Below are 144179 nucleotides of genomic sequence, written 5' to 3' on the forward strand. Positions count from 1 at the left end.
GTTTATGGCTGTCACCTCTATGAAACAAACGAAACCTCAAACTGAACCTACTCTGGTTATGTTTAGAGAATAAGTTGCTATGGCTACTTAAAAAGCCTAAAAATTGCATTGGTTTTTGGAACCGAAAGCAGAGGATATCCGCTTATTTACCCTTAAACAGCCAAAAGGCTAACAGGACTCAGGTGGAAACATTAGAAACTAATTAGGGCTACAGAATCAAAATGGCGACATCTGGTGGGGGAAAAAACGGGAAACAAGAAAAAGAAAAACCTAAAGGCTAAAAACATACCGAAGCACCCCAGAACCTGACTCCTCTATATGCTAAAGTATTTTAGCATCAAATGTGAGGTTATCTCTGTGACAGCTAAAGCTTGGCTTAAATTGAGTCATGCAACAGTACAATGATCCAAAGCACACCAGCAAAGCTAAAACAGAATGGATGAAGAAGGGAAAAATCAAAGTGTTGCAATGGCCCAGTTAAAGCCCAGACCTCAGAGCTGGGAATTAACAAATGCCCACAAACCTCAAGAAACTAAAAGAGTAAAGTAGAGTGAAAAAATTCATTTAGAGCTATGTGAGAGAGTGATAAAGTCATACAGTGCATTATTACTTCATGTTATTGCTGCTAAAGGTGGTTCTACAAGCTATAGAATCATAAGGTGTATTTCATAAACAATGACGATGCTGTTCCCTGTATTTATTATTAACAATATTGCATTGCACTAGTCCTTGTTTAGTAAAGGACTTTAATCAATCTAAGTAAGGTTTCAGGTCCAAGGTCTTTCCTGTACTATGGTCTTCCTGTGATCTTGATTGCCTTTAGCAGTTATGATAGAAAGATGGATAGCTTCCAGAAGGCATCCTTTATTTCAAAGTTCTGAGGAAAATGAAAGCGAGAGAGAGAGAGAGAGAGAGAGAGAGAGAGAGAGAGAGAGAGAGAGAGAGAGCGAGAGCGAGATAGAGCGAGAGAGAGAATGAAGATGTCTGAAATGTGAGTGAAAACAGGATTGTATCACTACCTAGTGGATAACCGTATATTAAAATGCATTCACCTGCTCAAAATGCCCTTCTGCAATCAATACTAACAACAACAAAAAACAAGCAGGAAGTTTTAGTCTGAAATGCTTCTATTTCAAGTTTAAATCTGTTATGCATAGCATTAGCTTCAATATTTGATCTATTTCTAATTATTATTTCTATGTACTGCTTCTATGAATACCAGTTCCATGTATTGTATGTACAGTATAATTTAATTCTGTTTCATGAATTCTGTTTCATGAATTGCTGAATTCTGGATTCTGATTGGCCAGAAATGTATTATCCCTAATAACAGATTAGCTACAAGTAACAGGGTAATATGAAATACAGAAAATACTTATATAGGGATTTGTATTGGAGATGAAAACTAAAGTCTAACAAACAAAATGTAACAATAACGTGTAAATGGTAATATAGCGATTTTTGTGCTTTCTTTACAACAGGTCGATATGTTTAACTTTGACAAAAAAGAGAGGCTAATAAGGAAATATTTTCAAACCACCTAGTATTTTTCTTAGTCAATTTTTATTTATATACTGTGTATATATAATCTACACTCATTTCCCCATAATGACAAAGTGAAAACAGAATTCTAGAAATGTCTGTTCATTTTTTTAAGATGTTTCTACACCTTGACTGGAGTCCACCTGTGGAAATGTTTATTGATTGGACATAATTTAAAAAGGCACACACATTTCTATAAAAGGCCTCACAACTGACAATGCATATCAGAGCAAAAAACAAGCCATGAGGTCAAAGGAACTGGCTGCTTAGCTCAAAAACAGGCTTGTGGCAAGATCACAGTGGCCTCCATAATTTTCAAATGGAAAAAGTGCAACAAGAGTTGGTGGCCTGGCCAAACTGAGCAATTAAAGAGTAAGAGAAGTGACTAAGAACCTGATGGTCACTCTGACTGACTGAGCTGACTGAGGAGATCCTGTGTGGAGATAGGACAAAGTTCCAGAAGGACAACAATCACAGCAAACCTCCAGCAATCTGAGATCTGACGCAAGCCTCTCCGCTGTGCAAAACCTTTGGAAGCTTGCTTGGAGTAAACTTCCAAGTGAGCTTCCATGGGTTTTGCAAATAAATAATTAAATAGTGTGCCTCACTACTTTACTAATAAAAATGCATGTTCTACAGATACCATATGAAATACAGGTATGACATCATATGACATCACATTTTAAATGCACATCGTTATGAGTCAAAATTACTCAACATTTAAAATGCAGATTATAGCAATTTAGATTCCATGTAGCTTATGACTAGTCAGTAAGTATTTGCCATATTCTAATGCATTGGTTTCAAATTATGACTCGATCATAACTAATTTTTTAGATTTGAGAAAAGCCTCAGTTGAAATGTTGCTAAAACTGTGGCTCTGTGTTGCACATACATAAAAAAGAAAAAAAAAAGAAAGGTCAGTTTGTGCTTGCTTGAGTAAACATGAGGTCACCTTGTGTTTTCCCAAACATGTCTTGGCTGTGTACAACCAACAGTTATTTTATGTGGTCTTTTCTAAATCTCTTAACTGCATAAAAGTTAACTGCTAAGCTGGTTATGTTCAAGTATGTCTAATTATAAAGCACAGCATAAAAAAGCTTTTGGATTTAAATTATATATAGCTGTTGCCTATTACATTATGATTTCTGTCCATTTGAAATTCAGATTAACTCTCACCCCGTGGATATGACATATTGAGGTCTGTGCCAATTCTATCAAAATTCAAAGATTATTAAACAAGATTGTCAGTAAATCAGTTTGCATCAGTATACCTGTATGCTGTAGAATAAGCTTTCAGCCTGTAATTTTCATCATTCTAAGTAGTGATTTTGAAAAATCCTAAATCCTATGATTAAAGACGGTGCGTCAGATCATAATAGTTGCTAAGTTCTTGTAGATACATTGGGCCAAGGCTGTGTAGAGCTAGACATATTTTGCTCTTGCGATAAAAACTTTATTTATTTTTGTGCATTTGGCTTTGTTACAATAACTATATGTTTGCTGTTGCTCCTTCAAGCATTCATTCAAAGTTGAGAAAAAAAGGTGTTAACAGTGTGTGACATTTTTTATCATTATTTGTGGTGTTTTTATAATGTGTATAAGTGCTGTTATTGATAATAAATAATAAGGTCTAATTATAAGGGCTATAATTTTTTTCTTTACAGATTAATCTTTACAGACATCTTCAACATCTCCCTGAGCAGCAACATTGTTCCTACGTGCCTCAAGACAACGACAATCGGTCCCGTGCTGAAGAAGTCTACTGTTTCCTGCCTCAATGACTATCAACCCGTCGCGCTCACACCTATCGCGATGAATTGCTTCAAGAGGCTCGTCATGAGGCACAATAAGACCCAGCTTCCACCCTCCCTGGACCCCATGCACTTTGCGTATTCTCCAAACCGCTCCACGGACCATGCCATCTCCACAACCCTCCTTCAGCTCAGCATTCAACACAATCATCCCACCTGATTGAGAAGTTGAGCCTACTGGGCCTGAACACCTCCCTCTGCAACTGGATCCTAGACTTCTTAAATGAAAGACCTTAGTCAGTCTGGATTGGGAACAGCATCTTCAGCACCACCACACTGACCACTGGGGCCCCTCAGGGCTGTGTGCTCAGCCCACTGCTGTTCACTCTGCTGACTTACGACTCTGTAGCAATGCACAGCTCGAACCACATCGTCAAGTTTGCCAATTACACGACCGTGGTGGGTCTCATCAGTAAGAACGACAAGTCAGCTTACAGAGAGGAGGTGCACCATTTAACAGCCTGGTGTGGAGCCAACAACCTGTCTCTGAACATTGACAAAACCAAAGAGATGGTTGTGGACTTCAGGAGAGCACAGAGCGGCCATCATCGATGGATCCTCAGTGGAGATCATCAAGAGCACCAAATTCCTTGGTGCTTATCTGGCAGATAACCTCACCTGGTCACTCAACACCAGCTCCATCACCAAGAAAGCCCAGCAGCATTTTTACTTCCTGAGAAGCTGAGGAAAGCCCATCTTCCTCCCCCCATCCGTTCTACAGAGGGACCATTGAGAGCATCCTGAGCAGCTGTATCACTGCCTGGTTTGGGAACTGCAACGTTACGAATCGCAAGACTCTACGGAGGATAGCTGAGAAGATTACCAGAGTCTCTCTCCCCTCTATTGAGGACATTTACACCACACGCTGCATCCGCAAAGCCAATAGCATTGTTGTAGACCACACACCCGTCACACACACTCTTAACCCTCCTGCCATCAGAAAAACGGTTCTGAAGCATTCGGGCCGCCACAGCTTTTTCACGCATCATCTCCTCAATACAGAGAACTAAACTGGAGCTCACACACACACACACACACACACACACACACACACACACACACACACACACACACACTCACTCACTCACTCACTCACTCACTCACTCAAATGTGTGTTACCAAACTGTACAACCTGAATTTAACACACACTCTTTACTCATCTCAATCCATTCCACCATCATTTATTTTTTATTATTTATATTTGACCGTATTACACTGTTTACATGCTGTTTTTTGCACCTCTCGAATGCTGCTACTGTTGTTTTTTGCACTGCATTGTGTTTGTTTATATATACTCTCAGTTATAGTTTTTCATAGTTCTCTTTGCACAGTACTGTATATTCAGAGTATACAGTAGGTTTTCTTGCGCTGTCTTGGGTCATGTGTATTGTCTATGTTGTTTAGTGTAGCACCAGTGTTCTGGAGGAACGTTGTCTCGTTTTTACTGTGTACCACTTGTGTATAATAAAAATGACAATAAAAGCATCTTGACTTGACAAGATCGTTAAAATAAAAAAGGACACATATTAGGAAGGATGTCAACAGAATTACAGCAGCATTAGTAGGTCTGGTCACTCGCTGCATGTAACAACCATTCATTATATTCCTCATTTATTTGAATCATGTGGTAGAGTGAAACCCCTTTCTTACAAAAAACTGTTTTAGCCTGCTTGTGAAAAACATGACAAAATGTGTTATGGTCTAATGAGACCAATATAGAATGTGTTGGGCATAACCGAAGCATGGTACATGTATGGTGCATAAAAAAAAAACTATCAACCTTCTCACCCATAGAACCCCCTGCCTTTTAATGCCTCTCCAGAGCTCCACTTCCCTCCCATTAGCCAAGCATTGAATCCTTTATCATGGCTTTTAGTCTCTATGTAGCTGCTATTTGCAAGCAGAGCAGGAGTGCAGAGTTATCACACACAGATCAGTCTGGCTATAAAAATCATGGTCCTTGTTCAAGTTTACAAATGAGTGGGATCATGATGCTCTAGGAGCATGTTCAAAATCCATGTACAGAAAACTACAACAGTGGCAACAACAAACTCACTTACAAATAAATGCACTTCTGTGCTTCTGTTGTCTTATAATTATTTAGGGATTCTTTGACATTCATTCAACATAGACGAACTTGTTAAGTCATTTAAAAAGCCACTCAATATCGCAATACACCTCTCGCAATACACCTGATCCCGAGAATAAATTATTAATAACTGAAGTCCATTGATGTGTAGAGTTTTTATAATCCACTGACACTGCACAGCAAGCCAATGTTGTTTCCATTCTTAAGAAATGGTGATCAATATTTAAAAAGTATACAGACTGTGAAGTTGTGAGTGATCTATAGCTGTCAATCAATAATAGACTAGGAGTTAAGTCTCACTCTGAGATATCGAGGACAGTGTAGCAGTTTCTGTCGCAGTTCACAGACTGATAAACAGGATTCTTGGCTTTATATCAAATACATTTTAAAGGAGATAAAAAAAATACTTCCCTGCACTGAATGGCAAATTGCCTGTAAGGCCCAGAGAGAGTGGCTGTATAAGTGACACTCAGAAATGGATATATATTTAGCTGTGACACTGTACACTTTATTATTATTATTATTATTATTATTATTATTATTATTATTATTAGCAGCAGCAGCAGCAGCAGCAGTAGTAGTATTTAGGCCATGGCTTAAAAAATATTATAAAAAAAGATTTCTATACCTACAGTATCTGACTTTTAGTTGGGTATATTAGACTAAAAGATCTTTGTATAGAAGTTAAGAAGGCATTAAAAAAAACAAGGTATTTACCACCAAATTAATATTTCTCTTTTTAACCATATCTAAAAGGATCTTTTTGCTCCATTTAAATTGATTTTATACAAAGAATGAAACAAGTACATAGATTTAATAGAATATGTAAAATTCCACTCCTAAGAATTATTATTAATGTACAAAATGGTTTATTTGAGACCCCTCTGCCAAATCAGATAAAGTTTAATGGATAGAAATGTTCATGTCATTTTACTTAAGCTGGGTTTTAACTTGGGCATTCAATAAAACAAAATTTAATATTTCAAACCATTATTTTGTCACTTTTGTTCTGTACTTGAAAGTAACAGAGGTGTACCCTGTTTAACCTATTTAACAGTGACATCATGCTGCATAGTGGGGCTGATACGCTTTGCTGTCCAATCGAGATATCTGTTTATATGCAGTGTTTACTAACCATATAATGTGAACAGTGTACTTTGGTTTTATTGTGCCAGAAAACAATGCACAATGTGTTAAAGGAGAGCATGAAAGAGTGTACTGTATTGTCATGTTGTTTATAATTTCTTAAAACTCTGTTTCAACGTCCTAATGGAAGTTAAATGAATTTTGGTGGGCCCTGATCCTCATTGAAAAACAAAAATCCAAGCAGAAACCTAAAACCTGTTCCCAAACCAGTGGTGGTTCAAAAGACCTATTGGGAATCCAGTATTTATGATGGTAATCCAAAAGCCTGAATAGATGATCCCCAAACCAGGATCCATAAAATTCCCAAAAGCAATTCCCAAGGCCCATATTGGAGACCCAATACCTGAAGCCCTGTTGCCAGATCCTTTTCTTCAAAATATATTGGACTAACCAGATCCATTTCCAGATCCAGGTCCATTTCCCAAGTGCTTTGTGAACTGGTTTTGGGTTGGGAACGGGTTTAATGCTCAAATGCAGAGCATTGAGCCTGTTCCCAACACAAAACCAGTTCCAATGCAGTGTACTCACTGTTTTGTAAATGAAAGAATGCATACTGTAGATGTAGTCCTATCAATCCATAAATAATTTCTGTACATGCCTTCAAAAGTAATTACATTCAAAATGTATAAATAGCTGCAAGAACACCAGTGTAAACAAAGTCAGTCTTTAGGAAATAGCACCAGCAGTCTTAACTACACTTTTTGCAATTTAATGAGAACCTTAGCTTTTAATTTCTAGAAGCATTTTGGGAAAAAATCTTGAGTGGTCCTACATAAAATCGTGTCTTCTTTACTTTACACATTCTTTTTTTATTATTACTATATTACTATAATTAATATTATATCATTATTAATAATAATAATAACTATTATGATGATGGTGTTGGCGATGATGATGAGGATGGTGATATTGGTGACAATGACTATTATTATTAATAATATTATTGTGGTTCTTTTTGTTGTAGTTGTTACTACTGTTGCTTTTACTGTTGTTGTTGCTTGGGAATTTATGGAATGTATTGTCTTTTGACTGCCTTTTTCCAACAGTAAAGGATAATAATAATAATAATAATAATAATAATAATAATAATAATAATAATAATAATAATAAATACAAATATATTAATAAAAAAAAACTTAATGGGACTGCTACAGCATAATAATAATAATAATAATAATAATAATAATAATAATAATAATAATAATAATAGTATAACAAAAAAAATTGTCACTATAATAAAAAGAAAGTGATTGCTATTGTTCTTCTTCTGTCACGCTCAGATCAAATGTAGGAAACCAGAATAAAGTCAATCAGCTTAAAGTCCAGGAATGATCTCTAATGCAAACTGTAGCTCGAACGGTGAGCGAGTGGGAAAGGGGGCCTTATAAAGGGGAGTGTAGTTTGGAGACAGGTGTAGGTGATTAGTAGGAAGGCGAGTAGCTCGGACGGTGAGCGAGTGGGAAAGGGGGCCTTATAAAGGGACAGAGGCTGGTGGTTCCCTGCGATCTTCTTGCTGTTGTTTTTGTTAATGATGATGATGATGTCCATGTTTCTTTCTAACAAATTCTCATTATCATTGTGCTATCCATAAAGCACAGGCAGGGGTCCATGTTTTTTTATACAGGTAGAAATACCTCTTATCAAACTTATTAGATATTAGATTTCTAGGTTTCTACTTTAGGTTTTAAAGTATTTGACTGGTTACACAAACCTGAAAAAACTTTCACTTGTAACTAGTGTCAGTTTGGGCACAAATGTTTGCATTGTCCAGGTGAAACGTTCAATAAAGAACCAACACATTAGCTAAATATTTAACTTGTGAATTTGTGAAATAGAAAAATATGTACAGGGAACAGGGATTGTGTCATTTATTTTACAATCATTTATTTTACATGGGGCTACAGAAATGAGGAGAAGCTTCCTTGCACCCTGTAATTAGTGTGGAAGGACACTTGCACTCTGTTCGCATATCCACCTTGCGGCGCACTTCGCGCGCGCGCGCGCGCGCACACACACACACACACACACACACACACACGCGCGCGCACAGAAAGCTTTCATTTTAGCGCAGAACATTCATTGGGATCCTACACCACAGCATTGTCCACACCAACTGTCCTACCTGTTGTGAGGGCCACCCAATGCGCATGCGCAGTTCGCGGTTGCCTGTAAATTCCTGCTTCTTTATATAAACATATATTTTAATGGTGGAGGCATGTTAGATCCTGCTAAAATATGCAGCCTGGGATGTTATGGAGCGGGTTTATGATAAGCCCACAGTAATAATTCAGACACAACAACACGACATATTTGCATATATAAGTGTAGAAATGGATTATACGATGTTTGAAACTCTAAAAGCACGTGCAAGAGACAATAAATATAAAACTGAAACAAAATAATAATTTAACTTGCAAAGTCTTAGAAGTAATGCAGGTTTTTATAAGTAAGACAAAAAAATAGATATATTTATATAATAAATTAATTGTTTTCAGATAAATTAAGATAATATAGACTCGAAGTGACCGGAATTTTGATCTGTAAATAAAATATTAAGGCGTGTTATATTTTTAGATCATTATTACAGACTGGAAACGCGCGCGCGCGCGCGAGCGAGAGGGAGAGGGAGGCCGCGAGCTTGTGACGTAAAAGGTCGAATCCCAAACGCTCCCACGAGCGCCCTGGGTGCAGAAGGAATGATTTCGTGCACTACATAGAGCACTCTTAAATGGAACAAATAGTCATTTTGGGACGTGACCGCTTTCCCTGCGCAAGGGGGAAACAATGAGAGGCGGCCGTGCTCCGATTCCGGCCATTTGAATGGGCTGAGCTGTAGGTCAGGATTCGCGGCGTGACTTCATATTTTGATAACAATTATCATTCTAATTATCATCATCATTAAGCTAATAACAATACATTGCAGAATGAGTAGAGCAGGCAGTGCCATGTGAAGCTCTGTGTCTTACCGGGGGTGTGTTTGCAACAAATCCGTCCAACTTTTGCAAAGCGGGTGAGTGTCCGGAATCTGGATCCAACACAGTACACGCTGTAAATCTGATCATTGATGCACACCTTCATGTAACATCCTATTCACCGGGAACTTTTCTGAACAAGTAGCTCCATGAAACCCGATGTTTTTGCCGTACTTGCTGTTTATTGGGGTCATTTGGCACATAGTGTTCGCCTTGTTCAGGAGCGCTCGTGCTGAAAACACTCTTGTTTGCTTTGCTTATCTTCAGGCTAAGCGTGGAAACTCTCTAACTGTTGCAATAGTAACACCAACGTTCTCTGTGTTAATGTACCTGCTTCTCTTTGAACTTTTTTTCATGCACTCATTGTTTTTTATGTCTGATTTTTTTTGTGTGTGTTCACTTTGTGTTAATGGCATGCTCAGATTCTAGACGGCCAACTTTTTTTTTTTCAACAAAAGTCGCTCGTGCATGCCCAAAAAGTCACTAGAAGTTACCAGGTGACGTCAAGTGCGTGGTTGGAAGGTGTGCCATGAATGAGAGATTTCCTGATGGCACATAGGATAGGGTTATCATCATGATCGCTTTTTTTTTTACCTTACTTCTTCTAGAGAGATTTCATGTTTGGTCACAGCAGTGTAGATTTTTTTACACATCCCACACTTTACAGAATGGAGACCGAGGTAGTTTGAGGAATGATGGAATGAAAGGATTGTATTGAATTTGTTGAGACCAACAGTGATCCGGCAATGGATGCTGCAGGGGTGGCAAATGTACACATCCTTCACTCAAGTAGAAGTATAGACACTCATGTTTTAAAAGTCTCTGGTAAAATTGTAAGTTCTGATTACACTTTTTCCAAGTTAAGGTAAAGAAGTTTGGGCTCTTAGATGTACTTAAGTAAAAAGTAGCCATTACTACTACCTTTAGTGTCACACTGGTAACTTGACCTCGCATCATATTAATATATAAATATTAAAGAATTCCACATTTTGTTGTCTAATGAATGTATTCAGGCTCAACATCCACCATATAAACCACAAGCAGAGCAACGATGATGATGATGATCAGGTGATCAGGAATGTCTCTGTTCTCAGTCATGTTTACATCGTGGACTCCCTCTGTCTCATCCACGTTAGCCTCAGAATTTTTGTTGCCTACTGCCTTGCTTGTGTGTTGATTTGTAGGCTAGCCTACAGCTGTTGTGTGTTAGAGCCAGGAAATAATACACCAGTGGTAGGATGAAAAAGCTATGCAATGACAAGAAAGAGGTTGATGGGCTGAAAACAGTGCTCAATGTAAAGAATTCTTTATTTATAATGTCACCAAACAGATTAAAACTAAAGTAACGAGCCTGGTTTGAAAATGTAAGAAGAAGAAAGGCAGATATTTGTGTAAAAAAATGTTGAAAGTAGAAAGCTGTCCAAAAAATAAATAGTGAAGTAAAATACTGGTACCAGAAAAATCTACTTGGTACAGAAACGAAGTATTGTACGTCATTACTTTCCATCTCTGGGATTCCGCAAGCAAAGGAGATCAGTAATTAGTTATTGAGACCAGTGGTGATCAGTGATTGGTCCTTAGCAAACAAAAGTGAGCAGGGATTGGTAGTTGGGATAAATTTTGATCACTTCTTGGTTGTATGAACACTTGTGACCATTGTTTGTTAGGACCAGATGTGACTGGTCATTGGTTATTGGTTATCTGATTTGATCACTGATTGGATGTTCAAACAATGATCTTTTTTTTTCAATTCAATTGTATTTCTGTTGCATTTTTAACAAATTTAACATCGTCTAAAAGCAGTTTTAAGGAATGTAAGAATTGTAGAACAAATTTCACAATAGGGACCATTCATTGTTTCGTGGGACCAAATCTGACCAAAAATTGGTCATTGTTAATCAAAGGTGATCACTGATTGGTTGTTTAAACATTAGTGGTCATTGATTGTTAGGACCAAAGATGACTGGTAATTGGTCATTGTTAATCAAAAGTCATCACTAATTGGTGGTTTGGACAATGGTTACCAATGATTATTTTTTTTGGGACCAAAGGTTACCAGTCATTGGTCATTGTTAATCAAATGTGATCACTGATTGGTTGTTTAATCAGTGATGACCATTGATTGTTTGGGAAAAGGTGACCAATTTTTGGTCTTTCTTTATCACAGGTGATCACTGATTAGTTGTTAGAAAAATGATAACATTGATTGTTGGGAACAAATGTGACCAATCATTGGTCATTATTAATCAAAAGTGATCACTGATTGGATGTTTGAACAATGTTGACAATCGATTGTTTCGTTGGGACCAAAAGTGACCAGTGTTTAGTCTTTCTTAATCAAATGTGTTAACTGGATGGTTTTTGGGAATGGTGGTGGTCAGTGTTTGTTAAGAATGGCTAATAAAGTGCAGCCTAGTCAGGCATGACAAACTACTTTCAAATTTTATAGCCAGCAACTATGAATTGAGCAACAGTGCCATATCATGGGCAGCACAGTTGCTAATATTTGCTAGAAAATTCACAATAGAATAGGCTAAAATATATCTGAATTGTTCCCTCGTTCCAAATGATCCATGACAGCTGCTTTATAAGAGGATACTGTACATTTGAGAACAATAATGACATTTTTACAGTTGTTCTTGCATGAACTGCATAAAAGAAATAAACTTTGGGGGGGTTGAGATGAGAGTGGGATGATGACACTCAGAGCTATTCTCATAATCACATCCTTCCATCATTTTGAAACTAAAACAGAAGAGAAAGTTTACTTTATGCTGTAGAAAAACATAAACAAACCATGCTAATGGACAGAATAATTATCCTAATTTCCTCCAGCCCACTTTGAAGAATGTTTATTTTAGCCCATTGTTTGTATTACAAATTTAGAAATCTTGATTGATGGCATTTATCTAAGCAGTGTGAGTATATGAATAGTTTCATTACACCTAATTATGTTAAGGCTTACTATAATCCTGTTTATTTATATGCAAATTGGCTTTATATTCAGTTAATTGCAAAATACATTACCAATTAGACTGTAATTAATTGAATAAACATACCATCATGTGAAAAAAACATACAGATCATTAAGCCCAAGGGCACCAGTAAGAATTTTTCCGTCTCTAGAGTCCCCATAACCTCCTTGTTTAGTCAGGGCTCTTAGAGACATAACGCTTGTTTACATTTGAGCATGAAATCTTTAATAAGAATCATCATAAAATGTCAAAATTCATGATTTATAAATTATTTTTATTAACACACACACACACACACACACACACACACACACACACACACACACACACACACACACACACACACACACACACACACACACACACACAGAGTCCTGTTAAAATGAAAGTACACCATTTTTTAATTCTAAGGTTTAACATATCGTGACAATAAAAATCATTTGGTCCTAATCAGGTCTTAGAATCAGGTAAATACAGCCTCAGATGAACAACACCACATGAAATATTACACAGTGTCATTATTATTATTATTTTTTGTACAAATATCAAGCCGAAATGGAAAAGCCATGTGTGGAAAAACCAATGTAATCATATCTCTGTGACTTTATCAGTCTCTCACATCATTGCAGAGGAATTTTGGCTTACTGTCCTTTACAGTGTTGCTTCATTTCATTGAGGTTTGTGGGCATTTGCTTATATACAGCTCTCTTAAGGTTCTGCCAAAGCATTTCAGTCAGGATGAGGTCTTTGACTGGGCCACAGCAACACAGTGAATGTTTTTTTTCCCAGCCTTTCGGTTATGGATTTGCTTTTGGTGTGCATGATCTGTTGCATGGCTCAATTTCGGCCAAACTTTTAGACAGATGGCCTCACATTTGACTTAAGAATACTTCTGCAGCCCAGGTCTCATGTCTGCAAAACAAGCCCAATTTGTGCTTAACAATTGATATGAGCTGTTTGTGCTTATATACCATGTTTAGGATCCGTCTATCCTCTGCGGGTGGCAGATCCCTTTCTGTCATTGCTCCAATACTATGGAACTCCTTAACCATTGCACTCAGAACCATTACCACTTTGACTGAATTTAAATCAAGGCTTAAGACCCACCTTTTCAACCTCCACTATCAGTCAATGCATATGTGTTAGGAGTCCTTCATTTTTCTGAAATGTGGTCTATGTTTCATGTACTATGTAGTGTTCTATCTCTTGTCCTGTATGTTTTTATGTCTATGTTGTCTCTGCTATTAACTCATGCAGCTGCATGTGAGCCTTTGTCCTGGGCAAATGTCCAACGAATATGTTTATGTTTATGTATGTTCATTATATTTCGTCTGTCTTGATATACTGAAATATTGTACCTTGTAAAGCGTCCTTGAGCTTGGGAAAGGCGCTATATAAATTAAACTTATTATTATTATTATTATTTAGTTTTGCCAAAGGTGCCAATTTGCATTATGACTAAACCTTTCCTCTTTGGTCTCATCTGTCTAAAGGACATTGATCAAGAAGTGTTTGGGTTTGTTTGGATGCAACTTTGCAAATTTCTAACATGTTCTTTAATTCTGTCATTACCATTCACATTCACGTGCTAAATGAGAATACTCTAGATTATTTAATGCATAATATTAATTATTACTATTGTTAATATGTACAATATTTATTGTATTGTATATAATGAATAAGCTACACCGAATGCTAATTTCTGTTGCAGTACTTGATTGTTAAATGCCTGAATGCCAATAAACAATCCTGGTGTTTATTTTTCAGCTCTGTCTGGACTTGTGAGAATCTGCATGGACTAACATGAAAAGCCTAAAAGCAAAGTTCAGGAAGACTGATGTAAGTATAGTGTGTGTGTGCGTGTGTGTGTGTGTGTGCGCACATGTGTGTGTGTGTCAGTCATACTTAGCAGGGAGTCAGAAACCCAGTGAAATTCTGATGACTTTGCAGAGTCTCTGGGTATCTCAAAATCTGCTGGACTTCTGAGTGTGTAATTAGGTGGAATTTTTGTTTTTGCTGGTTTTGACAGGGCAAAAAACAAACACTCCCTTTACACTCCTGTTATAAATGTTTTTTGGATAAAGGGTTTAAGAGTTTTTGAATGGGGATGCGCACTTAACATCAATAATGTTGAAAATTATGCTTGATACAACAGCAAAACAGAGTTCTTATTGATTAAAAAACATGTACTTGTAAGGTGTAAGGTTCTACATTGAATCTTGAAGGTTTGGGTGAAAAAGTTCAAAATCTATATATTACAACTCGTTATTTAAAATTAATCTCATAAAAACACAATTTGTGAGCTCCTTTGTTTGGGAAAACCCAAAGAGTTTTGACACTAAAGTCTCAAAATGGGAAGAGGTAGCTCAGTAAACGATGTTGAAGGGTCACAGGAGTGGAAAGTTGGTGTGGCTGGGTTTTGAACTCTTGACCTTCAGATCCAAAGTCCAATGCTTTAACCGCTAAGCTACCACCTCTTCCTAATCATTCTATGTATTTATTTATTTATTTATTTATTTATTTATTTATGATCACAGTATAAACTGTGAGGCTTTCTTTTGGGTGCAGTCTGTTCAAATATTTACATTCTGCTCTGTTGTTGAATGAAACGTTGATTTTAAAATGCTGGACTGGAGCTTTACTTGGACTTGAATCTTTTTGAAATACCATATGTTTATTAATAGAATTAAGAAATAATTATTCTGATATGCAAATTTCAGCACAAGCCCAAATAGATAAATATGACTCAATGTGAATCTGACACTTGTTTATCATGATTAAGAAAAGCTTCTGTGGTGCACTTTTATAACAAAAAAATGCAAATAATACTAGCTTCCTGTTACTTAAACAGCTCAAGACCGTGTGTGTTGTTACATTGGGATAATTTTTTTTTGCCTTTCAAAAAAAGTAAAAAAAAAGAATCTAAAAGGAAGTGACTTGTTTCCAGGACGGGTGATTCAGCCTTTATTCCAATGACCGTAATAACGCGTCATCACACACCACAGTGACTTTAGGGAAAAATGCTGGGCCCAAAATGAAACGTGTAATAATGTTGATTTTGGCCTGCCAGGCTGTCGCCATTCAGACCTGGTCACAGTGTAAGGATCGTAGCGGCACCCTGGATGTGATTATCAAACCAACAACATTCAATAAAAAGCGAAGCCTGGAACAGAAACAGCCTCTGGCCTTATCAGTGTGGCTCAGACATGCAACTAAAGAAAAATGTACTCGCTCACTTTCAGTATCCTTTTCATCCTGGTCTTGGATGTGGTGCTTATCTGGGGAACACTGAGTGTGAGAAGGGAAGTGCACCCTAGACGGAACGCCAGACCATTGAAGGGCACTATGCACACACTCTTCCACATCTCTGTCCACTTACTTGTATGTTTCTGGAAAGAAACTGAAGAAGAACCCCTGCTGATACCAAATCTGAGCTCAGGATTGAATCAGGAAGCTTAGAGCTGTGAGACAGGGCATAGTATAGATTCTCATTCATACCGATTCTTCTAATATATAATCATTTCAAATAATAATTTATTCCCAAATAATTTAAACGTAATTTTAAGCAGATTTCATCATCATCATGTGGATATACTTTAATTATAGTTTCATTATCAAACATCTTATAACACTGAATGTGACTATAAAAGGATAAAAGTGTAATTTTTCTTAATAGATAATGATAACTTTGAAAAGACAACACTGCTTATTTAAAACATTTATGTGCAACATCATAAAATGTAGATATGGATTCGACCGTTTTTCTATTTAATATGCTTATTAATTACGTACCGTATTAGATTTCTGTTTGTTTTGGATTCTAAAAGGCCAGAACATTTGTTGGTATTTAATTCCTTGTCAGTTCTTCCAAAAGAAATGATGGCGTATTCATGTAAAGCTGTGTTTTGCAGCTGCACAACTGTCAGACCTTCTCTTAACAGCATCTGACCAATCAAAAGCTTCCGACCAAATTTTTGCCATAGTGTCATTTAATTATTTATATCAGACGTATTAGTTGAAAGTAAATAGTGCTGATTGAGCGATAGAAAAAATGTATGATTACATTTCAGAGGTTAAATCAAAGAATTTCAGTCTAATGATTATATAAACCATATGTTTTCATTATTTCTCAGTAATTCTTTCCCTTTAAAGAGCTCAGGTTATATCCCGTGAGTATTAGTATTTCATTTATTTGCTCCGAACAGGCTCGGTTTAACAGAGCAGCAGCTGGAGTTAATATGGAAGCGTAACATGGTAAACCCTCCATGAATACACTGAACGAATTTATTCGAGTTCAAGCGGTTAAAGGAAGATGAGATTCTGAGACACACAGAAAGATAAACGTCCATCTTTGATTTCTTTGTGTGTGTGTGTTGCCAGTTTAAAAGCTTCGTTCCTGCAGCGTGCGGCCCAGGGCACGATTTTGGAGAAAAAAAAAGGAGCGCGATGAGGCAGCGAAAGAAAATATCCTGTGGGTTCTATTCAGGGAGGGTTTGTGTAAGCTCAAAATTGTTGTGGAATTTCTTTTCGGGGCCAAACATTCGTTCTTTGGGCAAAACAGGAGATCCGTGAGGCCAGTACAAATAATGAGAAGAGCCAGATGCCAAGTCGATCCTGTAATGCTGTTTTTTTTATTTTTATTATTTTTTTTTATCTTAGATGCAGGCTATAGAATGTCTGTATTCTTATTGTTCTTACTACGGCTTAAAGATCGCTTTCATCACTTCTCTTGGCTCTGGTTCCGATCGAACCTCTTTCCAGCTTTTTGTCCTCTGATTATTCAAGGATTTAAATAAAAGCACTTTAAAAAGGTGTGGTGCAAAATGAAAGGATAAAGGTGGGGGAAAATGAAAGGAAAAATGCATTGTGAAATACGAACATGCCTGTAATTCCTGATTCTCAGGCTACATTCACCAAAATCCAAATAAATTTGAAGCTGTATGTTGTTGTCTAGCTTTTGGCTTTCTGTCCACACTGAGACGATATTTTGTCCACTTGAGAAAGCTCGTTTTTAGTGGACAAAATATTGTAATAAAATATCCTTTTCGCTTTGTAGTGTGAAATTAGAGAATGGAGACAACAATGACACATTGCTAGTCACGTGATGCAGTTTTGAGTTACACGTGGCTGCAAATGCTGTCTCTTTGTCTGTCCATTAAAAAAACCTCTTGACATCGCTGCATCAATTCAAAGAGACTGAAAGTCTGGCAGTCCGACTGAAACTGTGTAGTTCAAAGTTTTTTACATTTGCAGAGAATAGGGATGTCAGCATTTTAAGATGTTTTGGTGTAGTTAAGCAATTTTTCGAATTTGTTTGAAAACACCAGGTGTAGATCTTATTTTAAAATGAAATTGCGGTATTTCAGATCTCTCTGGATTTAATGTGGACGGACTTTTAAGGTGTGTATCCTGTTTTTATAACAGCAGTTACTTTTACACTTTGACAGACTTACTGCCAGAATAAGTGTTGATCGCTGACAAGGAAACACACGTGCTTATCAAAGTGGTGGTGTTCTGTCAGAAGATTTATTATGTCCTTATAAAGTAAAAGTACAACGCAAACGATTCATTACAGCACCAATAAGACAGATAGGATAAATAAATCACCATGACTTTTATAAAGGCGTTCACATCTTTAGAATTAAAAATCCCCCCTTTCGTTGTTCCATTCATGCTTGATGTAAAGTTTCAGTGAAGTCGCCAGTTACGTCAACAGGATTAAACATGTGTCCGGTGAATTCTTCATAAACGACAAAACAACTGTTTGGTTTTGGTTAATTTATACTGACAAAGTGAATAAACCTGGGCTCCAGATGTGCACCAAATAAGGCTGTATTGTGGTGTGTAATAGCAGTGTATGAAACATTTGGTTTTTATCGACGTAAAGCTAGAGCGAAAGGATTTTTGTTTAGAATTAGAAAATTTTTTGTTTTTGATTTAAAAAAGAAGTCTAATTTAACCTGATTAATTGCCGGTACAGTCTCTTAAAAATAAAAGGAAATTTACACACAACGGCAACGGCGGTGCATCAAATAGCATTAGATTGTATTTAGGAAGATACGATACTTTCTTATAAGAGGGAAATAGAATATGGCATGAGAGTTTTAAGAGTTTTTTTCTGTAATTTAGCTTTAAGCCTCATGAACTCTAGGATAATCAGTAGCGATTTATCAATGCCATAGACTAAGTATGACTAGGATTTTTTTGGGTCCTGCCTGTCTTCATTCCATCATCAGTCTCATCTATTTATGAGCTACTGGCAAAAGAAATAGCATCAGTACTTTAATTTAAATCTTTTTTGGTAGATTAAAGTGAGTAACTGTATTATTTATTAAATGTTCAATAATTCATTGTGTAATCTTACTTTGAGCACTACTCCAGCAGCCTCATTTCTGCCAAGTTTTTTGCAGATCTGTCATATAGAGGATGGTAAAGACAATAGACCCAAAAGAGTTTGTTGTGTAGGGATCTGCCGGACTTAGAATTATAAAACGGCAAACATGTGACGGTACATGGAACGGTGCATAACCTTTGGTCGGTGTATATACATGTTTAGTTTATTTCCTCATTTTGGTTTAGAATGAGAATTGTAGCATACATACACTTTACTGTGCAGTACAGGTCACAAAATCATTCGTATTTTGAATAAAGTTTATAGTATAGAAAAGTGTTTTGCGGTAATAAAAAAAAAAAAAAAATGGTTTTCATTAATCAGGGCATCAGTAAACATTTTATTTAGCACTGTTTTTTTATTAAATGGAGCCCATAAGGTTTAGTTTGTTTAGTTTAGTTTATTTCTATAGCATTTTTCACAACAGTCTCAAAGCAGCTTTACAGAAATCAACAGTCAAGGTGAATGGTGTGCATTTATCCCTGATGAGCAGCAATGGCGACTGTGGCAAGTAAAAACTCCCTTAAATGTTATGAGGAACAAACCTTGAGAGGAACCAGACTCAAAAGGGAAACCCATCCTCATTTGGGTGACCTCAAGATTGTGATCTTAAATCTTTAAGAAATACAGAAGTGTGCCCATGAAGTACATGGGGTAGCTATGCAGTAGAGAAAAGGGTTTGTTTCACTTTAAAATCGTGTCTCTATACAGCTGTGAATAAAAGAAAGTTTCGTTTTCATTCTGCTGGAATTCATTTTCATTCCTTGTTGTCAGGAACTGTGACTTTGTTTTCCAGGACCACCATGTTGGGTACGAACAGTTATTTTTACTCAACTAGTCTGTAAGCTAGTTTTCTTACTTAGCTAGTGCTTGTTCCTAGTACTGAACTACTTGTCCCGAGGTTTGTTTGTTTTCTGAGGCAACTTGATTTGTAGGAAGATGCTGTAGTTCCTCTTCTGTAGCTTCTGTTCTCGAGTACAGTTTGCAGTCTGCTTTGCTTGGATCATTATTTGTAAAACACATCTAGCTCATTTGTCAGTAGTCTGTTTATCGCCTTGATATCGCATGCAAGCCTTACAGGTTATTATATCGTTTGTGTTTAATGTTATCAGGCATCTTTAATAGCAGTGGTATTAGTCAGACAGTTAACTCCTGCTAATGAATGTGTATCAGTAACTACTAATTTAGTTTTGCTCTTTCGCTCGTGTCTAACTGGATATATTGAGTACTGTTTATTTTCCTAAAAGCAATCAATACTTGTGTTTATTCCTGGTGTGTGAAATTTGTACCCATATTTGTCTGTTAAAAAAAAATTATTTTTTATCTAACATAAGCCTTGACTGTGTGTCAAATCAAATGTTTTTCATTTAAAATACATCCAGTACTGTACATAGAGAAATGAAATTCTCCAGGATCATTAGGTTCATGTCTGCAAACAACATTTGGAGCAAAAAGTGAGACACTAGCATTGTGACAATGCAGCACTGACCAGTAGACGTGTGATAGTTCAAATTGTCTATACTATAGAAAATACTGTGCATTTGTGATTACATTATGCATTTGGTAAATAAGCAGCAGCTATAACTGTAAGAAAAGTTTTTAGTCCAGGCTCTTTGTACTGAAGAGGCTAGTGGGTAGATTAATGGGTATGTTAGTGGGTCTTTTTCTGTATTTAAAACACTTGAATTTCAAATACTCTGCTCCTTTTTTAATCAGTGATGGACAAACAACACAATTTCTGCACTTTCTCTACTTCAATCTTACTGCATTTAAAGTAAAACTTCTCCTTTACCATTTCTGTTTGGGTAAAAGTACAAAGGTTCTTGCTTATAGATGTACTTGAAAATCATGAGACTTTTCTTTCTCCATTAAAACTCACTTGAGAACCATAGGGTTACTTAATTGGCAAGATATAAATTCTCTTCTGCAAAGAATGGCATGTCGTTCTGAAATGTAGTGATGTAAAAAGTAGGATATTAAACAATAACATGCAGTGAAGTAAAGGTTTTCCAATATTCTCTGATAAAGCACATAGGTGAACTTAATGTACAAATGTATGTAAGAGCAGTCATAATGGAAAAAAAAAATACCCCCTTACTACTGTTCTTCTTTCGGCTGCTCTCATTAGGGGTCGCCACAGCGGATCATCCGTCCTCCAACTATCTGCATGTCTTCCTTCACCACATCCATAAACCTCCTCCTTGGTTTTCCGCTTTTCCTCCTCTGCACATGTTCAAACCATTTTAATCGCGCCTCTCTCACTTTGTCTCCAAAACGTCCTACATGTGCTGTCCCTCTAATAAACTTGTTTCAAATCCTGGCCATCCTCGTCACTCCCAACAAAAACCTCAACATCTTCAACTCTGCTACCTCCAGCTCCACCTCCTGTCTTTTACTCAATGCCACTGTCTCTAAACACAAATCATTTCTGCTATTACTCCTTCTTCCTTCTTCACTTCTTCACCCACTCCACCCTGCCTGAATTTTTTTTTTTTTTTTTTTTTCACTTCTCTAACATACTCTTCATTACTTTGCACTGTTGACCCTAGGTACTTGAACTCCTCCACCTTCTCCACCTCTTCTTCCTGCAACTGCACCACTCCACTGCCCTCCCTCTCATTCACACACATGCACTCTGTCTTACCCGTACTGACATTCATACCCCTTCTCTCCAGCACATACCTCCACCTCTGCAGGCTCTTCTCCTATTTCCTACTCTCACCACAAATCCCATCATCATCCGTAAACCACCGTCAAAACCATCACCACCGCAAACAGGAAAGGGCTCAGGGCCGATCCTTGATGCAGTCCCACCTCCACCTTGAACCAGTCTGCCGTTACTTACTGTTAAATAGTGCTTTTAAGGACACTGCCATGGCTTTACATACCTTGACTTGTTACATTAGATAGCTACTTTTTATATATTTACTTTTCTGTGTATACTGTACACAAAAGCCACTGAAAACGATTATATAACTAACAAAATAACACAGCTCAATTACTGGACTATTTACTAGGGCTCTTTTACTGGTCACGTGGGAGACAAGCTTGGGACAGCTTAAACAGGGCCCTTTATTTTCTTTTACTATGTTCTTTGTTTTTCAGTTGTTTTTTTCACTTGCATGCACACACACACACACACACACACACACACACACACACACACACACACACACACACACACACACACACACACACGGCTCTGTGCTACTCTGCTCATCTTCCCTTTTTCTCCTTGTTTCTGCTTATTTAAAAAAAGATCCTGCACATATGTACGGTAGGTCCCTACCACTCACTTTTCTCTAGCCCTGCCCTTCATTCACAAACTAGCACTTGACCATGCCCCTATCTAAATATCTTACCTTTTGTCATTACAAATAAAATATTAATTGTTATTCATAGGGGTGTAACGATCCAAGAAACGTGGAACATAGTTAAAATCTGAGTTCCCTCACAAACATAAGTGGTGGACTGCAAGTTTGTTTAGTCTTACATTTTTCCATTTATTTAGTTTTATTTAATCAATTTATTTTGTGACTTAATTTGTAATTTAATTAATTACTTAATTTAAACAATATAATAGTGTATTGCATTAACATGATTTATTCTATTTAATTTTGATATTTATTTTTTGTTATAAAATATTATTTTATATTATTTTTTATTATATATTATAAGCAGGCGTTTTATTAAATTTTTATTAATTTTTAAAAATGTAAATTGTTTACATTTATTAATAATAAACTGCGTTAAAAAAAATTAAAAGCAGTTTTTGTTCTGTATTTCTTTCCCCAAATGTCCCAAAATAAACAAAAAAACGAGCGGTGACTTAAAAACTAAGGGACACACTGAAATGTGAATTTTGATTACCATACAGCCCTAGTTATAAATTCTTTGTGCATAAGATGAGTTAAAATTATTGGAACATTTATTTGATAGTAGGGCTGCAACTAATGATTATTTTGATAATTGATTAATTGGGCAATTCTTTTTCAGATTAATCTGATAAAAAAAAATAAAGAAAATAAGAAATTTAATGTCTTGCTTATTATAACTATATAAAAACCTTAATTTATTTATGTATAAAAGTGTACTTAAAAAAAAAAATTGCAAAAGCCACATATTGAGTTTAACTATCTCTAATCTTGACAGTTTTTGGAAAAGCTGAAATTCTCTCCAAACTAAATCAGTGTTTTTATCGGCAGCTTAAAAAAAAACGTGCTCCACTACCTGCTCTAGAGGGCCGCTGCCCAGGGACATTTTGAACGCACTGTATATAAATGCAAATATAAAAATCAATTTCAAATTACTTTAAAAACGGTAACCGCACTGTACAGTGTTTTTCTTTATGGTTTAGTTTGAAATGATCCCAAACTTTGAAAACGCTTTGTATTGTCCTTCGACCTGAATCATTTCCTAGACCCTCACAGTTTTCTCACCGTTCCTTAATTTTTCCATTCTGCAGCATCTTCTGTGTTACCTGTCCAGTGCGGTCCAGAGTTTAGCGGGTGGTGCGACAGTAATAATGGTCTGTGGGAAATAGTGTTTCGTTAAGTGGACTAAACGAAGAAATTTATTTGACTAAGTATTTTTGTAATTTTTGTTTGTTTATACAAATTTTTTATATTCCCTTGACAATGTAAACACTTGAAAAAAAGTATTTCGAAACACCGCATACTAACGGGCTTGATTAAAAAAAAAAAAAAAGGACAAAATATGCATTGGCGTACAAATGCATAAGTGTTCACTAAAAACCACAACAGTGAGTAAAAATGTAAATGTTTACTTCTGCTGTTATTTGCTGCTTTTAAATTTAGTCAGGACCGGAATCAAGAGGGGCATCAAGAGGGGCCGTGCTCCCCAAAAAGGTTGTTGTGCCCCCTAAATAGTTAATAATTCATTTAATATATATCAAGAATAATTTTATTTATTTATTTATTTTTGGTTGTTTAGGTCCACCCCTGGTGGTCTAGTGGTTCTAGCGCTCTCACCGCTGCGGCCCGGGTTCGGTCAGGGAACCAACCCCAGCCACTCTTAGTGCCGGTCCCAAGCCCGGATAAATGGGGAGGGTTGTGTTAGGAAGAGCATCCAGCGTAAAAACATGTGCCAAATCAAACATGCGGATGATCCGCTGTGGTGACCCCTAATGGGAGAAGCCGAAAGAAAGTATATTTATTTTTGGTTGTTTGTTTGTTTTTCGGCTTGTTGTATTGTACACAATAGACCGTGTTTGTCCTCAAATAAAAGTGATTATTAATATCGTTATTATAGATGTGTATGCCGACAAAAGCCTTGATGCTACCGTGTTTCACAGCATTTTATGAACGTGTGAAAATGCTGGTTGGTTCTGATTATTATTAGCAAGTTATTGTTGGTGATTAGTTTAATTGAATCCATCACTATGTTGCGAACGAGTGAATTGTGCAACTTGATGCTCGCGAGTCACGCCAGAACAAGTCTAGTATGACTGTCACGAAGTTAGCAAACAGTTTACACAATAGCACTTCATTAAACTGTAACAGTTTTACATGATAAGGATTATACAGTTTTTGCTGAACGTGCTGATGTCCTGTAATCGCAACATAACAATATGTTGTCTCAATTTAATGTCAAGTCATCTTAAAAATTTATCTACATTATATAGACATAAGTTTATGGAAACCTGACAATATGACTTGTATGTGCTTCTTGAAAATGCCATTCCAGATTTAGTCCCTATTTACTGTTATAATAAACTCCACTCTTCTGTGAGGATGTTCCACTACGTTTTGGAGTGTAGTTGTGGAGATAAGTGATCATTCAGCCACAAGGGTGTTAGTAAAGTCAGGTACTGATGTGAGAAAGAACTCCTTGGGTGCAGTCAGTGTTCCAATTTGTTCAGTAGGATTCAGTGGGGGCAGAGCTTTATAGCAGGGCACTCAAGATCTCATACTGCAACGCATGTAAGCCATATCTTCATGGAGCCCACTTTATGCAGAGAAACAGATTTGGGTCTCCTAGTTCAAATAAAGAGAAAATGTAATGCCACTGCATCCAAAGACGCATGCAATTTTGTGCCTCTGTAAAAAGGACATTGCTCATAATCACATACTCTGGTGCTCATGATATTTTTCACTCTTCGGTGTTTGTGAGGTTTTAGAGATTTATAATCACACTCTTTGTGTCAAGCAAATGAGGAAGGGTTCCCTGTTCAGTCTGGTTCTTCTTGGGATTTCTTAGATGGTATGGTAAGAAATCCCAAGAAGAACCAGACTCAACAGGGAACCCTTCCTCATTTGCTTGACACAATGTCATGTTTTGCTTTGGGACAATGACCTTTGTTAGAAGTATGTGGGAGATCGAACGGTTCAGGGTAAGAAAGAACAGTGGAGCGGCAACCAGTTTAAATGGAATCAGGTTCCTTAATTAGATTGTTGCCACTTTCATTCGCGTGTGCCAAAGCCAAAAAACAAACTAACCAACCTCTCCAAGTCTCTCCATGTCTCTTTCTCTAGCGTCCTTCTTTCACTCTTACCGCTTGTCTCACCAGGCTTTGCCCTCCATTCACTAACCGGCACTTGGCCATGCCCACGCTGCTACAGAGTAACATTTAATTGAATTAAATTAAATTCAACGTTGTAGTAAGGAAAATGCAGGTGGCTTAATACTTTTTTTTTTTTTTTTTATATATATTTTTTAAAATGTCTTCCTAAAATTATTTATGAGGCTCCACTGATTGATTCGTTTGTGTATTACTACAAAGTTGCCAACAACTGTAGATATTGTTTTTTTTTTTTACTTTTCAATGAGAAACAAATTGATCAGAAATCCAGATTCCAAAATGTGCAGAACTTTCTCCCCCTCTGATTTCATGTCCATGTGAAATGTAGCATCCTGAGGGTATGTTTGGTTTGTTATATGAGCCATGTTGATTTTGCTGTGCATGACCTGTTTGGGGTGTGTGGATGAGTAGTGTTGACATCTCTGGGAGAGCGCCTGAGAACCTCAGGGTCCGACACGGGACTTTTTTACATGCAGCTGACACACCAAAGATAATCATGTAATCTGGAATTAAGTATTGAACATTATAGCATTTGAATGGTTAACTTAATACAGCACTTAATGTTTAAATAAAGAAACAGGACAGGACAAATTATCTTTATTATAAATAAACTTTATACCATGCAAGATTACTTCAGAAGGCACGCTGTGAATATAACAATTAGATATGCTGTCACATGCATGTGTTAAAATATACATTTTTATTTCATGTAGGGGTTTAACGATACACGTATTTGAAATGAAAATTTTTAGTACAGGGCTTTCGGTTTGGTACATGTGTTCCGAATGCAATCCTTTTTACATGCTGAACACAAACCTCCTAAGGGGTTAAGTATTAAGTAGGGGATCGCAAGTTTATTTAGTCTTCGTCTCAAACCTTTATCATTTCTTTTACAATTATTTTTAAACTTACACAAACATACACAACAGCGCCAGGGGTATATTAAATAAACTAGGGTTAGCGCAGTGTCACTGGGGCTACTTGCTCTGTACCGGAAATAAAATTTGTTTTACACATGCATGAAAACATTTAAGAATCAATAGCGTTAGCCGCTAACCAGGAAGTGGCTAGCGGCTAATGCTAGCGCTGTGGATTCAAGATTTAAGATTATTTATTTACAAACATTGTTATATTCAGGATACAACTTGCAGTGAAATTAAAAGTTTAAAAAATGAAACATTTTGAATTCAGAGTGCTAGCGTTCACCGCTAGCCACTTCCTGGTTAGCGGCAAACATTAGCACTATTGATTCTTTAGTGTTTTATGTCCAGCTTAAAAATGTTTCACTTATAATGAGAAAATCCTGACAAATTCCACATATCAAGGGGTAAATAAATGAAGGATTGAAGACATTTGTTAAATGGCATTTTATTTAAAATTGTTTTTAAAAATGTAAACTGTTCAAATGTCGATGATCACAAATGTTAATAACAATAATAAATTGTGTAAATAAAACATTAAGTAATTTTTATGTTTTGCATTTCTTCTGTGATTTAAAAAACCGAGGTACAAACTGAACCATGAGTTTTGTGTACCGTTACACCTCTAGTTTCATATAATTATTAGTATAATTTATAATATTTCAAGTTGTGTTGATGAAAACAGAATGCTGCGACACTATCGTAATCAGCTTTTTTTTTTATCTTGTATTTCTAAAAGAGGTGATGCCGCAATGTGACAATCGTCCGTGGGTCACACCTTTTCACATGATACAAATTCGTATACAACCAAACTTTGGAACGCAGCAAATGTAAAGCTTTGTTGCATTAGGCTCCTATCTTCGGTCCAAAGCATTTGCAGGCATATGAATCCAGTGCAAATTTTAAAGTGTTCTGTTATTTTAGATTGTCCTAATGGATGTGGCCTAATATTATAATGAGCATTTTTGACTGACTTATCGCAAGAAAAATTGCCAGTGATGCCAGAGCAACTATATACACAGGACAGAATCGGTATTTAGTCTCCATGTAGCAGTAATGCACAAATATACAGTTATACAGCTCCTGTCCCTCATAGGAAAGGTTTAGCTTTATAGGTTAGGTTTTGCTCTCTAGGTTAGCTTTCACTTTGTAGGTTAGTTTATTTTTCTATACTAGGTCAACTTTGGTTTGCCATGTTGTCTTTTGCTTGCTAAGTCATATTTCACTTGGTTAGTTTTTGTTCACTCGGTCAGTTTTTGTTGGATTTGCTTTTGGTATTTATAATGGTATTTTTTTGTAAATGACCAATGAGACAAAACATATCAGTCATATGATTGGTGAGAGAAGAGATTTACCCAACCTCAGGCCCACCCATTTTTCATCACAGGGGGGAAAAATGGTGATGTTCATGTAGAAATCGTAGAATATATTAATAGGAAATTGTCCCTGAGACTGATCTTAATCTGTTGTTGCAAACATATTGCAGTTATATTTTTGTTCTTTAAAAACTATTAATTCTTTTTCCATTAGTATTTTTCTGTGTGAACATTGCATGAAGGATTTGCCAGGAATGTCACCGATGCTGCTTGAACTTTTTAACTGCGTCTCTTTAGCCTGGCACTTGATGGACAGCTGAATATAACCTCGGGTCATTAAACCCCACCACATTAATTAGGATGTTTTCCCCTTCCTGAACCTTCTGGCCTGTGCCCTGGGAAAGTCAGATCATTTTCAGCCTCCCATCTATCTAAATGCATGTCTCTTCTCATTTAGAATGAAATCAAGCCAAAAGCAATTAATTCGTATCCATGCCAGTAAGGCATGTGAGACATTTGTAGTACCTCTGGGGTGGTAATGCCATAGATCTTGGAATTCTGTATGACTCCTAAATTAATTCTGTAATGGATTTCTATAGCTTTGTTGAAATATGGTGGAGCTCCTGTATACATTTTGACAATCCAAGCAACATGCTACAACATGCATAACCTGACACAGTCTTTTTATTCATTATCCAACTGTGGCAAGAAAAAACTCAATTGGAAATCTAGAGAGGAACCAGGCTCAAAAGGGGAACCCATTTTCATTCTGGTGAAATGGAGTGTGGTCATAAATTAATGAAACATTACAAACAACGGAGAGTTAAAGGGTGTGATTTGTGACAGTCTTGTACAGTCAGTTGGAGTTGTGGATCCAGGTGCTCCAGAGCAACTCATAAGTTAGCTGAACATCTGAGATTTATATAGATTCAACACCTCCATTGCAGAGATTTTAAATGTTTAATAATGGAGAAACAGCATATGTAGAATGTATTTTTGAGTGTTGATTAAGACGTTGTTTATCCTCAAAGTCCAATGTTCAGCATAGCAATAGCCTCTATATTGGAATAAATACACAAGAATTGGAAAGTAAATGACTGGGGAAAGGTCCTGTGTACAGATGACCCCACATTTGACATTTGGCTCAACAGAAGAACTTCTATGAGAGAGAACATTAGAGATGATGTTACCTGACTTTCTTACTCCCACAGTCGAACATAGAGGAAGATCTTAATGGTTTGTGGTTGTTTTAGAGCAGGGAGGGTTGGAAACTTAAAATGGGCAGAAGGAATACAGAACCAACATGGCTACCATTACATATTTCAGTTCCATGCAATTTCGTCTGGCTGTGGTTAAATAGAACCAAATTCACAATAAAAGACAATGACCCGAAGCATACATCCAAGCTATGTAAGCATTATTTAAACATTTGGTCTGGGTGTTATTTATCATCAAACCCAAATGCTATTTAACTGCTCTGGGCTAAACTGGATCAGAAAGACTTATCCAACTAGCAAAGACCACCTTTGGTAAGTTTTATAAAAGGCATGGCAAAGTATTTTAGCTGAATGTGTGGAAGAACTAACTGCCAAGAGTGTGTAAAAGCTTTTTGTCATGCTAAGGGGGGTTTCACTGAAAATAAAGTTTGACATCTGTACATTTATATATTTGTTAGGTTACGGTAATTTGTAATACCATTAAAATACCTAGTTTTTTTTGTGCATAAAAATAAAAGAAACATTTGTGTCTTTAAAGAAAACAGTAAAGACAAGATGTTGACAGGGACTGTAGTTAAATTTTATAGTGCGGAAGGTCCATGAAACAAGTTCCTGGTATTACTTAGGCAGATATAAACAGTTGCTCTCATCAGCCTCTCTTTTTTTAATTGAAGTTGTTATAAAAAAAAAAAAAAAGAAAAGAGCACTTGTAACTTCACCTTGTCAATTTTCTTTTGTCAGAAATCATGCTAAGTGCAGAATTAATGAAATTAAATGAAAATAAAATTTGATTTGAGGTTCACTTCTGACAAAGTGCTGACACTGGAGACTTAAATGAAGGTCCCCTTACAGAAAGAGAAATATAAACCTGTAATTTGCAGTCACACTTTTTCAAAGCTGCTGTTAAAGAAGATTAATTAGCGTCTTAAGCAAAATTCAGAAGTGCTGTAGTATAAGAAGGCCATAAGACGCAAAATCACCTCTCCTCTCACACTCTGTGCTCAGCAGTCCAATGTGGCGCTAATCCTCTTTATCCTTTGTCCTGAATTGACACCTTTCACTGTGCTGACCTTAAAGGGGCAAAGCTTTGCCTGCACTCATATTCTGGTGATGTGGCCATCATAAATAGCAACTTTCTTATTGACAGGACCAGGTGGGAATATATTTGTATAAAGACCTGACAGCTTGAAAATATATTCCTTTAAATAGTTCAGCAGTTACATTTCATGAATAGTTGGTGCTGAGGCTTTTCTTTTTTTTTATTTCCATTAATTATCTTACATTTTTTGTTGTTGTTGCATTAGCATGTTTTTGTCAAATGTTTGTTTAACCAATCAGACAAAAATATTCAAACTGATTGAGCATGATTTCATGTGCATCATGCTAAATGGTGGCTAACAGCTTCGGTTATCAACCACATATCACGTTTGGTTTAGACATTCTTTTGAAACATTATTATTGTTGTTATTTATTTGAAGAAGTATTTTGAGTGACTTTTATACATAACGTTTGTCGTTCAGCAATGCTAATATTGCTATATAAAGGAAGCTGCTGTCAACTAGCTTCTAATTGACATTGTTATTTAAACCTTTTAGACAATGGTTCCTAAAAGGTCAATGACAAATGCTACAGCTAATAACAATGAGCCAAAGTCATTAGCTGTAAGTAGCTCAATACACATGCTAATCAGTGCTTTTTTTTGCAGTAATTGTTAACCACATTGCTTTAAACATTCATTTGGTAAATTAAATAATTTATTTAAAAAAAGGTTTTATATTGTGAATACATTTTCAGACTTCTCAGGCTTGCTTCAAAATGAAGGGAAAATTAGCAAACCAAGCTGAACTCATACAAGTTTTAGCGGTGCTCGTTAGAATGTACCGTCTGGTGGATCCCCTGTGCGGAGGGTCCCACATAGGGGCCAATCAGGCATACACAGCTGGACAAGCCTCACTGATTAATCCTATAACCTAGAGCCAAAGCCTCAGGCAACCAATCAGAATTAGAACAGTGTTTAAAGAAGAGAAGTTTGGTTCTAATCCTGCAATCAAGGCAAGGTTTCAACTCCCAATTCTTCACCTACAACCAAAAAAAAAAAGTAAATATGTTCACTCACCCATGACTTTCAACTTGAAATTAAATTAGCATGGTTGCATGTGCTGTGTAATGTTCCCCTGCAATATACATACACTATGCGTGGTTAAATCTATAACATTGATCACACTAATCATTTTTATTCATAATTTTAGGTAATAATCACCATTAGTCATCACACATGTTTGCTGGCTAGTTTGTTTCTAACGCTTTCCTGCATTGTTTGCTGTTGTTCCTGTACTGCAATTTCAGTCCAGAATGTTGCATGATGTTATAGCTGCTCAGGCCTGTAACTGTTAAAACACAAATAAAGTAGCTTTTCCTGAGCTTTCCTTGTTCTGACTGAGCAAACAGAAGACATGCTTTCATGGAGGCTTGCATGTTTTTTCCACTTCGCATGTCGAATGTTCCAAGGTTGAACATGATGTTTTTTACGACTTAAACGACAACAACATGCCGCTGAATAGTGAGTCTAAGCACATTCACAGAAACGTTTGAACCCAGAACCCTAGACATGGATGTACATATGCTTATTCAAAACTGATTGTAAAATGTTTATACGCAAAAAAAACACCCTTCCTAACGAGTTTAGAGTGTATGATATGCCACATGATGAGTTGAGTTTGCTAAACAGTGCACATGTTTAAGAATCTCCAATCACTGTGTCATACTTGAATGAGCACAAAGACTCATGCTACACTTCAAGAGTGCTTTAGTTTTCCCTCTGGTGAAGCTTTAACAGGTTCGCTGTGGAAGCCTACAACAGAACTTTCGGAAAACGTGGACCACTTTTTAAGTGAAACACAGAAACCAAAGTCAATGAATGAAAAGAGTGGAACTATTTAATGTAAGACTACATATATGACTATAAATGAAGTACACTTTTGTAAATTGGGAAACCTTTGGAATCTAACAACCTTTAAATAAATCCTCCAACATGGGGCTTGTTTTTCAGAGAGCTCTTAACTACCAAAAAGGACCTATATGCAAATATGTATTTTATAATTTTTTTTTTTATAATTTAATAATTTTTTTTTTTTTATAAAGACTGTAGTATAAGTGTTGTAAGAGCCTACTTGAGTACCACAATAAATATAGAGCGTAGAATCTTCATAAAATTACTGAAGAACCACTCAAGTTTTCCCCTTACGTACAAAAAAGAAGCATTACAAAAGTCCATGAAGTACCTTTTCTGTTCTCCAACTAATCCCAGAAATATCCAGTTAATATACAGTATGCACATTAGGATCAAGCGTTCTTTAATGGTTCATTGTGCAATTGAGGAATATAGAGCTCTTTACTTTGTATGATTTTATTGTGAAAATCCTTATTTTTGGCTTGCAAAATTCTATTCATTTATCAATGTATTGCCTACTTTATTAATTTTTTTCCTATTATGATCATGTGATGCTTTAAAACATGTTAGACATATAAAGAATGTTAAAGAAACCAACCGAATCACAAGTTCTCAGATTCCTCCATGACTCACACACCCTCCCGAGCTCTGCTTTTTATGCTGCTGCATGAATCACCGTCTCCCAAACTCCTCTGCAGGGTTTTGTGGGACGTTTCAGCATGTTAAAAGGTTTCGCCCGAACCTCCTCAATGACGCATCACAGATTCGGGCGCCAATTTAGGTAATCCGTTCGAGGGCTCATACAGTACATGAGGTCATACTCTGTCACATTCTGGATCTCCTAAATATCAAAATTACAACATTCAAGGCTTGCTTTCCCTGCCAGTTCCAAAAATAACATTGTTGTACAACATTTTTTTATTTATTAAGGACTGTCATGCACTTTTTATCCAATTACATTTTATGGAATGTCTGCGAGTCATACGTGTGTGCATAGATTCGCAAGGAACATGACATGCCTTTCCAAGAAGAGATTCTGAGGTCATGTGTAAAGTCTTGGCTGTTGTCATGTACAAGGGGCATGACTAAGGTCAGGTAATTTCTTGTGAACTGTAAGTCAGACCAGGCTGAATTTCTATGTACTATTTTTAATTTATTTTTTTATTTTTTTAAATAGATGACCTAATTCATTCAAAATAATGGGCATTATATAAACAAGAAATTTTAGCAGCTGCTTGAGTAGCTTAAGATTTAGTGATCATGATCTAACGTGAATGGTATATTCAAGTACTGATCTATTATTAATTGTTGGAAAGGCACTCAATTTGGCAAAAAATATATCTGGATATCTTAGTTAGTTAGTTACTTACTTTATTTTTTCTTCAGTCATTTAACAACATACACAAACAGAATTTTCATAGAACAGAAATGACTGAAGGGGTTTAGGCTGAAGTGAAACACATTGTTTTCTGGAAAAATATGATATAAAAGAGAAATTGCTTCTTTCTGCTTTATTCTTTTTTAGAACCTATAGAATTTATTCATTCTCGAAGGCGGACTTTTATCTATCTCTATCTTATCTTATCACTGAGGAGAGCCTTCTTTCTTGTTTACTCTGCCATAAAACCCAGATACTTTAATCTCCACGATCTCTGGAGTTTAAACATAGTGACAACATGGTGACCAAAAGCCCATTAATCGGAACCCCTGGTCCACTAATTGTAAACCAAGTGTAAACCAAGTTTAACTAGGCGGCTTGCTCTATACATAGTTCTGTTTTTTCCCCCCAAACATCTTTTGTGTTCGATTTATGGGGCCACTGTGAACTTGGGAACTGTCAGTGCTGCAGAATTGTTTTGTAGCTTTCCCAACGATCCTGGGGACCTCAACACAATCATTCTCAGAACCCTGCTTGCAGTTCCTTCCAGTGAGGTGTCATGGCATGGTTCTTGCTCTGATTTGCATTTTTCAGTCATTACACAACATAGCGCTACATAACAGAACACAGCGCTAAGGACTATAGTAAGTTGTTCTTGCTGCATGAAGTGAAAACAGACAACACAAGACAGTGTGGGACAGATACACAAAACACAAAATACTGCCACCCATAAATCCACTGTATAATGTGTTGATAAAAATAACTGTATACAAGCGTTTACTTATAAATTAATACAAAATGTAAACAGAAAAGGTTGTGTAAAACAGTGACTCTACAATTTTCATAGTCATGAAAATAAAGAAAACTCTTTAAATGAGAAGGTGTGTCCAAACTTTTGGTCTGTACTGTATATATATATATATATATATATATATATATATATATATATATATATATATATATATAGTTATAATAAAATAATATAAAATAAATAAAATGGTGTTGAAGACATGGATCTGTGCGAATCGAAATGAGTGTGTTTGAGGTGTGCTTCATTCCAAAACTTGTCCAATCGAATTACCACAGATGGACTCCAACCAGTGTAGAAAGATCTCAAAGAGATGATCAAGAGAAATGAAATTGGCCTAAGTTAAGTGTCATAGAAAGGGAAAAACTTGTCATTGTTGGATTCCATTTTTTTTCTTTTTAATAAAGTTTCAAAGACTGAAGTGGGAAACCAATTAAAGCATGAACTTAAAGCTACAATATAACCAAATGCCAAAAAAGTGAAACGGTTTGAATACTTTGTGAATGCACTGGGTTTACCTCCCACTGAAGCTTTTAGTTGCTCAGCAGGCTAGCTATTGAATATATGATTTTTTTTTCTTCATCGCTGTGGGTCTGCAATTAAGCATTGAACCAAAGTGTCACTGTATCTGTCACAGTTCTGGAACAAGCTGTATAGCTCTCATTCACAAGCATATTGTTGTGCATGTCCTCGATGTCTTCTATATCATGTCTTACCAACCAATGTCAATTGGTTATTTGTTGCCACACTGCCAGTCATTGTGCATTTAGACACACCTAATTCTGATATACTTAATTCTAAGTGTAAATAGTGTTTATATACAGTGCATATTATATAAGAATGCTTATTAAAAGTATGTGGACACCTGTCCATAACCCCCTTATATTTACACATCTTCCTAAATGTCTTTTTATGCTTTTAAAAATGAGATTTTCCTTCAAAGTAACTATGAAGCCTATGACTGACTGTAAATGTGCCTCTGCACAAAGTGAAGACAAGGATTTATCTAGGTCAATGTGGAGCAAATTGAGTGACCTGCACAGAGCCCTGTCCTCAACCTCACTGAACATCTTTTGGATGAATTGGAACAAAGATTTCGAGCCGGACCATCTCACATGGCAATTGGCCAAAATTGCATGCTCTGAATTGCTACAAATCCCCACTGTGCATCAACTAAATGGAGGCTCTTATATTATTAAGCAGAGAACAGCTCTAAAACAGTGCCCATGGTATTGCAATGGTTGTTCAATACTCAAGTATTTACATATGTTCAGCCATATAGTGTGTATATTTCTTAAATCTTTGCTCAGCTAATGCATTTAACACCACATTGGCAGCCTAACTGTGTTTAAAGAAGCGAAATAAAAAATGGGCTATTTTGGAATTTTAAGATGACTCAAACTCCTTCAAATTCTTTTCTAGTCTATTAATAGAACAAAGAAGGCTATTTTGTGAGGTCTTTGGCGCAGTTCAGGTCTCCAGAAGAATGTGAGACACGGTTCAGTGAATGCCACAGGGGAAAAAAAAAACATCTATTTTTAGCACTTCATTCTTTTGCCTTTACAGGCATAAGCTTGTGTTTTGCTCGATTGTGACCCTTTCGCTTTCTGTAGCTGTTCCACATCTCCTGTAAACTTATCCTCATCAATCTTCTGCACGGAGCTGTGGAACATCTCCCAGGAGTCCTCCTGCTTAGACAGAGCGTCTGTGTAGGCTGCTAGGGGACGTCGACTTGGTGGAGAACAGAGACAGATGAAGCACAACATGTTTTTGGGTTGTGTTTAAAAGGGTCAATATGCTGGGAAACGATGATGAAGGTTTAATGCTGGATAAAGTTGTCCAGTGTGGAAAATCCATCTTTTATCACATGCATGTGGTTTCCTGGATCATTAAAATTAGTTATTTAGTCATTATGCATGATAATGCTAATAGCTGGCTCCAGATTGCTTGTTATTCTCTAAAAATGTGAATTGTTCTTAGACTTTATCTGTATGGACTTTATTTATAACAAGCTATTAAAAAAAAAAAGGTTTCTGGGAATATTTGTCAAATGTATTTTGTTGGCGTTGTGTTTCTACCTAATAAGAGTTAGTGTTAGTGTTTTCAAAGATTTCAAAGATTTCGCACTGGCACAGTATAACAGTCTTAGCACTTGAATATGTGCAACTGGTTGTAAGGTCGGTAGTTAAACAGGGACTAGCATATTGTTTTGGTTTATTGTGTTTTGTTGCAAGAATATAACTATTCCAAACAGATTTGAATTGAATTTCTAAGGCCCTTTACATTCATTATTTAAGCACTTAATTTACTGGGGTGATGTTAAACCGGGGTGATTACTGAATAGCTACTAAACTTAAACATAAATCGTGCTTACAAAGAACGTGTAAATCATGAAAATTCAGTTAGTTTAGAAAAGTGTTTATTTAAAAATTTACATCTGATAAGGATGCTCAGTTATGTGAGCATTAGATTAAAAGAAAGCAACCCAAATGAAACCCATTAATGAAGACAAAGAAGACTAAAAAAAGGACGAGTTAGTGTGTGCCTATTGTGGTCCTTGTGCTGCAATGGCCGAGCTGCATTATTGGAAGACTTGGTGCAAATCATGCTTAGGAGGTGATATTTCACCATTAATTCAATACAGCAGTTGATAAATAAGTCCAAGTGTTCATATGGACAAAATGCAGTCAGTCAACTAAGTCCTGTTTTGTTGCTGCTGGTCAGAGCATGAGGTTAATGTAGCTAAGAAGTAATGGAAGCTTTCAGTATGGCAGTGTGCCTGAAACATTACATATTCTGTTTAAAATATGTCTAGTTGCATACTTCAGGAAGTAAAGAGCACTCATTTCTTTCTCCAGTTGTGTGCATGTTTGTTACATGATGAATGTTCTCTGTCTGAGTTTGAGTCTGGTATGTCTTAGCATTGCAGTTTTATCCTGCTTTTTTTTTGGTGAGGGGGTGCTCACATGGCTTCTCCATGACTGCTTTTGCAGTTAAATTCATGACAAACAGCTAAGACTTTTTGGTAATCTGGAGTGAATTTAACAGCTGTTGTTTATCTGGACTGAGACTTTCTCCAGGCCTCCCCTGCAGTTCTGCATGGTTCTTTTCTATATGGTTCTCAAGAGACGGGTCTCATCCAGAGAGTAAAGATAATGTAGAAAGCTTGGCTTCAGCCTCTACATGCATTTTATTTATTTTTCCCACCAGTGTGCCACATGCCTGTAGCGATTTTAACAAGATTTAATGGATATTTAATACACTTTCACCCCAAGGAAATACAGAAAGTTGGGAACATGACAACATGTTTTGCAATAATGAATTATTCAATGCTCAAAAGTCATACTGTTATTCTGACTTGAGAACTAGCTGATCATTTTTTTGTATATTTTTGTCTCTTCTCCTGGCATTTCTTGCTAACAATGCAGTCAGAGACACTGACAAATGTTGCTCTTTTGCTAACTTGATTAGCATATAATGTTATGCTCGTGTTTCTTTGGCAGGTTTCATTATCAGATCAATTTGCTGAAGATTTGCTTGTTAAGGATTTCATTTCACAGGTGCAGTTTTTTTTTTATTTTTTTTTTAATTTTTATTGTGGTTCTTTTGAATCCATTATTAATCAATCATTCTCAGTCATTGGTCAGTGACACAAGATTTGGGATGATACACAAAGCTTTCTTTAGCTTTGAAAAACGTGAAGTAATACGAAATTTCTCCTGCAAGACTTTACGCAAAATACTTTATTTGTTCACAATGATCTAAATAGCTTTTTAATCTTTAAATAAAGCTTGTTCTTTTTTTCACATGCTCATAGGCAGGCTTTTCTTTTTTTTATCTCAATTTACAATAGCAAAACAGCAATTTTCCACTCAGCTAAAATTAGCACCCGCTTCCAGAGAGCACCAGTTTAAAACCAGACAATGCCACAGTTACCAATGGGAGTTCAAGAATTCAAAATGGGGCCATTCGGGAGAGATGACTTTCTCTCACCTACCAGCCTATCATAATCATCAATGAGCTCATGTATGTGAAAGAAAGAAGATAGCTTTTTAATCATAATGAGCTTACCACATGCATGGCATTTTGAATGTAGTTTGCTTGTTTGACATCTCTTGGATGGGATAGTTTCACTACTGGGTATTTAAAGGCTGTGATATGGCAGGGAAGAGCTGGCCTGAGAGTCAGAATTACTCAAGATAAAATTAAGGAACACTTCGGGGGGGGGCAGCTAATTGACAACTGTAAGCAATTGCAAGTCAGCTCAAGCATACTGATGAGCACTAGGATTTGCTTATGATATTCATGAGTAGTGAGAGTGGCTCACTGAAAGATGTAAAGTGGTAGCATGGTTTTCATCATTAAAGCATGTTTGTTGTATAAGCCACTTGTGTGTAGTGTATAGTTTAATTATTTTATTCTTTTTCATGCTTTTTTTTTTTTTTTCCCCTCCTACAGTCTTACCACCATATCAGAAATTTTGACTTGCAAACGAGTGAATGCGAACATGAAACAGACTTATTCGGGTCAAAGACAGGTCTTTCTCAATCTGGACTGCCTCAGCCTGGAAACGTGAGAAGCTGCTTGTCTGAAAGCTGAACAGCCCCCCGACCGGTTCACACGCCGTATCGTTGCTTCGTGAGCACTTGATCCACTTGGCTTTCATTTAGGTGCAGAAACTTGAGCTTCCAGCACAAGTGCTGTTTTTGTTAAAGGAATCGTTTCCTTCTTTGGCATTTAAATACAGGCGATCACCAGAGACATGTCCGGTGTCTGAATTTTGACACTTTAGATTTCTGCTGCAGCTACAGGGCTATGCTGTAGTTGTAAAGCTACAAATGTAATTAAAGCAAATAGCTGCCACAGTAGCATGCTGTGTGTGTGTGTGTGTGTGTGTGTGTGTGTGTGTGTGTGTGTGTGTGTGTGTGTGTGTGTGTGTGTGTGTGTGTGTGTGTGTGTGTGTGTGTGTGTGTGAGAATTCTTCCTTAGTGGCATCACCTCATTCTTCTCCATGTAGTTGTTCAGATTCACTTACTGACCTAACTCTGTTTTTGAGTAGTGATTGAGGCAAATATGACACTATTAAACACTAAATAAACACTATTTAAGGGTAGCAGTTCTGAAAAGGCATGTCCGAAAGAACTGGACGCTCAGGTGAAATCTCACTTTGAAGTGGCAGTTGCTGTTGGTTTGATTGTACCTTAGCTAAGTAGAATTGGATGGTTGCAAGCCATTGCTTCAAAAACAATTTTGCACAGCACTGTTTTGTTTAGCTTTAAGGGACAACAAATCTTAAAAATTGCAGTAGGAATTCTTTAGGAGCAGGTGGGAATTTTTCTCTTCACTTTGACAAAGTTGTAGCAAAAGAAAAACCTTCAGAGATGTTTCCCAGCATGGTCTTGTGAACTTGACTTTACAGTTGACTTCATCTATACCGGAATATGTTTGGCTATCACACGTATATGTGCTTGCTGGACATCCCATTCAAAAACCATGAACATTGATATATAGATCAGCACTCAGAAGCCCCACTCAAGATATTTGGTCAAAGACATTTCAATTTCACAGTAATAGCATTTAGATTTGATTGCAGCAAATCGGTCAGGGCCCAAATTCCACATTATGTGACCTTGCCACTTATAACATGACTGAGCGCTTCATGCTCCTGCCAATTTGTGTTTTTGCAGAGCATGTATATATGCTTGATTGTATGCAGTGATTATTAATGAGTTGCTAAAAACATCTGTTATACGATTGATAGTAGGGGTGTCCGCATACTTTTGACCATAAAGAATATAGATGGGTAGTTCTAATTAAAGCCATTATATTTATTTAATTAGATCAAACTTTGACATTTTGCAAGGTACATGTACAAAGCCAATAAAAAGCAGTTATCATCTAACCAGAAGTGCATAAGTGGCCTATTTACAATAAATAGCAGTGTGATAAGTCTATGGGGTCCATATGTACAGGGGTAAGAGTGAAAAATGTACAGAAGGTGCAGGTAATAGTATATGTATATATAGTAATATACAATATAGCGTGCAAAGATTGTGCATAGATGTTGGGAGAACATGCTTAAATGACATGATAGTTATGTACAAGTATGAATGTTGTATGATATATTATATACAATATAAATATGGGTGAAATATACAGTAGTGAAGTTATGAATGGTGCGAAAGTATATAGTAGAAAAGCACTGCAATTATTATAATAGGGGAGAATTTTTATTTACTAAACTTTATTAACTAGCTAAATACAAATGCTCAGGTATATTAATGTATTAAAAGTAAGATGCTCTTGATAAGGGCATCTGCCAAAAGCTGTAAATATCATAAATGGTACAAAGTTGTAAAGTCATAAGTGATACCCAGGTGACATATTCAGGTAGGGGGTGTTGTTTGAAACCGGAGATGTTCTAATGTTTGCCTTTAATGAAAAAGTAATGGTTTAGTTTGCTAAATTGTAGCTATACATGTATTTTCCTAGCTACAGTAATGTTTTAGAAAGTGGTACAATGAATGGAATGTTCTTGAGTAAGTGCAAATCCCATATTGCAATATTACTTTAGAAAAGTTACTCCTTTTACATCTTTTTGAGCTAAAGTGCAAAACTTCTTGGTGTGGAATCTATTCAAGGACTAAATGTAAAAGTGCATCATTATACCATTTTAAGAAAAGAGCTTTCTATTGTTACAGACACACAGGAAGAATACCTTTGCTCCAAGTGAGAACCTTCAACGCGATTAATGTATTCACTTTAGCGTAGCTGGAACAGCATGTTTCTCTGAAATGTAGTGAGTAAGTAAAACTGAGGCGGTACATACTAAAATGTGAAATGTAAATGTAAAAATTTTTCAACATTAAATTTAACCAATAAAATACTATAAAAGTGATTTAAATGCAGTAACAAAGTAAAAATTATTTCTTACTGTTTAGCACTTGTAACTGCAGTGTTGGAGTTTTCTTTTCAATGTTTATTAATGTTTGTTTAATTACTTTGGATTTGAAACTATTTAAAATACACTATATGGACAAAAGTATTGGGAGACCTGACTTTTCCAGCCATATGCGGTTCTTTCCCGAGCTGTTACTACAATGTCAAAGGCACACAATTGTAAAGGATGTTCTCGGATGCCGTTGCATTGAATTTTCCCTTCACTTTAGGACACTCAAACATGTTTCAGCATTATTGTTCACTAAGTGAGGTTTATAATGAAGATTGGGTTTGCATGGGTTGGAGTGTAAAATCTTGTGGAATAGAAAATAATTGTGTGTGTGGTTGTTTTTGTGAAAGGTGTAATTTTTTAAAGGACGTCATTGTGGAAACATTGTTGAAAAGTGTGTATGTTGGAGGACGGCATTTTGGGGTTTATAAAGACAATCCTCTTGGTTTATTCTTGGCTTAAAAATCACAGTGTTGAGGAAGAATTCAATCAGATAGCAGTTAAAGGTTTACATGAAGCGGTGGGTGGAGGCAGTTTGTTCTTCCCTGATGGTATTTCTAGTCTTTCTGTAGTTTTCCCGATGAGGTTTAAGTGCAAATGGATTTACAGTGCTTTTAACATAAATGCACCAGGGTCCCAAAACTTCAAGTGTTTACTTCAGTACTGTTAGTTTTTAGCTTAGATCTGACCAGAAATGGGGCATTTAGAGATAAGCATAAAGATTAAATATTTAGATTAGAAGTGGGATTGAGGAATGGATATCGTTTCCTGTATGGAGCACTAACATTACTCAGGGTGGGACTTACACACAGGGTTACACACTGATTCAGTCAAGGTTGTTTATAAAGTGTTGAGTTGCATATCTTCCTTTTTCCTGAGCTACATCACAGGCTGCATAGTACACCAAATGCATGTTTATTTTTGCCCAATCTGTATGGTCATGTTTTTTCAATCATCAGATGGAGAATTATTTTACCTTTTTTCCGATTCAATTCATTTTTATTTGTATAGCGCTTTTAACAATGAACATTGTCTCAACGCCGCTTTACACAGATAATGTGGTGATAAAAAATTAATATGATGTTCTTTATAAGGGTAAGTTTGTACCTGATGAGTGAGTTGGTGGTCACAGTCAGCTGATGACTGTGACAAGAAAAAACTCCCAAAGATGGAGGAATAAGGAAGAAACCTTAAGAGGAACCAGACTCAAGAGGGAACCCATCCTCATTAGGTTGCACCGAATGTCTATTTATAGCAGATAAACAATGTTGAGGTGTGCAATGATGGTGTAGTCTTGAGTCAGTGTAGAATACTGTTGACATGCACTACAGTCCAAATCCCATCCCATTTTCTTTTTTTTTATTTATTATTGATTGTATAGATTAGCAGCTGTCTAACATTGTCTAAAACTAGATTATGATGTGTTACAGGCTAAGGTAAGGCACAACTAAGATATACACTATAAAGAAAGAAGTTTGGGGATACCTGCCTTTTTCAGCTATATGTGGTTCATCCAGGCATACAGTTGTATAGGATGTCTAAATATTCTCTATACTTAAATCAGAAGGCCAAAACCTGTTCAACCATGACAGTGCCCAAAGTGAAAATGCACAAGGTGAGCTCCATTAAGATATGGTGTACATGGGTTGGATTGGAAGATCTTGAGTGGCTGTTGAGGTCTGGCCTCAACCCAATTGAACACCTTTGGGATAAACTGGAACGCTGACTATACCCCAGACCTCCTCACCTCACCACCTTCAGTACCTGACTTTACTAAAGCCCTTGTGGCTGAGTGAGTACAAATCTCCACAAGCACACTTCAAAATCCAGCGGAACATCTTCACAGAAGAGAGAAGGTTATCAAAACAGCAAATAGGCACTAAATGTAAAATAGGATGCTAACAAAGCACATATGAATCTAATAGTCAGGTGTCCACAAACCTTACATTATATTGTATTCATGAATGTGTTTAGCTGCTATATAAAGCACACTAGTTTTTCTTATGTACAGTTTATGTTCATGTAACAGAGAACTAAAAATCTGCATGTACAGAATCTATTTTCCCCTTACACTGACTGTGAGTTCACATGTGACAGAATTTGAGACATGTCAGCTAATAAGATGCATGTATTCTCTTTTTTCCTTTTTGTAGACCTGATAAGACCCGATTGGTCTTGCCCTTATTCACAGCTCCAAGTGCTCGGCTAGGTTATCCCCTGCTAGCTAAATCCTTGGAACACCTATATGAATGGCAATTACTAAAAATGATTATTTGCTGTTATTTATTTCTTTCCCTCCACACCTGGTTGAGCAATAGACCACTCAAAAATAGGCCTATGATTAAAAAGGTTCCCCAACCAGCAAAGTGCATTCTGGGTTGAGCAAGAGGAGCTGAGCAGTCTGAGCAAGTGGAGTAGAATCTTAAGAAAGGCAGTCTCTGCTCTGATGGAATTATAAGCACACCAGTCGGCTCTCATGCTCAGATTTGGAATGAGCGACGGTTCAGATAGGAAGCTTTAAGTGCAGATAAGAGCATTTATACTCTCCAACCATATGTTGTCGGCCTATTGCACAAACCGTGCAACAATAATGGAAAAGACGAAAAACGTGCAAGCTCTGAGCCAAAAACAAATCCTTCGAAAAATCCTTGTGGACATTTGCATCAACAATCACAAATCATGTCTTTTTTTTTTTTTTTTTTTCTTTCTTTCACGAAAAGCATTTCGGTGTAGCTTTGTGTTCCGTCTTTAATGACAGGAAGAATGAAGCATAAAGCACAGCATGCAGTGAAGGATTAAATTAACCTACAGCTGGTGCTAAGCCTCACACTTCATATTTGCGCATGCCTTAATATAGTTTTCAGTAAATAAATCTGTTAACATCAACATCCTCATGGTGTGGGTGTGAGGTAAACATGAAATACAGGAGGTGAGGGAGGAAATCCTGATTGAGCCTAAAGGCAATGCTGCAGAAATACCATATCTGGGGAAAAAAAGCTAAATATGAGTCACAGACTGTTTTAAACAAGTTATTCACAAGGGCCAAACTGTGACGGCTAGACGACTGGGTCAGAGCGTCTCTAAAACTGCAGCTCTTGTGGGGTTTCCCAGTCTGCAGTGGTCAACACTGAGATTTTTGATAAAGTTGTTAAAACTGGTTTGAATTTAATGTATTTATTTTATTGTTGTTTGTTGTTATTATTTTGCACTTTGTTAGATTGTGATTGAATTTGATTATTAGACTTTAATGGCTTAATGACAGTGCAGCTGCTGAATCTCAAAGGACTACAGGGCTTATTTGGCAGTCAGGGGATGCTCTGGATTACTTAAGTGCAGTTAGCCGTCTTTTCCCCATTTGCAGATCAGATGTAAGGTGAAGGAGGGCACCGAAAGGTCATAATTGCAGGCTAGGTTACATTACACCTATTCCACACATGCCGGGATGTAGCAGAGCAGAAAAGCTGAGTGATGTGAGGAAATATAAATAGATAACTGAAATTTCCATTGCGCTATAAACACTGTGGCCTTCAGTAACTTTAGATTTCTCACTCTGTTACTATTACAGCCCTGTGCCCTGATATTGATCGAGTGATAATTAAATGTATATGGTGGTGGAAAAGTTCGTTAGATTTTTTTAATTTTTATTAAGAATAATAACTATGAATAACTATGTATATTTCCACCAGCTTTTTATCAATATCACTTAATTACTTAGCATTAATTTGAACATTAAATTCATTCTGCATTCAACAGTTACCTTAAAACTCTGTATGTATGTATGTATGTTTATGTGTATATATATATGTTACATAAGAACATTTAACATTTTTGCATTTTTTAGTACTACTCCAGCCCTTAACTGTAAAAGTAATAATATGTTTGACCATGGCATGATAGATTTTTGGGCTTTAACTAGCATATTTGAAACATTCTACACTATAATCTGCAGTCCCAACGAAATGAATTGCATCTGACTTTCTGCTGCGCCAACTGATCTGTGCTTCTAGTCCACAGGTCAGCACAAAACTGGGTATAAAATAGATTGGGGAGTTTTCCATGTCCTATTAGCTAGCTGTGTCCTGTTGCATTCCATAAATAGTGACACACTAACAGAACCCACCATGTTTTGTTGGCTGCCCCCCTCGTTTGCTTTCCTCTCAATGCTATAAACATATTTGGAGTCCAAAATAAAAGGCAGAGCCATGTCAACTGGTCATATACCAAGGTCCTGTTTGTTGGATGCTGTGCCATCTGGTGTAATGTCCTTGAATCTATGTCTAAGAAAAGACGTTTTGACACCTCGTGGATTTTCGGGTCATCTGTTAGTGCTCTGTAGTAGTGGTCTTTGACCCTTTTGTTTGCTTTCACTTCTGTAGTTCTTTCTTCCCGTTCAGTGGATGACCGTTTATTTTATGTGTGTTTTGCGTCCTTTATGACCAGATGTGTTCTTTTTTTCATGCTGATTCATGTTCTTTTTCTGTTTGGATCATCGTCAATCACACATTGTATTTTCTGTGTTGTGCTTTGTGACTTTACATAAAGCCTAAAATCAACTTGCATTTAAAAGTTCAGAAAAACTAATACCTGAAGGGGGGGGGGGGGGGGGGTGTTTACTGGATGCAAACTGGACATTATCAATATTTTCATAAATTGTGCACTTAAAAACTATTATGGTAATTATTCTTTGTCAGTAGTTTTACTTACTTTTTCTTTCCTCTGCCAATTAAAAAATGTGGTCTACTGTATATTATGCGTTTCGAAAACGTGTCTTCTTATTTTTCGAATTGAGTTCACTTTTATTTCTTTAGTTCAGGAAGACAACAAATCGTAAATTTATTTGAGTGCCTTTTGACCTCTAACGCATGGCCTTTCACAAACAAGCCTTTGTAGTGGGGGGGGGGGGGGACCAGAAGTTCTGTCTGCAGGAAGATTGAGCTCAACCTCTGCCATGTAAATCTATATTTTATGTTATTCTCAGGACATGCCTCGATCTCGGTAGTGTTGTTTACTTCATATTCGTGTAGAAGCAGTGTTGCTCGGAGGATGCGCTTGAAAAACGGTTTAGCAAGGAGAAATCAATCGACATATATAATATTGGTCACTTATTTAAATAATAAAAGAGTAGTGCATCTACTAATAATCTGTGATGTTTTTCAGAGCAACGAGTGGAGCAAAAATGATGAGCGTCTCCTAAGTGCAGTGGAGCATGGAGAGACGGAGAAGGTCACCACCCTCCTGGCCAAGAAAGGAGCGAGTGCCACAAAACTGGATGGCGAGGGCAAGTCCGCGTGAGTATATAGAGTACCACAGGCCTTTAATAGTGATCCAAATTTTAACGATGTTCCTAATTGAGCTTTCTGTCCTAATGTTGTTTCAGCATAGCACAAGTCTGTAGTAGGTTTATTCAAGAATTTGTAAATTTGATATCAATTTCATTTACATTTAAAGCACTTTTATGGCACTCACACTAAAAGTACTAATGAGCGAGCTGAAATACGAGGATCAAGAACAAAAAAAGAAGAACCTGAGGGAGATTTTTGAGCTGTGAAAATGAAAGCTGAAATTCTCAGTAAAGATCAGGGTTTTTTTTTTCTTTATTTTCTGGCAGCCAGGTTCACACATTACAACCTGCATAGAAGTTTTTTCATTTGCACCTTTTCTTGGGAAGTGAATTGCTCATCTTGTAAGATTCCAAAACGTGTTCTCCTTTAATACCTTTTTCGGTCTCATTTTCCAATCTTGATAACTTTCTTTGTGAAGGTTTTTTTTTTTTTTTTTTTTTTTTTTTTTTTTTTTTTTTTTTTTTTTTAAATAAATCCCTTCCTGATTTGCCACAGCTTATCATGTGCTAATAAATGCCAGACAGGAATACATTATACAGCAAAGCCTATTTACTTTTAGCCACACTCACAAAATTCCATAAAGGGCAAAAGCTTACTGAGAGCAGGAAGAAAAAAACAATTAAATGATAAATTTGCATTCTTTGCTAATTTATTTTTTTATGTTTTTCCTCTTTATTTATAGGATGTTATTACTTTTGCCATAGCTGTTTGACAAGTCATATTTGTCCTTTTGTATATATTTCGTTTCAGACCACTTTCTTTATACTCATTCATGTTTGGAAATTTGCTTGTCTAATTCAAATTGACATCATTTTGAAAGCCTCATCTGACAGGTTCAAAATAAAAATTCTAATTCAAAGAGAAATTTAGAAATGCAGCAGCAGTTTTTGTTTAAGGACAAAATTCATCAGGTCAATGATGCATCCAGCCTGCATTAAATCAAGAATAAATCAGTAACAGTTACATGGTATAATGAGGAAAAGACACAGCTGATGAACCACTCTATGTCCACTGATTTGTTAAATATGTGGTAAATGTGAATTCATGCATACAAGCTGGAACATTACTGATAGATAAATAATAATATTATACTCTTATCATTGATCATGATATTTATTCTAATGCAAAAAAAATAGGTTAATATCCATGTTACTCAGCTAGCAGGACTTTTCATGAATGCCAAATTTAAAATGTGCATTTGTTTTCAACCCTTTTCAAGTTCCTCTAAATGTTCCCAGTGCTAAGATCCCTGCACTGGCTTCCGGTATCTGCCAAAATTAGATTTAAAACACTCATGCTTGCCTACAAAGGCAGAAAAGAACCAGTACCACTCTACTTCTCAGGTCTTATCTGACTAGCAATGCACCATGCTTTCTCTGATCCTCAACTGCTTCTCAGCTCGTCCCACGATCTATTCAGCTACAAGGCAAACGGGCGTCCAGACTCTTTTATGTTCTGATATCCAGGTGGTGGAACGAACTTGTATTCGATCCCAACAGCTTAGTCACTCGAAATTTTGAACGGACACCTAAAGACATACCTCTTCCAGTAATAACTAAATTGGCACTTGTTTTTGTCTCCCAACAAAGTTTTATTATTTTTTGTCTGTCTCCTAGTAAACCAGCATAATAATGTATTTATTGATAGAGACTTCGAAGCACTTTTGCAAGTCACTCTGGATAATGGTGTCTGCCAGATACCATCTAAATGTTATGTAAAATTTGACCATCAGAACGCAAACCCATGTCAAATGGGTTTTTAATTGACTTCTAATAATTAATAGTCTGGTTAAAAAACAAACAAAACAAAAAAAACAGACACCATTGTTAATCATTTTCTAATCATATACTTCGCTGACCAGATCACTGCTGTTTTAGTACTTAATTTATAAAAAAATGAAAAAAAAAAGAAAGATAAAAGCTTCAAATAAAGTCGTGTTACGGCTCGAGTCTGTGTGGCTTTGATTCTCCTTGTATAGAAGAAAAAGCAATCACTTTACATGATTGTCAAGGTTGGAAATTAAAATCGAGTCCTTTTCAGCAAACCCGTTAATCTTTAACTGCTCTGGTAGACCCTCTCTTAATTCATATATTCTAGTATTAAATACAGCCTGTTAATATATTATTGAATCTTGATGTTTTCATGGTCGTGTTTTAAGTATGTGTTTGTCTGTCTGTCTCTGTGTGTGTGTGTCTGTGTGTGTGTGTGTCTGTGTGTGTCACCTCTCTCTCTTAGTCTACATATTGCAGCCACTCGGGGTCAAGCAGAATGTCTTGCCCTCATCCTGGCCCACGGAGCCGATGTATCTCTAATGGATGCTTCAGGTTTGAGCTACGAAGATTTTATTTGCAATTTCTGTATTTTCTCCCACATTCTGGCTTGTTGGATTTTTAAATGCATACTGTGTTCTTACAGCAGCACATAATTACTGACACACAATCTTCTGAACAGGTTGAAATCTCCCTGCTGATGTCCCCATTGTCAACAATTAAGCTCTTTTAATAGTCTGTATAATGTATATTATAATGAATGACATTCTAAGAAATTGTTACATGCAAGTTCTGTTTTTTTTAAATCTAATGTACAACAATTCTTTTTAAATACCACATTTAACACACATGCTTTTTTTTATTGTAGGTACTTGCTGTACTATAGAATTAAAATGTTTTACTCTTGGCTCTTTTTTAATTATAGAAATCACTGGTAAAATCCACAAAAAAAACCCCAAAACATATTTTTTATTTATATATATATATATATATATATATATATATATATATATATATATATATATATATATATATATATATATATATATATATATATATATATATATATAAAAATGTTTTCCCATACATAGTTCAGTTGTTTTTACCTCATACCTTCAGGGGCAACTCATGGTTTTTTTTGGTTTGTTTTTTTTCCCTGTATGTTTTAGGTTCTAGCGCTTTACACCTTGCTGCCAAAAACAATCATCAGGAATGTGCCAAAAAACTCATGCAGGTAAATCAGTGTCATGCATTTCCACTTTTTGGTTGCAGGTACAGTTTAAATTGATCTCAATTCACAGGTACATGCTTATTTTCAAAACTGTCCTGAATGTTTTCTTAATTCTTAATGATTTGTACTGCACTATTCAAAACAGAATCTCAGCTTATTTTTATATTCATTGTTTTAATATGAACTGATTGGATTTGGATGTTATTTACTTTCAAAAAATTGATATTTTGTACATTACAGTAACTAATGTACTAATAATTATGGTTACCAAAGAGTCACAAGTATACTTCTAGTCAGATATCAGTGATCAGTAAGTGGCATCATAAAAAAAAAAAAAAAAAAAGGTTCATTACAGTAATACATAAGAATCAATAACTTTTTATTAATATTATTTTTTTTTAGACAGTGTTAATTTATTTTTTTGGCTATGGATGTAGTCATTAATAACAAATTTACTGTCAATTTATCAGAGGCATAAGTTAGAGGCTAACTTGCAATGAAAGTGTGTAATGAAAGTGTGTAGACCCTGTGTGGGCGAAAGCAAGCAAAGTCTCACAACAGAGAGTTTGTCTGCATACTTGCTGCACGCCTTTTTTGCCAGTAAAATGTTTTGTGCACAATTCACGGAAACTTTTATTTTAAATGCACACTTATACAATTTTGCTTATACCAATTCTAAGGTCCTCAAAACTCAGTATTGAAGGTTAATTTCATAAGTAGAATAATCAGGTTGCTTTTACTGTATGATTGTATTGTATTGTAGTCTCCTTTTCACCCAGCACAGTATGCGGTTTGAGCATTTAGACATGAAAGTCACAGAGATGTTTTGTGTTTTCTGTTTATTAGTATTATTTGCATTGTGTAGTATAAAAAAATTGTCTCTTTTTTTATGCAGCAAGTAAATTATGGCATCAAATCGATATCAGTATGCATTAGGGCTGCTGCTATCTATTATTTTATTAATCGAGCATTCTAACGATTATTCCATCGATTAGCCGAGTAATCGGATAAGAAGTACTTTTTCTGTATTAAATAGCAAAACTAAATAAGAGAGAGAAAATAAGATGGGTCTCTTAATCTTAAGATGAATATGTAATTTATTTTTCTTTTTAGAAAAATTTACATTTTTATTCCTGAATTTGCATACAAGAATATCAGTGAAAACTCATTTAGTGCATTTAATCCCCATATTACATCAAGATACAAACACAGTTGCGTTTAAAAAGTCCCTCTGCAGTGGCCTTGTAGAGTAGGTTATGGGAAACTATTCATTTAATAAAACTCATAATTATTCTCATTTATGTATTAAATCTCGCACAGTATCGCGTTGTGGTTTTCTTGTTTTCGGAAAAGCTGCTTAAAATTTTCCACGAATTAAATCCATATTTTTAAATCCAGCTTTAAAAACGTGCTTCACTACCTGCTCTACACGGCCCCTGACCAGGGACTTTTTGAAAGCAACTGTATATGAATAAAAATATAAAAATCCATTTTAAATGTCTTTAAAAACAGTAACCACACTGTACAGCATTTTCTTTGTTTTAGTTTGAAATGATCCCGAATTTTGGAAACTTTCTGGCATTTTCTTTGTCCTGAATTTTCTCCTCGCCCCTCGCTGTTTTCTCCCCATTCTTTAATTATTTCATTCTGCAACACCAGCTAAATTCTGCAGCGCTCTGGACAGGTAACACAGCAGACGTTTAGCAGAATTTAGCTGGTGGTGCATTTGTATTAATGGTCCGTGGGAAACAATATGCTCTGTGTTAAGTTAAACGGACTAAACACAAACCATAGAGGCAAATTATTTTCCCGCAATTAATTTTGGTAATCGGATTACTTAAGTTACTTAAAGAATCGTTACAGCCATAGCATGCATGATTATATTAGGTCTCTCAGTCACAGTCATCTTTTAAAGTTTAGATTTGTTAGGAATGTAGATTATCTTCTTAAGGCTATCTAATGCTAAAAAGTCAAATGACTTTTGACTCAAAAAAATTGATTAGAGAGAAATGTAGAGTTGATAATGTGTAAATAAAAAGGTTAGCAATATCTACTTAAAAAAACATTGTAAATGCAGTATTTTTCTCTCCAGGAAGCAAATAGACACGATAAAAAAGTTTTGTGGAACTGGCTGTTAATTTTCGAGTCATCATTTCTCCCATGAATGCGAACATTGTCTTTTCTTACAAAACCTAGGGTTTTTTCCTACTTATTGTGTGGAAGTTCAGTGTGAGTCGTAAATAATGCACACATTGTTTCTAAATGGATTTTTACAGCATGAGTGAGTTCCGAGTTACATAACGTGATCTTTCGAGAGTCATGTGGATTACACAGCTGGTGATAGAGCTGTATTGTGGGACCTCACAATACAACTAGATTTTAATTTCAGGCATTTATGAAATTTGTAATGCATTTAAATTAAATGGTAACCATTAAAGTATACAAGGGTAAACACTTTTCTGGGATATACCCAGCCCCTCTTTGTGATTACAGCAGCAGATCTTTCAAATGTTCAGTATCCAGATGAGATTATTCTCTGCAAGTGTCGTAACTTAATATTATAATATTATAAAGTGATATTGTGGCATGTGAGTCTTTTATAAAATCTTGTTTGGACCACTCACAAAGGCTTCAAACATAAGTTTTTTTACTTGTTTGACAACCTAAAAAATAAAAAAAATTAATAATAGCCTTTATTGACATTATATACGTTTACATTTGTACAGTACTGTGAAATACGTTTCTTATCTTTGAATGACTTAATTTATTAAAAGGAATTTGTAGTCACATTCAGTTGTATTAGCACAACTAACATATGTTGAGAGAAAAAAAAAATTCTTAATTTTTTTAGAATTTGTTGGGACATATTTCATGTAAGGCTAGCAAACGAGACAATGCAACAGGCCACTTGAAAAGGAATTGCAGTCTCGTTTGTTATAACATTGTTCAACTAGCGTGTTTTGGAGTTTCATGTACATATGAACTGGAAATAAATGCTAAATTTGAGCTGAATGAACGTATTAATATCTCTAAAGAAAGTTAATTGTTTCAAAGAGGTTATTATGTTAGCATCAGTTAGCATGCTCACATCCATCCCTCCGGTGCAATGCTTCCACCACATTCAGTTCAATCCAACTCATCCTTCAATCCATCCATCTATGTTTCAATCTAATTCATCCATCTGTTTTTTCCAAACTCATCCATCAATCTCTCTACTATTCATATATTGGAATGTCCATCCAAGCCAATCATCCAATTAACTCCATCCATCTCTTTAATCTACTTTTGTCAATCCTTTAGTAGATCACATGTACATCTGTAAAATATTGGTCAGTGTTTTCATACATGTGTACACAGAGTTGACTGAAATGACAAATTCGAATGGAACTAAAATCCTAGAGATATTCCGGTAATAATGAGATTACCTCTTTTAACCACATGCAACTATCCCATTTTAATGAAGAGTATGGGTGATTTGTAAATTTACAGATTAATCTGAATGTAAAAATGGACAGAGTTACCAGAGTTAGGGATAAAAACCTACATTAAAAAAATTCATGCCACTGCACTCAGCCTTTTTAGTAGATTTAGGTACAATTTATTATTTCCAAATAAAAGGTTTTCTCACTTGAACTCAAACTTTTTAAAATGCCACCACCAGGTTTTTCATCAACATAAAAAACAGCTAATTGAACATTAAGGGCAACATGCCCAGTTACTATTATTACTTATTTTTTTTACTATTATATCTTTTTTCTTTTTTAAATTGCTACTTCCGTTGTTGTTTTTCTTTCTTTCAAAGTTCTATACATAAAGTAGGATAGTGTGAAATGCCACTGTAAAGTGTTTTTGCATTTCACATTGGCAAAGTGCAGACTTTCTCGACTGGGGGAATTACAGCAATTATTAAATTGAACAATTGCCAGGCACAGGTTAAGTTTTAATTGAAAAAGATTTTGCTGGTTGGTTAAACATATAACAGACTTTGACAAAAGTGAAATGATCAAGTGCTTAACCATAGGAAAAAGGTTCATTGCCTACTATTAATGGCAGTATAGGTTCGACTGTAAAAGAATGCAATAATTCTAATATCAAAAATACAAATATAGCTGGCTTTTAACAAATGTGTCAATGGCAACAAATGATCTCACGCCCTATAATCTGATAATCTATTATTAAAAGGGGTTCCTAACATAATGGTGTCTTTTGTTCCTACAGAGTAAATGTGTAATTGATGCTCTGGACAGCGGAGGGAGGACTGCCCTTCATCACGCAGGTAAAAATCGTTCACAGTTTTTGTTGGAACATTTTAAGAAATTCAGTTTTGGGGAGGGTCATCTAAATACCAGCTTTCATATCAGGGTCATGTGACTGCAAGCTTTTATTTCAGGCTAACAGGAGGCATGCTATATATTTGGTTGCTTCTGCCTTGATGACACTCAACATGAAAACTCTGCTACAGGACAGGATTTAATTTAGGTCTAATAAAAGCCATAGAAAAAGAGCAGTCAGAAAGCAGTACAGTCGTGAAGGTCATATATGAATTTCTTCCTTTTAAAGAAGAAAGTGCTCACTAGACCATGAAAGTGCTCACTAGTCAGTTACTCTTCTGCACTAGAAGAGCTCAGTGCTGTCAATATTCTTCTGCAAGTGGAGCGTCTCCAACGCTGACAGGATGTCATTGAGTGCTTGTTACACATGGGGTTGAAAACATCAGCAACTCATCCTTCCCTTTTATTTGCAAGCAGTATTTGAATTGAAGAAAATTGCTCCTGGTCACTTTTCCTGAGTGTTGAGTAGAATTGAAAAAAGTTTATTTTAGGGGGGAAAAAAGTTTGTACTCTTGCAGTTTTATAGCAGCATGTCTCCATAATGTTCACAATGATGAAATAAAGTGTTGTGATGTGTAGTTACAGGACAGCAGTCGAGATGCAACACGTGTTTTGTAATTTTTATCTTGTGCTTATATTTATTACTAGCTATGATCTGTTTCTATATATAGCATCTAAATCTAGCCACACATTATTTAGCCACAGAAATTATATAACACAACATACTATATATTATATAATAATTTTATAACAGTGTGAAACTTCTAATTAGTGTGAAATTTCTTATTTCCTGGTTTTTACATAATTTGCAAAATTGTAATCACTGAAATTACTAAAATTGTATTGCAGTGACACATCAGCATAGTTAAAGGAACACTAGACTGTTGCTTTGTTGTCTCTATAGTTAACGTTTTCCCTCATGTGATATACAAATAAACCCTCTTACAGTCTTCTCCTAAAAGCCACTAAACTTCCATTTTGAGGAGAACGTTAGTTATGTAGACGCTAAGGGCTATCTAGCGTAATTAGGTAATCAGGTCTTTTAAGGCACACAATTAAACTTTGAGGATGTGAAGATAAAAATACGTCGATATTCTTTGTCAATCTACACGCTTAAACAGTCACAGCATAGTCCATTGTTTAAAATAGCTCATTTCTTTCAGTCTTCCGTTTTCCTGTTCGGTGGTTAAGATTAAGTTTAAAAGATGCAGTTAAAGATATGTTGTAGTGAGCGGCATCACTATCCATACTAATTGCTCTAAAGTTCTACTTTTTCTGCCCCTGGCCCAAAAATGAGCTCACAGAGCTCATCAGGAGTGGACCAAGGTCAGTCAGAGGAAGTCCAGGTTTTCATTAGAATTGTATTTCACCTTAAAAAAAAAATAAAGATTTTCTAACCAAAAGTATTATTAATCAAGCAAAAGTGACTACTAAAGTAGTTAAACACTTCCGATGTTAAATGCTGAAACCTGGTCATCTACTTTGGAGGTTTGTCTTTGTGCTCCTCAGTACTGGTCCTTTTTAGCATGTTCACTGATTTTTGTCTGTTTTCCTTCACAGCTGCCAATGGAAACATTGTTATTGTTCAACTCCTGTGTGAGAACAAGTGTCCTGTGAATTTGAAAGATATGGTATGTACAAAATAAGTATATATATTTTTTTTTATATATAATCTTTTGGGGGTTCTTTTTTTTTTATAAATTTGCATTGACATCCATGAATTTCTCTGAAAGAGTTGATTTGAAAAGTTTCTTCCATTCTCCACACTTTATTGGTACACTCCAAGAGCCTGTGGTTTACCTCAAACATGTGCAATAACGAAGACGCCGCCTTGCGCTGAATTGTGTCTCTTGGGGTTGGACTGTTTTGTTTATGCTGATTCAAGTTTCCCAATGGCAGACTTGAGGTCTCCATGAGAAGGAGTTTGCCATGTCTGTGATTTTTTATTTTTTTTTTGCTTGGAACTAGGCCATTTGTTGGCTCTTTCCTGAGTAGTTTCTGGCCAGTACACTCACTGACGCTTGCTGTGACTATCTGCGCACTCATCGTCTGCTTTATTAAAGAGCTTGGAAGTTTTTATAACAATAAATATTTTCTTAATTTAATCAAAACATAACATTTACATTGTATTTTAAATAAATAAATAAATAAATAAATAAATAAATAAATAAATAAATAAATAAATAAATAAATATATACACTTGCCGCAGTAGCTCATTGGTAGTTTATCTAAATGAACCAGGTAGTTGGTAGGTTATATGAAATGCTAAATATTTTATTTGTATTGCACAATTCATTAATTAGTACTTTATGTGGTTCCTTAAGAATTTTATTGATAGTTTATTGAAATTACCCAGGTAGTTTAATGGTGGTTTATTTTTGCTAATTATTGAGTTTGTTGGTTTTACTTTGTTGTTTAACTACTGGTTTCTTTGGGTTGCCAGTAGTTTATTTGATGAAGTACCTAGGTGGTGCAGACAAACTGCAAATAAATTAACAAGTTGCTCAAATTTTTTCTTGGTAGTTTGTTTTGCACAATTAAGAATTTGTATAGCTAGTTTGTCTGCATTAGTTTAGTAATTCCAAGTATGTAGCCATCACTTACAAACCCATGTCATGTCTCTCTTTTCCTTTTTATTTATATTTTGTACAAACACATCATCCTGAAGCAACTTTAAAAATCATCTTACAAGTTTCTATACAATTACCAGCTTGCATGCATATATACATTTCTCAGCCTAAAACATTAGCGATAAGTGTGTATGAGAGAGATACCACATTGTGTTATACGCTGTGAAAATGTATGTTACAATGTGCAAAATCTTGGCATTTCTTTTTCCCTAGCCATCACACTGAACAAGCTAGAGCTATACAGAACAACGTTGACCAGATTTACATGAATGTGCAAGAAAATCAGAAAATAGTTCTTTTTTGAGGGAAGTAGAGCAGAGATTTGTTGCATCAGTCATACTTTTAACTTTCATATTATCATGATTGCATGAAACCCAAGCTCTGATGCAATACGTGAGAAACGTTAATGCCATAAGCTAGTTAGGACAAGGGTAGGTGTGGTGAAACGAAGACGTTCTGTGTAACCAAAGTGCTCATTATTTGCATAGTGCTAGGGTCTGTGGGTGATTTTGAAAAACAAAGATGAGTGAAGCCTTAAATGACTAGATGTTGTGTTTAAAATGTTTAAAACACAGCGGTTGTTTCTCATTAAAACACTCACTGGTGTGTTCTTTGTGGCAAAAATGAGGGCACATCCCCAGCAGAGACAATAATGATCTTAATTTTCTCTTTTTGCACATGTCAGTCACAGAGGAGATGCTCGAAATAATGTTAAATTAGTGTTCAATGAGTCCCTGTTCTCTAGGCATTCCCCAAAGTACACTTGCACACTTGTATCCTATTGCTTTTTTGCTTCCTTTTTTTTTCCTACTAATGAATTTTTTCTTTGTTACCTGCCTTCTCATTACTTGCTCGCCCTACTGGAAGCCAAACACATAAAATCGTGCCTCACAGCTTGAGCAGTACTTTCTTGCAGCATCACTATTTTGCATAAAGTCAACTAAGATTCTCGTTTGGTGCAGAGTCTGATTTCCGAGCACGAAGTACGCATCTGGAACTTATCGCCGTTTATTTTTAAATAATCAAAGCACGGATGCCAGCTTGCTAATCTTTAGCATGCCTGTGTATCTCTTATTTTGAACAAACACCACAAGAATGTTTTAATAGGGAAGGAAGTTTCTATTATCAGATGGGAGTGCATGAGGAAGTCAAGCTTTCGACTTTTAAATCTTAGTCTTCAACCGAACACCAGTGTTTCCATTTTAAGAACGACAAACTAAAGAAGCCAACCCTTTCTTTTTAACTGTGTTTCTTTTCTTGTTTTGCTAAAAAAAAAGAAAAATAGTAATAAAAATAAAACACTGACTTTTCCTCACTTGCAGGTTAAAAAAAGACAGTGTTCAATGACATAACTACAGTGTCTGTCAAAAGTTTGGGAACACCTATTCTTTTATGGTTTTGGAGAGACTCATGCATGTTCTTTTTGTTTGCATGCATCCAACTAGGCAGTCTGGTATGAAGATTTACTTTGACCAAACAAATATACATGTGAACAGATGTTGGTACAAAAACATTGTAAATAGATTAAATGTTTTTTTCTATTGAAAAATCCTCCCTGAGCATGAATAACAGTTTTACACACTCTTGCCATCCTGACAGTTTGTTGTTCCAAGCATTCAGCTGAAATACTTTGCTGTGCCTTTTGGTAAAACTTGCCGAAGTTGCTCTTTGTTAGTTGGGTATTTGAGTATTTCGGACCATGCGATTTATTTCATTCCAGAGCAGTTAAATTTTTTTTAGGCCTGGCCATTTTCATGATCGATAATTGTGAAGTTGGTTCAAAGTAGCCAATGTTCAAATAGAACGGTAGCCATGTTGTTTTATTTAGCCTACAGGTGTATAATGAGTTAGCATGTTCTCCATACTCCAGAAACAACAAAGTGGAACATGACATAGCAAGATATATTTTATGCAAAACCCCAAAAATGATTGTTTTCAAACTTTTGACCGGCACTGTATACCGAAGCAGCAATGTTTTTGTTTTCATTTTGTATATATGTTCAGGATTTAGGCTCAGGGTAGGTTTTAATACACATAATTTAATACATAAGTCTTTAGTTTGTCTCTAATTGGTCAAATCCACCTTGTTAGCTTATAGGTATATACATGTAGCACACATACATGTTGTAGAGGTACAGTTACTGACTCTATTTCATCTTTGTGCAGCGAGACCTATTTGTTAGTGGTGGTTTAGTAATGCTGACATGCTCAAACTCCAGGATGGACAGCATTTCCGTTCTGCAGAGATTTCAGTTTGAAGTTGAAATGCCTTCTGAATCCTAAATGATAGGAGACCATATTTACCAAGTCATCATCAAAATTCCATTTACAGATCACCGCAGAGACGCAGTAAACCAAATGTCAGCTTAATTAGATTTTACAAATTTGGAGAAAAACTTAATGATATTCCTATTGGATGACCGGATATTTGCACACTTCCTCAAATTCTCATTCTAGTCATGTTTCCCTCACTCTCTCTCTCTCTCTCTCTCTCTCTCTCTCTCTCTCTCTCTCTCTCTCTCTCTCTCTCTCTCTCTCTCTCTCTCTCTCTCTCTCTCTCTCTCTCTTCTTGCAAATACATTAATTCACTTTACTCCACACTAAAACCGTGTACATATCAGACTACACTATTGGTCCCAAATGTCCTGTTTTTCGTTGATTATTGTACTGTTATTGCTATTCTGACACATTTGAACACATGCACTCTACACCCCTATTTATTGCTGTCATTAAATGTAACAGTATTTATTGCACATTATGCATATGAGCTCAAAATCTAAGTGGGTGCAGCTTATTGATTATTGAGGCTCATATTATTGGGTTTGAACCTTACTGTCTAGAAAATATAGGCCAAAAAACACTGATCTAGTATCCCCTTTAAATCACCCCTTCTATCTCCTAAGCAAGTGTCTGTTAGTCTGTCTGATTATAGCACAGGATGATCTTAACCAAATAAAGAATTGTGATGACATCAGTGGTAAAGTAGATGATCGTGAGTAAACAAATACAACATAGAAATAGATAGAGGACTTGTTTTAAAGTCTTGAATAACATTTTGTGCCATATTTATTCCAACTGCATGAAGACTCATCAACTATTGATTATTATTGACTTAAAGGCTTGGTGTATTTGACACATGTTTAAAAATCCCAGTGCCTTTGTAATGGTCTGAAAATAACTCTGATCACTGCCTCACTCCACCCACTGTATTCATTTAAAACTGCAGCCATGACTTTCTCTGGCAACTTCAACCCCTGTGCTAATATTACACACAGTTTAAATGTCAGATTGTTAAATTAGTACCAACTCTGAAGTTCTTTCCAGATGCCACACTAATCTTTCTTTATCGAACACGCTTTACAAAACCGACTTTATTCACACAGGCTAATTAGTGAAAATGATGTGGTGTTATTGAAAGCCATCATTTATGCATGTTGATGGATCACTATTGTGTTACTTACAATCACTTTATTTCAAACAAATGATCATTTTAATTCCATCATGGAAAGACATCATGCTTTGTATTTTTATTAGGGCTGGGAAGTAAAATTTCCCTGAATCCTTGTTTATTTTAAGTCACATAATGTAAGAACGTAAAAGCATTTTTTTGTCATAACACTAGTACATTTAGTTGTTCTATTCATGTACACAGTGCCCCTGACCATTTATATATATATATATATATATTTGTAATTTAGTATGAGATAAATGGTCAGGGGCACTGTGTACATGAATAGAACAACTAAATGTGTATGTATATGTATGTATATGTGTGTGTGTGTGTGTGTGTGTGTGTGTGTGTGTGTGTGTGTGTGTGTATGTATGTATGTATGTATATATATATATATATATATATATATATATATATATATATATATATATATATATATATATATATATATATATATATATATATATATATATATATATACGTACACACAGTACATACCAAAAGTTTGGACACACCTGCTCATTCAAAGAGTTTTTTTTATTTTCATGACTATGAAAATTGTAGATTCATAGTAGGCATCAAGAGAATGCCAAGAGTGTGCAAAGCAGTAATCTAAGTAAAAAGGTGGCTACTTTGAAAAGCCTACAATATGACATATTTTCAGTTGTTTCACACTTTTTTGTTATGTATATAATTCCACATGTGTTCATTCATAGTTTTGATGCCTTCAGTGTGAATCTACAATTTTCATAGTCATGAAAATAAAGAAAACTCTTTGAATGAGAAGGTGTGTCCAAACTTTTGGTCTGTACTGTACATACATATATATATATATATATATATATATATATATATATATATATATATATATATATGTGTACATATATATATATATATATATATATATATATATATATATATATATATATATATATATATATATATATATATATATATATGTACATAAATATATACACACATACACATACATACATAGTGGGCTGCAAATAAATGCATCAGTTATAATTATTAACAAATAATAATTTTACGTTCAAATATAGCTAAACATCAGTGACAGAAAATATAGAAGTGTGGGTGAAAAGAAAAATAGGAATAAATGTAGTTTTTTTTTTTTTCTTTTTTTTGATGGTGCAAAGAATTTGTCCATAAAATATATACTGTGCATGGAAGTGTAACAGTTTGATGATTTAAAGAATGTTTGGTTAGTCACAACGCTGGTGGTTTTTCGTATGCAATGTTTGAAGTACATGACCATGATGGATAGAAGAGAGACCACGATGTTCTCCACTGTCCTCACTATTCGCTGTAGGGGTCTTGTGATCTGAGGCAGTGCAATTTCCAAACCAGACAGTGATGCGACAGCTCAAAATGCTTTCAAGAGTCCCTCTGTATATTTCACACACTTGCTGTAAGCCATTGAGAATCAGGAAAATGATTAGGAACGTTACATACTCATAATAAATTAACCCACTGGAAAAAAAGATGAAACCCTATGATGTTTGAAAACCAGTCTGATTCATGCACAGATTGCAATCCTCCGATTTAAAATCCATAATGCATTGCAGATGCCGGCATGGTTAAATGCATTTTATATCTATTACGCTGCCAGTTTTGCTTTTGAGCTTTCATCATGTTCCTGAGTGCAGCCAAAACACAGAGCTCAGCCTCACTGAACGCACTTCTGATGAGATGTCGTGTTCCCGCTTTCTGCACTCGACTAATTGGCAGAGAATGCTGTGACCTCCAGGGCAAAGGGGGGGGGGGGGGGAGTCAGGTGATCAGTCTGCCTGACTGCTTTCATTATTTCTTTCTCAGTCCAGCCTATACGATTACATGTCGATTAATTTTTTTATTAGCTGCCAGCAGCAGTAGCAGATCATCAGATCTCTCTGCCTAACAAGGGGAAAAAAAATCCACATCACTTTTACCTTTTTACGCTGTAGATAAGTATCAGGTCAATAATATTTCTGCATTTATAATGTGATATCCTCAAATACAAAAACTGAAATATGGAACGGGATGAAAAAAATATGGAAACATCTTTAACAAAACATCCAATATATGACTGCTATTTGTGTTTCCTGAATTAAGCTTCAGCCATAAGAATGATTTCAAAACACTCTTTTTGATTCAAAGCCTTTATTTTAAATAGTCTTGAGATATTTTGCTGAAATGTAATGAATAAGAGAAGAAAAAAATTCTCCTATTTGTGATAAGTTCTTGGACACACTGTCAATATAATGTAGAATTTTGACATTTAAAGAATTGGCTTGAAGTTAATTGTTTCCTGTTACTGTAACTGTACTGTACACTTTTTTCACTTTTTACGGCAGTTTAATTTTTGCATAAACCATTGTTTTAAGAAGAACCACTAACAAAGCAGCTGTTAGAAAACTAACTATCAGCATCTGGCCAATCAGAATCCGGAATTCTGGTCACATGTGCACTATATTATTATACAAACCTCTATGCTGGTGTGGCCTAACAGCAATTATTATTATAAATTTTTTTTTTTTTTTTTTTTTTTTTTTTTTTTTATATGTCCCTGTGGTGACTCAGAAACCACTTTGTTCGAATGCATAAACGCATGTCGCATACATTATTGTGTGAGTGACGGCTTTTGTTTGTACTGGAAACTATTTTTCAGTAAAAGTAATTGTTATTGAGTATTAAGGCAACTCCGTTTTGTTTGTTGGGGCTTTGGGACATAAAAGCATTCATTCCAAATGCAGGCGATGTTTTGATCACCAAAGATGAATCTAAATAGGAAGTTGAAATGCTAATTTATTTTGAGAATCATCCAGCTCTAACCCTGTGTTCACATTTGTTCACAGCACTAACGGTCAACAGCACCACAAAGCGACGTTTGAATCATTTTCTTTCTTCCTTGCTAGTTATTATGTGGTGCAATCACAGTCCTGTGTCATGTGAGGTTCAGTTTTTCTTCAGTTCCTCACACGACAATTAGTGAGGTTTGTTGTTTTAACATGTCAAGTAGTTTAGCCTTCCATTGAATGTACATGGAAAAAATAAATAAGTAGCAGAGATAGCTCGTACCCAACGAGTACTTTATGCAAAATGCTTTGCTAATCTGACAGACTTTGCCCACAAGTGCAAATTAGCTGCTGACACAAAAGACAAACTACAAATGACACAAGTGACCATAAAGCAAAAGATAAAACTGCTTGATTTCTGGATTTTTCTTGTTGATAACATTTTACCAGGCTGTTACATGAATCCATCTAATCACTGGTCTTTGTCTATCAGTTTTAATCGTTCACTTTGCCTTCCTGTAGGATGGATTCACACCCTTGCTGCTATCAGCGAGACATGCCCACACAGAGGTCTGTGGCATCCTGCTGGACTGGGGAGCCAGCATCAACGCTTGTGACCGGAATGGCAGGTGGGTCCACTTGTCCAGCTCTCTCGTTCTACACGAGTTTTGTTCGGATATGAGGATTGGTTAATAATTGGTGTGAACACTGCAGGAGTGCCGTCATGCTGGCAAGTGAGAGCAGCTGCGTCACATGTGTGGATCTGCTCGTGCACAGGGGAGCCGACCTACACCTGATTGACTCACTCGGACACGACGTGCTGCACTACGCCAAGCTGTCGGGCAGCGCCGATGTCAGAGCTATAATCACCGCTGCCCTGCAGCGCCACCCAGCTGAGTCAGGTGGTTACCACATAGTACCACTTATATCAGGGTGGAATTGGAATGACGGTTCTGATAAACATTATTATACAGCCAAGTTATAGCCCTGATAGCAGAGCCATGTCACATTTATCACTTATAGACACACCATTGCTGTCCATAGACACACACACACACACACAAAAAAAACTTCAGTAATGTTTCAGTAACGATAATGATTACTTTAATAATGATTACTTTAATAATGAAGTGTGCTATTTGTATGAGAGCTGCTTCAGCCAGCACTTCAATCAAAAACGACTGTTTAGTGGTGGTTTCTAAAAGATAAAAAGAGGAATAAAATTCCAGTCCGAGTACAAGCATAGGGTCAAAAACTAAAATCAAGCAGTCAGTAGGTGAGAAAATACAACGTGGTGAATTGATTTATAGGTGTTGACTCTCGGATTGGCTCCAGGTGAAGGAAATGAATTGAAACCCCAGCGACAATCAAGTACAGAGGAAGGAAGATAAATGTGTTGACACCCTTGAGTTATTTGTCGTACGTATATTTTTTCTTTCGACACGCCGCCTCTGAGATGTGCGGATGAATTTCCCTCAAATCACAAAGGCTCAACAGTGCCATCTTGTGCTGGTCAATTGAAATGTTTTGCTTTCGGAAAGAGAGAAATTTTTGATGAAAAGATGCATAATTACAAATAAAAATAGGACGACCTGGTGTTTCATTTTATTCCATTTTATCCATCACATATTTATTTTTGTTCATTTTTTTTGTATTAAAAAAGCAGATAAGAGTTCACCCAGAAGCCAGCAGGTATGCCCTTTTTTTCCATTTTCATTTTTTCCCATTACTTTTAAGTTGATTTCTGTCAAAATATTCACAATATTCAACTATTCACAAATGTTCACTTTAGACTTTTTTTTTTCTTGCATCATTGTCATTTTTATTGCTCAGAACAGAGTTGCTCTATTTTTGCAACATGCATAATGATTACGCTTGATTAAAAGCAACTATTTTGTTTGAGGATTGATTTTTGTTTTGTTTTTTAATCCCTTTCACTAACCACTAAACCTCATTTGTTTTTCTTATATGATAGCTGCAAGATCACACATCTAAGCTTAATGATGAGAAAAGCACAACCCCAAAAAAACGAAAAGCACCTCCTCCTCCTATTAGCCCTTTGCAGGTAAAGACCCATCTTTCACTGAGCATATGTTTGGTGATCTCTGCTTCGCCAACAATTTTAGCAAAAATGAAAGAAATTAGGAAAACCAGTCAAGACCATGTTTAGTGTCTGTGACAAACAAGATACAAGTAGTTAGTTTTGGGTTTTGTGTAGTGATGTGTTCCTTGGTCTTGGGGTATTGCGGTTTCGTTTAACTGTGTCTTGTGCTCTATATGTTCGGAAGGACAATAAAAGCCTACCTGACTTGACTAGTCTTGAAACAAGTTATTGTTTTATCAAGTTATAGTGTTGTCACCTAAAATGATTTAAACTTTACAAATAACTGAATACTAACTTTATTTAACATTGATATATTATTAAAACTATTTTATTAATCATATTGGTGTGCTATCAAAATCGCACTTGCTATGTAACTAAGGAACAAAATTAGCCAAGCTAGCCAGCTAATTAGCCACTAGATTGGTTTTTTTTGTTGTTGTTTGTTTTGTTTTTTTTAGCTAACATTAGCTGTGCTATTAACTGTTTGATGTTAATAACTAGCTAAGATCTAGTTAACACTTAAGTAATATATAAGCAAATATCTAGTGAGATATAATGCAGTAAAAGCTTGCTAGTTAGCTAGTGATACATAGATGGTTAGTATTTGCTCGCAAATTCCCAAATTGGCAGTAACTGAATTTAGTGTTGTATATTTACACATTTATCGCTGCTATTTTACAAAATGATTTGTGTAAAATGAGACTGATTTAATAATGTTTTGAAGTGATTTGGAATGATTTTGAATCATAAAAAAAATGAAGACACACTTCCATTACATTTATTCTCTATATACATCTCTACCTCTATACATCTCTGCACTGAAATAGCCTTTATATTTATTCACTGTATATACTTTCATATATACCACTTGCTGTAAATATGCTAGATAGTTATCTGCACTGTAAATATGCTAGATATTTATCTGCACTTTTGCACGACTGCTACATTTTGCACTTCTGGTAGATGCCAAACTGCATTTCGTTGCTGTGTACCTGTACTATGTAATGACAATAAAGTTCTATCTATCTATCTATCTATCTATCTATCTATCTATCTATCTATCTATCTATCTATCTATCTATCTATCTATCTATCTATCTATCTATCTATCTATCTATCTATCTATCATTGTGCTAAAAGAGCAAACCTCAGACATCAGTCAGTGACTCCATTTGTAATAAAAGGACCTGGTGTGCATTTATTTTATTTCAGGCTGAAGTGTAGTTTAAATGTGTTGTTGATGGTGAGTGTAAAATTGGAAATTAACTTTTTTGAAGTAAAATCTGTTTCGATAGATTCAAGTGAGTGGTTCAAGTGATTGCACAGGAACACAAAGTGATCAAATGAGTATTGCCTTGTAATATCTCTACATATTTTCAGCTGGATATCGTCTCGCCGCCATATTTGACTCCAAATGAGACTCCGGTGTCAAGTAAGGGTGACAAGAGATTCAATTATAAGGTAAAAAACAATAAGATATATCGATCCATTTTCATGCTGGACTGCACAAGAACAACAACTGAGTAAAGGCTTTTTTCCCCATGTGGTGTTTTTGCAGGAGGTGGACCTGCGGAGTGTTTCACTGTTGAGAGAGGAGATCGAGAAGCTCCAGGAAGAGAAGAGTATGCTGCTGGAGACCATTGCAGATCTAAAGCAGATTACGGAGCAGACTGAGCCCAAGGCGAGTACAGCACAAGCCCTTTAATATTCTCTCATGTGGCAGATGCTTTGATCCTCAGCCACTCGCGTTTTCTGGAACCCATTTTACCAGCTGCATCTGCCGACCCGGGCAAGGTAAAGGACTTCGCTTAAGGGGATGTGACGGCAGCAAGACTGTCTCACATCTGTGCAGCCTCATACCTTTATGAAACTTCACTACAGTTCCCATACATCGGTCTTTGTTAATTTACTTAAATGCACGGTATGTCTAAAGGTATGTGGACACCTGGCCATCACACCCATATGAGGTTCTTTTTCAAACTGTTAAAAATGGCTTTATATGTTGTAGAGTTATAATTTCCCCTTACTTGAACTAAGAGGCCAATGCCCCAGCATGATCGTGCCCCTGTGCACAAAGCATGGCCAATTAAAATGTTGTGAAAGAACTTGAATGTCCCACACAGAACCCTGAATCCACTGAACACCTTTAAAACTAGAACTGGAATGCTGTCCTGCTACACACCAGACCCCCTCATCAGACCTTCATTATGCTTTTGTAGCTGAATTATGCTCTTGTAGCTGAGTGAGCAAATTCCCACAGCCACACAGTACAATCTTTTAGTAGAGGTAATTATAAAAGCAAAAGAGGCACTGTGAAAGGCACATTTGGGTGTCATATTCAGATTTCCAAACCTTTACCCAGGTAGTATATCATAAGGGGCAAATATATCTCCATAACTTCTTCATATTCTCCCTTTTTTTCTTTATTGAATATCAGAAGTGTCATGTTTGCAAAACTCCACAAGGAATAAACCATTACATGCCAGCAAACTCCATCTCTTAATGTTAAACAAACCCCTGCTTACAAAAAAAGTATAAATAATTCAGCAATGTGTTTTAATTCATATAGATCAACTGCCATGTAGTGAATGAGCTGTTAAAATAGACATTTTATTATTGTAGAATATTAGAATTAAAATAAATGTGATTTAAGGTTGTGATATAGTCAGCAGCTGTTACAGCAAATGAAACAGCACCACCTGGCCAATCAGAATCCAGAATTCAGTAGGACTGTTGAATACTGTATGCAAAATGTTTTTATACCAATGCGTATGGGTTGAGCTGCTAATTATAGACTTACACAGCACTGGGATTCTGATAGCCCTGGCGCTTTCATTTGTTCTTTCTCTCTGAATTGTGTTAATGCGACTTACCAGGTAGGGGAATCCTCTCGTCTTTAATAAGGCTGTCGCTGATGCTACTGCAAGAGGATCTTTAAATCTATTTTCTCCGTGTGCTCTGGCATGCCGCATGCTTTTCTAGAAATTTTGTGAGGATTTTTTTTTTAACTACAGACCTAATAAAATGGTCTTTGAAACTAAGCCCTGTTTGCTTTCCTGTGTTATGGCAGACTGAACACTGTGGAAACTCAGCATTGCTTGCAGCCCTTCAAGCCAAGGTGGCATCGCTCTCGCTGGAGAACCAGCAGCTTGCCCAGATCATTAAGGTAATGATTTTGCTTCATCGTAACCTTTTACAGCATATGTAGTCAATCAGGTAAGACTGTTTGTGTCTGAAATTTACATCCATGCACTTGACTACAATGTAACTAACAAGTAAGTACACTAACAGGTTTAACATATATAAATCACACACTTGTACTGGAAGTCATTGTATGGCTGCATTTATAAATGTTATACATATCATTTAACATATCTCAGATTGTAATGCAGTACAGTTCATAGTGTATGTCCTTTTTTTTATTATGCTTTGTTGTGATCTGTTAAAACATTGGCTTGCTTTGTTTTCAACATTATTATTAATTGTTACTGAAATCACATATAACTGTTTGTATTGGGATTAAAATAATTTCTGAACTAATACAGAGCACTTGTCTTGTTATAACTTATTATAGATAGCAGCAGAGATGCTTGTTCAATAAAATAATTAATTGTTTTATGTAGAATTGAAGCTGTTTATACCCAGTGTACTATGCACAGACGTGTTTTTTTTTTTTTTTTTTTTCTCTCGTGCTAAACAGAAGCGTCCACCTCCTCAAGGTGAGGAAGGCCAGGTGGACTCGCGTCCAAACAGCATTGGCTCCAACACATCATACCACTCCACTCATGCTGAATTCGATCTCTCCAGTGAGCAGGAGCTTTCTGAGGTCTCAACGTTTAAAGCTGAAGAGGTGAGCGAAGCCACAAAGGGGGTGTACGAGAAAGAAATTGCAGTGCTTAGGGACGAGCTGCATTTCCTGCGAATTGAATTGGATAAGTTGAGGCTGGAAAATCACTCCCTGCAATCCAGACTTGAGCCCAACTCTCATACAGGGGAAATTGGAAATGAAAGTCTGTCAGAAAGCAGGGCTGACATCAAGGCCAAGCTGGAAGTCCTGCAGAAAAAGTACGAGGAAGTGACGTTTGAGCTGGAATCCCACCGGAAGGAGAGGGCGAGAGTGGCACCTACAGGATCTCCAAGCCAAGATGATCAAGTAGTACAAAAGTTTCACCTTTTAAAAAGCTGTCTCGAACAGGAGGTTAAAGATCTGAAGACAAAGCTGGCCAAGTTGCAGGAAGACAAAATGCATGATGCGCAGTTGATAAAAGAACTGGAGGCTCGGCTAGAGAGTAAAAGTTGTCAAGTTGTAGAGGATGAGTGTCAGGAATTGAAAAACTCTTACAGCCTTCTGGTGGAGAATAACAACCAAGAAAAGGCGCTGTTGATTGAGAAGTACGAGGAGGCTCAAGACGAGATAAAGATGCTTCAGGTGGCCTTGCGTGGTACTGTGTCCGTGGAGGCTGCTGCTAAAGACTTCGATGAGATGAAGGCTGAGATGGGTGGGGTTATTGATGGACTCCAGAAGCGGCTGTTGGAGCTCTCAAAATCCTACAGCGAGGCGAAAAACGAACTTGCAGAAGCCCGAAATCAGATCCAGTCCAAAGCCTTGGAGACCAAGCAGCTATCACAGTCAGTGTGTTTGACTAAAGAGCAGCACGAGAAAAAATTACAAGAGCTGATGAATAGGATCAAAGACATGCAGAACTTGTCAAATGACACCGATGTCAAGTATCAGTCAGCGCTGAAAGAAATTTCTCAACTCAAACAGGATGCAGAAATTCAGGCCAAGTCATCAGTGAGCGTTGCAGACCATACTCAAGTCGTGGCCTCTTTAGGAAATGCCATGAAGAGCTTAGAGTCCGAGATGGACATCCTTAAACAACAGCTTACGGAGAAGACCTCACAGCTGGACGCCTTACAAAACAGACCTGCTGTGGAGGAAGACGTGATTCCGAATGATTGTGTTTCCAAAGTGGATCATGAGCAGATGATAGAGTCCCTGGAGCAGAAGATCAGTCACCTTACCCAGCTTCTTCAGGATGCTCTGAGGAAGCAGGATGAGATGGCACTGCAGGTGACTGCAGCCTGGCAGGAGGTGAAGGATAGCAAGAATGAGAACGAGGCAGCGCAGAAGCTCATGGTAGAGAGAGAGCAAGAGAATAAGATGCTGAGTGGAAAGTGCAGAGAGGCCCAGGAAGCCATCACACAGCTGAAAAAAATGGTGGAAAATCATGTACACTCAGAAAGAGAGAAGAATAAAAAGGTAAATACAAACACTCATCTACCTGTTCAATTTCAGCAAACATGATTCATTCATGAAGGGGTTTTTTTTTTTGTCTGTTCTCTTTTCCCCATTTCATTCCATTTTTTCATTATTATTATTTTTCTAATCATTTTATATTTGTTTTTTCTTTGAGTATTTAATTAAAAAAAGCTGCTATACACATTTTTATTATAAGTAGTAGTATAACAGGAATAGGCATCCATTAGAATTAATTTTGCTCACATTGTTAATCAACTCATAGTCACACTCTCAGCAGAATTTTAACTTTAGTCATGTGGAACTTTTTTAAACAATTACTCAGAACTATTTATTCTAACAAAAAAAAAAACATTGTAAGCATCTGTAGCACATTTTAGAAATTAAAAGACACATTTTTTAATCAAGCTAAACATTTTGAAGTTACACTTTTCATGATTAAAAAAGTTTCAAACCAAGGAGCCTCATTTATCAAGCTGGGCAGAAATGGATTTGGGCATAAATCATTACTACAAGTGTTTATGCAAGAAATTTGGTATTCATGAAAATTATGTAAATTCAAAAAAATTTTGTCACTGTGTGTAAATTCAGGAATAAGAAGATTAATATAAACCTCAACCGACATCAAATGATATAATCAGCATAAATTACTGCATTTCTCTGTCTAGAACTACTAAATTACTTGGTATTATTTTATGTGCAGTATTTAAATCTATGCACATTAACCTATATAAGTGCTTTAGAGTCTCTATCACAAACACATCCTCCTGTTTACTAGGTCAGGGAATACTCCTACTAAGAATACCCAAAATAAATACAAGAGGCAACACAAATGGATTAATGAGGACAAATAAAAACAATCATTCCATTTTAAACAGCATATAGAGGATGGGTATTTTTTCTGTGCATAGCTGTAAACCATAAACAGATGTTTTAGCTTAGAGATCTAATCTAAGATCTAATATTTGGCCGTTATTATTACTAATTTTCCACATTATTAAATACTTTTATTGGCATATTCATTCCAAAATGCTTTCACCTTTTATTCTTCATGCTTTTGATTGGTTGTTACATTCTCACAGCTGTCTGTGCATTTGAACATGGCATCGCTGTATGTAAATAGGCTGGGCCGTTCACACACATTAAAACACGAGTGTGAAGGCAAATCGGTATTTACAAAACTTTTGTAAAATCCAGTGAAAATCTTCAGTGCGGTTTAGATAAAGTTTGAAATATGAAGACTAATGTTGGGATCATTTCAGTTATCTGATCAGACATGGAGCACACGTTCAGCTCAATTCACAACAGGACAACAATAAACTAGACTACACCTCTAGAGGCTGCTAAACTTTATTTCCTGCTCATTTGTAGTGTGCCATTGTTTCCCTTTCTTTAAGATTGACGATCTGTCAAAAGAGGTGGGGAAGTTGAAGGAGGCCCTGAACAGCTTGTCCCAGCTCTCATACACAACAAGCAGCCCAAAAAACCGCCAGCAGATCCAGCAGGTTGATTCCCTACAACAGCAGATCAAACAGCTGCAGTACCAACTGGCTGTGAGTTAAAGGCTTTTTTTACCTTTGTATAATCCGAAACACCCAGAAGATTACCCAGTATAAAAGTACATCTGTTTGTATGAAACAAATCAATACAAAAAGAAAATGTAATATGTAAATGTAACAACACACCTAAAACTATTCATTCAAGATGAATGAATAGTTTAATTGTTTGACTTTTTTGTTTTAAACAGGAGACTAAGAAGAGACACCATGAAACTGTTTCTGTGTACAGAATGCACCTCCTCTATGCTGTTCAGGTTTGTACTTGTTCAGTCCACTATTAAAAGAGCATTCCAGCCAAAGGAGGTTATAATAACAGCTATTACCCTCTTAATTTGAAAGTAATAAAGCCAAGATAAACATTACTTTTGTAGTGGAGCTACAAGGCTATGACGTTTATAGCTATTAAATTAGTCTAAAATAGTTTCCTCAATCAGTAGCACTAATATATGCAATAGATGTCCTATATTCGAATATACAGATAAATTGTGAATGGCTTTATCATCTGTAATGGTTTATAGTTTATGCTAGACATGCCACTCATCGTTTTAGGTGTGTGTCTACAGTTTGCACAGTTGCATAGGGAAAATTGTTTATATAAAAAAAAATTCATGTTCGACACCCTCAGTCAAGCTAGGGTTTAAGATGTACACCCCTCACATTTCAGCAACCATTTCAGTATGTCTTGTTAAGGAAGCTGCACAGGTTGTTGCTGAGAGCCTCTTCAGCTCCTCCATAATAACATCATGGAGCTGCTGGATGTTAGACACATTGCGCTTTTCCACCTTCCTCTTGAGTTTACGCCACAGGTGCTCAATAGGGTTCAGGTGTGGAGACATACTTGACCACTAAATCACCTTTACCTGCAGCTTCTTTAGCAAGGCAGTTGTGATCTTGGCGGTGTGTTTGGGGTCGTTATTATGTTGGTAAACTGCCGTTCGGCCCAGTTTCTGAAGGGAAGGCATCAGGTTCTGCTTCAGAATGTCACAATGCATTTTAAAATCCCTGTTTCCCTCAATGAACCGCAGCTCCCCAGTACCAGCAGCACTCATGCAGCCCCAGACCATGATGCTACCACCACCATGCGTGACAGTAGGCAAGACACAATTTTCATGGTACTCCACACCAGGGAGTCACCACACATGCTGGACACCATCTGAGCCAAACAAGTGTTTCTTAGTCGCATCAGATCACAGGACATGGTTGTAGTAATTAATGCCTTAGGACAGGTTGTTTTCTTCTGGGATGATTCTGCAACCTTTAAAGCAATGCTACAGCACTCATGAGTCTGATTTTTGAAGCCAGCTTCTGCACCTGACGTACAGCAAGAGGACTCAAATTCTTGGATGGACCCTTGTGAGGCCTCTTATATGACCCTGGCCACTGTACTGTAAGTCAGTTTCAGGGTGTTACCAATCTTCTTATAGCCTCGGCCATCTTTGTGGAGATCAACAATTCTAATGATCAAATCCTCAAATAGTTCTTTGCAACGAGGTGCCGTGTTGAACATCCAGTGGTCAGTATGAGAGAATTATTCTCAAAGCACCACATTTAAACTGCTTTAATACCAGATACACCAATTTGTATGGTCTTGTTAAGTAGACAAAAAGATGAACATTGTGAATAGGACATGTGGCTTTGCATGGCTAAATGGTGTACAGCTGTTATCACTTAGGGTGTACTCACATTTGTTGACAGCTATTTTGACAGTAATGGCTGTATTTTGAGTTGTTTTCAGAGGACAGTACTGCTGTACAAGCTGCATATTGAGTACTCTTTTATTTTATTTCTCTATAGTATTGTCCCTTGAGGTGAAATACACTCACTCCGTGTATACACACACTAAAAACGCAAAATTGTACGCTAAGTCAACAAAGAGTAGCATCTCAAACCCTGCCTTGACCAAGTGTAGGCAGTCATTTTCCGAGGTTCCCTGGTGGTCTAGTGGTTAGGATGCGGCGCTCTCACCGCTGCGGCCCGGGTTCGATCCCCGGTCAGGGAACCGACCCCAGCCATTAGGGTTGCACAAGCCTTAGTGCCGGTACCAAGCCCGGATAAATGGGGAGGGTTTATTCATCATTTACCGCATGCACTCAACTGTGTACACTGTAGACACAAACACCTCAAATGAAGGTTTGATGCTAATTTTTGTGCAAATGAAATCATTCATTGTTTTTGAGGGTTATTTTTTCCTTTTTTTTTTTCCTAGAAAGTTTTTTTTATCTAGTTTGATGTGCTTGCCATCCCACATAGTTTTTGAAACTGAAACTCACCTATTTGACAAAATATCTACAACAATTCTACTAAATTCTTGTCAGTTAGTGACCTTAAAACGCAGAGGGAGATCGATAGTTCGTCAAAACTTTTATCCATGTTTATAGATAGTGACCTAGCATCAGAAAACCACAAGAGCACGTGTGCCTGACATTCTAAACAAATTTAAACATGCAGATAGAATATACAATGTAAATCTGCAGACCACAAGTTTTCATTACTTGTAGCTACTTTAGCCTCATGGCTTTAAAGAAGTGCATTCGAGCTGACGGACAACATATTTCAATTTCGTTTTTTACAATTCTTTTATTTAAAAAATAAATAAATAAATAAATGAATCTGCTCATAACAAAATTTTAACAATAACTTGTTTTCTTGCATATTACAGGGTCAGATGGATGAAGATGTTCAAAAGGCCCTGAAACAAATTCTGGTGATGTGTAAAATACCAGCAGAGGAAAAATGACAGTGCTGACATGTTCCTCCAGACCAGACCCTGCCTAAATAACAGTGGTAGAAGGAAGTTTGCACTTCCATTGAGAATGTGTCCAGATGAAAAGGAATCAGCAGTCATTTTTAGCATCTCTGGAAAAAGTAGAAGGATGAAATGAGGTTTAAATATTACTCTCTTGTATTTGCAAGCACTTGATAATGAAAGCATCAGACAATCAAATAAAGAATGAAGCAGTAAAATAAGGCTTATGAGTACACAGAATGCGTTATCTTGTGTTGAAATTGTTTTTGTGTCGATACATTTTGAATCCGCAACTTTTGATACTTCCGACTTTATATTTGTGGTGGTCAGGTTTGAGCGCACAACTCAAATGCAGATGATATGATACATTGTAAAAAAGGGCGGGGCTTAACTTTTAATCAACTAATGATGTCACTGTTTATCGTTTTCTTTCACGTACAGTACAGACCAAAAGTTTGGACACACCTTCTTATTCAAAGAGTTTTCTTTATTTTTATGACTATGAAAATTGTAGAGTCACACTGAAGGCATCAAGGGCTATTTGACCAAGAAGGAGAGTGATGGGGTGCTGCGCCAGATGAGCCTGGCCTCCACAGTCACCGGACCTGAACCCAATCAAGATGGTTTAGGGGTGAGCTGGACCGCAGAGTGAAGGCAAAAGGGCCAACAAGTGCTAAGCATCTCTCAGGGAACTCCTTCAAGACTGTTGGAAGACCATTTCAGGTGACTACCTCTTGAAGCTCATCAAGAGAATGTCAAGAGTGTGCAAAGCAGTAATCAAAGCAAAAGGTGGCTACTTTGAAGAACTTAGAATGACATTTTTCAGTTGTTTCACACTTTTTTGTTATGTATATAATTCCATATATACAGTGAGGAAAATAAGTATTTGAACACCCTGCTATTTTCCAAGTTCTTCCACTTAGAAATCATGGAGGGGTCTGAAATTGTCATCGTAGGTGCATGTCCACTGTGAGAGACATAATCTAAAAAAAAAATCCAGAAATCACAATGTATGATTTTTTAACTATTTATTTGTATGATACAGCTGCAAATAAGTATTTGAACACCTGTCTATCTGCTAGAATTCTGACCCTCAAAGACCTGTTAGTCGGCCTTTAAAATGTCCACCTCCACTACATTTATTATCCTAAATTAGATGGACCTGTTTGAGGTCGTTAGCTGCATAAAGACACCTGTCCACCCCATACAATCAGTAAGAATCCAACTACTAACATGGCCAAGACCAAAGAGCTGTCCAAAGACACTAGAGACAAAATTGTACACCTCCACAAGGCTGGAAAGGGCTACGGGAGGAGCTGGTCAATGACCTGACAAGAGCTGGGACCACCGTTTCCAAGGTTACTGTTGGTAATACACTAAGACGTCATGGTTTGAAATCATGCATGGCACGGAAGGTTCCCCTGCTTAAACCAGCACATGTCCAGGCACGTCTTAAGTTTGCCAATGACCATTTGGATGATCCAGAGGAGTCATGGGAGAAATTCATGTGGTCAGATGAGACCAAAATAGAACGTTTGGGTCATAATTCCACTAAATGTGTTTGGAGGAAGAAGAATGATGAGTACCATCCCAAGAACACCATCCCTACTGTGAAGCATGGGGGTGGTAGCATCATGCTTTGGAGGTGTTTTTCTGCACGTGGGACGGGGCGACTGCACCGTATTAAGGAGAGGATGACCGAGAACCATGTATTGCGAGATTTTGGGAAACAACCTCCTTCCCTCAGTTAGAGCTTTGAAGATGGGTCGAGGCTGGGTCTTCCAACATGACAATGACCCGAAGCACACAGCCAGGATAACCAAGGAGTGGCTCTGTAAGAAGCATATCAAGGTTCTGGCGTGGCCTAGCCAGTCTCCAGACCTAAACCCAATAAAGAATCTTTGGAGGGAGCTCAAACTCTGTGTTTCTCAGCGACAGGCCAGAAACCTGACTGATCTAGAGAAGATCTGTGTGGAGGAGTGGGCCAAAATCCCTCCTGCAGTGTGTGCAAACCTGGTGAAAAACTACAGGAAACGTTTGACCTCTGTAATTGCAAACAAAGGCTACTGTACCAAATATTAACATTGACTTTCTCAGGTGTTCAAATACTTATTTGCAGCTGTATCATACAAATAAATAGTTTAAAAATCATACATTGTGATTTCTGGATTTTTTTTTTTAAGATAATGTCTCTCACAGTGGACATGCACCTACGATGACAATTTCAGACCCCTCCATGATTTCTAAGTGGGAGAACTTGCAAAATAGCAGGGTGTTCAAATACTTATTTTCCTCACTGTAATTCCACATGTGTTAATTCATAGTTTTGATGCCTTCAGTGTGAATCTACAATTTTCATAGTCATGAAAATAAAGAAAACTCTTTGAATGAGAAGGTGTGTCCAAACTTTTGGTCTGTACTGTAGCTCAACTTTCACATAAAATACTACGTTTATCAGTGTTAAACTTAGAAGGTTAACAAACCGATTAAAGGTTGCATTTTCTAGATAAACTAGAAAGCTAGTAGACTAGTTGCATTTAGTAATGTTGGCTAAAATATTGTGATGCAACGTTTTGTTTGAAATTTGTTATTGGCCGATTCAATTGTATGTAAACTCCACTGAACTCTAGAAGATTGTCACTGCTAAAGTCCTTCCATTATTCAGTGTAACTCAAAATTGCTCATAATGAAGTCATTAATTGTTTTTATTTATTAAGTAAAGTGTATTCAATTTTACAGACAGATAGATAGCAGCTTCCCATGAACCAAAACTGTAATTGTAACTGTCATTTTATTTAATTTTTTTACCATTATCTCTACAGGGCTAGTGCTAGAGCTAGTGTCTTTGCTGTGCCATTAGGTGCAAAGTAAAGAAAAACTGACTTAAATCGAAAAGCAGAATATAGCTTTCTGTTTCTATCATAACCATGTTAGAACATTTCCTAAAAATTGCATTGATTGTTTTAGAAAAATAAAAACAGTATACCTGGTTTCTAGTTTCTGCTAGTGTTTGAATTGGAGAGAAAACATATCAGTATCAGTCATATCATATGAATTTACTGGAGCCCGATTATACACATATATTTACTCATCTTCTTGAGTTTTTGGTCTGAAAAAAACCAAATTCAATATAATTAATGACACTGAATTACTTATGACTAATGTCTATCAGTTTTCAATATCTAAAAATAGCTATTTACTAAACATTACAAATCACAGTGAAAAATCCTAATCTTCACTGTCAGTTATAATTTATTAGCTAACAAGCTAACATTTTAGTATTTCGACAAGACCTAATTGCAAATGTTCTTGATCATCAGCTATATAACTAATATCAGCTAACCTGACAGGATTTTTAAGTAATATTTGTATAAAAGTAAATATTTTTTACTCCTCATGCAAGAGAAGATGGATTAGTTGACAGTTAAAAAAATATTAATAAAACTCCATAGTATCGAATTACACTAAATGTAGCCATAAATACATTCAAAGATGCCCATTGGCATTATCCTTCTTAGTTACTTTGGAATGTAATTTGGTGTTCACATATATTAATTATCTAAATTAATGGTAGCTAAACTTGCACCTGCCTGTAGCACTGACATAGATGGTTTAATGTAAGTCAGACTGTCACAAGTTCATGCCAGTGCGCTCATTTGTGAGCTCAGTTTGAGATGTGACACTATTGGAGTCAGTGACCTGCAAATCTTATAGGAATAGGATGGTTTGATGATCTTATAGTCTAGGGTTCTTTAGTAATCCTATCAATATTTTAGTTAGTGATCATCACAATCGATCTAAAGCTGTTACTGCATTTTAGTTAGACAACTAGAAATCTGATATGTGGTTTGCTCAGACCTTTGATAAAGAAGGGACGTCGGAAATGATGTGTACAGGAAAATAGGTTTATATAGTGCTAGCAGATGCATTTAACAGAATGTTGCTTTGGGCTGTGCTGAGGCTTTAGCACCAGTAAAGCTTTAAAGGAAATGCCCATGGAACAGATGGACTTTCCAGACGCAGTAGTTTTCTCTCTTTCCAATCCTGTTTTTAATGCCAGCTGGAGTCCTTGCAGTAACCAGGACATAAAACGATCCGTGTGTATCCGTGTATCCGTGTGTGCCTATGCTAATTCGTAAGGCATGTTAGGAAGTCCAGTCACACTTATTTAAGCCAGACGTAACGGTGTCCCTGCAGTATTTTGAAGTACACACCAGCTGTATGTCAGTCACTTAGTGTTGACTTTTTTTCAGTATTAGGTTTTAATATTATAAATCTGGTAACCTTTTTTATTTTTTTGTTTGTCATAGACGAAAATATTTACAATGCTCAAAAGGTTAATGCATGACAGTAGGACAAGTGCTTTTCAGTTATACAGCACACTAAAGCTTTTTTTTTTTTTTTTTTTCTTCTTCAGTTTTAGTCCTCATAGCTCCCAGTGATTAGAATGTTGTGAAGTTGAATGCAGATTTGATATTTAACCACTATCAAGCTCACTTGTAAATCTATTGACATAAAAGCCAACAAATATAAACGTCAGCTACATTAGCTGACGTTTATATTTTGTAAGCTCATATTAACATTGACTAGCACGTGTTAAAAGTGCCTAGATCAGGTAGATTTGCTCGATTCAGGTGCGAACGTTTGCCTTAATATTAACATTGTAATATTACCAGACATGTAGTTAGTTATCTAACATAAATCAACTCATTTTCAGTTTGTTGTTTTTTATGAGCCTGGAATATTAAAAAAGTGCTAGTTATTTATCTAAAATAAAAGCCACTATGTTACTAATAAATAATAAAAGTACACAAATATGATTCTCATAGTACATTTTACTGATCATATTTCATATAGAAGTCATTGGTGTTAAGAAAGGGGATAAATGCACCGCACTCCTGGGATTTAACTCACAACTTGAACTGCTGAACCACCACTGTCCCACTTTACAGCCGTCTTTAAGAGAGTTGCTGTCTTTTCTCCTGGTTCTTGCGGTTGCAGTCCACCTGCTCTGCCTATTTCAGTGTTTTTGTTCCTGCTATACACACACACACACACACACACACACACACACACACACACACACACACACACACTACAGTCTGACTCCAGGGCCTGTTCCTTAGCTGATTAGTTGGATCAGGCGTGTGAACACAGAAAACCGCAGATCAGCCCAGACAAGGTATCTGTAGAACATCTTTTCTGTTTCATTTGTCACCTTCCATGAGTAGCAGGGTACACTGTGCAAAATCAATTTGAAGATCTATACTTTGGGTTGTTTTTTTTTTCTGTTGTTTTTGTTAGATTTTGTAATAGAGATGTTTTCAGGAAGTTGTCCTGACGTGTTATTTTTATTTTTTTCTTCCCAGCTAATAAAACCGCTATGAATTTGTTCATGCATCTTCAATTTGGAGTATATGTGTGTGTGTTCGTGTATTGTTTACATGGTATGAGTATTTCTATAACTGCTGATCACGCACAATTCTCTAGTGTTAATTCAGAAGGGGCAAACTGGTCGAGCTGACCAAATGATTACATTATCCACTGGATATCCACTCTGTACAATTGTGGTGAGCAGAAACGCATCTCAAAATGCAGAACACTAAACCTTGAAGTTGATGAGCTTAAACAGCAGAAAACAATGTCAGGCTACACACATTTGTCAGAACAGGAGTTCTATGAAATCCCAAAGCTTTTTTTTTTAATGCATACACATTTGGTGACTTTGGACCAAGCTAATTTTTTCCACAGCATGAAAATGCTAATTAATATTTTCAGGAATTGTTGGCAATGATGTCTACATGGAGTAGGATTTTATATAATGTTTCTAAAACCTTGTTAAATTAAAGCCATAAAGAGTTAAGAGCAAAGGTAGACCCTACCTTGTATTAGTATATTTCTAATAAAAGTGTTTGGTGAGTGAAAATATAATGCAAACATTAAGCACATGTACTTTTCTTTGCTGTGCTCAGCTTGTTATAATACTGAATTATATGCCGTTCATAAATTAACATACATACAAACATCAACACCTGCAATGTTCAGGAAAAATATCAAATACTTTGAAAAACACTTATATAATCAGCATCACATAGAAAACTACAGATTCAACTCAGTGACTTTTTTTTTGTAAGGATTATCATTTTTTTATTATTATTAGTGACATTTATAAACAAAAAATGAATCAGGTGATGTACATTTACTGCTGTAGATGGTTCACAGTTGCTCTGTAGTCCCCATTTTAGAAGTGTATTATATAATTAGAATATATCAAATCTACACATTCTGTAATTATTATTATATATTAGTTTATAGAATGATGGCATGGAGTTTTTCTGACTGTTGCTTCAGTTTATTTCCTGAATTTTACAAATGTTACAAATGTTTATCTGGAAGGATGTGCATCAAGAAGAGCCGTTATTTTAATAATGTAATTAGTTTGAAATGGTAGTAATTTGCTGGGGTTTAGTGCTTCTCTCTGGTACCTGTGTGATGATTCTGCAATACTCATAGTCGGACCTTTTACAACTAAGTCTTTCCAGGAAGACCAATTACCACAATAGGACCCATGTGTTTGACTGAAGCCCGAGGCAGTGGACTATCAATAATGATGAATAGCAGTGATTCGAGGTTCCAGCAGCTCAGGCCTGAAGTGCTTTTCATATCTCCTAATACACTGCTCTCAGACTCTTCTAGGCAATGCTTAAGGAAAAATTCAATGTTTTGTTAATATGGACCTTAGTGGGGAAAAAAAAAAAGAGTAGTACAGATGTCCCTGTAGGCTTGTACAGACCTGTCGCATTCACTAGACGTGTAGAAATCCACAAATTGGCCTGTTTTCTACTCAGATGTTGTGCCAGGCTTTCCTTCACCAGAATTCCCGGTAAGGTGACCAACTGTTCCAGCCAAAACACAGGAAATCAAATCAGATTGGCTAATAGTGAGATATTTGTAGCACTGACTTCCTCTAAGATCCAAAACCGAAAAAAGAACAAGAATGTCTATTTGATTACAACATATTAAAAAATATATATTGGTTGAATCATGGGACCATTTAAGTAGTCTAATATTGAGTTTAATATTTATTAGAATTGTTTTCAACAAAAAGTCAATATAATAATATTAATAAAATATAATAATTTTGCCTGGTGTTGTTCCTATTTAATAAAATATATGAATGTCTGGAATGTGAAAATTCCAAATAAGTATTTTTAAATGCATTTTTAAGCAAATTGATACATTAGAAATGTATAATTTTATTAGTCAGGAAAAAAAAACATTTATGTCCAGAACCTGAACTTAAAACTGCATTTAAAATTCATTGTGTTTCCAGTCTTAAAATAAATGTTATTGTGTGCCATTTAAAATCTTTTATTACTTTGTACCCAATATTTCTATATCAATATAAGGCTGATATTCCAATGTCCTATATTTTAATCGACACTGCTGTCTTTGCATGACAATTCACATCAAATTAAAAAACACAAAAGCACAAATAAGTCTTTGACATATTCCTTCGACCTCTTTAAACTTTTGTGCCTCTTGCTTTAAAATAAATTACTTGTTTCTGCAGATGGCAAAATAAAGTCAAACCTAAACATGCATTCCTGCACTTCCCCAAGTTTCCACTAGGTGGAAGTGTGGCCATGCTGTCCTGCTGTCCTGCTCTGCTGAACTAAATTTCTAAATAAAACGTGTATCTATTTATCCACTGACGAGGACTACACGATATATCGTTTATACGATATATCTTGTAACATTTGTGAAACACAACATACACTCCAGCAGAAACGCTCATTTATAATGAGTTTAAAATGCACAGCAGTCTTAAAATAATGCATTAATTATGCATTCCTTGCATTTGTTAAATATATATAAAAAGCTTTAATATTCATATAACGTCAAAGTATAACGTTGCCCTATAAACTGACTCATAATAATGGAAAGAAACAACTATGGCGCCTTTGCTTCATGCATTAATTCCTGTTTTTCTGGCCTAGAAATGAGAAATTGTCCAGCTCTGCTTATTTTTGCTAAAATCCATCTCGAAGGATGTATGCTTTTTCATGTGGACAGGCGTAGGGGTTCGTCGTACAAATCCGATTAGAGCGGAACACCAGAACTATGCAAAAAAGCATGTTGTGCACAAAAAGGTATGTTGTAAGATTAGCCCGTTGGAATTACATATCTTGGGATATTGTGATTTTGGCAGTGGCAGGCCGTCAGAGCCAGCAAAGCTCTCTCTAACACCACTCCTAAACTCTATCAGAATCACTCATATTTAAATATATTTTTGTCCATGAATATGTATTAAATGACTCCCAACAGTCTATTCACTTCATTTGATAGCTTTTCTCTTGAGTCGCAAAGAGCAGTGCATCCGAGTGTCTGTATTCATTTCGATCCAATCAGATTTCAACCATCACATTACGTGTTTCCGGAGTCAAATCAATCTGCCGTAAAGCCAGCAGAGTCAGTACTGTGAACTTTTTTAGCATAAACTCTATGTTGCGTGATGCTGTTGCTTTAAACTATCAGATTGAGAATTGGACACTCCAAGGCCTCCTAGAATGCATCCAAAAACTGATGCTTGATTGTATATTCAGAGAGCACAAATCGCCTTCTGCACAAGCTCAATTATATATATATATATATATATATATATATATATATATATATATATATATATATATATATATATATATATATAATATATATATATATATATATATATATATAAATATATAAAGAGGTTATTTACTGTATGTGAGCTGTGGCTGCAGTGAAAGGAGACTTGTTGAATTGTGTTCATTGGGTTTCTTACTTTAGTATTGGCATTCATTCTTGCTGCATGAGACACCTGTCTGTGATGCAGCGCTCTGTCATACTGTGTTTCTGTATCATATTGATGGTTTCTATAGCCATGGAATCAAAATGATGGTATTGTGAGGTGGGTTGGCTCAGGTAGGACACCAATGAAGTCCTAGATGTGAAATGCGTGTCCTGTCACTGGATTTTAATGCTGTACTCTACTGTATGTGTTTACAGTCATAGGAGCCAATTCAAAAGACAAATCAATCATAAATGCCAGATGTCTTCTTTTTAATTCCTTTAAATTATAACCAAAACAAATTCAATAATATTTTGAAAAGAACTAATTTTATTAATTTACATTTCATTTGTATTGCAAATTTAACCAGTGACAGTGTCAATTTTGTAGAAATGTAAAAATTCAGGATATAAATTTTCATGAACAAGCCAGCGGTTATAGTGGCAAAGAAAAACGCCCTAAAACAATATGAGAAAAAAAAAATAAAAAATTCTCTGTTAAATAATGTACAATATGGCAAAATAGTTTTAACGTGAAGCTAAGTTTTTAGTAAGTTTTCAACTGTTTACTGATGGAGACCTGAGTAAACTGTATTAAAAGCAGTTAATCTACAGTCATTTTATGTAGCTTTAGGCTATCCAAGTGCGGTTACCTTAAGCATAGATAATTTCTGGTATATAAAAAATTCAACTGTACAATTGCATTTCATTACACCGGAAATAATTGCACTTTTTACCACTAATCCTAACCATAAAAAAATGTCACATAATGTCACATAAAGGTCCAAACAGTCATGCATTTGACGGCAGGGCATGCATGATCTGGTTTTGTATTGACAGATGTTCCCTGTCTATCAGCTTGCCGTCTGGTCACTTTATGAACTTTGGCTGAATGCTGAATCACAGCTAAGTGAGGGTGTGAGAGAACTCAAGCCTCAGAAACTACAAAGCAAAATACTGCAGGCCTGTTAAAAATGAGACTAAAGTTTTATAGCACAGGGCTGTTAAATTCTGTATGGCGATTGGTCGAATGTCGTTACATTTTTCACTGATAGCAGTTCTAACGGTAGTGCAGCTATAAATCATATATGCACATAAATGATAGCTTACTTATTTGAGTATGATAGGTGCTCCACATAGGTGTACTGTAAATAGATTAGAATCTATTTAGATCTTTAGGGTGATATTGTTTAATTTATGAAAGGAGTATCCAGGATCAGTTTTTTGGCACAGAAGGTCTTCAGGACAGAAGACATCTTTTCAGATCTAAAAAGCAATTTTTCAGATTTAACCATTATTCTAAGGTTGCAATAAAGACATTACTGTGTGTAAATGTTACAGACAAGCCAATGAAAGACAGATTTATCCAATCACTGTAGATTTGATGTTAGCAGCAGTCATGTGGATCAGATCATGCTTCATCGCTACACTGCTGACTGCTATATATTAATGGATTTTGGCAAAAATGAAATGTACACATTTTCCTACTTTACCTCAAATGGAGACTTTCTGTGTTTGGGTTTTACTAGAGCTATAATGCTAATATACTGTAGCTGGTGTGTAATAGAGGTAGTGTGCATTGTAAAACAAAATCAAATATGAATATAAATCTTACTTGTAAACTACAAACTAAATTGATTTAATCTAAAAAACAGATCTTTAAAAGGCAGAATAGACACTACTCCCAAAATGGATTGTTATAAGCTCTTTACACTTTTAAGTTCCATTAGTAGAAAAAATAAAATGCTAATAAATCAAATACATTTTAAATTCAATCAAGTTTTTAGTTTATATGTTTCTTTCAGCATTCTTACAAGATTATTCATTAGTTCCACATTTGGGTTATTTTATAATTTTATTTAAATTGTAGTAAGTGTTATTTCATCTTATCACATTTAAGTTTTGTAATACCTCAACCTCTGAACTTACTGTTTCACATTTCAGTTTTGCACATAACTCAAACTCCTTTTATATTCTTTTAATAGTGTTTTGTGTTAATAAAAGATAATATATATGTGACACATTTACTATTATGGTCAAAAGACACCCCTCCTAATGACTGAGTTCGGGTGTTTTAGACAAACACTGACAGGAAAATGAGCTAAGAGACTTGTTACCTTTGCCACAAGTCAGTTTGTAAAATTTCTGCTCTCCTTGGGCAGCTGTAAGTGCTGTTATTGTGAAATAAAAGCTTTTATGGAGGGGAATTAGCTCAAATGGTAGAGGGCTTGCCTGGCATAAGAGAGGTAGCGGGATTGATGCATGTGTTCTCCACTGCTGTCGAGAAGCTATTTTGTTAGGAAGTGGTAGCTCAGTGGTTAAAGCTCAGGGTTACTGTTTGGCAAGTCGGGGGTTCAAGCCCCAGTATTGCCAAGCTGCCACTCTTGGGCCCTTGAGCAAGGTTCTTAACCCTCTGTTTTCCAGAGGCACTATATTATAGCTGACCCTGCACTCTGACCCCAGCTTACTAATGTTGCTGGGATATGTGAAAAAATAATTTCACTGTGCTATAATGTATGACTAGCAAGTAAAAAGCACCTTTAGCTTTCCAACATACAATGCCAAGCAGCAAATGGAGTGGTGTAAAGCACACTGCACTGGATGAGTCTGGATTTGGTAAATGGCAGGAGAATGCTGCATGCTAGAATGCATGAAGCCAACGGTAAAGTTTTATAGGGTTTGGTCTAGGATCCAAGGAATGGTAAAACCAAAGATACGGCATACAAGGTCTTTTGACAGTTGTTTACTTTCGGTTTTAGAGGTAAGCATCCAGCATGGCTGTGTGCCTGTCCACAATTCGTGACTTGTAAAGACACAGTGGATGAAATTGGTCTGACGGAATTCCAAAATGGCCTGAACATCAGTGAGTGATCTTACAATTCGATTGAAAAGGCACACATTCCCATAGAAACACACCAAAATTTTGCAGAAAACTTTCCTGAAAGAACAGATGCTGTTTTACAGACACCAAATGGTGGAGCAAACTCCATATTTATGATCACAGTTTTAAAATGGGATATCCAAGAATTTCATATAGATGTAATCATCAGGTGATTACAAATCAGTGTACTGTTTATAAGTACCAATCTTGTTTCATGGGAAAGGTAAGTCTAATGCAAGTAATTAACAAAGAATCCTACAATAAATTTCTCAAAATAATTACCTCAAATTAAGTACACATGAAGCACACAAAATGTTATAGTTCCATCTATAATTATAGATGTTGTGTAACATTTAAAAGACAGGTTTGTTCCATTTATGACATACATTACTCCAACTATACATCTGTAGTCTATAAATCATTATATCATTCCCACACAAGCCTTTTTTTCATGCTCTTATTATTTTTATATTAAATATATAAATAATATGCAACTGATTATTAACTCATAATAAAATTAAGCAGAATTTTCATGGTGGAGAAATTCAGTGACTATCACAAAGTGCAAAAACTGAAAACATTACCATGCTAATGGTTTTTTAACCTTAGTTTATTATTTGCTTTATACAGCATATCTGCTATATCATCCTTTGAATGAGCTGTTACTGATAAAATACTAGAACAAACCACATGTTGAAATATTATGAAATAAAACTATTTTAATTTACAAGATACAACATGATTGCCATGATGGGATTAAATGGGTTGTAGGTCCAAGTGGTGTATCCTCTGGGGCAAAGAGTCATCCGAACAAACCTGAGATCTTTCTGACTGTGTCAGCGTGCCCCGTCTTGACCTGCCACCAACACACTCCAAACCATCTCCCTAACGGCATCCACATCAGGTTTCTATGAAGCTAAACAGAACCAGATGGAGTAAATATATTTCAAAACAGATGGGATTGTGTTATTAATGACACAGTACATCAAGACCCCCCTCTCTTTCCCTGCTTTCCTTAACACGTCAAAGCTTTAAAAAATCTGACAGAATGAATGAAAGTTCTCGGATCTGGTTCAGGAAAGGTGCCGTTTTTTAAACACACAGACGGTACTTTTGAACTTCCTATGATCCGGTTAGCTAATGGCTCAGTTGCACCAGATTAATCAAGAATCAAAAGAACAGAAGCCACATTTAGAGTGGCTTGAAATGTACTGTAGCAGGAGAGCCGGCTCGGGAAGATGCCAGGGGGTGTTGAGGGGGAGGGTATTGAGGCATGTTCACAGCCAAGTGACAGGGAATTTATGGGAGCACTTAGACATCTTGTGGAGTAAAAATGAGGGGGAGAAAAAAGTCAAACCCTAGTCTATGAGTGGCTTATTAAAAAGGTGAGAAGTGAGTGTACTGTCTGGATGGGGAAAATAATTGTGCTCTTAAAAGCAACTTCAAAAGACCAGCCATGTCACTGGAGAACCGCAAGCAAGCCATGAAGGAAGCTCAAAGAGGAAGTGGCTCATGAGGGCTTGCGTCTCTATCTGCATATGCTGGATCAAACCGTCTACTCTCCCAGAGTGAGGAGCCGTGTACTGTACACCACATGTCTTACTGTCCTCACACGGCCATCCGTTTATGTGAAGCCTCTGAAGCACATTCGCATCCCTTCTGTGGTTTCAGCTACTGGGATGCAAACACTTCTTGAGCTAGGCTTGGACTAATATTTGGTTTGGCTTAGGAAAAGTGTTCCTGACACGTCCTAGGGGTTAGGTCAGCTCGTTGGCTTAGTCACAGCACTGTGAAAATAAAGCTTAAAAGTGATTTTTCCTAGACACTTTGAAGGTTATGTCTGCCATATATGTCTAAAAGTACTAGGGAATCAAGTCTGAACAAAAAAATAATAAAATGAAAAACTGAGTGAGATGTCAATCAAGCAGCCAAACCTGGCAAAGACTCATGATTGTTCAAGCTCTATGTAGCAACCATCCAAAATATACAGTTACAGCAAAAAAAAAGTGTATTTCTCATTTACTCGGTCAGTTTTCACTGACTAGATTGGATTTCATATACTAGTTGCTTTTTACTCACTAGTTAAATAGGTTTCACTCAGTAGATTACAGTGGTGGATGAAGTACACAAACCATGTACTTCAGCTAAAGTAGAGATACACTCCTCAACTATTACTTCAGGAAAAGTGATCTCTTTAATCTTTCACTTAAGTAAAAGTACAAAAGTATTTGCCTTTAGATGTAGTTAAGTATCAAAATTACTATGATTTATTATGGGTAACATCCTAATATAACTTTTGTCACAAGACTCTTGCTTAATCAACTTAATTTTTGTGGAAAGAATTTCAATGTTACTCCTAGCAAGCCAATCGATTAATAGAATGATATTAATTTGTCAAACACTGATTGATATCTATTAAACATGAACATGAGTCCTATACCTTGAAGATAAACAAAAGAGGAGAGATTTTCCTGTTTTGTGATTCTAATGCTAGCAGGAATAAAGCTGTTTTAATGAACATTTGAATTAAATTCTATCACTCACCCTGATGTTTATCTACTGGAAATTGTAACGGTATTCCCACAAATCTGGCTTTTTGCATGTAATCAAGCAATAGAAATGAAAATTCAATTTTAACTGTGTGAATGTAAACGTGATAGAGAGATACACAAGCTACTTTTTACTTTTACTTGAGTAGATTTTTATACTGGTTACTTTACTTGTACTTATGTAAAATTTCACTTGCAAATGTTTTTTTTTTTATATACAGTATATAACTACGAGACTTTTCTCGCTACATCCAACCTTTTCTTACTTTAATTTGCAATTTTAGACTATTGTTTATTTATTTGTTTACTTGCTCAATTATATTTTAGTTGCTACATGTTCCATGGTAAACTTTCACTCACCAGGTCACTCAGACTTACAAATTCATTTGAATTTGTATACATCATTTTGATAAGCACTTTGAGGGGTTAGTTTAGTGCATATAGTAAGATTAACATTAATTTTAATCTGATTTTAAAGTAATGATTAATGATTATCTGAGCTCTCCCATGTAAAGTCATTTTATTTTCGGTATAGACATGATCAGTTAGAATCTAAAACTGAAAGTGCCCAGAGGTTTGTAACATCTGGCACCAAACCTTTGCAACGCTTGTCCTCGGGTTCAGTGAGGCTTAGTTGTTCTAGGTGAATTTATTCTTGGCATAAAAGAAAACATGCAATGGAGATAATGTGGCAACAGAATGTCTATTGGAAGATACCAAAATGACATATGCAGATTTGTTTAATATTGAGTGAATGCACTCTTTTAAATTTAATGTTGAAACTCCACAAAGTAGCACAGTAAAAAAAAAAAAAGTAAGGAGGTTGGTCACTTGTCTACCTGCTCTTAATTGTAAGAGCCATATGCCACCAACAACATCTAGATAACAATGTACCTAAATGTTAATGACACTTGGTTATTTATTTTTTTTATTGAAAATATGGATTGGAATATACTGTAGGCTAGACAGTAGCTAGACTCAGCTAGCTAGATCATTATTCATGACAGCATTTGAATTCAGAATTCCATGATCAAATTGTGTCAAAACATAAATCTAGGAAACTATTTCTTTAAATGTCTTAAGGAGAACTATGGGTTCCCCAATACCCTTCCTACATCTGGCCAAACTCACTAACAAGTCTAGAAGGTCCTTGATGAGGGAGCTAACCAAGAACCAAGTAGCCACTGGATTGTTATAGACAACAGAGCTTCGGGAGTCTTTTGCAGATATGTAAGAACCTGCCAGATGGACAAACACCTCAGACTTATTCCATCAATTAGGCCTTTATGGTAGAGAGGCTAAAGCCACTCTGAAAAAAAAGGCATATGGCAGGCACTCTGAGAACATGAAGAAAAAGATTTTCTGGCTCTTAAAATAAACTCTTTGGCATTAACTCCAGGTGCTATATCCGTAATGGTGTGGCAAGATGATGTCACATCATACAACAGCCATATTTCTTATTTCTTCTTTTTCTATAAAAGAGCAAAGTCAAGGCGTCTGAATACTTTCCTGTTAGTAACTATGTCTCACACTCTGTTTTTTTATTTTCTGTCTTTTTTTATTCAGCCTGCTCCACATGCACTTGTTTCTGCAGAATCTGGGACATCATTATCATATTCTCACTGACGTTTTGACTGAAATGCCCTGAATTGTCACTGGAACTTATATTAACTCCCATCATTTTTTTTTCTTCAAAGCCACAGGCTGCCCCTTTTATTATCATATTATATCCTCATCAGAACGTCTCATCCTTTACCCTCATTGCTTGAACCCTTTGTGCAACTGAAAGAACTTTTTTTTTTTAAAGAAATCTGATAATAATTAGAGAAGATAAATTGTTCCATTTTTTCCATTTGGTCTTTTTTTCAAGGGTTCAAGACCTTCTTAGCGGATTGTTGTTGTAACTGAGTTTTCTTAATTGCAAAGTAAAACATGCATGTAAGGGGCCATTTATAGGAAAAACATGACATGGTTTCATGGGTTTTCCATTTTTCCTCATCACATTGCTCAGAGCATGTGCTGATGGCATTTCCACAAACACCTAAAGTTACTCTTGTGTAATAGAGGTCTTTATTTCCCATTTTATATATATGCACACACACACACACACACACACACACACACACACACACACACACACACACACACACACACACAGTCCATGCGAAAAGTATTCAGACCCCCCTTGACTTTTTCCAAAATTGTTTTTGTTTAGATTGATTTTTTTTTTTTTATCACAAATCTACACTCAGCTCCCCAAAACAGAATTCTACACAAGTCTGCACTTAAAATACTTACAAAAGTATTCAAACCCTTTGCAACAATTATTGAAAATTAGCTTAGGTGCCTAGGAGATTAGGAGCCTTAGGAGATGTTTCTATATCTTTACTGGAGTTCACCTTTGGAAAAGTTTATTGATTGAACATTATTTGGAAGGACATCACAGCTGACAATGTCTATGAGCTAAAACCAAGCCGTGAGGTTAAACCAACTGCCTGAGGAGCTCAGAAACAGGATTTTTGCAAGGCACAGATCAGGGGGAATGCTGCACTGAAGATTTGCAAGAGCACATTGGCCTCCATAGTTCTCAAATGGAAGAGACGGAGATCAAGTGTGGAGATAGGAAATATGGACAAATTTCCAGAAGTGCAACCATCACTGCACCCCTCCACTGATCTGGGTTTAAGGCAGAATTGAGTTGGAGGCAGCATCCAACTGCGGAGGCGTTTTTTCTGCAGCAGGGAGTTGGCCAATGGTCAGAGTAGAGTAAGAGCTGAATGGAGCAAAGTACAGAGATATCATCAATAAAAAAACCTATTCTACAGCACTCAGGACCTCTGTTTGGGCCAAAGGTTTACCTTCCTAAATGACAACTCTTTAAATGTCTTAGAGTGTCCCAGACAGAGCCCTGACGTGAACCCTATTGTACTTCTCTGGAGACCTTAAAGTGGTTGTCCACCAACGGTAATCTTGAGAGGATCTACAGAGAACAATGACAGGATGACTTTGGATGTTTAAATATTACATTTTTTTCTTTGAATGTCCTAGGAGAACCTAACCGCTTCTCGCATTTCAATGGCCCTGTGCACAAAGCCAGCTACATAAGGATATGGTAAACATAGATTGTAGTGGAAAATCTTCAGTCTCCTCAAAAAGATTAATACTAAAGTAACGAGCCTGGTTTGAAAATGTAAGAAGTAGGAAGTACAGATATTTGTGTAAAAAATATAATGAGTGAAAGTAAAAAGTGGAGTAAAGTACTGATACCAGAAAAATCTACTTAAGAACAGTAACAAAGTATTTGTACTTCATTACTTCCCAACTCTGCTTTAGACCATCAGTTGTGATATGCAAGGAAAGGGTCAGAGTACAGAGTCAATAGCCCTTTTAGTGCTACTACAACTACTGCTGAAATCCATATTATGGCAAGAAACACTCAGTTCAGTAAATATTACCACATTAATGCACATACATTTTAACAACACTAATTTTATAAATGCGGGATTAATGCAACACGCATTTTTATAAAAAATGTAACAAAATAAATAAATAAATATTAAAAAGGCATAAATTAAAACCTTTAATGAAAACCACATTTATTCACGACATCCTTTCTCAGATATACTCACGTATAAAAAAATGCAGTGGCCTGGCATGTCACCAGGTCTCAACCCAATAGAACACTTGTGAGGAGATCTGAAAAGACAAGTTGAACGTCACTCTCCATACTCGACCCAGAATCTGAAAAACCTCATTCTTCAAGATTGGAAAAAAATTGATGTAGCTGTATGTCATCAGCTTGTTTATTCAATGTCTCGAAAGATTGCATCCTGTTTTCAAAAAACAAGGAGGCTATTCAAAATATTACATTTAGGTGAATTTGCGAATTTAAGAGTGTTATCATTTTTGCAACACTTCATTTGTATTAAATGTGTTATTTTTTCTTGTCCAAAACGTTTGGTGACCACACTCATGTTATATGCAAAAAATAAAAGTTAAATAAAACTTTTTTTTTTTTTTTTAAATGCATCAAACCGGTCTCAGATTTGCTGAGAAATAGATAATTTTTTTTTTTTTTTTTTTTAAAGAGGGCAGTACTTATTTATGCTGGGCACTGTATATTCTGTATATAAAAATGTTTATATAAAAAAAATTCTGTATATATATCCTCAACACCTCTGTGTTCATTCCTTACAAACATTTAAATATTATATGACTGGAGATAATGAATCACCTAATAAAGATAGATAAAAAAAAATAAGAATTGCATTATTCTGCAGAGTAGTTAGAGGGAAGATTTATTATCACATATTTCTGAAACTTCCCATACTATAGTTACCTAGTGAACTTGTTTATTCTCACCTTTTTATTTCCTCATTTTACTTCTTAATTCTTTCTTACTTTTTCCATATGTCTTGCCTTTCTTTCTTTCTTTCTTTCTTTCTTTCTTTCTTTCTTTCTTTCTTTCTTTCTTTCTTTCTTTCTTTCTTTCTTTCTTTCTTTCTTTCTTTCTTTCTTTCTTTCTTTCTTTCTTTCTTTCTTCCTATTGACTGGATCACGTACAACAATATATTTTTCTAATTCATGTCTAAGAATTATGGATGTCTTCTAATTGGTTGTTTCCTATTTAAGGTTGCTGTAGAAAAGCCTACCGAGCACAACAGATTTTCTTTTGTTTCTTGAGATGACTGTTAACTGCACATGCATTTTTAATCAAGAACCTTCAACTGCTCATTGGCATGTCATTCTGAGGAAACTCCTGATTGTTGTATGTATCTTAGTGTGTCTGCATCAGATTTCCAATTCGATAGAACTGGGTTGTTTATTTCTCCCACTTCCCTACTGGAGGATTTAAAAAGTACATGGATCTTTTGAAAGCCCAACAACAGAGAACCCCAAAGAAGCCCCATAAGGAAGCAAATAGCCCTTCAGGAATTCTTTTCTTCCTAAAGAATGTAGTTCTGAGATCTGAGTTTTGTGACATTTAAATCCAGGCTGTTTAGATCATCAGACAAATATTTAGCTTTGGAATTAAACATGATGCGTTTGATCATAAACTCCAAAAAGCAATGTCTAAAACCACAAATAAAAGCATTATTTTCATGCTCTCTTCCACACTCACAATGCATTTTTATGAGCGTTGATATTTTCTATAGCGGAAAGTTGACATCCTTACTTCATTTAAGGTATGGGTAAGAGAACCCATGGGCTTTCTCTCTTTTTCTTTTAATACACTAACATACAATGGAGAACACATGGTCTTTAATGTTCACCCTCTAGTCATATGTAGACTGCTGTTTTATCAAGCTACTCAGCACAAATAGAGTCATCCCCTGAATGCATTGGGAAAATCTTAAGTCTCAGCTGTGTTCACTGCTGTAGGCCTGTGAACAGTATATATATATATATATATATATATATATATATATATATATATATATATATATATATATATATATATATATATATATATATATAAAACTCTCAATGTTGGTGTGTTAAAAGCAGAAAAAAAGGCTAAGTGTAAAGATTAAAACAAGTTTGACTTGGTCAGAGCATCTCCAAATCTGTAGCTATTAAAAGTGGTTCAAGAAAGGAACAGTAGTGAACCAGCCAAGGACATTGATGCATGTGGGGAGGGAAGGCAGGCCCGTGTTTTATGGTCCAAAAGACTACTGCTTTTTATCTTAACTTTATCTAATCTTAACTTTATCTTATCTTTTATCGTGTGTGTATATGATTGTTATTATATTATAGATATACTAATGCAGTGTGTTTATTTATTTATTTATTTTTATATTCCAGAACGTGATATCACCTCTACACAAGATGACTAATATTTAGTAAAACAATAAGTCAAGTGTGCAAATGAAGAATCATTTGAAATATAGTGCCAATTCTGACAGGCTAATATAAAATAAAAGATTTTGTAAAAGCATAGGAAAATAATCAAGACAGATTTGTATGATGAAGCAGAGTTAAAGTAAGAGTAGTGGTAAAATTGACTGCAACATAATATTGTGGAAGAAAACAGCTTTACATGTTACATGTTAAACCACAATGTGTAAACTCCTCTGTCCTGAACATTTACAAAGAACTAACACTGGAGACTTCTTCATAAAAATTTTAAAAAATGTCTCCTTACAGAAAACTTCATCTTATCAACTATTACATACATTTTCTAATCTGTGTGCATACCACATTGTGAATGAGCTTTTATTATAGAAATGACAATGTATTAGAATGAGTGCATACAAACATGATTTGCAGCTGCACTACTGTCAGAGATAAAAATAGAAAAATAGCTTTTGGCCAATCAGAGGGCTGGCAACCATAGATAATGCTAATCTTTTTTTATTGAGACACACTTATGTGCCTTAACACAAACATCAGTCACTGCACAATTTAATTCATTTCAATTTAGTTTCAATTAAATGGTGCTTTTATCAATGGACAAGTTTTACAGAAATCTGGATATGGGATTAGATTTAGAATCCTAATGAGATGACATGAATAAAAAACATTGAGAGAAACCAGACTCAAAAGAGAAGCCAACCTTTTCTGATTAAGACTGATTTCTGATTAAGTAGAAACTGTTGATCATAAAAGACAAAAACTGCAATGAATGTACAAAGTTCATTCATTTATCCTGCACTGAAATTTTCTTACCAGAGGCAAATAAATTAATTTCTTTCTGTTTTCTGGAGCCCATTATTATTGTTAAATGTATTCACAGTTGAGTGTCACATTAAATGTTATACTTTTACCATGGCAGTAATATACAATATTTTACTCTCAGAAACATTATTTTTGCTGTCCATTTTGTCACTGTATAAATTGTGGAGAGGTGTGAATTTCTCATTGTTGTACACCGAATAAGCATACCTTTATGGCCACCGATCAGACATAACATTATGACCATCTGCCTAATATTGTGTTGGTCCCCTTCTGCTGCCAAAACAGTCCTGACCCATCAAGCATTAACAGCATTAACTTCTTCAGCAATTTGAGCTATCAGACCACATAGACCATCCTTTTCTCCCCACATGCATCAATGTGCTTGTCATCGGTTCATCACTGTTCCTTCCTCTGAGCACTTTTAGATACTGACCATTGCAGACCGGGAACATACCACAAGAACTGCAGTTTTGGAGATGCTCTGATCCAGTCGTCTAGAAATCACAATTTGGCCCTTGTCAAACTCACTCAAATCCTTACGCTTGCTCATTTTTCCTGCTTTTAACACATCAACTTTGAGGTGAATAAAATGTTCACTTAAAGACTAATATATCTAATTCACTAACAGGGGCCATTATGAAGAGATTATCAGTGTTATTCAACAGTAATAAAGTTATAATGCCATGATGCTATTCCTGGTTGGTGTATCTTAGAGCAGAATTGATAAAACTCACTATTTTTTTCATACTGATTGAAAATTTTAATTATGGGTGGAATGAAATGCCATTGTGTATTGTTTAGGCATACAGAAATGCAACCACCTACACCTAATTGTTGATGCCATTGACAGCCACAATATATATAAATATAAATATATATATATATATATATATATATATATATATATATATATATATATATATATATATATATATATATATATATATATATATATATATATATTTTCTTTACTTTCTAAGTAAAGAATATTGTGAGGATTTTCTCACTGCTTTGCATAATAAAACTGGTTTGTGGTACAAAAAAATTAAACCACTGTATAGTACCACAGAGACACATCTGGCCTGGACATACTGTTTGGATGAAGTAAGTGTATTAGTTAGGACTACTTAGGAAGGTTTTGTCATGCATGCTTTGTGATTGTATACTGTAATGGTTTATAATCATGCTATTCTGTGTCACTCAAAACAGAATGAGGTTCTTTTTGAGTTTTGGTTGTTGTGTTTGGCTTGATGAAGGAATATGAATCTCCTCATGATTTCGGTAGAGCAACTTTGAGGCTATGTAAAGCTATATTTAGTGTGGACATTTGGGATGAATGTCATTCATAACTTGAAGGTCAAACCAGTGAATATTCAAAATGCTTGATTATAATAGCTGTTTTTCTAATAATTTTTCAAAAAATTACATTTATTTCTTCATGCTCCAAAGTGCTAAGAGTGTAAATAAACTCTTTCTACAACAACCAATGCACACTGTGTAGTCATTAATGTTCTGTTCCTCTGCATTAAAGTGTCTCAGTCAGGAAAGGGAGAAATCTTTCATTGTAACAGCATTATGCTGTTAAATTCATACTTATTTTATACTGAATTAAAGTCATGTATTGATTAAGCACAATATAATTTTACTCCTAATTTAGGTGAATAATCTATTATTAAGCAAAATGGTCAGGATTAACATTTTAGCCCATATCAGGTACTAATGTAATTAAAAGTCAGGGGTATAGCAAACTGTGAACTGTACATTTAGTTTTGACACAAAGAGGAAAAATCACAGTGGAAGCTAAGTAGGTCTATGTGTGGTCACGGCTGCACCAGAGAATCTGCTGGATTTATATGCAAGCTGACCACAGGTCAGAGAGCTCATAAAGCCATTGCATTTTAAGGAGGCTGAAGTTACACATGGAAAAGAAGTGTCCATGTGTTAGAGAGAGTGAAGTGTGTGTGATGGATTGGCAGACAGATAGTGTTAGTTTCCCTTCGCCGCTCTGAAGAACCTGTCAGCCTTCCAGTGCTGTTCACAGCTGTCCGAACAGGTAACAGTGTCATGAATAAAGCATGGATATGGCTTTGTTTTAAGGGGGAAAGGGGCCTCCAGGACTGTACCAGGCAGAGCGGATCGGCACGGGGGAGTGATGAGACCAAGGGAGGGCGCTTGAGGAGTGCAAGACCTGTCAGGATGAGGTACAGCCTTGTTGATCTGAGACAACGCAGCACCCCCCTATCACCAACTATCACCACTCAGAATGTTGTTTTTTCCTCCAAGAATAGAGAGCTCTTCACGGAAAAGGCAATCACTCTAACGCACAATGCACTGGCAAGTGAATGTGAATATGATGTGAAAAGCTAATGGCATTGATTCATTCTTGCACATAATATAAAAATGCTTTATGCTAAAAATTGCGATGGTCTATTTTTTTCCTCTCAGCATGCCAGATACATACATGGTTTCATAAGGACACATTATCCTTAGCTTGATTTATCAGGGATTTTCTCCCACTATGATGGAATTCCATATACTTCCATATTCATATTAAATACTGCCTCTATTGTCTTTTATGGAATATTGGTCTTTTGGAATTTTTGTGCGCAATGATCACTATCCAATTTATTGTAAATGTATGATTTCATTTGATATAATTTACATGATAGTGTATTTACTATAGTGTATAGAGTAATTTACAGTAACTAAACAAATGGTAATATTTCTGCTTTATTGTTTAGTTACATGAATAAAAATGTATAATGAAAAAAGGAAATTACCTTGTAAGGAACAGTAATACATTTCTATAAGCAGACAAAATAAGGACATCGTTATATGCAATTATGTCAAATCACTGTCATTTTAGATCAAAAATATATATAAAAAAAGATTTCTGCTCCAAGATGTTGTGAAATGTATTATTTTTTGGATCCTGAAACAGGTAACTTAAGATGTCTTGTAACCCAAAATATACAACTTAAAGTAAATACAATAAAATTCAATTTAAGTCAAATTAAACACTTTAACAGGAGTCAGATTCATGTAATACACGTTCAACATCATGTGATATATTAACTGTGACACATTTCTGCAATGTGGACCTCACTAAAATTCTGATCCTGGTTGTGACCCTGATCCGTTCATATATCTGTAACAGCAGATCAGAGGAACTATTACTGTAACCAAAGTCTTGCATTCATGTGGTCTTACAGACCCATGTTCCAGATTTGAAGATCAAGTGCTCATCTTTCTCAACATCCTAAGGCTAAAACACATGAAAAATGGGTGAAGCGGCCTTTTGTTTTCATGGTCCAAAAATCTGGAACACACTACCTCTCGATATTCATCAGACCCTCTCACTTAAAAGTTTTGAAAACAGATTTATAGTTTAGCATTTCAGAACCAGAATAACAAATCCTAAGTACTTATTTTAACTACAGATAGGAATTGGGGATTACAGAAGCTTCCTACTTTAAACAAATTAGATGAATTACGGGAACAACAATTGCATCTTAACTTGTTGCATTCCGTTTCAATTTCGTTGTGATGAAAGATGTTTTGATACCTTTAATTTTTTGCAGATTTCTGCCCAATTTTCTCCTGTAATTTATTCGTAAACAGTTATCAAAAAGGCACATGTTGGTGAAGGTCGATATGTGCGTTTCCTGAGAAACTATCGTTCCTGCAACACTATGAAAACAGATACAAACTGCCATATTCTGTATACATGAACATGCACACTCACTGGCTACATCAACTCTGATTAGTGTATGAGATGGAAAACTAAAGGACAGTTCTGCTTCAGTTAACCTCTGGATCCTGACAAGAAATGTCTTTCATACAGTGTGAGCTTCTGTCATGAAGTGTGTGCAGGCAAAGGTGCTAATTTATAGTGTCTTTTTAAACACTGGAATTTACTGTTATTAGACACTGTTGAATTTTTTGAAGTGCGCTGAACTGTAGAACAATTCTGGCTCCCTCCTAGTGTTTGGCTGTAGATGCAGTTTAAGCTCATATTCATTCTGTCAACACTGTTTAAGATGACTTGCCTTAAGGTTAGAATATATTTATTGTACATTGTATTCGTAATTCTAATTAGTCAAAGAAAAAGTATCCTGAGGCATATAGAGGTTGCACCAACTCTAGTTGGATTTCACCTCATATAGATATAAGATATGAGACTTTGAGAAAAACAAAAACCTCTTTATATATATATATATACAGTGAGGAAAATAAGTATTTGAACACCCTGCTATTTTGCAAGTTCTCCCACTTAGAAATCATGGAGGGGTCTGAAATTGTCATCGTAGGTGCATGTCCACTGTGAGAGACAAAATCTAAAAGAAAAAAATACAGAAGTCACAATGTATGATTTTTTAACTATTTATTTGTATGATACAGCTGCAAATAAGTATTTGAACACCTGAGAAAGTCAATGTTAATATTTGGTACAGTAGCCTTTGTTTGCAATTACAGAGGTCAAACGTTTCCTGTAGTTTTTCACCAGGTTTGCACACACTGCAGGAGAGATTTTGGCCCACTCCTCCACACAGATCTTCTCTAGATCAGTCAGGTTTCTGGCCTGTTGCTGAAAAACACGGAGTTTGAGCTCCCTCCAAAGATTCTCTATTGGGTTTAGGTCTGGAGACTGGCTAGGCCACACCAGAACCTTGATATGCTTCTTACAGAGCCACTCCTTGGTTATCCTGGCTGTGTGCTTCGGGTCATTGTCATGTTGGAAGACCCAGCCTCAACCCATCTTCAATGCTCTAACTGAGGGAAGGAGGTTGTTCCCCAAAATCTCGCAATACATGGCCCAGGTCATCCTCTCCTTAATACAGTGCAGTCGCCCTGTCCCATGTGCAGAAAAACACCCCCAAAGCATGATGCTACCACCCCCTATGCTTCACAGTAGGGATGGTGTTCTTGGGATGGTACTCATCATTCTTCTTCCTCCAAACACGTTTAGTGGAATTATGACCCAAAATTTCTATTTTGGTCTCATCTGACCACATGACTTTCTCCCATGACTCCTCTGGATCATCCAAATGGTCATTGGCAAACTTAAGACGTGCCTGGAAATGTGCTGGTTTAAGCAGGGGAACCTTCCGTACCATGCATGATTTCAAACCATGACGTCTTAGTGTATTACCAACAGTAACCTTGGAAACGGTGGTCCCAGCTCTTTTCAGGTCATTGACCAGCTCCTCCCATGTAGTTCTGGGCTGATTTCTCACCTTCCTTAGGATCATTAAGACCCCACGAGGTGAGATCTTGCATGGAGCCCCAGTCCGAGGGAGATTGACAGTCATGTTTAGCTTCTTCCATTTTCTAATGATTGCTCCAACAGAGGACCTTTTTTTACCAAGCTGCTTGGCAATTTCCCCGTAGCCCTTTCCAGCCTTGTGGAGGTGTAAATTTTTGTCTCTAGTGTCTTTGGGCAGCTCTTTGGTCTTGGCCATGTTAGTAGTTGGATTCTTACTGATTGTATGGGGTGGACAGGTGTCTTTATGCAGCTAACGACCTCAAACAGGTGCATCTAATTTAGGATAATAAATGTAGTGGAGGTGGACATTTTAAAGGCAGACTAACAGGTCTTTGAGGGTCAGAATTCTAGCTGATAGACAGGTGTTCAAATACTTATTTGCAGCTGTATCATACAAATAAATAGTTTAAAAATTATACTTAGTGATTTCTGGATTTATTTTTTTAGATTATGTCTCTCACAGTGGACATGCACCTACGATGACAATTTCAGACCCCTCCATGATTTCTAAGTGGGAGAACTTGCAAAATAGCAGGGTGTTCAAATACTTATTTTCCTCACTGTATATATATATATATATATATATATATATATATATATATATATATATATATATATATATATATATATATAAAACATTCTACACATACTGTTTCTCCATTATTTAACTTTAAAAGGTTTTGGCATGGAGAAGTTGGTGTTCAAATGCACTCAGATGTTAAGCTAATTTAATGCTCAGGAGCACCTGGTTCCACAACTACAATTGACTGAATTACACTGTAGAAAGGACCTTACTCATAATTACACACTCCAGTGCTAATAATAATTTACATATACATTTTTTTGTGATGCAGTATAATTCTTACATTCTGTAAAGCTGCTTTGAGAAAATGTCATTGTGAAAAGCGCTATAGAAATCAAATTTAATTAAACTATATTGAATTTATGACATTCAGTGCTTAAGCGGCAACTTTCTGTTCTCAGACACAGGAAAGTCTTTAGAACAGATTATTTTCCAACTGCAAGGCATCCCTAAGTGGTTTCTTATTTACTTTGATGAATATATAAGCATTAATAAATGCATGCACACTCATGCAAACACTATATAGAAAAAGGTTTGCGAACACCTGAAATAAGATTTGTATGTGCTTTTTAAACATCCCATTCAATATTTAGTCCCCATTTGCTGTTATTATAACCTCCAATTTTCTGGGAAGATGTTCCACTAGATTTTGGAGTGTGCTTGGAGAGATTTGTGCTCATTCAGCCACAAATGGCATTAGTAAAGTCGGGTGTCCCAAATACTTTTGTCCATATAGTGTAGATGTTAAGTAAACTGTTGTTGGTTTTTTGCCAAGGTTAGAGTGAAAGTGTCCTGCACAAACTGAACATTTTTGGGATGCACTGGAACGCTGACTGAGCACCAGGAGTCCTCATTCAACATCAATACCAGTACTAATGCTCTTGTTGATGTATGAGAAAACCCTCACAGCCAAACAGCAGAAACTAGTAAATAGCCTTGGATAAAATGTGGGGCTTATTGTAACATCAAAGGGGGATTGAATATTGAATTGGGTATTAAATAGAAAACAGTAAATGTGTGTTGGAAGTGTGTCTATAATTGTTGACCATTTTTTGCAGTATACATAATAAAGAGTTCAATGTTAATGAAAAAGAAAAGCCCCAAGTCACAATTTTGAATGAATCTACAGTAGAAATGTATTTTAAATAACAATTTCTATAAATGTATATCAAACATGCAATTTTACAGCTTTTTTTAAAAGCCAAAATAGACTAATTAATCTTTTCTGTGTAAAGTGCCTTATAAGCTTCTTTCAGATGTTTTAAGATATGCATAAAATTGTTGCAGCTCCCTTCTGTTTGTGCATACTGCTGATATGTGACATGTGGCATACGTATGACCATCAAAGACTATTTCTGTCCATATGGAGTATTTGTTCTTTAATCATTCGTCATATTCTAGGAAATGACACTAGAGATTGATGTACGAGGCATATATCACATTAAATATAAAACTGTCCCTAATTATTTCCCTGTGCTAATGCAGAGAAATACAAGCCAGTCAGCACTGGCTTTATGCAAAGGATATTCAGAAACACTATGGTTTTTGTTTCATTTCGTTATACTTTCAGTTGTATAATTATCTAAACTACACAAAAAGTTTTGAGACTAGCTCTGTTTACAAGAAAGTTCTTTATTTATCTACATTTATACACTATCACCTTCAAAATAGTCCCCTTGTACAGCAATACAGTGCTCCCAGCATTCCTGCCACTTCCAGAATATGTCCTGGAAGTTTTCTTTTCAAAGCATGTCAAGCACCTTCTGCGATTCATGCCGGATCTCTGCACTAGTGTGAAAATTGATCTGAATCTTCATCTCCGGGAAGAGGGCGAAGTCCGCAGGAGATGAATCTGGCCAGTAGGGTGTGTGCGAAGTGAGATCATGTGGCTTGTTCTCCGACGTTCATCATGCACAATTTGCTGAATGGTTTTAACATTTTCATGGATTGAGCTCATTGAAGGTCTTCCTGGTCTCTCGTCATCCTCCAGTCATGTTCTTCCGGTCTTGAAGTGCACGTGGCACTCAAAACACCTCGAATGACATTGCAACGTATGTCAAACATATGTCACGTTAAATGTCTCTGTGGCAGATTTGCCTAGTTTCATGCAGAATTTCACATTTACACTTTGTTCTAACTTGCTGTCCATGATGACATCGCAGACATGGTAACGCACGTGGACGGAATAACATGAGTTAGCACTATTAGTCTGGAAACATTTTGGTACCACCAAATATATTTGGTAATATATTATTTACTATTTTTCCCAAATTTTTTCCTCAAAAGTGTTCTATCCCTTAACTGTGGCACAAAATTCAAAGCACAAAATTGTTTAGAATGTCGTTTTTTTTTGCTGTGGTTTTACAATTTCCCCTTACTGGAATTAAGAAACCAAACTTAACAAAGCTCCTGAAAAACAAGGTATTCCTCTAAGGTTGGTGAGGAAGAACTTGAGTGAAGCAAAAAACTCAGAACTTATTAGTGATTCTGTGGCTGAGTTGGAATACCAACATTGGAATTGGCAACATTGACCTCTTTACGGCCTACATTTTGGCCTCTTTATGTTCATTCAAAAGCTTGCTTGATTGTGTTATGAACCCTTCATCCTTTGCAAAATGTTTCTGGATTCTCATTTCCTGGAGGCGCCCAAAAAATATCATTTCTTTATTCATAGCTTTACCGGACAAAAGACGGACAGACAGACAGAGAGACAGACTAGGGCTTGGTTATGAATGGAGGATTCATTGTCTGGCTCTAGAGATATTTTTACCACATCAAAACCTTGAACTGCTTTTGTTAGCCTTTGCACGCTCTGATCTCTGTGCAACCCTTTCAATTCCCCCTGTCTCATACTATTATGAAGCACCATAAATTGACTAGGTTAGCATGATTAAAAATAATTACATGTTTTGTATTTAAATCCAAATTCTGTTAGCCATAGCACACAGTCACATGAAGAATATTTATAAGTGCCGAACAATGTGTTTTACATTGATAATATAGATACGAAACAAGATACGTGTCTAAGAGCCCAAGTACAAAGACCTTTCCTGACCCTCTGCCTTGTTTGTTGAGTATTTGATGTTCATGAATGGGAACCCGACACCTCACCTAGTGCAGGCTGGTATGCGCCTAAGCAGACGTTAGCCACAGCAATGAAGGTGACGGCATACAGCAGACCCGGGGCTATTACAGCTCACCATTACACCCAGAGTCAAGTGGTTCAGGTTGTGCGCACCTCAGATGGGGATCCTATTAGTGAGGGCTTTCTCAGTAAACAGCTTTGTGCCAAGTACAGGCCAATGTGCAAGACATAACCTTTGAACATATAGTATTGAACATATATTTCAATCTTTGAGATACATTACAGGAAAGATTTTTGGCACTCAAATTGTTGAGTAGGTAAAGTTTTATACACAATATACCATTTTGTAGACAAAAGACTTGTCAGGTTTGCAAAAGCAGAAGCTTTGTGCCAAGTACAGGCCAATGTGCAAAACATAACTTTTGAACATATAGTATCGAACATATAATATATTTCAATCCTTGCGATACATTACAGGGAAAATTATTGGCACTTAAATTGTTGAGTAGGTAAAGTTTTATACAAAATATAACATTTTGTTGACAAAAGACTTGTCAGGTTTGCAAAAGCAGAAGCAAGTGTGATAGTCACTAGTCACTAATCTTCAAGATGCTTATTAACACTTATAAGCTAATGTCCTTATAAAACTGCACAAAGTGTAAAAAAAAAGAATGTATAATTTACAAATCTTATGAACCCAATTCTATTTAGAAAACTTCAAATATTAAACTGAGGAAATGTTACCATTTTAAGAGAAGAATATGGTCATTTTAAATTTAATGGCTGCAACGCATCTTAAAAAATGTTTTGACACCAATTAAAAAGCCGGCAAAGTAGGTGTTACTAAAAAGAACAGCTGGAGGAATGTTTTGAAACTAGTTATTATTTGACAACAGGTCTGTAACATGATTGGGCATAAAAAAAGTGTATCAGAATGAGAGGCAGAATCTCTCAGAATTAAAGATTGGCAGAAGTTAATCAGTCTGCAAAAAACTGTACAAATTGTGAAACAATTTCAGTGTAACGTCCAAGCCAATTTTAAAGACTTTGAATATCTTATCATCTACAGTACATTTTATCATCGAAACATTTTTAGAATCTGCAGAAATCTCTATGCACAGAGGACAAGAGCAAAAAAAAAAATTATGCCTGTGATCTTCAGCCCTCAGTCGGCACTGCATTAAAAATGGGCATGATTCTGTGAGGAAAATCACTGCATGGGTATAGAAACATCACCAGAAATCACTGCCTTTGAATAGAGTTTTTTGTGCCATCCACAAATGCAGGTTAAAGCTTTATTATACCGTTGTTTTCTCTGGTTTAAAGTTTTATTTAAAATAGATTAAGGTAAAGTGGGAAACTGTCCTGTGGTCAGACGAATCAACATTTGAAATCTCATGGAAATCATGGAGGCGACATCAGGACTAAAGAGGAGAGGGACCAACAGCATAGCTTAAAAGAGCTTAAAGGAGTCCAAGTGCTGAACTGGCATGCCTGCAGTCCAGACCTTTCACCAAATAAAAACAGTTATTGCATCATCTAATGAAAAATATGACAAAAATTGACCCAGTATTGTTGATCAGCTGGAATCTTGTATCAAACAAATAGGACAACATTCCTTTCTCAAAACTTAAGCAACTGGTCACAAAAAGTTTAATGTTTTGCAGCCAGTTTTGCAGATTTAAAATGACCTTATTGTTACTTTAAGATTTTTCATTTTAAACAATTTATATGTTTTCTGTGTTCTATTGTGCATAAAATCACTTTATAAGATGTGCAAATTATTACATTGTGTATTTATCGATTTTTTTACTTTGTTCAGTTCATGTATACTGTATATTTTGTAAACATTTGTCAAACAAAACTATTATTGACTATTTTGCCATTTTAAATAACTTGCTTAAAGCAAAAGGGGTGAACAATACTCAAAAGAAGGGAAAAAAAAGACAAGGTAAAGAGAGTAAATAAAGTCACAAGTCAAGGTATGTGTGCAAGGTTAAAGAATGGATGTGACAGCCTACACTACCAATCCTTCTCAGTGTCAAGAATGCAAAGAACAGACGTGCAAAGAATGTTGTCATGAATGTGAGAACAGGAGACAACTGCTGTTAGAACTTTATGGCTGCTTCTACAATGAAGAAGGAAGACAATACTAAAACTGGGTAGGGCCTAGCTTTTCTCTCAAAACAGCCCTCTGATTCTACTTCATGTTGACATGATTGCACCAAACAATTCATGCAGATTTTTCAGGTGCACATTCATACTGTTTTATCACAGCCCAGATGAGTTCTATTAAATTCAAATCCAGTGACTGAGAAGGCCACTGAAGAACATTCAGTCATGTTCATGAAACCAGTTTAAAAATATTTTTGCTTTGTGACAGGATGCATTATTATACTGGAAGGGGTCATTAAAGGATATTTGATATTTGTGGCAATTAACTGATAAAAATAAACAACAATACTCACCTTCACCAGCCTGGACTGTTCACATCAAAATCTGAACCTAACATCTGTGAAACTCTAAAAAATCTAATTAATCAAAATAAGCTAGCATTTTTTCCAACTTCAACTGTCCAGTATTGGAGAATCTGTGCCCACTGCAGATTCAGCTTTCTGTTCTTGGCTGACAGACTTGAAATCTGATGTGTTCTTCTGCTGTATATGCTTTTCGACCCGTCACAATTGTTTAAAACGTGTTTATCTGAGTTAGCTTTTTTCTTTACTTAATGTGATCTTAGCTGAAGGTTTGTTTGATTATTTGTTTTGTTTTGTTATCTTAATGCTTACCCTGCTACTTTGACATAGAAAGTCATTTATAAAATATTCATCAAATCCTAAGCAGACACCTGAAGAGCCTTTATGGTGAAGGGTTACATTTCATGTTCCAATCCTGCAAGTTAATAATAAAATTTAAAAACCCATTTTTGATGACTCTTGATTTCTGCTGTGACGTGAAGATGCTTTTGGTGGGGATCTCCTGTCGAAATATCAGCAAATCTCCTAACCAATCAGGCATAACATTATGGCCCCTGATCAGGCATAACATTATGACCACCTGCCCAATATTGTGTTGGTATTATGCATTATGACCACACAGGCCAGTCTTTGCTCCTCATGTGCATCGGCAAGCTTGACTGCCCATGACCCTGTCACCGGTTCACCACTGTTCCTTTCTTGGATACTTTTTGATAGATACTGAACACTGCATCCCAGGAACACCCCACAAGAGCTGCAGTTTGGGAGACGACCTGACCCAGTCGTTTAGCCATCACAATTTGACCCTTGTCACACTTGTTCAAACCCTTACTACTGCCCATTTTGTCTGCTACTAACATTTCAACTTTTAGGACAAAATGATCATATGCTGCCTAATATACACTCACCGGCCACTTTATTATGTACACCTTACTAGTACCGGGTTGGACCCCTTTTGCCTTCAGAACTGCCTTAATCCTTAGTGGCATAGATTCAACAAGATAATGGAAAAATTCCTCAGAGATTTTGGTCCATATTGACATGATAGCATCATGCAGTTGCTGCAGATTTGTCGGCTGCACATCCATGATGCGAATCACCCATTCCACCACATCCCAAAGGTGCTCTATTGGATTAAGATCTGGTGACTGTGGAGGCCATTTGAGTACAGTGAACTCATTGTCATGTTCAAGAAACCAGTCTGAGATGATTCGCGCTTTATGACATGGCGCGTTATCCTGCTGGAAGTAGCCATCAGAAGATGGGTAGGTAGGCTGTGGTGTTGACACGATGCTCAATTAGTACTAATGGGCCCAAAGTGTGCCAAGAAAATATCCCCCACACCATTACACCACCACCACCAGCCTGAACTGTTGATACAAGGCAGGATGGATCCATGCTTTCATGTTGTTGAAGCCAAATTCTGACCCTACCATCCGAATGTCGCAGCAGAAATCGAGACTCATCAGACCAGGCAACGTTTTTCCAATCTTCTATTGTCCAATTTTGGTGAGCCTGTGCGAATTGTAGCCTCAGTTTCCTGTTCTTAGCTGTCAGGAGAGGCACCCGTTGTGGTCTTCTGCTGCTGTAGCCCATCCACCTTAAGGTTTGACATGTTGTGCGTTCAGAGATGCTCTTCTGCATACCTCGGTTGTAACGAGTGGTTATTTGAGTTACTGTTGCCTTTCTATCAGCTCGAACCCTCTGACCTCTGGCATCAACAAGGCATTTGAGCCGACAGAACTGCCGTTCACTGGATATTTTCTTTTTTCCGGACCATTCTCTGTAAACCCTAGAGATGGTTGTGCATGAAAATCCCAGTATATCAGCAGTTCTGAAATACTCAGACCAGCCCGTCTGGCACCAACAACCATGCCACGTTCAAATTCACTTAAATCACCTTTCTTCCCCATTCTGATGCTTGGTTCGAACTGCAGCAGATCGTCTTGACCATGTCTACATGCCTAAATGCATTACGTTGCTGCCATGTGATTGGCTGATTAGAAATTTGCGGTAACAAGTAGTTGGACCTAATAAAGTGGCCGGTGAGTGTATAACACCCACTAACAAGTGCCATGATGAAGAGATAATCAGCATTTTCCAATCACTGGTCATAATGTTATAATGTCATAATGTTATGTCTGGTTGGTGTAATTATATCATACACATTTATTTCATATATTTATTTATATTTATATATTTCTATCAAACTCTTCTGCTTGTTGTGTTGCATCTCAAAGCATTTAAGAGTGGAGTAACTTAGAGGCCCTTCATGTCCAGGTGGGTAAGGTAAAAACCCAAGCTTGTTTCTTCAGGAGGAGTGAAAATCTGTTAACTAAAAAAACAAAAAAACTACAAAACCTTTGCTATTTTTGCTTTTGCTGTTATCACTATGTACTTCAAAGTTTTGCCATTAAAAAGCACAGGCAGCTAGTTTGACATGAAATGCAAAGACAAATTACTCCTTATTATAAGGTTTATTTATAAGTAAACAATTGGTGATTTTCTGCCACAACATTGAATCAGTAAATATGTTGATATGGACAGAAATAAGCCTGGTTTGTCATAAAAGGTCTGGGAAGAACTTCTGTCCTAATCGCCTGTAGTCTCTTCTCATTTAGTGGCACATGGGCCTCATTTCCTCTCTTCCTCCCCTCCAGTGCATATCTCTCAAAACACCTGATAAAACTCACAGACCACCTGAAGGTACAAACATATGCAGCCTACAAAAAGCTTAACAGCTTATTCAAACTCACAGGAGACTGAAATTAGTGTCCCTGCAGGGTCATTACTGAACACTGTGTACCGAACCCTGAGTACTGAGTGCTGAACACTGAATACAGAGCACTGAACACTGAGTACAGATTACTGACAACTGAGGACTGAGCACTTAATACCTAGTTCTAAGCACTGGATTCTCAGCTCTGATGACTAAGTACTACACATTAAGAACTCTGTACAGAGCTCTGTGAACTGATTGCTGTGTACTAAACTAAGCGGGAGTAGTATCAGAAGACTGTCTGCTTATATTCCAGTCATTGTTGTGAACTTTGACCCCAGTATCCTGGTGTGTTTATGCTGTGTCTGGGCAACACTGTATATAAGAAAGCTAATTTAATTTCTAAGTATTATGCAGTATATTTACATTGTTTCCCTATTTCTGAAATTTAATTCAGGTGTTGTTAAATGCAGTCTTTCTTGCCCATTGACTTAATTTAGGCTAATTGGGTTCCTGACCCCACATGGGAAGGATAATGTAATCAGGTATGATATATACAACACTGTGTGCTGGCTGGTCGCTGATACTGAGATGCAGGTATCTACAGTGATCATTTATTCATCTAGGCCTCGCTTTCCCTGAAACCAAAACTAATCTTGCCCATGCATCATTCATCATTTGTGAACACTCGCGTTATAAATTTTTCAACATCGGGCAGCCAGTGGTTTTATTTCCTGAAGTTGTATTGAATGAGTCTGAAGGGTAACAGCAGGTTCAAATGATCGAAAGGTCAATGGTAATGTTACTATGCAGATGTATTTATAACAAAGAAACACAATCTGTAACATTAGTCATTGTGTTCATCAGGTCTAGCTACAATTTATAACTCCTCCATATAATGTAATAGATCTTTTCTCCCCTGTTCATCAATGAACAGATACTTTTCAGAAGAGTGACATTGATTTAGTAGTGTGTATGGTGCTGGTATGTCGTTTTAAGTAACACTAATATCACATTATTAATATAATATCCTTTGGTTGAGTAACTGTAGATGTTCAGGACTAAAAATTGCTATTTGTTTTTATAAAAAAAATAATAATAATTTTGTTTGTGAATGACATGATGTATGGGGGCATAGTGGTAGGGGTAAAAATGAAATAAATTAACCGAAACTAGTACACTAGTACACTTCCAATACAGAGACTAGATATAGAGATTATTTGAAGAACTAACTTGATATAGATCGTGGCATTGTGTTACAACCACTAGTGCAGGCAAATGAGTTCAAAAATAGTATTATTTAAGTTTTTCTATACTCTAAACTTTATTATTAAGAAATTACATATTTGAAAGTGCATGGAAAACAATGAGCTCTAATAAAAATTGTCATCATACTGTGTACTAGCATAAGTGTTACAGCTGTGCTGAGAACCCACTAGAACCTTAATAATGTTCATCAATAATGGTAATTTGGTGATCCCTTTCCACTGAGGGAATGAATCTGACTAACTGGACCTGATAAACTGGCAACCTAATTATCATTAAGATTTGTTCTTATCTGTATTACATAATTGTTGGTCAAATCATGATTTATAGACCCCCTATATTTTTCAAAATTATTGGCACGCCAGTCTGGCTCGACTCAATTCCCCTGGACAACCTTTAATGTTTTCCTATTAATTGATTGATTGTGTTATTGAGTAATATGTTGAAACACAGATTTGTATGACTGCTCAGGTCTTGATGTCATGACTGCGTGGTAATAGTTTGCTCTTAAATATTGTGGTTGGCATTTCAATTAATCGTTAAGGAAATCTTGGATCACATTTTGAGCCAAATAAATGCAGGGCTTTGAAAGCAGGCTATATATTTACTCATATTTAGCTTTCCACATTAAAAAAACAAAAAACAAATAGGCCCTTATTGCCTAAAAACTCTCTCTTTTAGCTTGAAGCAGGGTAAAACAGAAAGAGAAAGAGAGAGAGAGAGAGAGAGAGAGAGAGAGAGAGAGAGAGAGAGAGAGAGAGAGAGAGAGAGAGAGAGAGAGAGAGACCAGGCGACAGTTCTCGCTGCAGGAAAGGTAGAATTTCATCCCCTTTGAAGTAACAGAGAAGGATTCAGGCCCCTCATTAGCCAGATAGAATCTACACTCAGACATGTAAGTTAGCGATTCAAATCTATTGGGACAGATTGAATTCCGTTAAATAGTGCTGTTTGGTGCTTTTTCTCAGGCTCTCTCGGCCATCTCCTGTGAGCCAGCAAACAATGAAAAACACTGCGAGACATTCAGTGGCAGAGTCTGGCTGGGAAAAATCCTTCAGCTTTCTCATATTCTCCCCTTTCACAAATCCCTATGCAGACAGGTTATCTCTGTGAATGGCACTCTGTACTCACCTGCTCTTGGCTAGCCCCCCTTTTAAACCATCACCAGTATTAAAACAAAAAATTATAGTGAAACACTCCAAACAATAGCTGGAAAAATATGTATAAGTGTATATGTGTACAAAGCACACATGGTGCTGAGTAACATATGAATTGCTTTCAGTTACTCATCTTTTTTATTTAACCAGCTTGAAGTAGTTTTAATTACAAAAATATAAATGGGTTTTAATAACTATAATTGCATAAATGGCCAGAAAGTAGGATAAAAAATGTTTTACTCATATTATTGTACTGTTACAGTTTTATGCTATTACATTTATCATATTTTAAACAAGGTAATATGTGGGTTTAATAATCCCTGACTACACCTTTATATTTAATTCAGTACTTTTTTCTGAGCATGTATGTCCTTTTAGTTGGCCATTATTCTTTGTGTTGGCAGGAAATGTCCCACAGAGTGCGTGTGTGTGTGTGTGTGTGTGTGTGTGTGTGTGTGTGTGTGTGTGTGTGTGTGTGTGTTTGTGTGTGTGTGTGTGTGTGTGTGTGTGTGTGTGTGAGTGTGAGTGTGAGTGTGTGTGTGTGTGTGTGTGTGTGTGTGTGTGTGTGTGTGTGTGTGTGTGTGTGTGTGTGTGTGTGTTTTAAGGCACATCAGATCCGTGACATGAGCCAATACTCTGTCCACTGGGATATCCCCAAGATAGAGACCAGAGATAGACTCAAAGGGGTGGGAGAGATTTCCCCGGAATGGCAAAGACACCTTGGATCAACTAGAGCTATTCGTCTTCGAACATAAGCTTTTGAAGGGATTAGCTTTGAGTTTCATGTTTTTGTTCCTGTTGTTAAATTTACACAGGGAACTAGAGTGCTTAAAACAAATAGGTGAAGATCCTTTTTTTATTTTAAAAACAAGACTTACTGCTCCATCAGTATAAAAAATAAGCATGAAAAGTACTGTGTGCCTATAAAGACAATAAAAGGAAGGCGAGGCCAGTGAGCCAAGAATGGGGCATCTACAGAAGCAAGCCAGACTAAATAAAATCGATATGTGAACTATTCAGCAACAGTAAAACCACACTGTTTTGTCACTGCACTCAAAAGCAATGGACAGTTTGCTAGATAACAGATGTTTCTTCTCCCGGCCTGCCACTCCTCCCTCCCTCCTCCTCGCCCGCCCGCCCGCCTGAAGAGTTTCTTTTTCTCCCATGGTTTTGTAAAGACGAACCCACAATCCAGCAGCGGACAGTACATGAAATCAGCCTAGCGATACGACTGTCACGCAACAACTGGTCCAAAAAAAACCAAAAAAAACCAGCAAACAATATGCAGAAGTTGCTGTATGACACACCACCTGATTTAAAGGAACAGTTCATCCAAAGTTTTTGCATTGTGCAAAACCCCAGAAACCAATGTGTATTTTTTTAGCATCTTAAACAGACATCTTGGTGTGATTGATGACATTGTGTTTGTAAAGCATTAGATGGGATAATGTAATTAATTATAGTCACATCCAAATCTGTCATGTCAGTAATTAAATTATCCTGTCAGGGGTGTGGTATGTTTAAAATACATCCATCACAGGGCACCATATACATTCACATACATTCACACTTAGTGGCAGTGAAGATGGGTGAGGAAGAAACTGGTGAACCTGGAGAAAACCTAGGGGAGAATGTGTATAGCAACTCCACATAGACAGAAACCCGAGCTCATGATTGAACCTGAGACCCTGAAGCATTGATTTGTTACCTTTAACCACTGTACCAACATGCTGTTTAAAACTTCATCTTATGGTAATGTGTACAGTACTAATAATTAAGCACAACATGCATGCTCACTTTAATAATCACTTTGCATTGAAATTGATTTCTTTCTGACATTTGATGGCCATGTGTATATCATCAAGATGCTTCCATATCTGTTTATTATGTACATGTTTGCAAATCTTATCCCATTTTAATAGTTGATATTTATAAACATGAACAAAAAGGCGATATGAGCAGATAAAAAAATAATAATGTAGCGCCATCATTCTGTCTCAATAGTTTGGTGTCAATCCAAAACAGTATCAGATTCAAGTTATGGGAGTGGCCTAGAGTTTGAAGGTGTAGATTATATTTAAGAAGTGAGTTCACATTTATTTTGTAGATGCATACTTCATACACAAATGCTGCGTTTGATGATACAAAGGCTGCATAATGATGAAGGGTTAAGTTTGCACAGTTCAGAACCAGTTGCTTTACGGTACCAAGTATGTTGGTTGACAGTTAAATATTTGGTGTAAATTGAAACATTCTGTACATCTCATTTTTAAACTTTCATAAACTGTTTTCAGTTTATTACTCAGTTACTCATGTGATAAATCTCTTTCTTTCTGTAATGTCATTTCAACAAAAATAAATAAATAAATAAGAATGTGAGTCTAGACTGTTACAGGATTCGACTTTGAAAGCTTAACCAGAAAGAATCCTCTTTATTCTGTCTTCTGTATTTCAGTCAGCCTCTGCAGAGGCATTCAAGCAAATATGACAAGAATGACAAGTAAAGAGCAGGGATATGGAGGTCATCCAACAATGTAAAAAAAAAATGAAATGAAATAGCAACAACCAAAAAAAAAAAACACAAAGTCAGACATGAGTCAGAGCCAGTGTATATTCATTGACATGACAACCGTAGGTTCTCGTGCAGTGTGAGTGTTGTAATTCTGTCTTTCCCCCAGTCATCTCTGGGGCATTTAGGGGACTTTAATTGTCCTCATGACAATAAAAGCAAGGTTCCAGGTGCTTTGAAGTTTAGAGAGGCCATGGCTCACATGCAGCGCAAGTGGAGGTGTGTCATAATTTTTTTAAAAGGGAGGAACAGGATTGCTGTTGAGGACCGGGAAAGAAGGGGCGGTGAGTAAATGAGGAGAAAAGTTCCAGGTGTCTCTGATAAGGCTCACATGGCCAGAGGGATCTGGAGGAAAAGTTCGAGAGAACGAGAGAGAGAGAGAGAGAGAGAGAGAGAAAGAGAGAGAGAGAGAGAGAGAGAGAGAGAGAGAGAGAGAGAGAGAGAGAGAGAGAGAAACCTGGCTGCTCTGCACGGGCAACTTGGGGCTCACAACTTAAAAGGGAGGGAGCCGTGTGGGAAGGGCTAAGAGCAAGAGAGAGAGAGAGAGAGAGAGAGAGAGAAAGAGAGAGAGAGAGAGAGAGAGAGAGAGAGAGAGAGAGAGAGAGAGAGAGAGAGAGAGAGAGAGAGAGAGAGAGCACAAGAAGACAGCAACTGGGAGAAAGAAAGCGAGACAGATAGTAGAAGAGCAGAAAGAAAATTATTCTGACACACACCCACACATACACACACGCACACACATACACGCATACGGATCTTCAAAGCTGAGGACTTTTCATAGACTGCCTATTACCTAAAAAGATTACATCTGGGGCCCTGGTCTGAATAAATAAGGTGAGAAGAGTGGCAGAGCTCAGTCACTTCAGAGGAAGAGCTCCATCCTGCTCCACCTCAGGACAGAGAGCAGGACACACAGGAGGGACTCTTCACACAGAGTAGTGGAAGGAGTGAAAGAGGCACGCTCTCGTCTCTTTCACTGCCCACACAGACTCACTTGCTGAGGGACCAGGGATTACACAACTTTTGGATTCTCCCATCTTCTGTCATCTTCTGCAGCTTTTTTATTTACATTTTATTTGGACTTTTTTTCTTCAAAGGACATTTTTCTACTCCCTGATTTTTAAAAGTTTGACGGGAGCACGCTGACGGGCACTGTGGCTCCGTCTCTAAGGGCAAGTGGGTGAGTGAACCGAGTTATGGATGTTGACACTTTCCTTTCGGACACGAAGGGAACCAGGTCCAGAGTAGGAATTGACATTTACGACGGACTCTTGGGGCTCTGCCCCTTGGCCTCTTCCATTCTCCCAGGCAGCTCTCCAGCATGTACCTTTCTGTGAGGCTCTTCCTAGTCCTCCACCCACCAGTACAATGTGCACATGGGAAGTGACTAAGAGTGCTGCAGCCTGGGTTCGTGTGTCTTACCCGTCCTCGCTGCTGCTGCTGCTTGTGCTTGCGTTCTCGGCTCTGCCTGTGGCGTGCCACGATGCCCGCAGGGCCGCACGAACCTCCAGGGTGGCCAACAACTCATCCTCAACCGCGGTGGTGGTGGGCCGGCATGTCCGCAGCTACAGCCACCTCACAGGAGATGTGCGACGCAGGAAGCTTTTCTCCTACCAGAAGTTTTTTCTCAGGATTGATAAGAACGGCACTGTCAATGGCACCAAGACAAAGGATGATCCGTTCAGTAAGTATTTTCTCTCTTTTTCTCATGCTTTCTACTTTTTTCCTTTTTCCTCTTAACATGTGGGACCTGTAGAGGCAAAATGTTTCCCGGGATATAGAGCAATTAATTTTCTCGCTGCCTTTGATATATGCCCACAGATAATAAGAACCTTACCTGAGCTTGCAGTGGCACCACTTACCACGTTGTTTGGAAGTTCTGCTTTGCGTGTAAAACAGAAGGGCCCCCCCTTAGGTTTTTTTTTCCCTCAGTGTAGATTCATTCATAGCAGAATTTCTGGAACCAATTAGACATAACAAGGAACACCCCCCCTCTTTTATTTTATTTTATATTTACAGCAAAATCCATCAATTTAAATTAGTCACAAACCTGCCAGCATATTTATATTATCATTACAACAAAAGAATCACTTAAAAATAAAGAGGCTTGCATTTAAGTATTCTACTCTGATCTAAGCTAATGGGTCAAGTCATGTTATTTTACTTTTAACCTCTCCTGAGTGCAAATGATGCTCTGTCCCCTTGCAGCTATATTTAAGTTCAAATAATCCATTAGTCTGCATGTGAAGTTTACTGTTGCACTTTATTCCAGGCTTCTGAATTAAGGCCAAACACCTGGCAAGCACACCCCAAACCCGCCCTGTACACTTTTCGGCGGCTACGCTGTGTGTACATTTGTCCTTATAAAAAGGCTTTGCCATATGGGACCCATGTGCATGTTATTTTTTATTACAGACAGAGAGTGCTGGAACCCTATGAGACATGGCTGCGGGTAGTTCAATTAGCTGAGCACCTCTTAAACGCATCATGCTAAAGGGACTCTGAATAAAGTGGTGAAGCGTGTCGAAAACCAATCAAGTGTTTATTCTATTACGGTGATGTTTGACAGCTAAAGGATAATAAAATGAACTAAATGACCCGACTGAGCCTCGTAGCACCTATATAGGTGGAACGACTTCTATTTGTTAGATGTGCCAACTGCTTACCACATGTGAATATAACTCGGTTGTGATTAGCTCCCACAGTGAGCTCAAGGCACAAACCGTGCTGGTAAATTTTCCAGCCAGCCGCACGAGGGGTTGCAGTGTGAATCGCATCTTGTATTTGTTGCCGTCACAGCAGAAAAATGGAGATGGCCTGCGGGAACACAAGGAATTGTTTCCCCAAAACAAGATTCAGACATTTAGCTCAGGATTCTGTGGATGGCCACGAGGGAGTAGCAGTGCCCTCTTCAACGTGTAAGCGTTCGGCTTCTGAGGTTTGTTTATTCTGTGATCAGAACCCATCTTTGCTGTCTGTAACAAGTCTGTAAAACCTACTCACCAGCAATGACCCCGGAATGTAATGGCAAAATCAGCATCTTTTATTGTGCTGAAATGTTTTTGCTTCACCTTTGTCAAACCTGGTGTCATTTTTAAACTTTCCTTTGCATGTTCTGCTTAATATTTCTTAATATGGGTGTCTGGAGCATATTCCCCAGTGTGTACACATGTGTGGATTGGTATCGCATTAGTGATTACCTCAGGCCAGGTTACTATCCTGAGTGTTTAAAAATGGTCGACTAATTAGGTAATTGACCATCATTAGTGTGATTTGACATGACCCTGAAATTATTCAATGTTAAAAAGGACACCAACATCAGTTCTAATGTAAATAAACATGATCTTTTTATTTAGATTTTTTTATGAATAGTCAATCATTTTGATTCCTTCCTTTGTGCTAGTTTTAGTATAAATCACAGGTCAAGATGCTATAATAGGTGACATGCTTCCAGCATAATATGCTTGTTTAACACTTGTCACTTAAAATGAGATAAACGTAAGGCCAGAAATGTGTGTGTGTGTGTGTGTGTGTGTGTGTGTGTGTGTGTGTGTGTGTGTGTGTGTGTGTGTGTGTGTGTGTGTGTGTGTGTGTGTAGAGGGAGAGAAAGAAAGATTAATATTTGCTATTAAACAAGTGATCATGATCGCATTTCAAGTTTGAGAAACATTTACAGAAAGCCTAAGTGTGATGAAGCGTCCCTCTTTTTCAGACTGAGAGAGCCTCTTTGTCAGGACCCGAGCGCTGAGCCAGTCTTCAGCCGACTTTAGTTCTAAAGTCCCGCTTTCCACAAAAGAACTATGTGTAGCTTGTAATCCAATACCAACCATATTGTTTGATTTCCCCCTTTCAGAATCCATTTGCTCAGTATCACTTTGTCACATTGTTGTTTTGAAACTTGCAATCTCCCACAAGACATTTTTTTTTTTACACGGCCCCTGATTCTGGTGCTGGTGCTGCTGGAAGTCCAAGCTGTCCTTGGCATATTGAGCCCAGTGGAAAACAACAGTCTCACTGTGATGCTTTTTGGACTGAGAAAGCAAAATCAGCTAAACTTACTGCCCAGACTTTCTCTTCCTTTCTTTAACTTAGGGATGGCTCTCAGTTTGTTTTGTTCCTTTAAGAGCGAACCTGATCCAGGTTTTGAACCGTGCAGTTCAGGGGGGAAAATGTAGCATTTTAAGTCCAAATCTGGCCAGGAGGAAACTCTTAATGAGCATCATTAGACCTTGACATGTTTGACTGAGCATATTTAGCAGTTTAGGGTTCAACTACTGGTTGTGGGGTTCAAAGTGCAGGGGTATATCCAATCATTATGTCAACTTGTGGACTGGACATCAAACAGAGGTCAATGTGGTGGCCATTTCCCCCTTTTTCCACCCTTCTGTACTTTAGATTGCAATTGCAATTGCAATTTAGATGCAGTTGAATCTAAAAACGCTCAATTAGGAATTAAGATGGTGCCAGCTGCAAAAAAGATGAATCAAGGCCAAAATTAATTGGGCAGCCAGTGGCACTCTTAGGAGTTAGGAGTCATAACACCTCATCTGTCAGCTCATGTACTTTTTTGCTCGACAAACATTTCTAAAAATTGCATATGGGGTTGTTATATAATGGACGTCCATTTGCAAAAAGGGCCTAAGCCACTTCATTGCTCGTTTTGGAAATATTATTAGGTACAAGAGATACTACCCCTTGTCAAGCGATACTACTCCATTTCACCATTGACCTGAGCTTGAATTGGAGGCTGCTGTGACATTTGTAGTTAACAGGGCTTCTCAGCAGAGTGGATGTGAACCAAGCCCGCAGTTCTTTGACAGTACATGATTGCCAAACTGCAGCAAGTGCATGTACAGGTAATCCAATGGTGTAAAAAGAGGAGAAATGCACTTAATGTGTGCTCTTCATAATGACATCATGCTCCATGTGCATAGCTTTCAAGTGTATTGTGGTTTGAAAAAAGAATTTAACATTAGTGTGTCTTAATTTTGGTTAAGTTTCTACACTCATCTTTCCTAGACAGTTTAAGACAAGTTTTCTCATAACCATCACATTATCATAAACCTACTTTAAGAGGTGTAGATTAGAAATTATATTTCAGTTGGTTAACTTCCTGATTCATCACTTTATACAGAGTGACTATTTTAATTAATCTTTCTTTTATCAAAATCCAATGCTTCTTTACATAAATAAAGCCTGTAACCTTTTATTCAGCAGCTACATCGAAACTTGAAACTGTTTACTGCATTATTTGAGTGAGACCACTGAATGTCAGTTGGTAGCTTCTCAAAATATTTGAAACCCAACCACCTAAACATGCACTCACAAATCAATCAGTGTCGCCTGCTTCCATCTCTTTTGAGTTTAATGTCTTGGTTTTGCCCTATTGAAAGCTCACAGCAGAGGTATGGGAGACCAGATGTATGCCTAACCTTTGACCCCATAACTTAAAGCAAACGGCTGTTTGTAGCATGGCTTGTGCTAGGGAGGAACAGCTCTGTCTCCCTCTCAGCACTGTTTACTTTACACAACTGACTATTAGTCTGTGGACCAAAGTGAATTTGCCAGATAAAGTTTTTCCAAACTATTTATGATGTCTCCGATTAGAATGCTCTGTTTTATTGCAGTCAAATATTGTTTTTAATAGAAGACGGAAACATGGAATGTGTTTCATTGTGCGGTTTACGTTGATTTAGAAGTTGACCGAGACATTGAGGAGTCATATTTTACACCCACCCCATTTCTTTCTCCTAATTATTTAACAATGCCAATAATAGAACCACAAATGGTTTTATGCTTTCAGGATGACTGAAAATCATATTCTTCTGTCGTTTCGGCGCAAAGTGAAATTGACATGAATCCAGTTCGCCATGTCATGTTCCTAAAACAATGTGTCTTAATAACTGCTGCTTCCATAATGGAAACTTGAAAATGTATTTTGTACTAAAAGAAAGTAAACTTCTATGTGGTTATGGAATAAAAGTGAATTGGTGGTGTGACAGAAAATTTTCAAACAGAAAAACAGTTAAAGTACACTTTTGTGCACATATTCGTATAAGGAAAGAAAAAGTGATTGCAATGAAGGGATACCCAGGGGTGGTGTGTTTTTTTTTAATGATGTGACAAATTGTAGATTCATGGATGATGTTCGTGTGCATCTTCCCTCCAAATCCAATATACTTTATACAGATTTGCATGGATTGTTCAGGTAAATGTGAAATGCTATCATCATGAAAGTTTGCTTTTATGTGAGGTGCACCACTCCATTCTAGCTGCGAAAGGAGTAAACATTTTCCCAGGCATGTCTTTACATCATCACTAGGGTGAATTCCTGTGCAGAGTGCGGCTGGACAGATGGTGGTGGTGGTGCTGGTGGTGGTGGTGGATGGAGGAAAGGGGGGTCTAATGGAAGCATCAAAGGTAGTAAAGTAAGACCGGCGATGCAACTGGTGATGGCTGGCCCAGTTTTTGAAGAAGCAAGCAGGAATGCTGGCTAATTATACATTGTGTGAACAAAAAGCACGTAGTCTGTGCAGTGGGAGGGAGCTTATCCTAAGGCAACTGGTGGCTGGAGCAGAAGTCCTGGGTTTTATCTGCCACAGATCCTATATCCTGCTCACGCTCACCCCCAAATATTTAAAGCGAGAGGCTACTAATGCAACATGTTCCCACACTAGGATCTCTCTGCTCTCCGTCTACACGGGTGCCTGCTCTGACATTTAGGAGACTGTGACTGGAGTCCATTTGCCCCCATTGAAGTGCATGTGTGTGTGTGTGTGTGTGTGTGTGTGTGTGTGTGTGTGTGTGTGTGTGTGTGTGTGTGTGTGTGTGTGTGTGGTGTGTTTGCGTGTATAAGCATGTGTGCTAGTTAACACATGCACATTATGAAATGTAAAGCGGCCAAAAAATAATATAAGTAGTCCATGTAACTCATTAAGTTACAAACTGGGAATTAGTTTGTAACTTAAACTATTGTGAATTACAAGCATATATATATATATATATATATATATATATATATATATATATATATATATATATATATATATATATATATATATATATATATATATAATAAATTAAATATAATAATACTACAGTGTTGCTGGATTTTGATGGGTATAGATACATTTTTGTATAGCTCCATCACTCTGAAGTACCTTATATAAAGGTTTATATTAACACGCTTATTCTAATCCATTATCAATTCTATAATAGCAGCATGTTCACAAGGACTTCTCTGACTGATGCTTCACATAAAATAATTTAAAAATATGTATGTATGTAATAATATATGTATGTTATCACTGATCTGGTAAAGACATTACCTGTGACTTTAAGTTAAGCAGAACCTGCAGATTTTGGTTTTGTGTTTACATAAGCCGCTGCATTTTTTTTTTTTTTTATTCATTTCAGTAGAGAGAAAGCAAGAGGCTGGGGAGGGAATGACTCTTTATAGCTGCTGTAACATTAGTGATATCAGGAAGTAACCAACTTCACAGATATACCATAACAGTAAAAGTAGCTATAAATGAATTAAAAGAATGGTGTTACATTCTTTAATGGTAGGTTGTATAACAGGATTTATAAAAGGTAGGATACTGGAACAGGAATAAAATACTAACTTGTTTGCAATTTTGTCACTTGTTTGTGCAAAACAAAAAAGAAAAAGAAGAAGAAAAAAAACATGAACCTTGAAAAAACCCTTTTATACCCTTAAAAGTGAACTAGTTAGGAAATGTAGTACACGGAATTTTACCATATGCATATAAGCTGCTGAGGTGAACAAGACATAACAGATTTATTTAAGCCAAACCTCAAACCTTGTTATTGGTTTGTTTATCTGTCTCCATATGGCTGCTGTCGGGAGAACAAGTTTATGGAGAAATGATGACATGCACTTCATAAACATTATGTTTTCACTGGCTTAATGTGAGTCATCAAGTAACGCAAATCAGTCTGGCTAACAAACACCTAAATCGTGCATATTTGTCCCGTTATGAATGATATGTTAAAACATGTTATTTGATTTCAGAAAAGAGGCACTTCTACAAGCGAAGCATACACAAGTAGAGTTTATGGTGTTACTTTAAATGATGAAGTTTTCCAGCATGTTGTGAAATTCTCAAGTGTGTTTCTTCGAGATCGCAAGTTCTTGGCAAAGACAGATATGTGGAGAACAAAGCCATAACGAAAGACACATGACGGCTTATGTTATGGCCTTTTTAGCAGATGTCCACTCTTTAAATGATGAATTGTTTGATGGGAGGGAAATCCATATAGTGAATTTAGAGCAAAGTAATGAATTGTGGAGGTGTTCAAATTTAACTGGAAGACAATGCTTCGAAATATTCCCTTCAAGAAGCATTTAGATAAGTACATGTACGACTGTGAGCCATGTAACTGAAAAGCACGTTCATATTAATGCCATTATTTTAAATGTTATCATTAAAAATGTTAACAAGTGTTATGTAGAAAAGAAAATGTGGCATAATTTTTAGATCGCTTATGGTAAAGTGCTTTGTAACAGGCAAGGTGAAGATACATTTTCTGATATGAGCGTTTACATTTTGCCAATACTCACTAACATGGCAAGCTACGTTTTTTTGTCTTATTAAATTCATGAGAGAGAGAGAGAGAGAGAGAGAGAGAGAGAGAGAGAGAGAGAGAGAGAGAGAGAGAGAGAGAGAGAGAGAAGAACTAGTGATGGAACAACTCTTTATAGCAGCTATAACCTACGTAATAACAGGGACTAGACCTACCGCAACATTAAATGTAAGAGGGATAAACCACTGTGGGAAGTGATCTAACAGAAGGGTGGTTATAGATTCTGCTTTATCCCACTACCCCATTATTTACTGTAACAACATGGCACTGAACTCTAATGAGTAATTAAAGTTTCAGGGTAAAATAAATACCAAAAAAGAATTACTACTATGTTCTATCAGGATTTCTGAAACTATTTCAGGGGTACATTTAGCATGTAAGGGACCCTTTTGCATTTGCATTAAGTCATGAGAATTGTTTTGTGGCATCAAACCACGTGGCAGGATCAAATATTTGACTGGATATTAAACATTAGTTCTAGCAGTGTAGGAGGTATTACTGAGTGGTACAAAATTTTAGGACTTATTATCTGTGCTCTAATAAGACCCCAATGAGAATGATGGACATTGCACTAAACAGAACTGCAGAGAATGTGAATGTTTTACATTATTCTTAGTTATGAATAATGAATTGTATAACTGGTAGAACCATGGTTGGCTGTGAGAGCAATGCTGTTTAAAATAGCGTGTGAGGCCACATTGCCACAGGAGGGAGGCCATAACGAGAGAATTGAGCAATCACTCCAGCACTCAGCTCCAGGAGCAATGGGGGTCTGCAATGGCCAGATCAAAGGTGCAGGCCGGTGTCATCAAGAGCCAAAGCGGGGTCAGCAGCAACGACCGTTTTTAATGGGGACCCTGTTTCCTTTATGGTCTGGGAACTACGAGGCTAATTGATGACATGTCTGTCATAGAAGCCACAGTTCAGGCTTCCCAGGACAATTAAGCATTCTGACATGGAAATATGCCCAGGCTTGTTAGGGGGTGTCAAGAGAAACAAAATAGGGAGAAAGAAAACCGTCAAGAAAGAAATATTAGCTATTTAACAGGTACATATTTTCCATTGCATTTTAAAGTACCTGGATTATTAGCCAGGTTATTATTTAGCCAAAAAATATATATTTAAAAAACAAAACACAGCAACTAACACACAAAAACACCGGTGATTCTGGGGGCCTCTTTTGCTCTGCTTTGGGCCTTTTCACTCTGCTACAAAACATGAAGCATTTTTTTTTGTAATCATCCCAAGATGCGATAACGTGTGTTCTGACACTCTGCCAAGCGAGCGTAGACAGGCGTCGAGCATGAGGGTGACCACCTACAGAGTATGGGGCAGAAGCCAGGTCTGCGTAAAAAAAAAACTAATGCATACTACAGAAAAACAGATCTGGATCAGAACCGGAATTAAACCATCAATGTACACACACAAATACAAGCATACACACAAACACACCCTTAAGACACGTGGCCAGGGAGCTGAACTTTACACGGCAAGCTTGTTAAAAACCGAGATGCTTTTAAGCAGTTGTAATCCGAGCTCTAAAAGGGGTTTAAACCAAGGATAGCAGAGGGATTAAGTTGCACCATAAGAAACTTCTCACACTTTTTGTTGCAGCAGATGCCGTGAATGACACCAACATTTTAAGGACCAGGACCTGATATAAATATTATCAGTCTCTGACTTTGCCAAGAGTTTGCACAGTTTTTTTTGTGCATTAACACATCCTGATGTCTGCTGCATTGTAGGGGGTCCTGCCCATTTTCTCAAGGAATCTGCCACATAAAAACTTGTTACATGCACAGGTGTTTTTTTTTAGCTAACGTCCAAAAAATGTTTATTAGATAAATGTAGCCTAGTTCCAGATTGCATTTTTCTTAAACCATGGTTTACAGTAAGTAATTAGCATTAGAGAGGGCGAGTGAAGCAGATACACACACACAAACAGGGAGAGAAAGACAGAGAGACAGACAGACACACAGAGGCAGAAAGACACAAGAACAGGGAGAGACATAACAGACATACAAACGCAAAGAAATATACAGGGAGAAATACAATCACCATACACACACACAGAGAGAGAGAGAGAAAGAGAGAGAGAGAGAGAGAGAGAGAGAGAGAGAGAGAGAGAGAGAGAGAGAGTCATTAAATTTAAAGAGATTTAAAATAAAATATAACTGTCGTAAGAAAAATCATACTATATTTTAAATGGTAACCCCAAAAACATTCCAGATTTGAGCTGCACTGACCAATGTAGTTCATTTTTATAAAAGAAACATGTTTGTCAAAAGAACTGTGTTCATTGAATTTATTTTGTTTCTAAGCATGTACAGGTTAAGATCTAAAGGAACAAATTCTTTTTTTTTTCTTAACAATCTTGCATCTTTTGTTGTTGAGCTTCTTTTCAACTTGTATGTGCAGGCAGATGAAACAGTTGTGGTGATTAACGAATGGGCTGCAAAAAGAAAATTGGCCCTTGTTGATCTAATGGACCACATCAAACAGCTCAATGAGAGAGCCTATAGTTCAGGTGCGACTGTGCTCAACGATCCCCAGTAACTCTCAGTTTTACACTTTACACCAAAAGAGTAGAATATAGAGAATATAGAGTATGCAAGATGTGTGGCATCCCTCATAGAGCCAGATTGCATCAGATACTGATACATATACAATTGCGATGCCGCACTGTCCAAATTTACGCACACACTCATCACATTCAAAATCCACGCTGTCATTCTTTGATCAGAGGATCATCTGCTCTAATCCAACAGTTCTGTCATCTAGGCTCTGGTCTTTCTCTTTCATTCTGTCGCTCTATCTTGCTGGCAAACCTGAGGCAAGGGAGGACAGAGAGAGGCTCACTAGATTCTCTTACATCTCTCTTCAGATGGCTGCAACCTGAGTCTGGACGGAAGGATGACTCTTAGATCCCACCTAATCCATCTGTTGTGTCCTTACTAATGCAGGTGTGGCTTCAAGGAACAGGAGTGATAAATCAAATGCGGCCGAGACCTGTTGGGTGCATGAAGTTAGCCTCATTGATTTTCCATTAGAAAATAGAAGGAAACAATATTTTCCACGTACACCAGTTCCTATATGAACGGGAATGTTCACGGGAATGTTTGCAGCAATGGACTGGCATCGTAACCTCAGTCAATTCTCACACCTTGCGTGTTTCTCTGAAAGTCTACGGATCCTATTGAACTATCGCCAAGATAAAACACTTACTGATAAAAAAATCATATTTCTATCTATTTATAGGGAATGTTACATGACTTATGGGAAAGATACAGTGTGACCTGACAAAGCTTTAACACTGGAGACTCCTTCCATAAATATTTTCTAATCAAACATTTAATGTTAACAATTCCATATTAATTATTATTCCATATTAACAATTATACATGTATTAATCCAAGTCTTGATGAATGAGCTGTTAACATAAAAAAACAAGTTTGTGAATGGTTTTTAGAGCTGCCGTTGTACAAATTCAAGATGAAAATGAAACAATTTTAATCATCTTCATTGATTCTGAGTTTGCCAATACAATTCAGAAAGGACATATCCTTCTGAGCAGATTCATTCATGTATTTTGAAAGCAGAAATTCCCATTGTGTCCTAAACCACTGCACCACATTTGTGTGACATCAATGAAAAACTGGATGTGGTTTTGAAACGGATATTTGCACAATAGATTTTGGGTGACAATTGTTCTTCCCAGGTAATAGTTTCAGGTTTCTAGAAACCTTTGTTAAAGCAAAAGATGTTTCTCTTTTTAAAATGTTTTAGAAAGCATTCTTATAAAGTTTTGTTTGCCTGAACATTAACAAAAACCTGCCCATGGTGTTCATTCTCAACTGGGAATGTTGGGAATGAAGCAGAGAACATTTTTTGTAACATTACACCCTTCCTTCTACCTAAAGGCTGTTCTTATGATGGTTTCTGCTGGCTTACCATACTTTTGTTATTAGTATCTTGCATCTTGTGTGCAGGGGGTCATTTTATCTACCAATTTTGACTTTCTTTATGAATTGAAACTTTTAATCAAAATTAAAACTGAAAACTAAAAGGTCAAATACATTTATTTTTCATTAATAAGGCTAAAGTTAGAAGTATTGTAGCATAGCACTTTTAATGGAATGGATATATTTTTATTAAAATAATATATTTAATAAAATTTACATTATTGCTATTTAAATGTAAATCACTTGCAAAGGTGGTAAACAGCAAAGAATTGCATCCCCTCTGTCACCAACATGTCAACACAATATTTGATTTCATTTCAGCAAAAATGAAAACGCAAACTATATGCACCACCAGTTTGCATCCAACCAATCAACTGGATGTCGATTCAGGAAGCAAGTTCCACCTCTTGCTCTCGGCATTCATGCATGCCTAGATGCATGGTGCATGTTTTGAACTGTTCCTTTATATAGAGAACACTTTTTCAAGATAATTTTTTATATATTATTATATATTATATTATCTATTATTATTATGATAGTATTATTGTTATTATTAGTACTTTGTTTTAGGGTTTTACAAAGTGCTAATGCAATTTACATCAGATGCTTGAAAGTTTGTTATAAACACAAAAATACAGCAGTACTGATAAACTTGTCACAAGCTAGGTAACTAAATAAGGAAATGTAGTGTAAGAATTCTGCTGGACACAGCAGCTTCTGTGGGCTGGGGCTTTAGGTGGGATGGGAGGTGGGGTCATTGAGTAAACTTGTGCTTCCCCATGGAGCTTTTTGGAGCTGTAGCTCAGTTTTTTTTCCCCCCAAAAGCACTTTTTAATGCATTTGTTTTAGACTTATTAACAATTATGGTCTTCCTTGTTTTTGTATCATTTGCAGGTATACTCGAAATCAAGTCTGTGGATGTTGGCATTGTGGCAATTAAAGGCCTCAATAGCAACTACTACCTTGCGATCAACAAGAAGGGGTTGGTGTATGGAGCGGTAGGTTATTTTTTTCTGCTTTAATACCTGTGAATTTTGCATATTTTATTGTGTATAGCCTCTACATCCATATTTTGTCCTGTAAGAAATATCAGCTCATCATCAAGCCCTGAGTTTAAGTGAAATATGTTCATCCTATCACAGCTCAAGCCAAAATGGCATCATGGCTAGCTTTTATGTTTATTTCCTTTTCATTATCATGGTAGCATAGGTGAAATGCTTTGTATAATACCTAGTGCAGGCCTAATTTGCACTGCTCCTGCTGGTTAAGTAGCCACTAGTAGCTATTTGACATTACGGTCTAAACAATATGTTATTTATCAGAAGACAAACTATACCACATTTCTAACACAATGGCTAACATTAGCCTACCTTCTGTTCTGATGTAAAATTTGTCTGTATTTGCATATGTGCACTAAAAATTCCTAACAACTAATATAAAAATGGTTCATTAGCTAAACGTGAGTTCAGTTTTAATGCACAACTGTGTTTAACATCAGCATTAGACAGTTCGTGTTTAGCAGGTCTGTAAAAGATCAGCAAAGACGCAGGTTCTTTGATGTGTCTCGAGGCCCTTAAAAAGCCTTGGGTCCTTTTAAAGGACAGTTCCACTCCAATGCCTGTAAATAATCTCCTAGCTAAAAAGACTTCTGTCATCTTTGGGAAAGTAAGCCGAGAAGCCCCTTCTTACCTCAAAACACTGCAAAATGCTCGTAACGGCGCTCCATTCACTGTCAGGCAACACTATCCACAGCTCAGCCTTTGTCCCTCAGGGCCTCCAGCTCCATCGGAACTCGTTCAGCTGCTCTCATGAATTGCAAATGTTACCTGAAACAGGAGAGAGAGAAAAACAGCCGATTACGTCTTACAGAAGTAAAGCCAAATAAGGGAGGAAAACACAAAAAAAAAAAAAACACAAAGATGATGCAAAAACTGTATAGTATTTCCTGCTATTGCAAAAACAAGTTGACACTGAATAATAGCATGATTGTTCAATTATTTTATAAATAGACTTTGATTTGATTATTAGGACTTAAAAAAAAAAAAAACATTTTCATTGAACATTTTGTTTAAAAAATATTCCTATTATTATATCTTGTGGCCATACAGGATGTTAAACATCTGAGTGATTATGTGAAAAATATATACCCAGCAAAACGTTTTTCTCTTTTCTATTTTCCAGAAGGAGTTTGGCACTGACTGTAAGTTGATAGAGCGGATCGAGGAGAACCGATACAACACGTACGCCTCGGCGGAGTGGAAGAACAAGAAGAAACACATGTTCGTGGGTCTGAGCGCCAACGGCAAGCCAATGAGGGCCAAGAAGACGCGCAGAAAAAACACGGCCACGCACTTCCTGCCCATTCCCATTCCATAGGGCCTGTACATGGGAAATGCTCACTGCACTGAGGAAACACTTGGAACTTTTTTCAACAGTATCAAGAGATGTATTTGGAAGGACAGCGGACAGCACTATGTACAGGAACTGAGCTGAACTCTTTGCTGATATATATCATATATAATGTTTAAATTATTGGCACCTGAGATAATATGAGACACCAAAATCCTTGATGGACCAGAAAGGATAAAAGAACAAGAAAGACACGCCCCCTTCCTGAGTGGCCTAAAGAGACAATTTACAGAGTGCATCACATGTATTGTGTACTTGTGTGTTTAGGGATGTGTGTGTGTGTGTGTGTGTGTGTGTGTGTGTGTGTGTGTGTGTGTGTGTGTGTGTGTGTGTGTGTGTGTGTGTGTGTGTGTGTGTGTGTGTGTGTGTGTGTGTGTGTGTGTGTTGACCTTTGGACACAGTTATTTATGCTATACTAACTTGTATAGTATGCTATACTGACTTTTCTAACGGACTCGCTGTGTTCTGTCTGCAAATGCAAACATGTCCCAGAACAAATGATGAGACGGAGGGATGTCAATCAAAGCGCTGGACTCAGCCAAGCATAGCATAAAACAACTTTAAAAAATCCTTATTAACATGCAAAGCCACTGTATTTGATAGCTCCATTCTTTACCTGACTGCTTTGAAATAAATTATTTATTTTATGTAATATTTAAAGGGATACAAAGACAAAAAATATTAAATGGACAATTTTTTTTTATCATTTATGCTCTTCTCTTTAAAAAAAAGCTATTCTATCGGTAAAACATGGAATAAATAAATACATTTCTGTTTATTGCAGAATTTATGTCAGTTTTGTGTGGAGGTGAATTTTTCTACTAAGTAAATCATCAGCTTTGTGGACCTGCTGATGTACTTTCTGATGCTGTTGACACTGTTATACATAAGCAAAAATAAAAACATAGGCAAAATGAAGTTTCTGTATTAAAACTTTCATAGTTTTAAATCACTTTCTCGCTCAGTACCACTCCACACCAGCATCAGACATTTTATGTTATGCAACCACAGTAAGCAAACATGGTCACATACATATAACTTGGGTGGTTCATTTAATTGATTTTGTCTAGAGTTAATTATAGATACATTTCAGTAGATACATTTAAAGTCAATTTAAAAAATATATGTTTACCAGCTAAATCGTTATTTTAAACTTTGCTTTGTTTGGCACACAGTTCATTGATATAGTAGGGAAATTCTGTCTCAAAATCTCATACAAATCTTTTTTGCTTCTAATCACACCATAGAACTTTGTAATCACGTCTTTTAAATAAACAATTTTGAAAAGCCAGAGTGATATATATGAATTTGGGTGGGGCCTGGTGGGGGTGATTAACATTATATCAGACTTCAACATTGTACATGTTGACAATACACACATTTCTGGCTTTCTTTTGAAGTTTTTTAGATAAGATGAATTATGTTTGGTGATTTTTTTTGTCTACTAGGGGTGTAATGGTACACGAAATTCGGTTTTTAAGTCACGGTTCGGTATACTATACGGTAAAAAATTTCGGAGAAAATGCAAAAAAAAAAATTGTTTGTCTTTTTTATTAACAGTTTATTATTAACATTCGAAGATTTTACATTTTTAAAACAATTTTAAATAAAATGCCTGCTTGGTTATATATTATTATATTATATTAAATAATATTTGATATAAAAAATAGAATAAATAAAATGCATGTAATACACTTTTTTATGTTAAGTGATTAAATCAAATTCAATAAATGATAGAAGCTGTGACACGGGTTCAATCCCCGGTCAGGGAACGGACCCCAACCATTAGGGTTGCACAAGCCAGTGCACTCTTAGTGCCGGTCCCAGGCCCGGAAAAATGGGGAGGGTTGCGTTAGGAAGCGCATCCAGCGTAAAAACGTGCCAAATCGGTTATGCGGATCATGAATACGGATGATCCGCTGTGGCGACCCCTAATGGGAGAAGCAGAAAGAAAGTTTTAAATGATAAAATGTAATTAAATAGTTTACATTTGTTAGACCCCATTTGGGTAATACAGAAATTCATGAAGCTGGACATAAAACAAAAACCACTTCCTGGTTAGCGGCTAAAGCTAGTGCTATGGATTCTTTTAGTGTTTTCATGCATGAGCAAAACAAATATTATTGTCACCACAGTGACACTGCACTAACTCTAGTTTTTTATACCTGAGGGAACTCAGATTTTAACTATGTTAAAAAGTTTTGCATTTGGTACACGTGTGTACTGAACTAAAAGCCCTGTACCGAAAAATGTAGGTATAAATACGTGTACTGTCACACCCCTTGTATCTACCAAATAATAAATGTACATTTATGGCATTTGGCAGACACCCTTAACCAGAATGATTTACAATTATCTCATTCAAACAACTGAGCAATTAAGGATTAAGGCAGTGGGATTTGAACTTACTTACCCCCTAAACATGTTTCTACCCCTTCCCCCCAAAAAAAAATCAATTTTAGCTAAAAACGTTTATAAATACACAATTGAATCTTCATAAACGTGTGCTATTGTCACATTTCATCATTTGTTTTTAAACCCTCTATAAAGCACTAAACAAAATGATACCATTCTGCAATTTCAGTTTTCAAAATGGCCGCCCTCATAGCAGCACAAGTATATAGAGCATATAAGCCAAGTCTGGTGTACAGAAAAAGCTTGCTTGAAGCTGGGTAGCTTACAAGTGATAGAAACTTATGTCACATGAAATAGTTTTCACAAATACACAAATATTTACACTTTAAATCAGTTACAATTGTAAGCCTTTGGGAGACAGGAAACAGGACCTAAGGGTTTGTGTAATGCTATGTTGAACTTATAGATGGTGTTCAGGTTTATAAATGACAGGTCCCTCTGTGTCCTAAACCATATGAAAAAATCTATATGACATCATTGAACAACTGGAAAACATTTACACAAAAGATTTTGATGTGAGACACACAATGCATGGCTGCTACATTGACATCAGACCACATGGTAGAAAAATTTGTATATATATATATTTTTTTTTATTACAAATTATGAAGACTACATCAACTACTAAGCTGACATTGTGAGCTATCTTTTACCTTTAGGTAGTTTTGCATCTATTTCCAGGCTGTTGATTAGCACTGCATCTCAGCTGCACACCTCTGGTTGATCGTAACCACGTGTTTACTCTTTCGTCTCTTTCTACTAATCATGCTTCCCACCCTGGCTCTTCAAAGAGCGGGTGGACAAAGAAAGGGTCTGTAGGACAGCGTAAATATTAGTTAGCTGATTCTATCATGAGCTGATTCTAATTATCTTTAATGCAATGTTCGTTCCCTTCCCGTTAGCTCCGAAAGCCTGCACTTAGCCGGAAAATAAAGAGAGGGAAACTACATTGTGTGTGCGGGGGTTCCCTGGTTTTTTCATCTTTTCATCACTGTCAATCATGGCTCATTTCCTGTCTCACGCTCCGTAATCACGTTGAGAGGCAACGTTTTTAATCATAAGCAGCGTCCTGACATGTTTCGAGTTTTGTGTGCATGCTCTGTGCGTCTGATGCGCTGGCTCCACATTTGACTCATGACTTTTCTATGCTTTCCTCCCTTTCAAGTTGAGACAGCGCTGTTTGTTTACATGTCCTCCTCTCTGTTCCATAAACTGACTTTTATGTTGGATTAGCAAATGCGAAATGGATTTGTGTGTCCGTCCGAACTCATCAATCCAGCACTTCACAGCTCGTGCACATCAGTATTTTATGTTGAAGCTTTCTTTGCAAATCCATTCTCGCCTTTAATGTAGCACACATGGACACGGAGAGTGTATATTAGCAGCATTTATCATTGAGAAGTTTATTAAAGCGCTGACTGTCAGTGCAGCTCTTTTTTCTCGCCTCACTTTCACTTTTTAACCTTTTTGTATACAAAACTTGCTAAGAGAGCAACACATTCAGCTACATCATACATATTCAGCGCTCGGGGGCCCGAAGGAATTCCCGCATGTTTATCCAAGTTGAAATATATATATTACAGCCTTCGCAGCTTCACAGCTCGCCCCAGATCCCCAGAGCAAATCTGTGGCTTGTTGACCAAAAACCACAGGAGCAGCTGTGAATATTTCATTCCAGAGAGGTTGCCGGTGGGACGGTGATGGGGGGGTGAGTTCGGGTATTTTTTTTAATAGCCCAGTATTTTTGGACGTTGACGTGGTGACGTTGAGCCAGGCCCAAGGAGTTTCCAGTAACAGAGGCGCGCTCAGCATCATCTTGGAGGAGCCCGGAATGTCTCTGCAGAGCATCGGAGCTCGTGTCAGCAAAAAATCCAAAAGAGCAACACGTCTAAATATAGTGCGATCCTGTCGGACCTGAGGCTGCTTCAGGCTGAGGTTTGGATCTCGCGATGATCCTCTGGAGGTTTCCAGTTTCTGTTCAAGCAGGTGTGTCAAACATTTGCCTTGGCTTTGCTCGAGATGAGGCATGTGTTTATCAATTCAGCTCGAGTGAGTGAGGGAAGCGGAGAGACGCTGAGCTTGCCAGGACCAAGCAATGTCAACCTTTCAGAGAACAGGGCCCTGAATTTACTAATAAGAACCTGCGCTTTGAGTCTGAAAGTAATTCAATATGCACTTGGAAATGTTTTGGATTAAATTGGTCAAGTGTCAAACATTTTAGATTTTTTTTTTAATCCTGGTCTGAAAAATTAAACATGCGTTGCCATTAGAAGTGATCTATGCTCTATCATTTCATTACAACATAAAAAACATCTAAAGATAAGTTTAAACCATCACTATGCTCCGTGTTTGTGTGCACCACATGTCGAGCTTATTTGCTGGCTGTTTGTAATGACCAATTTAATGATTGTAAGTATGAAGTTTAATACAGAAGTTTGGCAAACATCTGCAGCCTTGGCAACTAATAAAATCAGTGTTTATTGTGTCTGTACACCACATAAGTAACACTTCACTAATACCTTTGTTTACAGAACCACAAATAAGCTTGATTAAAGACTATATAAATTTAATTCGATCTGCTTCACATCTTAATAACACATAATAGCATAATAATAACATTCTTAAAGGTGTGCGTATAATTATCTTAGGGAACAAGATAATTATACGCAACAAGAACAGGGAACAAGTCTCACTCTTGGGGTTTTGCTGAACACTGCATGGCATGAAAAGTAAGTCTATTAATGTCCAGATTCAAGTCATGCCTGAGGGGTTATGTGTGTCTGGGAAGAGTTAGGGATTCTAGGACAACATGTTTGTAACACACAAAAGGGCAAAATCAGTCAGAGAAAATACATAGAAGCACTTTTAGCTCTTTATCTATACTGCCAACACTGGTGTAAACTGCTGGTCTAAAATAACAATATACTTAATTTAGATTGTGTTCTCAAATGTGATTGGTTGAATTCGTTATTGTCTATCAAATCAAGGGCTAATAAAATTTAGTTTTTTCTGTATAAAGATGTTTGTTTTATATTTACAGAAAAAAGTCTTAAGAATAGATTAAAATAAGTTTTGCATTTTTGTGCTAAAAAATTTTAGGTTGGTGAGAGAAGAAATGTTTGTACCGTATAGGATGTGCTACTGTTTATTATTACTGTATGCTTCTGCTGCCAACAATTACATTGTTTTGACCTCAAATATGTATTCCTTACAAACCAAAAGAAAAACTATTTAATTTAACCAGTATTTTATTACTGTTCTTCTTGTTGTAGCATGAATTAGTTCATACATATCTTACATTTAACTAGTATTTTGATATATTTGAACTAACATGAATTTCTACTGATACTGAGCTGATACATAAACTGACGAATAAATTTTTTCAAGCCACATTGACTTCATAGAATTTTTCTCATGAGATAATTTGTTTGTTTTGAAGAAGAAGCTGTGTTTGGATCCTGGTGGTTTTATTTTGCAACACCTTGAACTGTTCAAAACCAAAAACTATGATCCAAGATTTTTGTGTACTTTAGCTCTAAAAGCTATCACATTTCTACAACTTAGCAGAAGTACAAGATACACAACAGAACTGTAGTTGTAATTGAATAAAATGTTGGTATTGTTGTGTCTTTGAATGTTTTTTAAAGGGTTTAGGTCATCACTGTGATTAAACCCTACAACAAAAAAGGTTCAAAGTAGAAACTGGAAGCTGAACACCCTTAACTTTTAAAATTACCTTTGAAAAACATTCATATTGTATGTGTATAGAATTGTGTAAAGTTTAATCTAGAAGTGTAATGTGTTCTAGACAACCATTCTATTTACATCCTTTTGAAAAAAAAAATTTATTATATGTGTTTGCCATGTGTTTCTTTTTGAGAAATGGTCCCTTGTTAAATCAACCATAATGAATTTTTTATATTTTTTTATTTATTTATTTTTTCATTGTATTTTGCTCCTGGATAACCACAGAAACTATAAATACTTCTTCAGCTTGTTTTGGTGAGAACATTCGAAAAACCCCTAACCATCGAAAAAATCCTTAAACTTTAAGAATACTGTCATGTACTAGGAACAAGTGGTGAGTGGTGTTCCACTTCTATTTTTTAGGTGGTTTTTTTTGCCCCCTGCAGATTTCATAGAGTTTTAATTGTAATTTGATATACATTAATATAAGGTAAAGCATTAAATAAATTGTCTCTTACATGTAAACTTGTCCCGAAGAACTACCGGATGGTTGATGTCTGCTTCAGAACCACGGACAGCTCTGACTTTTTACAATAACTCACTGATTTATTAAAATAATGTGCTTACTGAATGTTTCACACTGCAGTGAAATCCAGTATAAGTGATAAACAATTATTTATTCTTTTCACAAGGGGTATCTTTTTTTTTTAGGACCGTTAAATGTGTAAAAAGAAAAACATTGACAAAAATAAATATTCTTTTTTTTTATAAGGTTTTACCCTTAAGAGTTCCCAAAGAACACCAAAGAACCTTTTAGTTTGATAGTTTGGAAACCTAAACTATAACTGATAGATGATTTTTTTCTTGTAGAAATGTTTTCAAGTAGGATTCTTTTAGAAAGCTGTTAAAAACTTCCAAAAATCTTCTGGAAACATTTTATAAAACTTTTGTACTATAAAAATCTTAGTATTGTTTTACAGTACAAATAAATGTAAAAGTTGTTATAAGCAACTCTCTAGAGTGGCTATGGACTTTTACGACAAATGATTTTTCTTTAAGAGAAGATTGCAAGTACAAGATTCTACAATTTCTAGACATACAAAGAACCATTTTGACTATGTAAATGGTTAAGAAATGACTGATTATACAATTTGAGAGAATAAATCAGCACCATTGCCTAAATAATTTATGTTTATGATCTGCAATCTTTTTATTTGATGTTTCTCTGCAAAGCCTGTTAGCAATGAGCAGATTCATTTCCGAAGTACTTTTAGTGTCTGTAGGTCTTAAGCTTGAGCCAAATAATAACATTACTGAACTCTTTGGTTCTTTACATAGTTTACACAATAATTTAAATCACAGTAGTCGATAGTTATTGTTGTTCAGGACGCAGTGTATAGAGCTGTTTCATAAAATGTACCACATTTACCTGGTGCTTGTTGATACAGCTGACACAACTGAGTCAGCCAGTGTTGAGTGGCAGACTGGTGGCAATGCCTTAATTACTGAGCTATAAGTGCCCCACTTTCCTTTATTGAGCATACACACTACCATACAAAGATACTAACATATAGGATACACTAAAGGTTTACAAGCAAGTGAATAAGGTTTAACCGAGGAACGACAACGACAGCTATTTCAAGTGTCAAAATTTAATCCTACAACATTCCATTGACTAGCGTAGAACCTTAACCACTGAGTCACCACAAGCACTGAGACTCCTGTGTATGGAAGAAACAGAGACATTTGTATAAGACCCCAGAAGACATTTACATTTATCCTTGTGGTAGATACTTAAATCCAAAGTGACATAAAAGTGAGACAGAGTCCAATTCAAGCATAGAGCTGTTAAAAGAGCCAGCAGGAAACAACCCACATTTTCCACCAGCTGACCAAAAGAAAGTGTAACACAGCTGTAGGAAAAAGAAAGTGCTCAGAAGTTAAACACTCATCACTATATTTAGCTTAACATTTAGGGGGGTTCTTCCTTAGAACCTCATATTTGAGAGTTTCCAAATCAGAAATGCTTTTCGAAGAACAATTCAGGCAAAAGAATTAAAAAGAACCAGTAAAGAACCTTTGTAGTTTTCTGTTTATCATGCATGTTGCCTGCTAACAGCTTTTGATCACTGATGAGATTAGTGATGTTATTTGCTATAGACTGCGTTATAAATACACTGACACAAATACACAGATTTTTTGGTTTCATCATAAATTAATTTTTGTTTTTATGTTTTTCTTTCAAGTAGGAACCCTTTAAAAGCAAGCACAAAACCCTTATTGTTTTAAGAACTCCATCCATATTATACAGTGCCTCCTAAAAGTATGAACGTCAGTTTTATCTTTTCACTGAGAATTGCCTTTTTAATAGACTATTTAAATAGAACCTATTAAGAAAGTTATGAATCTTCAACAGGCCAATAAAGAGTGCACACTGGCCATTTTGTATGGATATGGTTTGTGATCTTTTATGTTCTATTGTTTGTATCAGCATTATGATTAACTCTAGAATATTAATGGGTTCTCTGGTTTGTATGTTTGGAAAAAACGTTTATGTAGAATGTTGGTTTTTTTTACATTAAATATATAAATTACTGTGGACAAACACAATGTCTCCTCAAGACTCACAGATAAGACCAACATCTTGAAAATCTACCAGACAACACCATTCCTGGAATACAGCGCTGTATTAAACACTGAGTAACAAATTCATAATAAGCAATGTGATGTAAAGTAAAAGTTTCAGGTATCAGAAGCATTTATGGAATTTTTTATGATGCCTGTAAAATCAAGGGCCAAGCAGTGATAGATTGGTGGTGATTGGATGTAAAATCACAACCTTCTGCTCAGTGTCTTAACCACTTAACTACCACTCCTTCGGCAAAGAGCTCTAATTAATAAAACAAGTGAAATAAAATGTGTTAGTGTTGGTGGCTCAGGTTGTACTTTGTCTGAAAATCCAATGGCACAATGTGAATAAATTATAAAGTCCGAGCAGCAGTTTGGTTTTGCTGAAATGTAGATTAATGTGTATGGACATAAAGGTGCTCTGCTGTTCAGTACCAGTTTATCCAGCTAGCTAACCTAAAATCCTTAAAATCGTATGAAGCTGTCCATAAGGTGTTCTAATATAATCTGACTTGATACCACGCCATCCAAGCTTTCCAAGTAGAGTTTTACAACAGAAATTTGTTCCCTCTATCATCCAGACAGCAAATCCAGAAGATGTCACAGCTATCAGGGGCACAGGAAAATAGAATTGTCTGTGCTCTCTGGGTGAGAGGGATGTCAAATGCTCTCCCCAACCATCACAATTGGCCAACAACCTAGCCAATTATAGACTTGTATGTGGAAGAGGATAGATAGCACTTCCCCTTAATATGTTTGGTTGTGACACAGTATGTGAAAACATAGGAAAAAGCAGAGCTCAGCTCTACTTTTTTAACAACATGTTTCCATTAGCATTTTAACCATCACAATGTGTTTCAGGCAAATGTAATACAAGTGTAAATAAATCCAATCCAACTACAACCGATTGAAAAATATCATGTCATCACCCACATACTTGATAAACCACTTCATGAATGCCAAGCTAGTCATTAGAAAAGGTTAAAAGTATATTCCAGAGAAAGCAACCAAAAAGAAGAAGCAATATGTGCATGATCTGTCTATGTAAAAACAATCAAACTTATGAAAAAAGCATATAATAGAATCTAAAAAACTTGAATAAATGAATTAGGATAACTTAATTTAATGTTAAGGTTGATAAAATGTCTGTGTGTGTGTGTGTGTGTGTGTGTGTGTGTGTGTGTGTGTGTGTGTGTGTGTGTGTGTGTGTGTGTGTGTGTGTGAGTGTGTGTGTGTGTGTGTGTGTGTGTGTGTGTGTGTGTGTGTGTGTGTGTGTGCGTCTGCGGGCGTTTGCGTGCATGTGTTTGCGTGTATGTGATGGATAAACACAGCAAGTGAGCCGGCGGGCTTTGAAGCACGGCTGTTTCTGAGAGTGCTCCTCTTCAAGGCCACATGGCGTCATTACCAAACACCAGCATAGACATCTGGCCTTGACATGATCATGATGTTTCCTTTTTATCACCTGCTCACAGCCGAGCAAAATCCCAAAGACCCTGAAAAGTCTGGTTCCTTTCAAAACAGACCTTCCTGCAACATTTTCAAGACATGCTACGCTATGATACGCTACATTACGCTAATTACTTACTATGAGACAAGAGGGTGGGTTTCAAAATTAGAGACAGCAGGTTTGAGGATACAAGGCATGAGTGTTGAAACCTTTATAAAGTCAGATTTATTTAATAAAAAAAAAAAAAAGTGTAGATTGGGAAATAGTGTGACAAGTGCATAACCAATGTTACATGCAGTGGCGGGTCGTGCATTTGGTACCTGAGCCTCCAGTGGGGACTTACCCGACGTAATACCACCACTGTCACGTTGCAATTATAGAAACCATCAGTACTATACAAAAACACATTATAACAACGTGTAGCATTACAGAAAGAGAGGCATTTCGCATATAGAGGGTGAATACCATTTTACTAAAGCTAGAAACCTAGTAAAAAAAACTCCAAACCTCTAAACTACCACCGCTACTGTGCCACCTACTTCATCTGGAGCAGTTCAGAAACAATATTTGTCTAATAACATGACAAAAACATTAAAAATGTAAATAAAATACAACCTACTTACCAGAGATGCATACTCACAATTTGCACCGCTCCTCAGAGGCTGTAAGCCAGTGGTACCTCTCATATTCACTGGTCAGGAAGTGATGAACAAACCCTTTTCGCGAGACAAGCTAGCTAGCTTCGGGTTTAGCCAACCTCTCCTCGCGATGCCTAGCTTTTCTTGAAAATGGATTTTTAAGTATGTCCGAAACCAAATAAATTTCTCTTTCTCTGCAGCGCGCTACACACGTCTTTTTCCTGTCGAACTTGGCTGTAACAGATTCTCTCAGACCAACCAATCAGAGGACAGAAAAATGCTGACGCTTTTTTGCGCCAGCTAGCTGGCCCTGTGAGGCGAATATGAAATCTGATTGGTTATAAAAAAACAGAGCTATTTCTTAAGGAGACTATGGTCAAAAGGCCAGCAGTACAGACTTTGAAGGCCCTGGCAGATTAGACTGACATGGCAGCACATAGAGGCTGAAATCTTATTGGACAAAAAAATCTAACGTCCACATACACGTACTGGAAGCAGTGCAACCAAGAGAAAAGCTACGAAATGAAAAGAATAAACTGTTGGGAATAAATTAATACAATTTCATGCAACAAATATTAGAATTTAGGTTGTAAATGTAGGTCAGTGCTTCTGATAGTGTTTAGGCCAGCAGAGAAGGCTTTGCTGACCCTGACCGCCTGCCACTGGTTACATGCATTAGCGAATGGTAAGAACACACATAAAAAAATAAAAAAAAAACATTTCAGTGGACCATTTTAAGTATCATTAGTTATCATTATGAATATGAAGGATTGATGGCATTAATTTCACTTGTTTGAATGACATCTCTTTTATACTGAGTAATAAATAGTGATATATATATATATATATATATATATATATATATATATATATATATATATATATATAGTGTATATATATATATATATATATAGTGTATATATATATATATATATATATATATATATATATATATATATATATATATATATATATATATATATATATAATAAACTTCAATAAACTTGACTTGACTAGTTGTAATTAACAAATTTACTAAAAACATACAATGAATATTATAGTTGCAGTATTATAGTTTATTTTGCTTATAGAACTGAAAACCTGTTTACTTTCTGGGGGTTTTTTCAAGGAGGAATTATTCTGTCAGTAAATGTCAGTGTCGTTTTAAAGCATCTAAATTGTGCAAGTTTGAAAAATATTCTCTATGCTAACATCTTGTATATCATCTTGTCCTGACGAATAACCAGCATTAAATCTAATAAGTTTTCCCAAACAAAAGCAGAGTGTGTTAGTGCCTACAGTGTGTCTATAAATTACAAAACTTTTTTTATTGGCCAATTAGAAAGTTCAACTTGTTGACAAATTTCACATGCTTACTATGTGCATTAGTCTAAAATACACACATATAGCATAGGACAAGTATGACAGGCGCTTGACTCAATTTTGTAATGTCATTAATAATGTCCTGCCACACCAAAATTTCCGGTCACAACCTGATGATCATTTCCATAACCAAGATATTACAAATTGAGCACCATACATTAAGAACACTTAGATGTTTAACTAATTTGCAGAATATGTAATTTATTATATATGTAATTTCTGTACAGAGTGTGATTAACAAAAAAAGATGACAGTTGTAAATAAAACTTGCAGTTTTATTAAAACATCAAAGTCTAGGGTGTGGTCATACCCTGGCTGCAAAATAAGCCCAAATCATTACCCCTCCACCAGCATGCTTGGCCTCATAAATGGCCTTATAACCCCTAACCAGATTGATGGGCAAAAACAATTGCTTTTCTAAAATTGTTGCTAATGTCTTTTCTGCACAACCTTTTTGCACTATTCATATGACACCTTAACTCTGGACTGTCACTTTAACTCTGGACACATTATACTGCACATGGACACTTTAAGGACAAATCACACAAATCCCTTTTTGACAATTCATGTATATTATGTTAACCTTATTCTTATACTTTTAGTTATACTATACTTTATACAGTATTTTTAATTTACTTTTTATTTTTCTATTTTTTATGTTGTACAGTCGCAAAAAGCATTTCATTGCATGTCGTACTCTATATGACATTTGAATTTTGAATTTTTCCCTTGGCATTGTGATAGCATGCACTTGTAAGCTTCAGACCAACAAACGGCTAAAATTTCGACTAAAACACTTGCTGATGATTAATTAATTAGGGGCATTTGATTAGTAGAACGTGGCTACTAGTTGGGTGTACCTGGTTTTTCCACTCATTTTTTTGGTAAAAAATTATATTATGACAGTGTATGATGTGTTTTTGTACTTCTGATTTTGCATTTACCAAGGACCAGCCGATTTTTATGTCCTAGAATTAAAACATAGAATTAAAAGAGAGTGTACTTCTCTTTTACATGACTATGAATCTTGGCAGGAACTTACATGCAGATCACTGCTTGTGGATATATTTACATTTATGTATGTGTAATTTTACAACAAACTATTCAATTCAATTCATTTTTATTTGTATAGCGCTTTCAACAATGAACATTGTCTCAAAGCAGCTTTACACAGATAATGTGTTGATTAAAAGTGAATATGTTCTTTATAAGTGTAAGTTTGTCCCTGATGAGCGAGCCGGTGGCGACTGTGGCAAGGAAAAACTCCCCGAGATGGCATAAGGAAGAAACCTTGAGAGGAACCAGACTCAAGAGGAAACCCATCCTCATCTGGGTTGCACCGAATGTCCATTTATAGCAGATATACGATGTTGCGAGGTACAGTGACGATGATCAAAAGCGAAAAGTTGTCCTGAGTCAATGTAGCAGACTGTTGACATTAACTACAGTCCAATCCATTCTCAAAGCTCCCGTTCTTACTCCGGAATTTCATGGCATTGATGAGAAAGCGTCCCAAGCTGCTATCTGTTCTGATTTTTTATTCTACAGTGCTTGTAGGCAATCATTATACCTTTTCCATATAGTTACGTTAGTTGTCATACAGAGATCAAAACCCATTCTAAAAAAAAAAACATTACAAACTTTCTTTACAATTTCTTCGCCTTGCAACATCAAACTAATGAAAGAAAATGGCAACAGTTCTGAAAATGTATAAAACTAAAAAGAATAGAATAACAGGGTTGAAAAAGTCAACAATGACCTGATTTAATACATTGTAGATCCACCTTTTGATTTAATTACAGCAATTAATCTTTTTGTATATGTGTGTGGTTTGTGGCAATTGACTATTCTCTTCAAGTCCATCAGATTAAAGTCAGGGATCTGACTTGGCAACCCAAGGACATTGACCTTTCTATTTCCAAGCTATTGTATTGTGGTTTTTGGCTATAGGTTTAGGGTCATTGTTATAATGAAAGGTGATTGACCTGCCCATCTTCAGCTGTCTAGCAGAGAGACTCAAGAATTTGCATTTTTGTTGTTAGCAGCTTTTATTTTCTATTATTTTTCTATCTATGGTCAATCCTGATTAATTGCCCCATCCCTGAAGTGAAGAGAAACACCCCAGGGATGTTTTGTGCTGTGTTTGCTTTTCCCCAAACATAGTACTTAAATATATTCTATTGCCAGATGGAATCGGAGTCTTCAAGGTGCGTTTTTGCAAAGTACAAACGAGACTGAGTCTGGCACTTTTTCAGGAAAGGCTTATTTTTTGATAATCTGTTATACAGGCTAGCTATGTGTAAATCTTGTGAGATTGAGAGGGTGCACAGCCTGACCAGTCCCAGCTATAATGTCCTGGAAGTCCTTTAATGATGCCTTTCACCTCTTTGTAGCTTCTCTGATCAGTGTCCTCCTGGCTTGGTCATCCGTTTTGGGCAGACGGCTTAATCTAGGCAATGTACTGGTGGTACATACATTTTCCACTTCTTAATGATGATCTGCAGAGAACTCAGAAGGATAGCTAAAGCAATCAAACCCTTTTTGAAGCCTTCTCGTAACAGTTGGTTGCACATGAGCAAGTTTATAACGGTATGCTCTAAGTGGCTCATCACTTTATCAATCAAGATATTTAACTTATTGATTTTTAATCATCCTTCCAAAAGTATTAAAATGTGATTTTCACTTTGATGATAAGAGGTTATAATGTGTAAATGCAGCTCTAA

General features: G+C 36.5%; 2 protein-coding genes across 3 annotated transcripts; both read left to right on the forward strand.

Annotated features, from left to right (window-relative positions):
- Positions 1-9309: 9309 nt before the first annotated feature.
- Positions 9310-79634, forward strand: rai14 (retinoic acid induced 14). Of its 2 annotated transcripts, none has more exons than XM_083565053.1 (19): positions 9310-9601; positions 14306-14377; positions 46166-46296; positions 48586-48674; positions 49289-49353; positions 53569-53626; positions 55242-55312; positions 63081-63187; positions 63273-63460; positions 64222-64250; positions 64534-64623; positions 66043-66123; positions 66221-66343; positions 67733-67828; positions 68363-69925; positions 71320-71475; positions 71670-71735; positions 74141-74667; positions 76653-79634. In XM_083565053.1, exons 2-18 carry the CDS (start codon positions 14342-14344, stop codon positions 74216-74218), a joined length of 3027 nt encoding a protein of 1008 aa, XP_083421179.1. In that variant the 5' UTR covers positions 9310-9601; positions 14306-14341; the 3' UTR covers positions 74219-74667; positions 76653-79634. The 2 variants fall into 2 exon arrangements, with proteins under 2 accessions (XP_083421179.1, XP_083421180.1); XM_083565054.1 differs by having other exon boundaries at positions 64225-64250.
- Positions 79635-114865: 35231 nt separating this feature from the next.
- Positions 114866-130549, forward strand: fgf10a (fibroblast growth factor 10a). The gene is made up of 3 exons (XM_083565289.1): positions 114866-115964; positions 127744-127847; positions 129031-130549. The coding sequence occupies exons 1-3, from the start codon at positions 115649-115651 to the stop codon at positions 129223-129225; spliced, it is 615 nt and encodes a 204-aa protein (XP_083421415.1). The 5' UTR covers positions 114866-115648; the 3' UTR covers positions 129226-130549.
- Positions 130550-144179: the final 13630 nt, after the last annotated feature.

This window comes from Silurus aristotelis (genome assembly GCF_946808225.1).
Source record: "Silurus aristotelis genome assembly, chromosome: 16".
Taxonomy (NCBI): domain Eukaryota; kingdom Metazoa; phylum Chordata; class Actinopteri; order Siluriformes; family Siluridae; genus Silurus; species Silurus aristotelis.

Excerpts from the sequence above, each read along its gene's own strand:
- fgf10a (XM_083565289.1), top strand. The coding sequence starts at position 115,649 with ATGTGCACATGGGAAGTGACTAAGAGTGCTGCAGCCTGGGTTCGTGTG. Across the intron at positions 115,965-127,743 it reads GACAAAGGATGATCCGTTCA|GTATACTCGAAATCAAGTCT; the intron begins GTAAGTATTTTC and ends TATCATTTGCAG. Across the intron at positions 127,848-129,030 it reads AGGGGTTGGTGTATGGAGCG|AAGGAGTTTGGCACTGACTG; the intron begins GTAGGTTATTTT and ends TCTATTTTCCAG.
- rai14 (XM_083565053.1), top strand. The coding sequence starts at position 14,342 with ATGAAAAGCCTAAAAGCAAAGTTCAGGAAGACTGAT. Across the intron at positions 49,354-53,568 it reads GTGCCAAAAAACTCATGCAG|AGTAAATGTGTAATTGATGC; the intron begins GTAAATCAGTGT and ends TTGTTCCTACAG. Across the intron at positions 71,476-71,669 it reads AGCTGCAGTACCAACTGGCT|GAGACTAAGAAGAGACACCA; the intron begins GTGAGTTAAAGG and ends TGTTTTAAACAG.